General features: G+C 38.8%; 5 protein-coding genes across 5 annotated transcripts in view; 3 read left to right on the top strand and 2 right to left on the bottom strand.

Moving 5' to 3' along the window:
• The first annotated feature begins 1,839 nt into the window (after window positions 1–1,839).
• On the top strand, window positions 1,840–49,463 carry OPN3 (opsin 3). The gene is made up of 4 exons (XM_030936132.1): window positions 1,840–2,333; window positions 38,205–38,524; window positions 45,075–45,326; window positions 48,369–49,463. The coding sequence occupies exons 1-4, from the start codon at window positions 1,961–1,963 to the stop codon at window positions 48,630–48,632; spliced, it is 1,209 nt and encodes a 402-aa protein (XP_030791992.1). The 5' UTR covers window positions 1,840–1,960; the 3' UTR covers window positions 48,633–49,463.
• CHML (CHM like Rab escort protein) lies at window positions 2,082–8,981 on the top strand. Its single transcript, XM_030936131.1, has 2 exons — window positions 2,082–2,333; window positions 6,432–8,981. The coding sequence occupies exon 2, from the start codon at window positions 6,463–6,465 to the stop codon at window positions 8,431–8,433; it is 1,971 nt and encodes a 656-aa protein (XP_030791991.1). The 5' UTR covers window positions 2,082–2,333; window positions 6,432–6,462; the 3' UTR covers window positions 8,434–8,981.
• Window positions 49,464–51,067: 1,604 nt separating the features above from the next.
• Window positions 51,068–101,724, bottom strand: KMO (kynurenine 3-monooxygenase). The gene is given in 16 exon segments (XM_010384698.2): window positions 51,068–51,258; window positions 51,261–51,398; window positions 52,899–52,958; window positions 53,049–53,150; window positions 54,684–54,766; window positions 57,276–57,333; window positions 62,641–62,788; window positions 64,646–64,767; window positions 66,204–66,275; window positions 68,957–69,122; window positions 71,417–71,504; window positions 76,852–76,900; window positions 80,998–81,087; window positions 82,267–82,364; window positions 84,234–84,303; window positions 101,483–101,724. Coding segments are annotated over 16 exon segments (1,458 nt in total). The 5' UTR covers window positions 101,537–101,724; the 3' UTR covers window positions 51,068–51,198.
• Window positions 82,542–83,759, bottom strand: LOC115899102 (histone H3.3-like). The gene has a single exon (XM_030935711.1). It carries the CDS (start codon window positions 83,486–83,488, stop codon window positions 83,078–83,080), a length of 411 nt encoding a protein of 136 aa, XP_030791571.1. The 5' UTR covers window positions 83,489–83,759; the 3' UTR covers window positions 82,542–83,077.
• Window positions 101,725–113,480: 11,756 nt separating the features above from the next.
• Window positions 113,481–121,896, top strand: part of FH (fumarate hydratase) — a 22,829-nt gene continuing 14,413 nt past the window's right edge. Inside the window, exons 1-4 of the mRNA XM_010384697.2 lie at window positions 113,481–113,669; window positions 116,008–116,142; window positions 119,630–119,740; window positions 121,313–121,489. Coding sequence (XP_010382999.2) covers window positions 113,538–113,669; window positions 116,008–116,142; window positions 119,630–119,740; window positions 121,313–121,489 — 555 coding nt within the window. The 5' untranslated portion in view covers window positions 113,481–113,537. The remainder of the gene's footprint in view (window positions 113,670–116,007; window positions 116,143–119,629; window positions 119,741–121,312; window positions 121,490–121,896) is intronic.

Here is a 121,896-nt window from a genome sequence, read left to right as displayed (position 1 = left end):
CTTTAACTGTTACAAACCCCTTCGACCATCTCCCATAGCTCCTTGCTCAGCCTCCTAAGTAGCTGGCACTACGGACATGTACTATCTTGCCTGGTTAATTTTTTATTTTTTGAAGAGTTGGGGGGCAGTTCTCACTTTGTTGCCCAGGCTGGTCTTGAACTGCTGGGCTTAAGCAATCCTACTGCCTCGGCCTCCCAAAGTGCTGGGGTTGCAGGAATGAGCTACCACGCCTGACCCTTAGTTCTTTATGGCATTTGACAGTGGCTGACACCCTACGTATGTATTTATCTAATTTTTGTCTGTTCTCCCAACACTACTGGAATGTAAACTTTATAAGGGCAATGACTCAGCAATGAAGAATGAATAGGAAAAAATATAGTGAGTTCTTCATTCATTCAAATTACCATTTATTGAGAGCTTACTGTAGACTAGACACAGAAAACACAGTGGACATTAAACATATAGAACTTGGTAAATAGTTATGTTTTGTTCAACAGTTGTACAAATCTAAAATTAACAATTAAATGTGTGTGTGTGTGTGTGTTTTTAAGGGGTGGGTAGGTAGGAAGTCTCACAGATGGCAAGTCCAGAGCACAAGCCTTGAAGGAAAATCAAGGTGTCAAAGGCAGAGCACACTGCCCCTTAGCTATTGCTCAGTGCACCAGGGTGGAGAGATGCTGCCAGCCTGTTAAATCCTCTCTGCAGGGAATTCGGAATGTGGATTGATCCAGGCTAGTCATTCCCTACTGATCTTTCAAACAGGGGTGAGGGGGACAAACGCCCCCATGGGGAGCAATTTCTTTAGCTTGCACAAACCCTGTGTTCATTACCAGTGTCCGGGACAGTCTTCAGGTGTGGCTGGGGACTGTGATCTTCTTGTAGGGCCTCCTTAGGGATTGTGCAACCACAAAGGCAGAAGCAGCTCTTGCAGAGTGTGATGACGTTCACAACCTATATTTGACTTGTACTATATTCTCATCACTACAGGGGAAGAGCCCAGTGGGAAATGTGTGCTGTTCTAAATATAGCACCTGCCTCCTATACCTGCTAGATTTAGGTTGAATCTTTCACTGCCTGTGAAGGACTTTAGCAGGCCTCAGTGACCAGAAAGATCTATCCACACTTTCGAGCACAGGAAGGATGGTATTGGAAGGCCTCGGGGTCAGCCCAGGGCTTAAAGTCAGTTCCACTAGAATGCCATTTTCAGAGTTTTCATCCCAAACTCTCCGAGGGTGGGAGGCTCTTGTATCAGCCTTGGGACATGTGTCTTCTGGCAGTCAGGTAGTTAGGCAGGCACCTGTATATCAATTTGTTGTTTTTCTTCTCAGTTTTCCGGTTTGTAAGACTACCCCGAGCTCTTCAATGTGTTGCTTTTGTTTACATTAAGTGTATGAGGTGGGATGGGCTTCGTAGGCTGGTGGTGGGTTATTACAGCTTCCCAGGAAGGGGAGAAGCCCAATTCCTGCCAGCACGTGGTGGGCGCAGGCGCTTATACTTAGGAATAAATGAATGCATAAGTGAGTGAATGAATATGTCAGTGGACACGAAGCTTTCAAGCTGGGTGCAGGGAGGTGGGGATGTGACGAGCCATCGAGGCTACCCTGCGGCCCTGGCCCCCGGGCTATCCCACGACACGCGTCCACGCCGACCAGCGGAGGGGGCCCGGCCAGTGGGGGGCGGGGCGAGCTAGCCACGAGGACGCGCCCGCGGGGTGGGGGCTAAGAGGACACCCCGGGAGCAGCTGAGCAGCGAGGACGCGCCGCGGGGAGGGGCGGGGCCACGGGGCGCGCCGAGCGGAAGGGGCGGGGAGAGGGCGGGCCCGGCGGGCGGTAGCGCGGGCCCCTCAGTGCACAATGGCCAGAGACGGCGACGGAGCCCGAGCCCCACCCAGTGCGGAGCGCGCCCCAAGCCCCGCCGCACGCTGAGCGCCTCCGCCCGCCAAGCGCGCCGGCGCCGGGCCATGTACTCGGGGAACCGCAGCGGCGGCCAGGGCTACTGGGACGGCGGCGGGGCCGCGGGCGCTGAGGGGCCGGCGCCGGCGGGGACGCTGAGTCCCGCGCCGCTCTTCAGCCCCGGCACCTACGAGCGCCTGGCGCTGCTGCTGGGCTCCATTGGGCTGCTGGGCGTCGGCAACAACCTGCTGGTGCTCGTCCTCTACTACAAGTTCCAGCGGCTCCGCACTCCCACTCACCTCCTCCTGGTCAACATCAGCCTCAGCGACCTGCTGGTGTCCCTCTTCGGGGTCACCTTTACCTTCGTGTCCTGCCTGAGGAACGGCTGGGTGTGGGACACCGTGGGCTGCGTGTGGGACGGGTTTAGCGGCAGCCTCTTCGGTGAGTTGGACTGGGAGGAGAGGCAGCCTCCCCTCCGCAAACTTCCACTCCCCGCCCCGCCGCCCGCTCCGTGCGTCCGCCTGCCCCCAGCCCGCCCCGCACGGCTTCCCGCTTGGCCCCGCGCCCCCCGTCCGAGCCCGCCCCGCTGCCCGCTCGCCTCCTGACGCTGCTCAACCCCAGCCGCATGTCGGGTGCCTTCCTCTTCCTCCGCCCCCTCCCGCCCCGCGCTGTCCACGACTCCATTCCTGTGGTCTCTCATCTGCCCCCACATTGACCCCAAACCCCAACCCGTCTCCTTTCTTGTCATTTGTTTTTACCTCCTAAGATCACTCAACAAGGCACGAAACCACGACTTTTTTACACTTTGAGGAATGAGACGAGGGTCTGTAGAGTCAAGAGATTCAAGAAAAAAAGTGATTAACTCGTTAAAGTTGGAGGGGGTGATGAGATTAGATTCATATACTGCTATTTGTTTTCTAAAATGAGAGTGGAAAACTAAAATAGCAGTGTGTAAAAAAAAAAATCTCATTAGTACTTGTAAACCTTTGAATGCTTTCTAGGGAGAGAGACAGTTTCATTCAGGTCCTCAGAATGCAAATTGGCATGTGCCCTATAAGCTATTTTTACTATTTTCCTTATAGATGGGTTCCAGCGCACCACAATCTCGGGTGAGATTACAAATGGCTCAGCCAATACCATCTCAGGTGAACAAATACTGTAATTAGCTCTGCAGTCGGTAGATTTCATTAAGTAGAACTTGATTGTTGAAGATTTATTTCGACAATACTCTTCTTATGGAAGATTGAAGTTTCACTGAGACATGATGTTTGGAAGGATGATCGACAACTCAGCAAATCATTGAAGGAAGCGTAGGAAAGAAATTATTTTTTGCGTGCCTCAGGAATTTCATTTGTAGGGAGATTTGAAATAGAAATGTGTATTTCTCAAGGCTTAAATAAGTTCCTTTTTTAAATCCGGAAATCCATTGATACTTTATTGCTTTTATATTGGTAGGTTTGGAAGAACAAAATCTTTGTAGAATTATCAAAAGTATTTTCTTACTCAGTAACCTCTATGCTATGACAAACCCAAATATTATATTTGTAATGATTCCTTTTTTGGCGTTTTGAAGGAAATAGAAAATGTAGATTTTATTTGATTCCTTCAGAGGTTATGTTTTCCTCCCCGCCCCTCATAAGCTTTAATCTGATCATTTCATTTGAACAAACATTTGAAATTTAGGGAGGGGGACTGTAAGTGTAGGTAGGTTGTGATATGGATGGCTATGGGATTACACTCCTTATATTAATTTAAAAATACCTATCAGGCAGTTGCTTTGGCAATGCTAAGAAGGTTATTCCAGCCCAAGCCTAAAGTATCCGTAGTGTTCTCCCGGGTAGTCAACAGGTGTTTGTTCAGACATCAAAGTTCTTTTTTCTTGGAAGTGCCTTTTCTGTGCTGGAAAATTCTGTTTTCGTTCCCGGGAGTTTGAACACAAGGGTGTACTGAGTTCTTTATAAGGGCTAGCTGTCATCCACCCTCTTCCTCACCTCTTTCCTCTGCTGACCCCACCCTCGTGTGTCTCCTAGTCACTTCTCCCTTCCTGTTTTTCTTCTTCACCATCCCTCTTAGGGTCCCAACCTAGTGATTTTCTAAGTTCACTTAGGTTTTTGCCTAAGGGCTGCCCTGTTTTTCAGGGCATTTAGTGCTTTCAACCATGATTTTCTCCCAGTTTTTAATGTAGAGGTGGAAACCCTGGGGTAAGAGATTCAGAGACTTTTTTAAGCCCTGGGGGGCAAGTTAGTAGTAAAGTTACTACAGAGTTTAAAAAGTTTTTAGCAAAGACAATTCCTTTACCTGGAGTGAATTCCAGAGTTTGTGCTTCTAGATCCAGGTTAAGGATGAAGAAAAGGAGGGTACTTCCTGCATAGTTATCCCTGAGCTAGAACTACCTAACAGTGGAGTATTGAAGGGGAGGACATTTAAAAATGAGGGAAGTAGTTTCTTGATGCAGAGCCTTTTGGAGAGGCTTGCCCAATCTGTTGGAAAGACCATTGGCCTGATGGCACAAGAGTGGATCCTGTTCCTAATCCTGTGGCTCATGTATTGTGTGGGCTTTCCTAAGTCACTTAATCTCTCGAACCATCACTTCTCTCATCTCTATTATTGGGTAGTTCAGCTTAATGCTCTGTAAGGTCATCCTACTTGCTTTGCATTTTGATGACTTCTTTGAGATCTGTAGGTTAGAACGTGCCTGATCTTAGCGCTTATTGACTGTGTCTTCTGCTCTTACTCCTCCTACCCTGAGCCCTATCTTTCTAAGCCAAGAAGCAGCATATACTATGGTTACACCTCTTCAGATACCATCATAGATTCAGTCTCCCTCTTCACACCCTGCTGGAAGAAGCAGAATAAGTAATTCAGACATACTTAAATTTATACTTGAGTGGGCCAGGCAACTGTTTCATTCTGTACTTAGTTCCTGGCTTCTTAGGGAATGCCAAAAATGAGTGGAATCCTTGATATTTTTGAGACACAGGCTTTGACTAGACAGGACTGTTAGGATTGCCATTTTAGTTAAACTAAAGGTCTGTGCCCTACGCAATTTAAGTTCCAACTGAATGGCTTGTTTTACTGATATCCAGGATTATTAGTCATCTTGGCCTAGACAGGTCTAGCTTGTACTGATTTATATTTCAGTAGGTTTAACAGTAGTGAAAACCAGAGCTCAAACCAGTGCAATGATGAATGTTAGAAAGTTTAGCAGTAATGTGTATATAATACTTTAGCCTAAAGACTTTCAGGTGAGTATGCTCTTCAGTACCTTAGTCCTTCTACCTCTGGCCACACGAGGCATCACACAGATGTCTTCTGCACGTGGAGTGTAACCAGCATTATGCTCAAAGTTAACAGGAGAGCCTTTTTTTTTTTCTTTACTTATCCTTCAAAAATAAGAACAAACAACATTAGTCTTGGCAGAGGATGTTTACATAGACCTTTTGCTTGGGGTAGAGATTCAGGGTTGCAGAGACAGTGGCAAAATGCAAACATCACTGTATTCAAATGTTAGAAGTAGGCATTATTTATGTTAAGATATTTTAATATGAAACCAGGAGTTTTCCTTTTTTACTTATATACTTTTTTCCTTTTTTACTTACACTAATATGCATGTGTACATTCATATACATATTTTTAATATATAGGTTTTCCTCCTCAGGCCTATTCTGTTATGAGCCTAAATATTTTTAAATGGCCAGTTTTACTGAATTAATCCTTTTACAATAATCTCATTAGTAATTGAGTAGAAATAGTCTCATGTTGCTATCATGAGATCCTAAGGTGGTTGTGGCATGAAAAGGTCTTATATTCAGCTCTTCTGGAATCACACACAGACTGTAATGGCCACAGAAATATTTTTAATCGTGGCAGTATGTACATAGTGTATAATCTGTTTCTATAAACAATGGAGCCATACGTTCCTTTTAGTCTAAGCTCATAGCTGTGTATAGATTTATTCACATGATAGTTTTCTTAAAAGCTAAAGTTAGAGAATTGTATTATGTTATTTCTTCTTTATTTTTGTGGAACATTATGTTCATTCTCTATTACTATGTTGCCTGATTCTTGGGAGAGCTGTTATATCTCTGTTGTCCATTTTCAAGAAATTAGAAAATATGTGAGAAAGCATTTATGACATGCTTTAGTGGAGGTTTATGTCCAAATAAAAAGTCATACTCCAATGGATTGTCATTGTTGCATGAAATTATTTTTCTCTTATATTGTTTACAATGTATTCTTTCTTGAATTTTCTTCTTTCAGAGAAGAGTTCCAGTCACAAATGCATATATGGTGCATTTTGACATTTACTGCTAAGATGAAATGCAGAAATGAAACCACACATCCATTTTAGTATTCTCAGATGTGATTAGATGTACTTGCTCATGTTTTTATGCTACTGACTTATAAGGAAAAAAATATATTTTAAAAGGGTAACTGTTAAACAGCTAGGACCTGCAACTTCAGTGCTTCTGGGATAAACTGGAACATCAGAAGGACAGATTTTATTACAGTATAATCACACCTCATTTCTTTCATCAGCAACTGTCACCAGACACTTTTACTTCCTAGAATGGCGGACAATCTTCCCACAGAGTTTGATGTGGTTATAATAGGGACAGGTTTGCCCGAATCCATCCTTGCAGCTGCATGTTCAAGAATTGGTCAGAGAGTTCTGCATATTGATTCAAGAAGTTACTATGGAGGCAACTGGGCTAGTTTCAGCTTTTCAGGATTGCTAACCTGGTTGAAGGAGTATCAGCAAAACAATGACATTGGGGAAGAAAGTACTGTTGCATGGCAGGACCTGATCCATGAAACAGAAGAAGCCATCTCTCTTCGCAAGAAGGATGAAACTATCCAACACACAGAAGCTTTTTGTTATGCCAGTCAGGATATGGAGGACAATGTTGAAGAGATTGGTGTTCTGCAGAAAAATCCTTCTTCAGGGGTGTCTAGTACCTTCACTGAAGTTCTGGATTCTGCAGGCTTGCCCGAAGACCGCCAGTCATCATATTTTAATAGCGATGAAATGTCTGCCAAACACACTCAGAAAAGTGATAGAGAGATTTCACTAGAAGTAACTGATGTAGAGAAGTCAGTGGAGAAGGAAAAGTATTGTGGAGATAAAACTTGTATGCACACAGTTTCAGATAAAGATGGAAATAAAGATGAAAGCAAATCTACAGAAGATAATTCCAATCAACCAATTAGAAATAGGATTACTTACCTTCAAATAGTTAAAGAAGGGAGGAGGTTTAATATTGATCTGGTATCAAAACTGCTGTATTCTCAAGGATTGCTAATTGATCTTTTAATCAAATCAGATGTTAGTCGTTATATAGAATTTAAAAATGTCACTAGGATTCTTGCATTTCGGGAAGGAAAGGTAGAACAAGTGCCTTGTTCCAGAGCAGATGTCTTTAATAGCAGGGAACTCACCATGGTTGAAAAGAGGATGCTAATGAAATTTCTCACATTTTGTTTAGAGTATGAACAACATCCTGATGAATACCAAGCTTTCAGGCAGTGTTCATTTTCAGAATACTTAAAAACTAAAAAACTAACTCCCAACCTTCAACATTTTGTACTGCACTCAATTGCAATGACATCAGAATCATCTTGCACTACAATAGATGGCCTTAACGCAATTAAAAACTTCCTTCAGTGTCTCGGACGGTTTGGCAACACTCCCTTTTTATTTCCCTTATATGGCCAAGGAGAAATTCCCCAGTGTTTCTGTAGGATGTGTGCAGTTTTTGGTGGAATCTATTGTCTTCGTCATAAAGTACAATGCTTTGTAGTCGACAAAGAATCTGGACGATGTAAAGCAATTATAGATCACTTTGGTCAAAGAATAAATGCTAAATATTTTATTGTGGAAGACAGTTACCTTTCTGAGGAAACATGCTCAAATGTGCAGTATAAGCAGATCTCTAGGGCAGTACTTATTACAGATCAGTCTATACTAAAGACAGATTCAGATCAGCAGACTTCCATTCTGATAGTTCCTCCAGCAGAGCCAGGAGCTTGTGCTGTACGGGTCACAGAATTATGTTCTTCAACCATGACATGCATGAAGGACACCTATCTGGTACATTTGACATGTTCATCTTCTCAAACAGCAAGAGAAGACTTAGAATCAGTGGTGAAGAAATTATTCACTCCATATACTGAAACAGAAATAAGCAAGGAAGAACTTACGAAGCCAAGACTCTTGTGGGCTCTTTATTTTAATATGAGAGATTCCTCGGGAATCAGCAGAAGCTCATATAATGGCTTGCCTTCCAATGTTTATGTCTGCTCTGGGCCTGACTGTGGCCTGGGAAATGAGCACGCTGTCAAGCAAGCTGAAACACTTTTCCAGGAGATCTTTCCAACTGAAGAATTCTGCCCTCCACCTCCAAATCCAGAAGACATTATCTTTGATGGCGATGATAAGCAGCCAGAGTCTCCTGGAACCAATAATGTAATAGTGGCCAGACTAGAATCCTCTGAGGAAAGCAAAAACCAAGAAAGCCCAGAGAAGCACCTTCAAAATTAGAAAAGAGCAATCTGGAAATGCTGTTTTGGACCTCCTTCATGGCATCAGAATATTCTCATTTAAAGGACAGTTTCCCATATGAGTAATTAGAAGTGGTTATATATGATGAATGCTATGCAGATGTTGTCTTTAACTCTCAGACATTCAGCATTGAATATCTTTGTTAACCTATCAATGAGTGATTTATTGATTATTGAACATTTTGTTTAGAATGGGCTACATGACCCATAATCTTAAAACAGAGTTAGCTGTATTTTAGTATTGGGTATGTATGTAAGGGTTCCGTATTAACAATTCAGCTTAAAGGTAATGGTGTATTTGCTAATGATCTTCAGATTTTATCTTTGTGTATAGAACAATTAGTAATACCCAAGTAATATTTTAATTACTTTCGCAGCTATTATAGTTGCTGCGGCCTGTTCAAATAGTGAAACACACACAAATGGTAAATTATGTGGATCTTTTGCATATAATATAAATGTATAGACATGGTGGTAGGAATAGCAACTAATACAAATGCCAATATGATACTAAAATACATTTGTCTATAATCGTTAAAAGATTAACTTTGCATGATCCTTTATTCATTGTGAAGGTCTGAAGTTTATAATACCCACTTCACCCTTGTAACTGATGAGGCAATGATGCCACCACAGTATTCTAATTTACAAAAAGAATTGGAGTTCAATCAGTGATTGAAAAGCTCATTTTGGGGAGGTTGATTGCAAAGAAAATTTGAAGGGTAAGATTTATTCTCATTTAATACTTCAGAAAATTTCTGCAGAGCCCTGCTCTGGCACTTAAAGAGCTTCCAACAAGTAACTTAGACCAAAAGGAAAAATGAAGTGCCCCAGGAGAAGATACTTCAGAAGGGCTATTCTGAAATTCCTAAGGAGAAACAGAGTGAAGTCTTTTTAACCTGGGATTACAGATAGTTATAAAACCCTCTATGAATAGATTACCCAAGGTTTTTCAGTGAGAATGAAACCTACCACCTTGTTGGCTCTACCACTTTAATTAATATTACTAACATAACTGATAGAAATGAATCAAAGGAGGATTTACCATGCCCTTTTGGTTGTGTCCCTCTTCCCAAATTGTGAAGTAACAACCTTCTGTAATCTTTCTTGCCTCTTAGCCGTTATCTAGAGTATAGAAACTTTTTTTCTCCCAGAACCACCCAACATCATAAAACTGGTAGTACTCTAATAGTGAAAACCTGTGGAGCTGTCAGAAGACATGAACTTGCTTTTCCTCTAGTCCAGTTTCCATTCCTCAGGCAGAGAATGATGATCCTTGTGACAGTTTTTGCTCTGAAACAGCATTTATCATGTGCTTGGTACTTAGTATTATGCTTTCTCATGACAGTTTCTCAGCAGTCCTGTGAGGCAGATTTGCATATACCTTCTGTATTAGTCTGTTCTCATGCTGCTGATAAAGACATACCTGAGATGGTAATTTATAAAGAAAAAGGTTTAATGGACTCACAGTTCCATGTGGCTGGGGAGACCTCACAATCATGGTGGAAGGTGAAAGGCATGTCTTACATGGCAGTGGACAAGAGAGAATGAGAACTAAATGAAAAGGGAAACCCCTTTTAAAACCATCAGATACCGTGAGACTTATTTACTACCATGAGAACAGTATGGGGGAAACAACCCCATGATTCAGTTATCTCCCACCAGGTTCCTCCCACAACACGTGGGAATTATAGGAGCTGCAATTCAAGATGAGATTTGAGTGGGGACACAGCCAAACCACATCACCTTCAAAGAAGAAATAGAGAATTATTAGTAATTTGCTCAGAATCTGGTATGTGGAAGAGCCAACATGGGAACCCAGTCTTTTGTGATTCTAAAACCTTTGATCTTTCTACTAACATTCACTGTTAGAAGAGTGTAGGCACTGCAGGAGAAAGAAAAAGTGCCCACGAAAATTAGTCGAGCATTGCCGGGGTGAAAAGCACACACTGGTCCTGTAGCTTATTGAATCAGAGAAATGTGGAGATTAAGATGAGCTAAACAAATGTATTTTAGAGCATGGATCTCATTGAAGCAGAATTTGGCTAAGTTTTAAGAAAATGTTCTTCAGTAACACATCTCTTGATCTGAAGATTGTGTTATAAAAAATATTACCAGGCCAAAATTTGTTCGGAATACACTCATTTTTTGCTCCTCTATATGTGAAGAAAATGAGACCAGACAGATTTAAATAATTGACAACTTCCTTAAAGTAGCAAAGTCATGGATTGTATTGACTTTTAAAAATATAGTAATGTCATATTTAAATTTTATCCTAAAGTTTAAATCTCAAAACAACTGAAATACTTGAAATAGACCTATAAAATAGTAATTAAAATGAGAAATACATAAGATGATAAATAAAATGACGGTGAAAGGTATTCCAGATCTACCGAAAAGATTTTCAGTATCACAAATTATTCATAACAAATTGAGGAAAGGAACAATGAGAAGTTGCAAAAGATGGTATAGCTGAATATAATAGAAATAGGAAAAATTAGTCCAAAATAAAGGTTGATTTAAAAATGAAGAAAATGAATATATTTCTTACTGAATACAAAATAAGTGGGAAATGAGAAGTTATACCAATAAAAACATTTAAAAATTTAGGGGATATTATAACTCAGTATAATTTTCTGACAGGTTGGATTTTGACCCTAATGGACTTGCTGGTGAACTTTTTTTTTGTTTTTTTGAGACAGAGTCTCACTCTGTCCCCCAGGCTGGAGTGCAGTGGCCGGATCTCAGCTCACTGCAAGCTCCGCCTCCCGGGTTCACGCCATTCTCCTGCCTCAGCCTCCAGAGTAGCTGGGACTACAGGCACCCGCCACCTCGCCCGGCTAGTTTTTTGTATTTTTTAGTAGAGACGGGGTTTCACCGGGTTAGGCAGGATGGTCTCGATCTCCTGACCTCGTGATCCGCCCATCTCGGCCTCCCAAAGTGCTGGGATTACAGGCTTGAGCCACCGCGCCTGGCCTGCTGGTGAACTTTTAAAAATGTTTAAATAATGTCTATCCATCTATCATGAAAGACAATATGCTTCAGATTGTCTTTTGAGGCAAATATGTTCTCAATACTAAAAGACATTTTTAGAAGGATTTTATTCTCAACAGATGCAAAATGCAGAATGAAATATTGGCAAACAATAGAGCAAATAATTTGCTATCACTCAGGATTATAAGGCTGGTGTTCAGCACAACAGCCATTAAATCAGCATCAACAGAACACATGGTAAAAATCCAAAGTATTAACTACAGATAACTTTTCAAAAATTAATCATTCACCCTTAATTTAATTATTTCTGGCAATTATTTCATAGACTTCTTGGAGTCTGTTAAGTACTTAAACCAAGAACTACTACTATTCCTACTGGGAAAACATAAACATTCCTCTAGTGGAACGTAAACAGTGTTGGCACCATTTTTATATATGGTTAAAGAAACCTGTCATTGCAGTAAAAGCCAGCATTCACAAAATGAGGAAGATAAGGAAGGAAAGTAGCATAAATACTTTCTATTAACATGGCTTTACAACTGCTTAAACTTATAGAAATGTACTCACAATAAAAGACTAATTCAAGAAGTTGCAGGATATAAAATTTTTAAAAATATCCTTTCTACATCTCAACAGTGACAAACTGCAACTTAAAAAGTGTTTGGTTATTAATATATATGAGACTTTTAAAGAAAGTTATATAACTACATTGAGATAAATGAAGAAAGATGCCTAAATAGAAGCAAGTTTAAGGAGCTATATTTTTAAAAATGAGCAAACGCCCATGGGAGCCATGCTGGTGTAATGGAAAAGTAGTACATGGGGAGATGGGAGTTTTTTGAAAACCAGAATTACAGTTCTCATTTCACTACTTACCAGTTGTATACTCTTGGGAAAGTCACTCTTAGTATCTATTTCACCATCTACAGAATAGAAATACTTCACAGAATTATTGTGAGGATTAAGTTAGATAGTGTGTATTAAAATATAAAGCTACATCCAAAGGAATGCCAATATGTGACATTAGTATGAAATTTACTACAGTTCATTTAACATTCCAACTGGTTGCTGTGTGTAATATGGCATAATTGTAATAAATTATTTAGAAAAGCAAGCAAAGATGTAAGTTTTTTTAATTTAGGGGGAAAAAATGGGAGTCTTGCCTCCAAATCCTTAAAACATGCTATTAAGCAACCTTTCTGAATATTCTGTGGTGCCAAGTATAAAGTTTAACTAAAACTAATAAACCAATGGAAAGAAAGAAATATTAATAACTGCTGGTGGAAAGACTAGCTAGATGTCAGTGTGGGAAGATTAGATCCACTTTACATATGATATTCCAAATGAATTAAATGTTAAGTATAAAAAGAAAAATAAAGACTACGAGTCTCACACCAATAGTGGTACAAAGGCGCTTCATGGCAATTGATAAGGTAGATCAACTAAGAGAAAAAATGTTAAATGTGTAGTAAATAGGAAAAAGACAAAACAAGATGGAATTTAAAAGAAGCTATTTGCATTACACATGGATGCACTCAATTTTTGTAAAACTATGTACATATCCATAAGGCTTTGTACTTTTAGGCAAATTTATAAAGAGATCATGTATACATGATATAAAAAATCAGTTCTTTAAATGGTATTCAAATTTCCTAATATTAAAAATGCAACTTTGACTTAGTTCATGCTATTGTATTAGCAAAATTGTTTTAATTGCATGTGTCCTCATAGCAGCAGCATTGTATATTAGTAGCCTTTTAAGAGAACTATGTAGAAGACTATAATATAAAAAGGGCTTTATAACCGATCTATCTTTTGACATACTCGCTTTGAGTGGCATATGCCTGGGAAAATATTTAAAAGAAAGAAAAACTATTTGTACCAAGGTTTTTAGCAATTCCACTCAGATAACCGTTTTTTTTTTTTTTTGTTTGTTTGTTTGTTTGTTTGTTTGTTTGTTTTGAGACAGTCTTGCTCTCTCGCCCTGGCTGGAGTGCAGTGGCATGATCTCGGCTCACTGCAAGCTCTGCCTCCCAGGTTCATGCCATTCTCCTGCCTCAGCCTCCCGAGTAGCTGGGACTACAGGTGCCCACCACCTCGCCTGGCTAATTTTTTGTATTTTTAGTAGAGACGGGGTTTCACCGTGTTGGCCAGGATGGTCTCGATCTGCTGACCTTGTGATCCTCCCGCCTAGGCCTCCCAAAGTGCTGGGATTACAGGCGTGAGCCATCACGCCCGACCCCACTGAGATAACTTTAAGGGGGAAAAAGCCCAACAATTGGGAAATGGTTAAGTAAATTTTGGTGTATTGCTAGTGCTATCACAGAATGTTATATAGCCATTAAATAATATTGATATATGTAAAATTGTATGCAAAAAAGTGTGAGATTCAAAAATGTTAATAAGAACATAAATTATGTTTACTGATATATGTGAAAATTTAGGTCTATATTGAAAAGAATCAGAAGACAACATGTAATTAACTTCAGTTTAACATTAGGGGTTCTTTATTTCTCTTCTGTTAAATATTGATGTATGCAATAAAAAATAAAAGATTAATTGGTAAAGTGGTTTACTGAACTGGTGAGAAAATTACTGATTTCTTAGAAGTTTCTTTTTTTTTTTTTTTTTTTTTTTTTTTTTTTTTTTTTTTTTTTTGAGACGGAGTCTCGCTCTGTCGCCCGGGCTGGAGTGCAGTGGCCGGATCTCAGCTCACTGCAAGCTCCGCCTCCCGGGTTCACGCCATTCTCCTGCCTCAGTCTCCCGAGTAGCTGGGACTACAGGCGCCCGCCACCTCGCCCGGCTAGTTTTTGTATTTTTTTAGTAGAGACGGGGTTTCACAGTGTTAGCGAGGATGGTCTCGATCCCCTGACCTCGTGATCCGCCCGTCTCGGCCTCCCAAAGTGCTGGGATTACAGGCTTGAGCCACCGCGCCCGGCCGATTTCTTAGAAGTTTCTAAAATTCTATTTTAAGTTAAAATATACATTTCTAGGTGTTAAAAAAGATCATCTTCAAATATGTGTGGCAGAAAGTTTTACAAATCTTGGTGGGAGGGAATTCTTGGTCAAGATGGACTTCATAATTTATTTTTTCTTAGTTGATCACCATTAAGGAATAGTAATAGAAATATTAGTAATACATTCTAGGACATAGGCATGAAGACATCATATACTAATTAAAGTATGCCCCTAAATGCAAACATGTCACTTGGGAATCTTAAAAGCCATGGATTCATAGATGTGACCAAACCTTGTTTGCAGAGAGACCTGTGCAAAGGCCAGATCTCAGGGGACTGAGGATGTGACAGACCCTTTCTTCCAGTCAGCCTGAGAGATCCAAATCAAGGTGATTTAATTTAATAAACATCCATTGAACACCTACTGGGGGTTATGAATTGGCACTATTCTGGGAAATTAGAAATATAAAAATAAATGCTCTGTACCTGACAAACATTCTGTTGGAATGTTTACCTTAAAGTAAGGTCATTTTACCTTAATGAGCATTTAAGACATTTTTTACCTATCTCACTCCCCACTGTAACTAGCACTTCCTGTTTCCTGGCAAAAACAAAACAAAACAGAATTCTGTGCCTTGTGCATGGCATCCCTTTTAAAAGGCGCCAAAACTTACTACACAGTTGAAAACAGGTGGCTTAAAGGTTAAAAGCCGAATCATTTAACACTCTGAAGTCTATTTCGGATGACATTCAGTGAGTTAAGTTTTTCAGATTAATCGGAAATTTTTCTCTTTCCTGGGGAAGGAGCCAAGAGGAGCTCCAGGGGATTGAGTCCAGGAGCCCAAGACATCAAGGGCTTAGGGAGAGGAAGTATAAAGAAATTAGATCGTAAAGTTTCAATACGAAGAAGTTCTGATTAAGATTAATTTTATTTGCCTTCATCTCGATGGATTAAGTGAAAGTCATGCTCCTATTGCGTGGAGGTAGCTGCTTCCTCTGAAGATTTTCAGATTTTTATTTTAGTATTTTTACCTCCATTATAAAGAGGCGTTTGTAGTGTAGTTCATTTCGTTTTAACCAACAACCAAATGTATTCACATTTCAACAGCAGGAGACACAGTACTTCCAGCTTTCTGTAAGGCATGAACAGTACAGAAGTTGAGTGATTCACCTGAAAGAATTTGGCTATAACAAAAATATATGACAACAGTTCTGCTCCAGCATTTGTGGGTATGCTTTTTTTCCTGACAACTACATTTTCTTATGTGATCCTCAGGACAACTGTATAAGGTAAGAAAGGGCAGATATTTATACCAGTTTTTTTTGTAGATAAAACCTGGAGGAGTTAAGTGACTCACCTGGACTCTCCTACTTTGTATTTAGACCCATTAATGGGAAATGAAATGCTACTGTTTTGCTTTGCTTGCATCTCAAGAGTAATTTATTACATGTAAGAATATATAACACATAAAGCACTATTTAAAAAGCAGTGGCTTCTGGGACTTTAGAATAGATTGACTTTTCAACAGATAGCAAAATAATCCTATAAATTACAATTTGTGTAATTACAATCAAATGGGCCAACTGTGATTGAGAGAGGAGAAGGGAGTTACTAAGTTCACTCCTGAAATCAGAAAAACAGTTTCTTTATTCTGATATGTCAAGAGCTTAAAATCTTTATATATAATACCTTCATTGGTCCCTGCTGATGTCCTATGATTCCTGGCGTTTGCTTGTTGCTAAATATATATTTAATTCTAATACACTCTGGACAGCTATTTAATAATAAAGGCATGCATATCAGAGGAGTGACTGGATTCAGAGGTGCAGGGTTGACAGAGTGTAGCAGGAAGATGAATACCTGATTATAATTCAGTCAGAATGAGATACATATGTAGGCATTTTATAGTTTTAAATAATCCTTGAGGATACTAGTACAGTGTGTTTTATGCCAGTTCTTTTTATTACACATCATATAATTAAAGCCCTTGAGTTCTCTATTTCTGCTCATTTGAGACTTCTACCTGTTCCTTATTCATCTCTGACATAAAAATAAGTATTACCCAGTATGGGGAAACTTTATTTTTTATCATTAAGTTAATTTTACTATATTTGTAAGTTAAATTTACAGTTAAAGCTTGTGTAACCATTGCAGTATTTTACCAACTATAAAGGAAAAATTTGGGGGAATGTACTGGCTGAGAAGGTGCTTGGAGTCTTGTTTTTAGGCAATTAGTAATACAGTTAATTTCCTAAAATGATTTAAGTGAAGTATTATGGAGAAACGAGCTGTACATTGTTCTGTTCTTGTTTTATAACTACATAACATTATTTGTAATGGCCCCTGCTGTTGAAACGTAAGTACCAACCAGATACTAAAAGTAAAAAAGCAAAAGATGAGAATTGCACTGGAAATAGTTTGTCAGGAGATTGTAATCTCCTTTCAAACAAAGTCTATGTGTATAGTACCTCTGCATTCCCTGCAATTGCCTATATATCACAGGTATCCCCAAAATGGTTTGCTAATTGAAAGACCAGCTAGCAGTTTCCAGTGGCTCTTTTCTTCTATGTCATCCTCTTGCCTTCACACTCTTCTAGGTTCCAACCTGAGGAACAGAGGACTGCTAGGACCCATCTCTGGTAAAAGATATTGCAATCATAGTCCTGGCTTCTTGTATTATTAGTACAGATCATTAGTTTTAGGGTAAGTCTATATGAGTCAATAAAGCTACTTAAAAATAGTGCACATTTAAATATAAGAGGTTCCATCTAAATAATTTTGCTAATTTTCTCCCATTAAGGCAGTGATTCTTAAACCAGAGTGTTTGGCCTTTTATTGGCAAAGTCTGGAGACATTCTGGTTTTCACGTCTGGGAATCAGATGCTACTGGCATTTAGTGGGTAGAGGGTAGGGGTGTTGTTCAGCGTTCTGCAATGTGCAGATCAGCTCCCTCATAACAAAGAATTATCTAGCCCCAAATATCGATAAGTGCCAAGTTGAGAAAAACTGCACTAGAGCAAGTGGTGATTATTCATAAGGAGTCTGCTTTCCTCCTTAGGTTTTCTGACCCCTATCAGTGCTTCTTCAACAGGATCATTGTTGATGGAAACTGCTGTCTTTGCTGCTCCCAAATAGGTCCCCCAGGTCCCCACTCCCTTCCCTAACCAATCCACAGTGGCTTCCTTCTGGTGGTTTATTATAACACAGATTCCAAAACAAAAGTCAGAGAATTAGAGAATATTTTTCATCCTGCCCCAGTTTGGTATAGGTTAGAAATTTGCAATTTTTGGTATTTTTAAAATACTTTTATCCAGAAATACAGTTCCTCTGCAAAGCAATTATATTAGTAGAAATGAGAGGCAATCTTTCTATGCATGGCAACTACCTCAAAATCAATGTAAAAACATTTTAGCGTACTGTTTTTGGAAGGGGTGCTATTCACTTGACAGACTATTGGCATATTAATCAAATTATATGTATATAACAATATTATGGCTTCAGAGAAGCCTATTCAAGACTAAATAAACCATCCATAATTGTACACACATTTTCACTCACTGGTGGTTCACCAAGCAATGAGATAGGCAGCAGCTTGGCATTTTGTAGATGGGTATTAACTATAGAAAATACTTAATTGCAATGGAATGAGTCAGTATGCTTAACGCAGATAAGAACTTTAACTAGACACTGCCAAGTGAAGCATAGGGTTCAAGACAATGTAATATTTGTTGAGCAAGAACCATGTCCCAGTTTCTGTGCTAGACTCTGGGATACAGAGATGAAATTGTACTAACACTTAGCACTAACTGGATGCCAAGTACTATTCTCCTTGCTTGCTATATTTATTTTATGTTATCCTCATGAAAACCCAATTGGGTAGGTATTTTATTATCCCCATTTTGCAGACGGGTAAACAACGTGAAGACAAAGAGCTTGACCAAGATCACACAGCTGGTAAGTGGTAGAAGTGGGCTTCAAACCCAGGCAGTTTGATTCCATAACCCCTAAGCTTAGTGTACATGCTGTACTGAGATGTCATGTGGTGCCTTTGGAGGTGTCTGGTGAAGTCCAGGAACGCTGGTAACTGTTTACGTGCCAGGAACTGTTCTGATTTCTTCACACATTTTGTCTCCATATTTAAAGCAACTCTGTGAGGTAGGTATTAACGTTTCCATATGTAGATGAGAAATAAGGCTCAATAACTCTCTGAAAGTCAGAATCTGTAAGTACTGGAACCCTCAAGCTATTGGGCCTGACATTGATGCACAATTAACCACTATATTAATCAGGCTGTGATCATTTCTACAGTATATAAACACAGTAGTCCTACTAGGGAAATCTAGGAATGCTTCAAAAAAGAAAAGGTGTTTCTGCTTGGCCCTGGTGGTTGAGAAGGATTTCCATGGGCTGATACGAGAAACAACACCCCGTGTAGGAAGAATAGCAGAAACAGGCATGGAGGCATTGAGGACACAGTCTGCATGGCAGGAGCATGGAGTGCCGGACCTGGCATGGGGAGGCAGGACAGGTGGAAGAGGGTCCACAGTGTCTGGAGCATGGAGTGCCTGGCCTGGCGTGGAGAGGCAGGACAGGTGGAAGAGGGTCCACAATGTAGTATCATGGAGTGCCTGGCCTGGTGTGGAGAGGCAGGACAGGTGGAAGAGGGTTCACAGTGTAGTATCATGGAGTGCCTGGCCTGGTGTGGACAGGCAGGACAGGTGGAAGAGGGTCCACAGTGTCTGGAGCATGGAGTGCCCGGCCTGGCGTGGAGAGGTAGGACTGGTGGAAGAGGGTCCACAGTGTCTGTAACCTTGAATAACTTGCTAAGATTTGAGGACTTTTATTCAGTGGATGAGGTACTGTGGAAGGTTTTTCTTGATAAGACATGTTTCAAAGGTTAGCCTGGTGACAGTGGAGAGGAGGCTGGGAAAAAGCTGTGGATACTGGAGGCAAGTGACTGGCAACGAGGAAGAATGTGATAAGGCCTGGAGAGGGCAGAACGAAGGGAATGAAAGAGGCAGAGAACAATTTGAAGACAGAAATACAGGATCTGGAAAATGTCTACAAGTTCGGTAGAGAGGGAAAGGAATCGAGAATGTCTAAAATTTCAGCTTTGGTATCTGAATGTATGTAATTCGTTTAACTGGAAACAGGGTTTGAGGAAAAGCGAATGGATTAGTTTTGGTCATACAGGGTGATCAGTAGATGGCTCTGGAAGATCTTGGAGGACTTTGTATGCCGTTCTAAGGAATTCTGACTACTTTATCCTAGTGGAGAAGCACCTAATGGTATGAAATAAGGAAACAGATTACATTTGCTTTTCTTTGTGTCTGTATGGAAGACGAATCAAGGAGAGGCGAGAATGGAGAAGGGCGATCAGACAGAAGACTATTAAAATAGTTTGGCAAGAGATGGTGAGAGTCTGAATTGGGGCAATAGTAGTCAGGACAGCAAAGGACAGATTTGAGAACTGTTGAGGTAAATTAGCCTGACTTAGTGATTGACTGAATGGGAGTACTGCAAAAATGGAAGAGAAATCAGAAGAAAATTAATAGCTGTGGACTTGGTAATGCAAACATGGTACCCTGTCTGATTTGGCATAGTAATTCCCACCCCTGGATTAGTCCTGAGCCATAAAGATTGTCCTTTTTTGTTTTTGTTTTTTTTTAAGATTTCTAGGTATAGACGTAAAAAAAAAAAAATCCTCCTGGGCTTCTGAAAGCTCAGGGATTTGAGTCAGAGTGTGCCAGTACTTTGATTGCCAGGGAGTCCGTCCAAATACAAAAAAACTAAGCCAGGGATGAGAGGAGAGAGCCAAAGCCCTGATGGCATTGCTTCAGGCCCCTAGATGACGTGGCCCACATATTTCTGTACTGGACACTGTGCTTAAAGCCAGTGCCACTTTGGACTTGCCAGTTACATAAGATTACCCACTTACTTGCTCCTTAAAGGGAAAAAGCATGCGGTATAGAAATAGCAGATGATGCAGAAGAGGGAAGTGTTATAGAAGCCAAGAGGAATTTTAGCAAGAGCGTGGGCCAAAGTGTTAACATTGCAAAGAGACTGGGTAAAACCAATGTTTTAGCAATTGATTTATCAATTGATGAAATTCTAGAACAATGGTTTTAAACTGAAGACTGCTAATGAATTGAATGGGGACCTCTTTAAAATGTGGATCACCAGGCCGCACTCCTGCATTGTGGGTCGGTAGGTACACAGCGGACTATTGTAACCGATTCCTGAGTGGGTAGTGGGTTGTCATGCATTGTGACATAAATAAGAGGGAATCAAACAAGTATCAGATGATATGGTAGCGAGATTTAATTTATCTTCTGGTGAGTATTTTGACAAGTTATATGAAAGCATTAAAATTTTGCACACCTTCTTACCTAACAATTATATTGTCAAGAATTTAACCTAAGGAGATAATCATGAATGTATATAAATATATAGCTACACTGATTATAATGTCCATAGCTAACTAACACTTAGTGTGTACCATATGCCAGGTACTGTGATAAGAGCTTTATGCGTATTAATGAACTCTTTATTTTTCTCTCAACTCTGTGAGGTAGTTAGATATATCAGCACTCCATTTTACATTTAGAAAATTAAAGCACCGGGAGATTAATTTGTTCAAGGTCACAGAAAAAGTGGAGGATATGGAACCTAAACCCAGTGCCCTTGATCACTATTTCTCACTCTGTCTTCCCACAGCACTGTTAGAGGAGTGAAACATTGAAAGAAATTCAAAAGTCCTCAGTTCGAAGCCTGAGAGAGCACATATTCCAGAAATCAACATACCACCAAGCAATTCAGGACCTACACGCTAGAAACACTCTTTACCCTGCCTATCCCCAGAAGATGATCAGAACTGATCCCATAGTACTTCACATTCCTGCGAAAATCAGTTGATGCCAGAAGGGAAAACCTCTCCAGCTGGCCATGCCTGGGCTCGCATCTTTTTTTTTTTTTGACCCATTATATTTATTGATCTGTTCCAATCCTGAGCTTCCACTGTACACCCCCTGGATCCTCCCTTCATGAGCAGTACACTCCCCTATAACTTCTACATCTTTGCACATTTCTCTACCTCCTTACTTTAACTTAACCCTGGCTGCCCCCAAGAACCCTACTTTCCCACCTCTCCCAGCTGTGTTTTCCTTAACACCAGTTATGCTCCAGGGCCAGGTAGTGGAATAGGTGACTCATTAAGTATCACTGCTGCTTTTGAAGCATTACTCCCTCATTCTATAAAACCCTCTGCTTCATCAACACTCTCCCAATGTGAGGTTGCAAAATTGAACTCACATTTGTCACACAGATGTGCAGGGAATATAAAACTTTACCTGTCACCTCTCGTTCACAGCCTTAACTCTCCTTTCTGGATCATTCCCATCAGTTGACAAACCAAGCCACCATCCCCAGTTGTCCCTTGACTTATGACTGTATTCTTTCTTCAAAGAGCCGGTCTTCTGATTGTCTACTACTTGTACCCCCATATCCTCAGTGAATTTTATTTTGTAATTTTCTTAAAAACTTTTAAATACAGAAAAATACAAAGAATAATACAGTAAGAGTCCATGTATCTTCTACCCATTGAGCAAAGACTAGTATTTCTGTATTTGTTTTAATCTAAAGAATTAAAATATTGCAGATAAAATTCACACCTATGTATTTCCTCCATTCCATTTTACCTCCTTCCTCCCAGAGGTCACCAACATGAATTTAAGGTGAATCCAAGCAATGCTTCCATCCTTTTGTTCATGGTTTATTTACACACTTCTGTTTGATGGAGGTCCATTTCCTGTTTTTTACTATAATATAATGCTTCAAAGTATATATTTATGCACATTTCTTCCTGTCCAATGCACAGAGTTTCTTTAGGGCCTTGCTTTCTAATATGAAAACTACTAGCCACATGTGTTTCTTGAGCTCTTGAAATGTAGCTGGTTTATACTGAAATGTAAGTGTAACATATTCATTAGATTTTCAAAACTTTGTATGAGAAAAATATAAAATATCTCAATAATTTTATATTGATTACAAATTGAAATATGTTGCATATGTTAGTGTCTTAATTCAAGCTGCTATAACAAAATACTGTAAAGTAGATGGCTTATAAACACAGAAATTCATATTTCACAGTTCTGGAGGTTGGAAGTCTGAGATCAGGGTACCAGCATGGTTGGGTTCTGGTGAGGGCTCTCTTCCAGGTTAGTGTGCTTACTCGTGTTATCCTCACATGGCAGAAAGAGAACTAGAGTTAGCTCTCTGGCCTCTTATAACAGCACTAATCCCATTCATGAGGGCTCTGCCTTCATGTCCTAATCACCTTCCAAAGATGTCACCTCGTACCATCACTTGTGGGGTTAGGATTTCAGCACATGCATTTGGGGGGACACAAACATCCAGTCCATACCAGTTGGGTACAATAAAATATGTTATTAAAGTTAATTGTATCTGTTTCTTTTTGCCTTTTAAAAAGTTAAATAATGTTTGTGGCTGACATATTTCTACTGAACAGTGCTGCTCTAGGGTTTATAATTAAATCTGAAACTGCTAGGCATGTACATGCTGGGCAAATTTTCAGATTGATTATTTTCAACTTCCCTCAGTCCCACCCCTTTATTGAACACCTCCACCCCCGCCCCGCCCCGTAGTTCCCCAGTACTTGGTGAACTTTGCTGTGTCTGGGCTCCTCTGGCACTTAACATCTGTATGTCTCGTTTGGCATTTCAGATACGCAATTTTGTATTTTAGTTTGTTCTTTCATATTGCGTTTTCCCCTTTACATCAAGGACTATATTTTTTGACTTCGCTTCTCCAGAACTAAGCTCAGGGCCCTATACGTTAGAGCCACTCAAATATTTAAAGAAGATTTAGACACACCGGCCTGGTGACTGTCTGCTGTTAGACTGCGATTTATCCTGAAAAAATTTTATCTGATTTACTTAGAATATGCCGCAAGTTTCTTGTACATCCAGGCTTCTGCTCTCCATAGTGTGAGAGAAATCTCTAGGAAGTAACATCAGTCTGTTTCATGATGAAGCTGCCATGTCTCCCCAACAAGCTTCTCACTTCCTGATGGGTTCTGGAGTCTAGGGAACTGGCGAGGCCAGGGTGAACCTCAAGGGCGTTAGATTTTTAAGAGCTTTTCGTGTGACATCACTTTCAGCCATTTTATGATATGCTGTGCCAGGTTCTATAAAATATAGCATTATTATAGTTTATTGGACTATAAGAAGCAGCAGAATTGCAAAAGATAAGGAGATAGGTAAAGAGGAATAAAAGCTAGAAATGAGTAAAGTACAAAAATCAGAGCTGCCTATATAAACTAGAAAAGATACCCTTTCCTCAGGGCTGGCTCTGCCTGGCACCTGGACATCCGTACTGACCTCTCAACTAGGGAGTCTTGTGCATAGCATTGCTTTTGGTGTCCTGTGCAGTACTCTTTTGTGAAATGTTAATGCAAATGAATGGTTCAGTTCTGTTGGGACAATTTCCAAATTCCTAATATGCAGCCACTGAGCAGCAGATAGGGACAAAGGCAAGCAAGTTTTAGAGCCCAGTATGAAACAATCAGAAGGTTTTCCTGAAAGTTCTCAAGTTCCAAAGGATGAAGGAGTATTGATATAGAAAGATCTCTGAAGAATGAAGGATTTCATACATAAAAGGCACCATAGCACTGAATTGCAAGTATGTACTGTTTCCTTGCCTGGAGTGATCTTCATTTATATCTGAAATATATATATATATATATATATATAAACTAGTCTGTCCACTGGAGGCTTGAGGTATATCTCTTTATTCTCTGTTTCTTAAAGATGTAGAAGAATTCTTAGATAAGATGAAATAAGCTAAAATAAATAAATACAAAAGTGGGTATGCAAAAACATATGATACAGTGAGCAAAGAAGAAAGCCTTAAACTGCTGAAACCCTAGCATACATGTGAAAATCTTCTCATTGAAGAGAACTATTCCATAGAACATTAAAGTCCTTAAATATATTCTGAATTCTGTGCTGCTGCCTGGACAAAGAGACAGAATGATGGTGGTGTTGCTTTGCTGAAAACGATGGAGGTCAGCATGGACCAGAAATGGGCTGGCTGCAGAATCTGTCAGAGACGGGAGAGAGGGGCACCCCTCTGCCGTGCACCTCTTGGTGTGGGATTGAGACTGAAGGATTCAGAGGCATCTGGAGTGGTTTCTTGTGCTCCTGCACCAGTGATGGGAATTGAGGAGAACCTGGGGAATAAGCGAATAGTCATAGAGATTATATTAAAGGAAATCTGATTTTAATCTTGACCCATTGTTCTGAAAGTTAGAATCATCAATGGTAACTTTAAAACATACAGATATTCAGGTTCTGACCCAGGCCTACTGGATCAAGTATTTTCAAGGGCAGAGCCTTGGAATCAGCATTTTAAACAGTCTACTCAGTAGTTTTGTATGTAGCTATTTCAAAAGCTGGCATTCGGAAACAGCATTCTTATGAAGGGAAAGAGACATGCTGCTCTGATCCAGAAGGTGTTAAATTGAACATCAAAGAGGAGAGTTAAGTTCATGTTAACCCCAATTTGACTGTGGAAGAGAAGCTTGAAATAGTAGAATGTGAATGGGTCTGGGAACTAGCCTTGTTCTAACACCTACTTTGTGGTCTTGGGGAAAATATCTCTTATTTGTGAAGTTTCCTTCTCCCACCTTCATATTTTTTTTTTTTTAATTTTTTTTTTAGTTCTTCGTTACTTGACATTCTCAGATCAGGATGACTAAGACTTTCAAGGAAATGAGATTTTTCTTGCCTATCCAAATTGTTCCACACTGGTCACCAATATGGGTTTTGCTTTATACTCCCAACGCCTCCACCTCACATGTTTGTTTTAAACTTAAAGCATTTTGCCCGAATGTAGAACTGCACAGGCTATATAGCAATTATGTTTTTCCTTAGCACATTATATATGATAAGCTTCTTCTCTCATTCTCCTCATACGGTCCTGAGATATCATATCACATTTTCTGGTTGATTAGTTACTTACACACAATTATAGTAGAGCCTGTGGTATTCATTCTTGAGAGAAGAGTCACACTCACCCTCTGACTGTATTTCCGTACTCTCCATTTGCATCAGCAGCAGGGTAATAGAAAATGACTTAAATGGAATCAGTGTTGTTATCACCTGCTCTAAAACCTAAATCCTGAGCTCCCTTGAGAGCTTTGTAAATTATAAATGATGCAATGAAGAATTAATTCAGTGCCTGTGAGATTCCCTCATATTTTTAATTTGCTCCTTTGGGATATCGGATTTTTTTCATTTGCTGCCAGGTTCATAATCTAGGAATGAACACCTAGAAACTAGACTCATCATTGCAGGCCACAGAGCTGTTCCACAATTTATTCATGTATTGAATGTTTTCATAGAATTAAAAAGACCTCAAGCTTCACCATTGCTGAGAAACAACTTGCTTTGTGTAATCTTTTTGAGGAAAATCCAAATAGAGCTCCACGCTCGCAGTCAGAAGATCTGGGTTCTCATTCAAACAGAACCTTCCTAGTCTTGTGACCTTAGGCTAGTCACGGATATCAGCCCCTTTTTTCACCCTCATCAAATGGGGACAATGAGACTTTCCTGCCTGACATGTCTGGAAAGATCTAATTAGAAAAATACATTAAAAAGTACTTTGAAAACTATAAAATATCATATGAAACAAAGTTATTATAATGTATTATTTTGATTAGAGAATAAGAGATGATAAATCTAACAGGATTGTCATTTGACTTTACAACACTCGTAAAAATGAATGTTTTATAGATTTTTTAATAGTCAAAAATTATCATGTAAGGAATGTCAAATCATATTTTGAGTTGAAAAAGAGATCCTTTAGGTAAAATAGCAGGGAGTTGGCCTCGTTTTATGTTCTTCTAACCTGTGTATTGCTAGTTTCCTGAGGAAAAAAATTTTTTTCATTGAAATGTCACTGTGGCTATTTCTAAGCAACGTTTCACCTGAGTTTGGTTAATTACAGGGATGACCATGTTTTCTCCAGGATTTTTCCTTGTTATTTGGGAAGAAACATGGTCGGTCATATGTATGTAACTTTTATCAGCAACAAATACATAATAATCCCTTGTACTATTCTAGGTGCCAAAATGATGTCAAAATACAAAGACGTATTTAAGTATGTCATGCTTAAGTTTACAATTTAATTGGAGAGGTAAGACATAGTACACAGAATTGTACCGAAATACAGTTAAGTAGGAAATAGCAGCCATGAAGATAGTCTGTTTGTGTCGTGGATGGACAGAGTGAGGTATGCACTAAGGAAGTTATAAATGGTGAAAGAGAAGGTTGACTAGGTAGTGCAAGAAATACCCAGTTTCTTAATAGCCAGCATGCTACGCGAAGGGAGCTTTGCAGGTCATTATTCTAGAAAGGGCTTTGTGAAAGTAATAAGATGATTATCTTAGCCCATGTTCCCCACATATAAAGCCTAAGGCAAAGCATATATGCTAATGATTTATTGGGGAGCATAATCCCAGGGAATCAAGAGTAAGGGAATAGAGGAAGAGGCAGGGAAGGGAGGAGGCCAAATCTGAGAGAGGATGCACCACTGAGCTGACCACAGAGGGTCACTGGGTCTTGCAGGACGTCTTCAGAGAAACTACCTGATACTAATGCAGCTTGAAACAACCCACGGGATGAGAGGAGAGGGCAAGCAATCTAATCTCTGGCTTCTTCCTGTCTCCTGACCATTGGTCTAACTCTGCTCCATGAGGTGTTAATGGCCCTTTGCCTCTAGGTTGCATCAGCCAGCTTCAGGCAACCAGCCAGTAGGGAAGCCAGAGCCTCTGTGGGTCCAGTGCAGCGAGGCACTATCTGCATGTAGGTGTGCATTGGTGGTGACAGTGGCAGCAGCTGAAGCTTTGTAACCATAGTCATAGAGCCACCGCTGCTGGGAAGCAAGGCAAATACGGCCCACAGTTGGGAGTGGGAGCCTGTGAGTGGGGTCACGGAGATCTGGGATGGCACATAAATAGAGTCCAGTCAATGATTAATCTGGTATGTGGTTCCCGGGAGGATGACAAAGGCTGCACAAACAAAAGAAATTTAGTCATGGATGGGTGACAGCAATCATTTATGGAATATGAACCTGCACTAGAATAGTGGGAATGGTGTGAGGCACAGAAATGAATTTAGAAATGTTTCCCAAGAAAGGTTTTCTGTTGGTTTTAAAAGCACATACGAGATAGGGGAGAGAGGAATGGGAAGACTAAGCAAAGCAATGTGTTCCTAAAGTGGATCAGAGTCTGATGCAGTTTTCTTGAGCATACTGTGGTGGGTTATCATGAAACCTAGATTGCTGTGTTCGCGAAATAGTTTTAAGTGTTGGAAACAAAGTGTATGCCTCCCGTTTTATCTGTGGTACCACAACTTCACACTTCATTCTATGAGTGCAGTTGATTTAGGCTTAGAATTTAGAATTCTCAGTTCCTGTTAAGTGCTTTCATCCAGCTGTTGTGTGTGTGTGTGTGTGTGTGTGTGTGTGTGTGTGTGTGTGTGTGTGTGTTTTAGACTTTGGCCTCATTGTGCTTATGTTTGTGATTCTTCTGAACCTTAATTAATTCCACAGAGAAGTTACTTTATATTCAAACTGTTTTTTCCCACTCAGCCCATAGACTCTGGTCATAATGGATATTTCTTGGGTCTCTTAGTGTAATAATGATCCTTTTTTTCTTTGTTAACCATCTTGTTCAATATCCTTTCCTGCCAAACAGAAGCGTAAGTGTGGAAAAAGTTCTAATGAGGTCCTATTCCAAGATAGGGCACTCCTTTTCCTTGGTTACGGTATGTGAAGTTTAGGCAATTACTGGGGGGAAACAAAACTTTGTCAAATCAGAGGCAAGTCAAAGAGACTAAGGCTAGGGTATCTGTCCAAATGGGACTATAGGCAGAAAATAAGCCAAGTTTGAAGCCAGAATGGTCAGAGAACACGGGGAACTGATATTAAAAGAACCAAAGAAAACAGGGAAGATAAGCCCGGAATGATTTCCAAGCTACTGCACAGGTGCCCAGTGTAGCCTAGGAGGGGATGCTCACGGCGAAAAAAGTCCGTATGCTTTAACAACTACATCAACTATTTGCCCCTGTGTCCCCTATTAGAAGAAAAAAGCCACTAAGTTTAATAGAAAAAAGGATTCCACACATGTGAAATACCATTGAAGGATAGCATGACTGACCACAACGGAAACAACAGTGCAGCATTCTAAACTGAGCAGCTAGCCACAGACCACAGCGTGCCGCCTGCCTCATTCAGTCGTTCTCTTCTGGTCGTTCATTGGCCCTCTCTTAAGGGGGCTCTCCGTTTTAAACGCACTGCAAGCATTCGGGTAGTTATGACACACAATGGTCAGAAATAAATTTCTGTATAAGTTGATTACCTGAAATCATAATTTTTTTTTCAATTTTAAGATGGAGTTTCACTCTGTCACCCAGGCTGGAGTGCATTGGCATGATCTCGGCTGACTGCAACCTCCACCTCATGGGTTCCAGCGATTCTTCTGCTTCAGCCTCCCAAGTAGCTGGGACTACAGGTGCACACCACCAAGCCCGGCTAGTTTTTGCATTTTTAGTAGAAACAGGGTTTCACCATGTTGGCCAGGCTGGTCTCAAACTCCTGACCTCAGGTAATCTGCCCGCCTTGGCTTCCCAGAGTGCTGGGATTACAGGCATGAGCCACCACACTGGGCCTGAAATCATAGTTTTTTAACCCATGGAAAGGGTTTTAACTTTGATGTTATGCTGGGTTTCCTTTGGAACTGAGTTATTGTGCACTAAACATGAAGACTACTGAACATGAACAGTTTAATAGACATCTAGTAAATGCCTAAAAACATATATAATAAAAACCAACCATCATTTTGGTGGTTGTAGCAAACTGCTTTTATTGGTCAAATGGAAAGCACTCATTCTGACAGCTGAGAGATATTATTCAAATGAAAGTAGTCTTTGATTTTCTCTAAAATTCTTCAATTTAAGAATATTGAGTTTAAAAAAATGACTTCTTTTGATATCAAAGGTGGACATGGTTACAGAACATATGTAGCAGATAATGGATTAAATACGCTTTCTGTAGAGACTCTACATCACTAATATAAAATTTTTGATAATTCTCAAAGGAGAATTAGAAAACAAGTATAGCACAGCATGGACTTTGGAAGCAGACTGTGTGATTCGAGTCTTGGCTCTTTTATTGTTTAGCTCGTGACCTTGGCAAATGACTAAACCATTTTTGCCTCAGTTTCATCTGTAAAATGGGAATCGTAATTATAATTTCTACATGTCTCACAGAGTTGTTATGAAGATTAAATGAGATAACACAGACAAACTGCTTAGAACAGTCCCTGACTCATAGTAAGTACTCTCTGTAAGTGTTAGTGGACTGAAATTACTATTGTCAATTAAATAAAAAGGAGGAGGGAAACTTTCTCAACAAGTAAGCACTATAAACAAGATTTCAAGGAAGAATTGGTTACTTGCTTAAAAGAACAAACTTTTTCAGGCATATTAAATTTACTGGTTTTCTTTAATATTGTTCAAATATGAGTAGATATTATAGGATCAACAGGATGGTATGCCAGCTGCATGGTAACAGCCATGATTGAGTGGGTGCTGAACGAAGAGATGGGAGGAGACCCTGAAATTCATCTCCCTGAGGAGTTCTGGGCTGGGATTTTTAAGGGGACCATGAGGAGAAAGGGGATGGGAAATTGGGGTCATTGATTGGTTGGAGTACATGAGGATGAAATCATCAGGATGTGGAAACTGCATTCTTTGGTGAGTCAGCTTCTCGTGGGATCCTTCAGGCAAGCTGATGTCAGTAGTTTCACTGGTATGTAGGACCTGAAAGAATATCTGAAATGGAAAACTTAACATTATATAATGTTCAAGCTGTTATCTATAGAGCAGTTAAGAGGAATTATAATTTTGTCACAGGGTCTACGTGATTCTGGGACAAGAGGCAAACAACTATAAGGAAGCAGGTCAGAGAGCAAGCTGACCTCATAATCCAGGGTGAATGTACTGCAGGCTTGGTTTATTTTACATTTCCCTTGTCCCTTTTTCCTTGATTAATTTTATAAAGCTTCTAGGGATGGTTTCATAAAGACCACTACTTAGTAAAGTAGCATCTTTATTAAGCAATCTTCATAGAGTTTTGTTTCCATTACTATCTGTGAACCAAAATAGTTAAACTGCATCTTTTAAAATTGCTATAAATCGATATATTTTTGAATGAGCAAAATTTTCATTAATTTGAGAAAAATGCATGCACTTAGTTTGGAAGATTTTACTGTGTGCTCATCCACCCTGCCAGCTCTCAAGACCACAAGACAGGTATTTACAGTTGCCCCATTTTATAGGTAGAGAATCTGAAATACAGTCCATCCAGATACTCTTCAAAATGATCCAGAGAATCTATGATGACGTAAGTTATCCCCTAATCATCTTCACTTCCAAATTTACTTCTCTCTCATTTCTTTTCTAAGTCAATGCAACATCACCTCTTAATTATAACAAACCAGTAACCCAAGACTTCCTTTGATTCTTCTTCATTCATTCCCACAGCCAACAAAGATTAACTTCCTTAAATATGGTGGACCTTCCTCGTCTCTCCTTCCCTACTGCCACTGCATCAGTTTCATTCCTTATCACAGTAACCACATTTCTCCACTAGGTTTCCCTAGAACCAGGCTTGGCACACAATCTGTTTTCCTCATTGCAGTCCAAGGGAACTTCCCATAAGGAAAATCTCCAAAAGCCAAATCAAAAGACAATACAATTTTCTAGAATTGTACAGTGATGGAAGTGAATAAAAACAACTTAATGGCTCCTCAGAGCCCTCGGGACACATTCCAAGCTCCACGCATGGCATTTAAGGGTTTTCCTAGGAGAGTCCTTAGTCTTTTCATTCTCTGTTTAGAATTCCGTCCTACCATTTGGAATTATTTGCAGGCACCCAAATGGTGCAAGCTCTGTCAGGTCTCCATGTATTTACATAAGCTGTTTTCTCTTTCTGGAATAGGATAAGAGGATTGGCTGCCTCTTCCCCATCATTTTTTTTTTTTTTAACCTCGTTAAACTGTGCTTAATATCTAAGACTTACTCAGGTGGTACCTGCTTCCCACAGAAAATCTCCTGAGTTGGGTATTCCTCCTCCCACTATAGGCAGAGTTTCTCCTTCCACCTCCTTCTCTGGATTGTGTGCTCCTTGAAGGCATGAGTTTTGTTATATTAAACTTTTTATCTAACAGATAAGGATTAACAAGTCTAGGTCATGGCCTTTTTTGAAGCACGCTCTTCTGTTTAGTGTGAACTTGCTTACCCCAGTCTAGATACTTGAACTATAGATAAGCTATTCAATGTGGCCATCTAGTGGCCAAAGTGAGAAAATAACTGTATTATTGGGTAGTTGTACATTGATAGACACACCTTGTATTAATATTTAAGCTCCAGAGCTGTGTCCACTCCCATGCCTTCCACCCACTTTCTACTACTTAAAACAATTTTGCTCCCAGATATTCAACTATTCAGTAATAATAATAATACCTCATGCATTACCACTTTACTAAACATATTTATATTCTCATTTAATACACCCCTCACACCCACACGATGAGACAGCATTTTGGTACTATTATCCCTATTTTACTGGTGAGAAAATTGAGATTCCAGAACATTAATTAATTTTCCCATGGTCACATAGTAATTATGTGAAAAAAAATGAAACTGATCTGAAGTCAGATGACTTATTCATTAGGTAATATGGAGGTAATATGGCATTGAATACAGGACTTTGGGCCTCAAACACATTTGTCTATTATTGAGTTTATCACATTGTTTTATAGTAGTTTAGTTCTCTGTTTATAATTCATCTTTTTTTTCTTATTGCCTCGCACAGTGCCTGACACACAGTATGTGTATGATATGTGTTTGTTGATAAATATTGAAAATGAGTGTATAATCATTAAGTTATATTGGAAAGAACTATTTGACTCAAACTGAAGCACAGAGTAGACATGTAAATATATTTTTTCACTTCTGTGCTTTTACACATATTGTGTCCTTGGCCTTGAAATATCCTCACTCTTGTCAACTTGATAAAATACTCCCATTCATCAATTCAAATGTTGCTTTCCCTTAAAACCTTCCCCAGTGGTTCCCCAGGCAGAGATAAGTACTTCCTACACTGCATTCTCTAACTCCCCGACACAGCTTTGTTTAACTCTTATCACATTCCTGTAATTATTTGTTTACACATCTGTCTTCTCCAGACTGAGATCTTTGGCAGCAATTCACGCAGAAGGAACGGCAGTATCAAAGCTGCCAGCTGAGTGAACATGCCGGGCAGTTTGCAGCCTGGGCATGGTGTGTATCCCGATGCAGCAAGCTTAGGCAAAGCCTAATGATATGCCAATGAGATTTGATTTTACAGACTGCTGTCTTCAAAACCGCTGGAGGTACATAAGCCCTTTCTGATGGTTCCAGTTTTGAAAAGTTTATATTACACAATTCTTTAAACTTAAGACAAAAAATGTAGATGTCACAGTTTAAATATGGTTGTATACATAGTTTTTCAAAATTCTATTAGGGAAAAGAGTAAGAAAAGATGGAAGATCCCTGCTGTGGACCATGGATAGCCACGGAAGGCAGATTCAGCTTTGCGCCATCCCCTGTAGTGACTGACCTTCCTACCTCTTGGTCCCGGCTCCACAGCCAGAGTCCAAGGCACTCTTGCGATAATTCAAGGAGACTTCAGTTTCAGAAATGCCTGTTTCATTCCTTTCTGTTCCTTAGCACCTATTCCATCTTTTATGACCCAAGTTGAGCTTTATCTCTGAATGAAGCCAGTAGTCCACTGGGGTTTTACTTTTTCTGGTTTGTTTTTGCACCATAACTTTGACATATGATCATGTATCATCTTACATTGTTCTCAATGTTGTGTGTGATATAAAAATACAATATTGCAGTCTTCTTGAGAGTAGGAACCACGCATATCTGGTTTCTCCAAAAGACCTACTCAGCACAGTGATGGGCACATACCTGATCAATCTGCAGCTTTGCAGTGAAGACACAGACATCACTTCACCACTGGTAGAATTTGTGGAGAGGTAGAAGTCACCCTCTAGTGGCAGCAGGTGGTATTAAGACAAAATCGCGGGATTTGGAGTAAGTCTTGGGTTCTCAAAACTGTCTCCACCACTTGCTAGTGGAGACATCAATTACTTAACCCTTGGAGCCACAGACCTTCTTTCCAAAAGAGTGCATATCATATGTGGAGTGATGATCATGGGAGCTGGTGCATAACCGGCACCTAGTTTGCAGCACTCATCATTCCCATTGCTTTTCAGTGTTCACGGAAATGGATGCACCATTTGAAGTTAGAATTTGGCTGTCTTCCTCATATCTGCTCATATACCATGTAGCTTTTATTTCCGTTAATAAGGCTTAACATCAGTTAAAGGTCTAAAGTAGTTGTAAAACAGTCCTTTCATTCTCATCCTCCTGGGAGAGTGTTGTGGGAATCAAATAGAATACAGCAATTAATTCCAACTCAAGACCAAAATTTGTTAGTAAATAAAGCATTGATGGGAGAAGGGCTGCATATTTTGCAAGGCAGATGTGGATTAGATCATCTCAGTTGGGTGGCCCTCGAAGACTAAGTCAGTCTGACTGACGCTGCCACTCAGTGATACGCTTGTGCTATCAGGGAAGACTTAGGAAATACAAAGTTTGCTAGGTCTGTACTAACATGTCATGGTACACGACGACTGAAATCAGGCACCTGAAAGTCATTGTGCTTGCTAAGACACAGGCATGATCAAAGACTGTATTAGTCAACGTTAAAGTCTCTTTGACCAACATAACCAGAAGGAAAATGTTACTAACCTCTTGCACCCTGACTTATCACAAGGCTGGGGTTTTTCGTACTTCAGCTCTGAGTGCAATGGGTCTCTTCCTGACACCCTGCCAATACCAGCTGCATCCCTTTCTGTGTCCTTCCCACCATGCCTCACGTTATTCTCTATTCCTGCACTCTCTGTTCTTCATAGCACTGCCCTGACTTGCTTGTTTGATTTGTTTTTCTGTTGTCTCTCTTACCCACTAGACCCTAAGGCCATGAGGGTTGGTTTCACTCGCCTCTTTATATGTATTTTCTAGCACAGTGACTGAAACATCACAAGCAATAAGTAATGACTAAATGAATGAATGAATATATGAACATGATATACTCATGCCAGTTTATTTTACCAGCTTATTGCTTTCACCATAAGAACTCATTTATTCCTCTCTAAAGTACATTGAAATTTACTAATTTACAACAGTGTAATTATTTTTACTGAGTTTTCTTGCCTATAAAAGAGTAAATCATATTCAGTGTAAATTAACTAAAAGTTGAAGGCCAGACTATGTTTTAACTCATAAAGGCAGTTATAAAAGTAAATACCATTATACTTAATAAGAAAGTTTGTAAACTACATAAAACCAACAGTATTTCGTTAGCATCAACTTATGTCATTATCTTTAGGTTTTTAGACATTTTTCTAGGAATAATATCAGGTAAAGAAATGATAATATCACTTTTTAGATAAGAATTTAATAAGGTAAAAATAGACTTCTGAATACAAAAGTCATTCACCTTGATACTCTCATTGCCCCAATAACCACTACTGTGATTTGAATTTAAATCCATTATTTGCTATTATATTGTTACTTTCTTTTCTTTTCTTTTCTTTTCTCCTTCCTTCCTTCCTTCCTTCCTTCCTTCCTTCCTTCCTTCCTTCCTTCCTTCCTTCCTTCCTTCTTTCCTTCCTTCCTTCTTTCTTTGATGGAGTCCTGCTCCATCACCCAGGCTGGAGTACAGTGGCACAATATCGGCTCACTGTAACCTCCATCTCCGAGGTTCAAGCAATTCTCCTGTCTCAGCCTCCGAGTAGCTGGGATTACAGATGCATGCCACCATGCCTATCTAAGTTTTGTATTTTTAGTAGAGATGGGTTTTCACTACGTTGGCCAGGCTGGTCTTGAACTCCTGACCTCAGGTGGTCTGCCCGCCTCAGCCTCCCAAAGTGTTGGGATTACAGGTGTGAGCCACCACACTCAGCCTTATACCATTACTCTCTGAAGTATTTTCTTCCACTCTATTCCAAAACCCAATCTTCTTCCGATCGCTTGAGTATTTAGTAAATATTCACTTATTTATTCAGTGAACATTTATTGGATGCCATGTATATGAGACACTGGGAATAATACTGCTCCACACCCTCCAAATCCCACAGAAGAACAAACCCGTCATGGGATAAATGAATATTAACTATGTTATGCCAATTGCTTTCTGAGTCCAGGGCCTCTGTATTTCATACTTACATAATTGCAGAATCACTAGATGTTAAAATATGAAGGGATTTTAAATTTCATGAAAACAAAAAGGTCTAAGAGATTGTTTGATTTGCTGAAAGTCACGGGGCTACTTCACGGGGAGCTGGGACTTCCTCCAGGCCTCTTAACCTGTTTGCCGCCCACACACACCCTTTTCTCCCTTACTTCCCAGGAGACCAGTCTTATGTTCAGTCTTCATTTGAACTGCTGTTCTTTCAATCTCTCTGCGTCCACTCATTCAACAAATATTTATGCTCCAGGAAGCTCACAATTTTATTGTCTTCTCCACATCTGTGCATACACCTTGTGGTTTTTACTTCAGTTCATGTAATCGCTCACTGTTCCTTAGGCAGGTTAGAAACCTCCAAGTTATTTTATTTGTTTGTTTGTTTGTTTGTTTATTTTGAATCAGAGTCATTCTTGTTGCCCAGGCTGGAGCGCCATGGCACGAACTCGGCTCACTGCAACCTCCGCCTCCCTGGTTCATACAATTTTCCTGCCTCAGCCTCCCAAGTAGCCAGGATTACAGGCTTCTGCCACCATGCCCAGCTAATATTTTGTATTTTTAGTAGAGACAGGGTTTCGCCATGTTGGCCAGGCTGGTCTTAAACTCCTGACCTCAGGTGATCCACCTGCTTCAGCCTCCCGAAGTGCTGAGATTACAGGTATGAACCACCATGCCCAGCCAAAAACCTCAAAGTTATTTTTAACTCCTCTCTCCCCTCATGCCTCACATTCGATAAACAGATAGATTCTGTTGATACAAGTTGCTAAATGTTTCTGGAATCCAGACTTTGTTGTTCATGCCTTTTAATGTCATCCTAGTTGAGGTCCCATCATGTCTTGCCTGCAGTTGCAATAGCCTTCAAGCTGGTTTCCATGGCCTCCAATCATGTTTTAAATTCTCTACTACTGCTAGAATGAGCATCCATTTCAGAAGAAAAAGGAGGAGGAGGACAAGGGGAATTTAATTGTGTAAAAGGACAAGAGAGTAACAGATTTATAATTTATTATTTCATAGAGGAAAAGGTTAAAAAACAAAAAATTAAAATAACACAAATATTAGCTAGAAATTAAAAGCCTTTTTCAATGTGGCTCTCTCTAAATTTCTCTTTCCATGTCCTGTGAGCCCTGGCGTCTTTGAGTCATCGTTTGTAGACCCCTTTGTGTCCTTTTACGTCTCCATGCCCCAGAACATATTTCTTCACTCTTCCTGGAGTGTGCTTCTGCCTTGTGCACAAATACTTCCCTTTCTGTGTCTCCAAACAATTGTGTGGCGACTGTAGCATCCACACATTGCATGGTCATTGTCAGTGTTTACACACATACGTTCCCTTCAGACATCTGGAGTTCTGTCTCTTAGTCACCATTGGACATCCACTGCACAGTGGCTGGCACATAGTAGGTGCTTGTTAAGTGAGTAGTGAGTACCTTACTGTCTGAAGGTGACAGAGAAATATACAAACAGTATCATTAAAGAGGACTTGTTGCAAAATAGCGGTATATGTGAAGACCATGGAAGCCCAGAAGCACGCCCGACCCTTGTCAGCAATCCTTGCGTGTGAACAGTTTGTATGCTGACATCTGCTGGTAGTAGGCAGGTTTACTGCGACGTCATTCAGTTTGCGCTTTTGCAACCCCCTTTGACTTTAAAGGCTGAGTCAGAGACAGCCAAGAGAAGGTAAACTAAAAGAGACACTTGCTCTAGTGACTCTCCCTTACTCGTTCTGGAATTTCTCTTCAGGAGAAAGTTTAATGCAATAGGAGCATCTTTGGGGTGGGGCTGATTTAGGGCTTTTAATTTTTGTCTAATCTTTGTTTTAATCTGCATGGCATTTTCCATTTTGTGTTTTCTTTCTTTCTTTTCTTTTCTTTTTTTTTTTTTTTTTTTTTTTTTTTTTTTTGAGACAAAGTCTGGTGCTATCGCCCAGGCTGGTGTGCAGTGGCATGATCTCAGCTCACTGCAACCTCAACCTCTCTGGGCTCCAGCAACCCTCCAGCCTCAGCCTCCTGAGCAGCTGGGACCACAGGCCTGTGACACCACATCTAATTTTTGTATTTTTTGTAAAGACAGGCCTTGCCATGCTGTCCAGGCTGGTCTCGAACTCCTAGGCTCAAGCAATCCTCCCACCTCAGCCTCCCAAAGTGTTAGGATTACAGGCGTGAGCCACTGACTGCCTTTCTATGGTTCCTTTTATGGATAGCTGTTTTCAATAGAATTTCCTTGGGACTATAAGACACTGTTAGCACTCTATCAGTCTCAGATACTCTGTAAGGTATTTCCAGTGGAGAATGTATCACGCCTCTTATGCCTGGTTTCCCCCGGCACCATGCTATACTTTTCCACTTTCTCTTCTTGCAGGGATTGTATCCATTGCCACCCTAACTGTGCTGGCCTATGAACGTTACATTCGCGTGGTCCATGCCAGAGTGATCAATTTTTCCTGGGCCTGGAGGGCCATTACCTACATCTGGCTCTACTCACTGGCATGGGCAGGAGCACCTCTCCTGGGCTGGAACAGGTACATCCTGGACGTACACGGACTAGGCTGCACTGTGGACTGGAAATCCAAGGATGCCAACGATTCCTCCTTTGTGCTTTTCTTATTTCTTGGCTGCCTGGTGGTGCCTCTGGGCGTCATAACCCATTGCTATGGCCATATTCTGTATTCCATTCGAATGGTGAGTTGAAGACTACAGATGTCCCCCTCCCAAACCACATCCAGGGTAGAAAATTTTGTGTGGAAAAGAATGAAAGTCTTCCTATGTCATCAGTAGTTGCCCAGAGGTAGAGCAGTTCTAGGGGACTTCCCATTTGGTTGAATTTTATGCTATGAGTCACTCTCTGGGAAGATCAATGCGGAATAGCATTTACTCTCTCTACATCCCTCTCTCAACCAAAAGAAGGAAAGAAAAAGGTTCTGACTGACAAAATCAGCAACCAAAAAAACCTACATTATCGAACACTCTTAAAATTTAAGAATTTAAAAAAGGGAGTTCCACACTTCCCATAACTTTGTTTATTCAAAGGTCGTATGACTTTGACTAGAGAACAGCACAGATGTTTTGTTTGGCAATCACACCAGAGTCATAAAGGGTAAGAATTGACCACAAACAATTTCATGAAACCCAGTGTGGAGCAGGCTCCATTTCCAGTCTCTATTTTCAGCCATGGATGTTTCCCCATTCACTGATTCTTCCAACTCTGTTCTCTGCTTCCGTCTCTAGTCTCTTGCTCACTCCGTCAAACCCCTCTTTTACCTGTTTTTAAAATCGGACTTAGCTACGTGCATTACTTTAAATAATTTGTTTCAAATTTCTTTACGTATGCCAACTTTGTTAAAGACAAAATCCCTAGATCAGTTCAGTCATCTATTTTCTCCATGCCTGTAGTCAAACTGCAAAGAGGAGCTGGAAAAAAAAACAAAAAAAACACACATCTGTCCACACTTAGATGTCCTCTCAGCCTTGTTCTAGCAACCTTTCTATCCCTGTGTGTGTGGTCTAGTGTCTCCACACTCTGACTGTTACACAACCTCACTTCTCATTTTAATCTCTCGCCCTACTCTCTCCTCTCATTCTTATCAAATAAGCCTGCTTCTGATTTATCGGACAAAATAAAGCCATTATCAAGGGTTCCTTTGACTCCTTACCTCTCTTTACACAAACCACTGATTCTTAGACCTCTCTCTCCAGTTACAGGGCGACAGGAGACGTCCCCCAGGACCAACTCGATTCTGTATTCTGATTGCTTCCCCACCCCCTTCCGTGCCCCAGAGACATCTCTTAATAATTTTCTCTTTCACTTGTATCTTCATACTCTCCCTTACCACTGGTCCTTTCCCTTTAGCATATTACCAGGCTATTTTTTTTTTTTAAATCACAATCTACTCTCAGCTCCCTCTAGCTATCACTTTATTTTTCTCCTTTTTGTCACTGCTAACTCAAAGAACCATTGGTGACTCTTGGTGCCACGTTGTCACTCAGTAAGCATGCATTTACCCAATATTTATTGAGCATATAAGATGTACCAATTTCTTACTGTTAATAGACTGAATGTTTGTGTCCCTCTCAGATTCCTATGTGGAATCTCTAACCACCAATGTGACAGTATTTGGGGATGGAGCCTTGGGAGGTAATTAGGGTCAGAGGAGGTCATGAGGATGGGGCTCTAGTTTAATGGGATTAGGGGATTAGTGTCCTTGTAAGAAGAGACACCAGACAGCTTGCTCTCTCTCTCTCTCTCTCTCTCTCTCTCTCTCTCTCTGTCTCTCTCTCTCTGTCTGTCTCTGTCTCTCTCTCTGTCTTCCCACGTGTGCATAAATAAGAGATCATGGAAGCACACAGTGAGATAACAGCCAAGAGAGGAGGCTTCAGAATGATACCTATCTTGTCAGCTACTCTACCTGGGAGGGATTCCCAGCCTCCAGAACTGTGAGAAATAAATTTCTGTTGTAGTTCAGGGAGTTGGTAGTTTAGTAAGTTTATCTAGCACTTATTCCTCAACTTAAGGCAAACTGGAGACTCCTTCCTCTACCACACTGCCACTAATACAGCCCTCATTTCAGGTCATTGATGAGCTCCCAGGTATGTGATCCCGTGGACACCTTTTTATTCCTTTCTAGCATCCTCAGCGTTTGAGACTATTGACAACTTCTACTTTCTTGTGATGTTCTCCTGCCATCGATTCTAGGGCGCCTTTCTCTGCTGTCTTTGTTGCTGACTCTCTGGCCCCATCTTCTTATGTCTTCCAAGAGCTTCTCTTCTTTGGGCCTCCCCAGCATCCTATGTTTAGCTCTTGTCCCATGCTACACACTGGCCTTGAGTGGTCTTTCATACGGCCAGATTTCTCCTTCTGACACAAGCTTGATCACATCTCTATTTCCAGTTCAGGTCTTTCTTCCAGCCTCTAACAGATCCTGGTAGTCAATTGCCTATTGAACACCTCCACTTGGATGGTCCACAGACTCATCAAATTTAACAAATGTAAAGATTAATTTGTCGTATTTTCCCTAAAATCCTCTACTCCTCCATTTGCTTTCTCATTGAATAGTCATCATTCCTAGCTACCAAGACCAGAAATTAGGGAATAATCTTTGACTAAGTGTTATCCATGTCTCCCCCAACACCCAACTATTGATCAGTTCTTATCCATGCCACTTAAATTTTTTTTGTTTTGTTTTGCTTTGTTTTGTTTTTTTAAAACAAAGTTTCACTCTTATTGCCCAGGCTGGAGTGCAATGGCAGAACCTTGGCTCACTGCAACCTCTGCCTCTCAGGTTCAAGCAATTCTCCTGCCTCAGCCTCCTGAGTAGCTGGGATTACAGGTGCCCACCACCATGCCTGGCTAATTTTAAAAATATTTTTAGTGGATGTGGGGTTTCACCATGTTGGCCAGGCTGGTTTTGAACTCCTGACCTCATGATCCGCCCACCTTGGCCTCCCAAAGTGCTAGGATTACAGGTGTGAGTCACACTGTGCCCAGCCCTATATTTTTTAGTATATACATTTTTTCCTCTCCCACTGCCACGAACTCAGTTAAAAAAAAACTTAGTTCTCCTTTTTGAAAATTTTGCTTTCCTCTATTCCATTCTTTGCACACTGCCACCAGAGTAGTTGTTCTCAAGTATTACCTTCAGAAGTTCCACTGTCCTTGTGATTAAAAATAAAGCCCCTGGGTGCGGTTGGCCTGTCCTGTATGGCATCTCCTGTCTACCTGTCCAGCCTCATTTCTTGACACTCCCCTCCTCTTGCCACCTCGGGATGCGGCAAATGGTAATATTTCTTGTTTTCAGACACTGACTTGTTATTTTACCTCGTCTTAGCACATTTTCTTTCTCTGGAACATTCTGTCTCTCCTCCTTACTTGACTAATTCCTCCTTCCCTCACAAGGGTTACAGCAGGATTTTGTTGCTCTAACCCTCAGAACGAGTTACCCATCCTGTGTACTACCGTATCCTCCCTGTTTACCTCCCTCATGGCTTCTACCTGCTCAGTGTGCATCACCCTCACCAAATTGTGAATTCCTCAAGAGCAGAGACTGGGTCTTATGTATTTTATCACCTGTAGCTAGAATAGTGTCTGCATGAGTAGGTGATCAGTGACTATTTTTGGAATGAGTTACAAGCAGAGGACGTAGAAGGGGGAAGACAGGAGAAGGGGTGAAAGTGTGAAGAGATTTGACTTTAGCTGCTACTGAAACAGAGAGCTCACTGCAAGTAATTTGCCTCTGTTTCCTTATTCAGAGAGAGGTGACTCATAACAACGATGGAGACATAGCTACACGCTTGAGAATGAAGATTCACAGTGAAATTCTTTGAAAATCTACAGATGTCTTGGATTAATGAGTACTAGGCATCAGCCATTTATATGGCCAAAGAACACTTTAATAGAGAATTCTGAAGAATTTGTTTTAGGTGGTTCATTCTTTAGGGCAAATTTGTGCCTGTGCCAATCATTTCAAAATTGCTTCATCCATAGCAATTTTGAAAACTATCCTCAAATGATTGAATAAAAAGGGTAAGGCATGAAATAGAATTTTTTATTGGGAAAATATTTAATGAGCAGAATGAAGGAATAGAAAATAATGAAACAAAGAGGCCTGAAAGAGATAAATAAAAAATAATCATGAAAACTTCACATATATAAACCCAAATAATCTAAAACATTAGTCAAGATCTTCTCCTTATACCAAAGAGGAACTGGGGACATATAGACCAACATTTATTTAAATTAATTTCTCCAGCATGCATGTAATTCCAAGATGGATAAATGAGTGCTCTGCTTTGATAAATAGTGAGAGGGGATAAAGACTGACTTGCCCAGAAAATGGTACAGATAAAACTATTGGACCTAAATACTGGAGGTTTGGGAGGCAGTTAACTGAGATGTGGTTATGTTACTTGTTAATGGAAACTCTGAAGAGTCAATAATGATTCCAAATATTCTATAGTATCATAAATGTACATATACATACGAGTGTGTTAGTTTCATATCTAGTTCAAATATAAATAACTACTTAACCTCAAAAACAACCCCACAAAGTCATATGTGTGGAAATGGAACTCAAGTTCTGTTAACTCTAATAGGTTTTTTTGTTTAACCTCCTTTCTTCTTTACTCTTAGAGGAGGTTATTAACTTGCCCGATATCACACTGCGAGCAAAAGTGGTGAATCTGGGATATAAACTTAGATCTTCTAATTCCAAATCTAGAGCTTTTATCAAAACTCCACAGCCTTCCTATAAACTCTAGGGAAGCTCCCCCAAAATGATGTTTTGAAAATAGAATAATATTCTATCACATTAAATGAAAGAGTATCTTTTAAAATAGAATTGCACGCACAGAATAGTAGTATTCGGTTGGTGCAAAAGCAATTGCGGTTTTTGCTATTAAAGGTAAACCTTTAAAGGTAACCTTATTTAAAGGTAAATTATTTACCTTTCTGCACACCAAAAATATGTTCCTAAATAAAAATCTTTATCTCTGAACATTGTAATAAGTTATACTAATTTTACTACAAAAATACAAATACTTTATATATTGTTTTTTTAAGTAATTGTCATACTGGTAAAGGAATATTATTTACCTTTAAATAAGGTTACCTTCAAAGGTTTACCTTTAATGGCAAAAACCACAATTACTTTTGTACCAACTGAATACCAGAAATTTAATACCCACTTTTCCCCACACATAGTCTCTCTACCCTAAAAAAATCAACGACTTAAATTTTTCCTATTTCTCTCTATTCTTTGCTAATCTGAATACATGATTTTGATAAGAATATAGTTTCTTAAATATAATTTTGGATATCAGTAATTTGGGAATTTTAATTAAAATATATTTGGAAATACTGTAAGCATATGTTCTAAATGATTTCTTTGGAAATTCTTTCTCTTAATTTTGTTATTTTTATTTTTATTTGTTTTTTTTTTGAGACGGAGTCTTGGAGTCTCTCTCTGTTGCCCAGGCTGGAGTGCAGTGGCGCGATCTCGGCTCACTGCAACCTCCACCTCCCGGGTTCATGCCATTCTCCTGCCTCAGCCTCCGGAGTAGTAGCTGAGACTACAGGCGTCCGCCGCCACGGCTGATTTTTTGTATTTTTAGTAGAGACGGGTTTCACTATGTTAGCCAGGATGGTCTCGATCTCCTGACATCATGATCCGCCCGCCTCGGCCTCCCAAAGCGTTGGGATTACAGGCGTGAGCCACCACTCCTGGCCCTCTTAATTTTTATGATAATGCCAAAACTAAATGGTACACTTAGAGTTCATTGAAATGCAGTAAATTTCCCAGCATAAAGTAATCAATACTAAGTATCAACAGTATGCTAACTACTTAAAAAAATCAATATATAAAGTACTTATTTTTTGTAGTAAAAGTCGTATAACTTATTACAATGTTTAGAGAGAATTATTTTTATTTAGGAACGTATTTTTGGTGTGCAGAAATATTCTTTGCCCGTGTATTATTATAACACATTTATAATAATAGGAGAAACAGCAAAAAGAAATTTATATTCAAGAAACTCAAAGAACTTTCAGACTGTACATCATCACTCCTCCATCCCTTTAATGGGAACAGACTGGGAGTAGACAGGCTGATTTTAGAGGAAGGAGTTTTACCAAGTGCTGTTCTCTGCAAGTGAGCCCCTAATGAAGCCAATCGCAAACAAATTTCTCCTGAAATTCTACTTTATAGTCATTAGCAGTGAATTGAAAAGCTAGTTTTCCGTAAGAGTACACTTGGGGATTAAATTCTCATCAAGGCCAGCTGCAGGCTTCATCATGCAGAACTCCTGACATGACATGGGTATGCAGTCTGCTTTGAGAACTCCAGAACTTGCACTCTAGAGTTTCCAGGATCGTGAGGAAATTGTTTCCATTTTATCGTGACTCTTTCCAGTTGTCTTTTAGAGATTTGAAGATCTAGGCAAAATCATTTTATTTTTTATTAAGTAAATTCGAGAACATTAAAAAAACACGGAAGGATGTAGGAGGCTATGTAGCTCAACCACCCTATGTTGTGAGTGGGGAGACTGAGGCCCGTCAAGGTTAAAGCTGGACTCAGCTACGAGCCTCGGATCAGAAGTCAGCCCCCCAAGGTCCCATTCAGTTCTCTTTCCATTTAGGTGGGGCCAAGAATAGTGTCTGAATATCTGTTATAAAAATAACAAAAGAAAGCCGTTCTTTTATTTTTTTTAAAGCCCTTTCCTTTCTTTCTCCTTTCGGCAGCTTCGTTGCGTGGAAGATCTTCAGACAATTCAAGTGATCAAGATTTTAAAATATGAAAAGAAACTGGCCAAAATGTGCTTTTTAATGATATTCACCTTCCTGGTCTGTTGGATGCCTTGCATCGTGATCTGCTTCTTGGTGGTTAATGGTCATGGTCACCTGGTCACTCCAACAATATCTATTGTTTCGTACCTCTTTGCTAAATCCAACACTGTATACAATCCAGTGATTTATGTCTTCATGATCAGAAAGGTACGCTTTGCAATTAACTGATTGCTTTCACCCTGAGGATAGAGTTGGCAATGACAGTGTAATACTTTTACAGAGGTGATTCAGAGTCGATTCAATTAAAAAAAACAAATCAAGAATGTTGTCAGAATGTAAAGGGATCAGGAAGAAATGTAGAATATTTCCAAAGAAAATCATAACAATTCTAAGAACTACCCATAGGGATTCACACTTGTTAGAATTCTAGTAAAATTAATATTTAATTCATCAGAAAATAGTTTATGCCTAGTAATAACAGCTACGAAGTTAATAATACATTTAAAATTCTTACTGTACCGAGCAAGTTACACGCAAGTCACAAACAAGTTACTAGCAAGTTTATGAAACTCCACAAAATAAGCACTAATATTATTCCTTGTTTTCTTTATGGGTTGTGAATAGGTTCAGAGAAGTTAAATAACTTGCCTAATCTAAGAAGTATTGGTGCCAGGATTTGAACCTAGTTTGCTAAATCCAGTGCCCAAATCCAGTGCTTATAACTCCTCACTTGGGGTTATAGATACTTGTAACAATTGGTCTGGGTTGTTACTCACATGCCACAGCAAATGTCTAGCCTAAATTAATTTGGTTCAAGAAACTTCCTGGGCCTGGTGTGGTGGCTCAAGCCAGTAAACCCAGCACTTTGGGATGCTGAGGCAGAAGGATTGCTTGAACTAAGAGTTCAAGACCAACCTGGGCAACATAATGAGATGCCCCTCTCTCTCAAAAAAAAAAAAAAAAAGAATAGCTGGGCATGGTGGCATGTGCCTGTAGTCCCAGCTACTCAGGAGCCTGAGGTGAAAGGATCTCTTGAGCCCAGGAGGTCAGGGCTGCAGTGACCCATGATCGCACCACTGTGTTCCAGCCTGGGTGACAGAGCAAGACCCTGTCTCAAAAAGAAGGGTCTGTTTCTGTAGTTGAAAGGTTTTGACTTGATGGCTATGAGTCATGGCTAGGAGAGCCCACAAAATGATTATTATAAAGCTGAGCCTCTAAGTTTCAGAGAATTTAAAAGTTAAAAATAATGCTTAATTACTCCATTGGAATTTTAAAGATAACAAGTCATAATAATAACAGGCAATAATAATCACTGTGACTTCTAATGCTCAAGAATATGGAAGAAGCAGGCACTTTTGTAATAACTTTATTATATTCAGTGCTAAATCTCTCTGCCTCTTCTTTTGTCTTTCCTTTTCTTTGAATATTATTGGCTTACACTCTCCATAAACTCACTTCCACGTGCCTTATTCTCCTCTCACTGACAGTGTTTCTTTCTGTTTTTTGTTACCTTCAACTGGTCTATTTCCTTTAACCCAGAGATTTTAAACTTGGAGTCCACAGGACCTAAACATTCCTTGAGTTGGCCTCAGAAGAGCCACTGCAACCCTGGAAATGGTTTATAATAATTTTTTAGTATGCACACATGAATTTTTCTAGTGAGATGGTTTATAACTTTAATTTTCTATCAGAGGATAAAGTATTTTAGGGACCACCCTCTCAACAGGCAAAATAAAAATACATTAACAATTATTTGTTGCACTCTTTCTGTCAGCCAATGGGCTATAAATTACTGCTTCTAGAACTTTAATGTGCGTACCCCACACCTGGAAATCTTGTAATAAATGAATATTCTCCTTCAGTATGTATGGCTGCCCAATATTCTGCACGTCTAACAAGCTCCCACATGGTCCTGATGTTTCTGGTTCCTAGGGGCATACTTTAAACAGGAAGTCTAAAAGATACAAACAAAAACCAATACATAAAAACAACAGTCCTTGTGCTCAAAGAGCTTACCATTTATATGGAAAAGCATTTTTTTTGGCATACATACTCTATTTAACTTTTATCATCATGTATCTTTAACACTTAACCAAACAATGGTTTAGTGAATAAAGTCTCAAACAAATAAATATTTTTATTTTTTAAATTTTTGAATCAGATAGAAAAAATAAATATTTTTAAATGTGAGTATAAACTAAATGCTAACTTGCATAAGATTGGGACTTAAAGAAGACATTATCAGGCAGTGTTTGCTGTAAAACAAAACCAAACAAAAAACAAACAAAAAAAGACAGAAATCAATGTAGCTATTATATTTTTAATTGGTATTTCCTGATCTGAGAAAGTCCATATATTCACCATTTATTTTGCTCTAAATAATGGGGATAACAATTACATTAACTTTTTATGTATGTTTTACTGGTCATGATGGACTGACTACTATAACAAGCAACCCCAACATTTCAGTGAATTAATACGGAGTTTATTGCTCATTCAGGTCACAGTTCACAGTCTAATAATGTATCGGGCGGAGGAGATGGGATCTGTCCTGTGCAGTCATTTAGGGATCTAGGTCCCTTACATTGTGCGATATTATGATCTTTACGCGTTGGCCCCCAGTTTCTTGTCAAGAGGAACAGCAGAGAGGAGAAGCCGAAAGGAGACCAAGAAATATTATTTGATGTTGTGCGTAGGACACGGAGAAGAATTATGTTTGTTGGTGACATTAGTGCTGTCTGCCATAGTATTTTTTCCCCAACTTACTAGTAATTTCGATAGAAAAAATTCTTCACCTAATTAAAGAAACATTAGCAAGTACACCAGGCTCTAAACTCTGCCAGGAAGAGCCTTGTCTGTTTTTGCTGCTTACAGTGAAAAATCTCTAATTATAGCACAGTGACTGTCACCTAGTAGATACCCACTGAATATCTGTGGACTGACTTAATGTTCAAAATCTCTTAATAGTGGTACCTGTCTTCATAGAAAGTGTGTGCAGATTGAAGCTTGGAGGATTACAAGGTACTGAAGTGGTCCTACATATTCTGGTTAATAAGAATTAGAATGAAGAAAAGACATAAAGCTCTGGGGTGATTTAGGTAGAGCTGAGCATGACCACATAACCCCTCATCCACACCCGCTAACAAACAAGAAACAACTCAAATTCAGCTCAACTGATTTCCTTGAATGTTAATCCAGATGAGTGCCCAACTTTTACTTCATATTCCCCTTTATTTTGTCTCTGCCCAGTTTCGAAGATCCCTTTTGCAGCTCCTGTGCCTCCGGCTGCTGAGGTGCCAGCGGCCTGCTAAAGACCTACCAGCAGCTGGGAGTGAAATGCAGATCAGACCTATTGTGATGTCACAGAAAGATGGGGACAGGCCAAAGAAAAAAGTGACTTTCAACTCTTCTTCCATCATTTTTATCATCACCAGTGATGAATCACTGTCAGTTGACGACAGCGACAAAACCAATGGGTCCAAAGTTGATGTGATCCAAGTTCGTCCTTTGTAGGAATGAAGAATGGCAACGAAAGATGGGGCCTTACATTGGATGCCACTTTTAGACTTCCATCGTAAGAAGTGTCTGGAATACCCGTTCTATGTAATATCAGCAGAACTTTGTGGTCCAGCAGGAAATCCGAATTGCCCATGTGCTCTTGGGCCTCAGGAAGAGGTTGAACAAAAATAAATTCTTTTAATTCAACGGGTGCTTTACATAATGAAAAAACCACTTGTGGCAGACGATGGGCATCTAACATCATCTTCTAATGTGTTTGAGATTTTCATTTCAAATATATTTTTTAAATTATTCTATTTTCCAAAACACGTAATACATTTTTCTCGAAAATACCTTACTGTAAAAATAACTGTCGCATACACATGTGTGAAGTAGCTAGAACATACTGAATTTTTTTGTACTGTTGGACTCTATTCAGTGTCATGTCCTATGTCTGATGAAGTTATCAAGGAGATAATTCTAGAATGAAAAAGAAAATCCTCTTGTTGGAAACAAAAGACTTTTTATATGTGCACTATGACAAAGAGGAGTTTCAGAGACATCTTTGAATCCTTGTCAGCCTGGAGACCAGCACCAGAGGAATCTACAAGGCAAACTCCCATATATTTGCTTCTCCCAAGTTGCTGCCCCTACAGACTCAAAGCTCTTTTTCTTTGTTTTGTTGTTTTTCTAAACATTTACTGTTCTTTGTTGATGCTGTGTAAGCCAGGGAGTTCTAAGATGCCAGCTCTTTGAGATTTGCTCATTCCCCTGTATTTCCACTTGTATTTCCCACATATATATTATGTATACCTGCTAATAAACTTATGTTTGTTTTTCTCTTGTTAATCTGTCTTTTGTTATAGGGGCCCCAGCAAAGGAACCTACAGTGAGTAGAAGGAAAAATTATTTTTTCTTTCCCTACAAACTAAACGTGGATTATTAGAACTCAAGGATTTCATTGACAATATAGAAAAGAAACACTGAATCATCTTATTGCCCAATTTTTTTTTTTTTTTTTTTTTTTGAGATGGAGTCTCGCTCTGTCGCCCAGGCTGGAGTGCAGTGGCGTGATCTCGGCTCACTGCAAGCACTGCCTCCCGGGTTTATGCCATTCTCCTGCCTCAGCCTTCCGAGTAGCTGGGACTACAGGCGCCTGCCACCTCGCCCGGCTTTTTTTTTTTTTTTTTTTTTTTTTTTTTTTTTTTTTTTGTATTTTTTAGTAGAGACGGGGTTTCACCATGTTAGCCAGTGGTCTCGATCTCCTGACCTCGTGATCCGCCCGTCTCGGCCTCCCAAAGTGCTGGGATTACAGGCTTGAGGCACCGCGCCCGGCCGATTGCCCAATTTTTATTGCTTATATGACTCTAGTGTTTCATCTTCATAATCATGTTTGAAGGACTTCTCAGTGACTCAACAGCGTGTTAAGAAGGATGAACCAAAGAAAATGTTTTCACTAAATGTGCTTTTAAAAATCAAGTGTATTGCTGGTTCTACTGCAGTATGTAGTCCAAGAGTAGTTAGTAAATTGCTTCTGAGGGTCTGAAATTGAATAAAATAATGGCTTTGTATTTCTATAAAAGTTGTCTCCCCTTGTTTCCTTTCCACTTTTGCGTATGTAGACATTTAATTTATGAATAAAACCCTTTCCTGTCCTTTACTTAGTATGATATTAATAGCCTTCTTCTTATCTTTAGAGGGTAACTCTGGGCTGGCAGTGGTGGCTCACACCTCTAATCCCTGCACTTTGGGAGGCTGAGGTGGGCAGATCATATGAGGCCAGGAGTTTGAGACTGGCCTGGGCAGCATGGCAAGACCCGGTCTCTACTGAAAAATACCAAAAAATTAGCTGAGCCTGGTAGCCCCAGCTATTTGGGAGGCTGAAGTGGGAGGATTGCTTGAGCCCGGGAGGCAGAGGTTGCAGTGAAGCAAGACCATGCCACTGCACTCCAGCCTGGACGACAGAGTGAGACCTGATCTCTAAATACATAAATAAATAGAGATAGATAGATTAGATGATAGATAAACAGGTGGTAAGACTTGTATTTGAAGCTGGAAAATAAAATGAGTTCATTTTGTAAGTCTCTGGAACTCCCCTGAATTCCTTATTTACATTTCTGGTTTTATCTAGTACATCTGAGCCCCGTGGTTAGGTAAGTTCCATTCAGGTAACGAAAAGTGCAGTTAACATGCTAGGCAAGTTGTGATTTTTAGTCCCAGGTGTTGAGCCAATGCTATTGTGAGTCCTATTGTGTCTTTTAAAGAAAAGGCATGATTACGGTCTTCCCTGAGGCATCCTGGGCCTTACTTTCTGAGAAGCGGAAAATCTTAGTCATTGCACTTTTACAGTTAGAATGACTCAACCTGAGTGTGTATAATGTAGAGGAAGTTGCATGCTTCAACTTTTAAAATGTCCCCCACCCCGAGTAATTGCAATTAACACAGAGATATACTACATTTAGTTTAATTATAAGCAGATCACTATCTTCCATTGGTTAATAAAATATGGCAATGGAAACTTTTTTCGTGCTTAATTTTGGTCACAAAGAAATCAAGCATTTGCTACCTCAAAACCTTTCTATCACCTGCTAATGAGATAAATTTGTTCTAGGGAGTCCATAGCCTTTGTGGGGAAACATGTTTTGTATTCCAGAAGTGAGCTATCCAGTTCCATGGTCTTCTCAAGTAGTGGAAAGGTCGTGGTGACATGTAGTGCATAAGCAGGTAGGTACTGCTGATGGCTATCAGTGATCCCAAGAAAAAGAGTCCTTTGTATATCACCTGTAAGACAGCAAGAACTCTCATTTCATTTGTCCAGAGATTCAAATCTGAAAATAGACTTCATTTTTTTAACAACAAAGCGGTAAACAATGTCCTCTTTGTTCTTTAACCTGAAACAACAATTTAATTGCATGACCACCAGGTCAGGAATCGATAAGATCAAGATAAAGACAAGGATTGGGAGCCTCCCTTCTCACTCTCTCCCAAGAAACTCATGAATCAAGGTCTTCTGTATGAAAAAAATTTGGCAGTCAGCTTTTGTCCAGTCATCAAAAAACCTTTGCAGTTTAGAAAAAGAGCTGTGAATTCTAAGAAGAGTACCACTGTGCTGGAGGCACACATCATTCATTCCTTCCCAGAAGCTTCCCAAAAGTCTCCAGGAGAAGAGTGGTGGCCTGGTGGCCTCTGTGACTAAGACTCACATGGAGACCAAACACTAGCTGTGAACAGTGTCCTGAGACTCTTTCCAGCCTGAGTCAGGTGCTTTCCCGTGGCATCCTGGCCTATTTCTCTCCCCGCACTTAGTGTCCTGCATCCTAACTGCCTGCTGGCATCTTTTCCCCTTTTAGACTTTCAGCTCCTGAAGGGTGGGGCCCTATTTTATTCATCTTGTTTAGATAATTCTTGATTTCTTCCAATCCATTCTCCATATAGACATCTTTCTAAAATTCAGACCTGAGGCTGTTGGCCTCCCTGCGCTCCCTGTTTCTCTCAAGATAATATTCCAGGTGTTTAAAGCCCTCCCTGTTTCTCTCAAGATAATATTCCAGGTGTTTAAAGCCCTGCCTCCACCCTCTGACCATTCTCACACGCCAGCGCTGCCTTCCGGCTCCACTGAAATATGTTTCTCATGTGTCTTCCGCCTTCCCCTGTCCTGGCCCCTCCTGTCCTCCTTGGGGGCAGTGTATCCCTCTCCAGTGCAACTGTCTCTATCCCCCACTAGCCTCCGAGCTTTGTGAAAGGTGTGAACTGGTCGTGTTCATCACCACGACAGCTCAGTGCTGTGTACTAAATAAAACTGTCTGTTGAATAAATGACGTTGTAAAATCCCCAAAGTGGAAGACTAGGGAATCAGAATTACATTTAATGGCATCTCTAGGCCAACTGCCCAAAATTAATGTATTATAGCATTCCATTGGAATAGGTGTTTTAAAAGTGATTTAGTTCTGTCCAACTTTACAAATTAAATTCATAAGAATATTGCACGAAGCAAAAATCAAGAACAGTACATCTTGCTAAAATAAAGTAAAAAGTTGAGAAATATTAGCATCAACTTCTTTCTTGAGACTCTTCCCTTCAAAAGCTCTCTTTCTTTGCCACCTCTTTGTAATGTTGTTCAGTAAGCACTCTTCCCTCTCTGTATTCAGGACAGTGTCTGTTTGGAAGGCAAACAGTTGGTGTCCCATTATTTCTGTATTTGTCTGAAACAAACATAATCATAATACTATGACATTTTAACACATCACATTAAAAAATTCATAAAATGTAATCTGTTCCAACCTTTTTTTGCCAATGCCAATGCTGCACAGCCTCATGGTATCTTATTCTGGAAAAAGAGACCTGCGGGAAAGTTTAAAAAGTATTCTTGTATATTCCTTAACAGCTAAACAGAAAATTAAAATGAGGAAAAGTCTTCAGTCCAGACCTTACCATGGTATAGAGAGGGATGAAGGTCGATGGCATAATAGCATGAAGAAATCTCCCCATCTTCTTCTGAAAAATGAACCAGCTTGAGTTGACATGTGCTCGCATCTGCAATAATGAGAGTCTTAAAGAATGCTTTTGAACAAACACATTTATTTCTTACTGTGACTTAGTATTATTCTTCATTCCCACTCATCGCAATGCCAAACACAAAGTAGTCAAATAATTTTTTGTTTCCGTAATGTTATTCCCAATCCATTTTAGTAAATGTCGGTCATATAGGACGTTGCCTTGAAAATGTACAGAAAATACATGAAGCCTGCTAGGGAAGTTTATTTTGCTCAGGAGTCAATGTAGGAAGTCTGTTTCAGTAGAGGGTTTGTTTAACCAGATCTGCAGGTAATCTGTGAGCTAAAAGGTTTGTCTAATTTTCTTTTTTTTGAGACGGAGTCTCGCTCTGTCGCCCAGGCTGGAGTGCAGTGGCCGGATCTCAGCTCGCTGCAAGCTCCACCTCCCGGGTTCCCGCCATTCTCCTGTCTCAGCCTCCGGAGTAGCTGGGACTACAGGCGCCCGCCACCTCGCCCGGCTAGTTTTTTTGTACTTTTTAGTAGAGACGGGGTTTCACCGTGTTAGCCAGGATGGTCTCGATCTCCTGACCTCGTGATCCGCCCGCCTCAGCCTCCCAAAGTGCTGGGATTACAGGCTTGAGCCACCGCGCCCGGCCAGGTTTGTCTAATTTTCTGTTGCTTCCTGATTGGTTTGTAATATTGTTTATGGCAAAAGGAGATTGTTTAAAGCTATGTTTGTCTGGACCTACTCTTTTTTTAGGACAGATACTGTGTCATAGCCATCCTGTTTTTAAAGGATGGGACAAAATACATCCATAAATCCTCCAATATCTTGTAAATCCTCCAATATCTTGTAGGACATCCTCTACCACATCTGATGCAATTTTGCTCAAGCTGAAGACCAGTTTCTTTCTATCTTCGGGAAAGATGGAAAATAGCTGGTCACTCTGCTTTAAATTTATCCTGTAAATCCTTTCATTTTATTATTTTAAAACTATAATCACAATCACTTATTGTGAACTTTTCATGTGACTGGTTCAAAATGGAATTAATGTGTTTTTCTTCAACGTACTAATCTTCCTGAACATGAATTTCTTTTTGGTATTATGCATTTTCTTTCTAGTGCATAAGGTTCCGAAGGATAATCAATGCTACTCTAAATATTTAAGTTACAACGTTATGAGTGAAAAGGCCATTCAACATTTCTTAGATATTCTAAATATGTTAACACATCTGAAAGTTGTACTTTCATTAAATTAACATATTACTAAATATCTAAGATAAAAGCATGTGAATTATCAGAGGTTTTGTTACCTCCTAAATGTCCTTAAAGTGTAGATAGAGATAGTGCGTGTGGGTCATTGTCACTGACCACAGAGTCACAATCCACCCAAGTCTAAGGAATGCTGTGTGTGTGTGTGTGTGTGTGTGTTTGTGTGTGTTTGTGTGTGTGTTCTTATCTGTAGGTATTCTTATATAGCATGCATGAGATGGAGGCTGAAGCAAAGAAGAAGAAAAGAACATTTGTTAGAATATCAGCGAACCGTCTCATGGAATAAACCTTCTCACTCACCTCTATGTAATTGTACATGGATAGGTCTGAAATTGCGTGACTATCTGGGATTCTCAATCTTGAGAACGCAGGAAGACACAAACCTGGAAGTTAAATAATACATCTTTCTAAAACCTTCTATAAAAATGTGCCGAACTCTACACAGGTCAAATTAAACAGTGTGTTCACCACCAATGCTCTTGCTATTTTTTTTAAACTATAAATAACCATTCTGTATAACCAACAATCTATGACTATTGATAATACACATAGAACATTTCCTGTTGTGACTAAATAAAAATTACAACAAAGTTAATCTATACTATTGTTTTATCTTTGTTCTCTAGTGCCCCAAACCAGCGTTGACAGTGTGTTCTTATGCATAAACCCTCTATCCACCTCCAACGTCAGGTGTAAGCCAGACACACGAGTGCTAGGAAAGGAGGAAACAAAATATCTCTGGCTCCTGAGCATCTGAGAGACATGATGGGGAAACAACCAAAAAAAAAAAAAAAAAAAAAAAGATGAGAAAATTTGTCCTGGAACTCTATAATCTCTTCAGACCCAGGCATCATTGTCCTTGACTTCCTAAAACACCACAGCAAACATTTACTCTGACCTTACTTAATGACAGGCTTTATTTTTTCTTTTTAAAACTTTATAGGAATTATTCAATCTTCACAACTCTGAAGTTGAGAGTATTATCTCCACTTTACAGATGAAAAAGAACGGAGGCTTTAGAAAGATGAAGTGATGTGCTCAAGATCATACAGTGAATAAGTTGGCAAGTCAGGACTTGAAACTGGGTGTAATTTAAGGCCAGTTCTCTAGTCCATCCTTTACCTGAAACAAGTGTAAAATCAGAGGTGGCTTTTGAAAGCACATGATGCTGGGAAGCAGGAAAAGGTTATCCAGTTCTCAGGCTATTGTTTGCACCTTGTTTTATATATGTAATATACAAGCCCTCCAACCACCTCCATGGTCATGTGCAAACTAATCACAAGAGGGCCAGGAAGGAAGAGAGGGAACAAAAGTCCTCTGGCTCCTGAGCGTTTGACAGAGATGACTGAAAAATAATGAAAGTAATAATGATAATAAAGGAATTTATGCCAGGCGCGGTGGCTCACGCCTATAATCCCAGCACTTTGGGAGGTTGAGGTGGGTGGATCACTTGAGATCAGGAGTTTGAGACCAGCCAGGCCAACATGACGAAACTCCATCTCTACTAAAAATACAAAAATTAGCCGGGTGTGGTGGTGCCTGCCTGTAATCCCAGCTACTCTGGAGGCTGAGGCAGAAGTTGCAGTGAGCCAAGATTGTGGCCACTGAACTTCAGCCTGGGCAATGGAGTGACTCCGTCTCAAAAAAAAAAAAAAAAGAAATTTGCCATGGAATGCTATAATCTCTTCAGACCAGCCACATCAGGCATGTTATGTATTTATACTATATACGTAATATATATAATTGGACACATTTAATTTAAATTACTTCCAGAATTACATATAAATACTTAAAAGTTCATTATCTGTAAAATTAATGTATTGGCTGAATCGATTTTAATCAGAAGGCAAATGAAAGTATCAGATGCATGACCCGGCATGGTGGCTCATGCCTGTAATCCCTGCACTTTGGGAGGCTGAGGCGGGAGGATCACCTGAGGTCGGGAGTTCGAGACCAACCTGACCTACATGGAGAAACCCCATCTCTATTAAAAATACAAAAAATTAGCCGGGTGTGGTGGCACATGCCTGTAACCCCAGCTACTCGGGAGGCTGAGGCAGGAGAATCTCTTGAACCCAGGAGGCAGAGGTTGCGGCGAGCTGAGATCGTCATTGCACTCCAGCCTGGGTAACAAGAGCGGAACTCCGTCTCAAAAAAAAAAAGAGTTAGATGCAATCTTTGACAGGGCAAAAAACACTAGAGCGTCTAAGAGTGTTTCTGAGGATATGTTGTAGGGTAAATGTCCCCAACCCTCTGTCCATGGCCTGTTGGGAACCGGGCCGCACAGCAGGAGATGAGTGGCAGATGAGACTGCATTACCGCCTGAGCTCCGCCTCCTGTCAGATCAGCAGTGGCATTAATTTCTCATAGGAGCGTGAACCCTATTGTGAACTGCACAGGCAAGGCATCTAGCTTGCACACTCCTTATGAAAATCTGACTAATGCCTGATGATCAGAGCTGGAACAGTTTCATCCTGAAACCATCTCCCCCAACCCCCCGTCTGTGGAAACATTGTCTTCCATGAAACCCATCCCTGGTGCCAAAACGTTGGGACTGCTGCTAGGAGATGCAGGCAGAGGGTGTTACCTAGGCTGAAAAGGGAAAGAGCAGCGTATCTCTGCCAAGCATGGGTACTCTGTGCTTTTATCTTTGAATGAATCACTTTGTGGACCTCCACATAGAAACTTCAAAAGAAGCTATATTTCTTTTTCTGGGTGCTAGTTGCTGCTATGGGAGAACGGTGGCATAGACTGTTAGTAGAAAAATATGTAATCCTGGGGAGAGAATATACATTATACATCACAGGTTTGTGATCATTGAGGATCAGAAATAAGTCCAAAATTAGTCAGAAGAGCTAGTCCACGTCCAGTTGAGAAATTGACCTTACTTACTGAGGTCATTATTGAATTTATCCATTAACTCATCAAATACCAAACAGTCTTCAAAGCCCTGAAACAAAAAAAAAAATGATAAATAAGAAACTAGAAATAATAATTTAAAAAACCCCTATTACCGATTTTGAACAGACCTTCCACTGGTGAAGATAATTCATAGACTGTTTATCCTCAACTAGTACATAGCAGTTGAGTTGTCACATGGTATTGAATTATGGTTAAAAATGACCATTGGGCCTGAGCGTGATGGCTCACACCTGTAATCCCAGTACTTTGGGAGGCCGAGGCGACCAGATCGCTTGAGCTCAGGAGTTTGAGATCAGCCTAGGCAAGATGAGGAGACCCCGTATCTACTAAAAATACAAAAAAATAGCTGAGTGTTGTGGTGTGTGGCTGTGGTCCCAGCTACTCAGGAGGCTGAAGTGAGAGGATCACTTGAACCTGGGAGATGGAGGTTGCAGTGAGCTGAGATCGCTCCACTGCACTCCAGCCTGGGTGACAGAGCGAGACCTTGTCTAAAAAAAAAAAAAACCATAGACTTCATGCTTGACTGTGTTATCTTTGTCCAATTTACATATATATGATATAGTGATTTGAAATTCGACCAAGATTTTACATTACTGTTTTAATTTTGATAGATTCCATTACTTCTTTGAGAAGAAGAAATCATTATATTGCTCTACCATACGTTTTAGAATTATACTTAAACTATTCAAGTCTTTAAGATTCACATTTAGAGCAATTTAATGCTAGGATAAAACTGCTTACATATTACTTTAGTTCCTATAACTCAAGATTAAAGCAATATTAAGAAGTCCACAAAATTAGTAATGTACTATGCTAAATACAGAGAGGATAGAGAGTTGAAAATAATGTTTCCTGTTTCCTAGGAATTCAAGCTACAGCTTTAAAGGTAGTATAAAGATTTTTTTTTCTTTTTATTCTTTTTCTGTTCTTTTTTATTATTATTTTAGATGGAGTCTTGCTCTGTTGTTGAGGCTGAAGTGCAGTGGTGCAATCTCAGCTCACTTCAATCTCCACCTGTTAGGTTCAAATGATTCTCTTTCCTCAGCCTCCCAAGTAGCCAGGATTACAGGCATGCGCCACCATGTCCAGCTAATTTTTGTATTTTTATAGAGATGGCGTTGCACCACATTGGCCAGACTGGTCTCGAACTCTTGACCTCAAGTGATCTGCCCATCTTGGCCTCCCAAAGTGCTGGGATTACAAGCATAAGCCACTGTGCCTGGCCTAAAGATATTTTTTAAATAAAATATTTTTCACATCAATTACAAAGATTACATCTGAAACAAGCAGATTTATTTGTCAAATCAATTACATAGTCTCAATAGTATAGAAGTGAGAGATACCATATGGGGCTGAGATAACAGTTTTATATTCTTTTGTTTAAGTTAATTCATTTACTCTTCACAACTCTCTGAAGTAGACACTATTAAAATTCCAATTTAATTAAATTTAATTATTGATTTGTTTTAATTTATTTTGAAATGCAGTCTTGATCTGTCGCCCAGGCAGGAGTGCAGTAGCACGATCTCGGCTCACTGCAACCTCCACCTGCCAAGTTCAAGTGATTCTCTTGCCTCAGCCTCCCAAGTAGTTGGGACTACAGGCACCTGCCACCACACCTGCCTAATTTTTTTGTATTTTTAATAGAGACAGGGTTTTGCCATGTTGACCAGGCTGGTCTCAACCTCCTGACCTCAAGTGATCTCCCTGCCTCGGTCTCCCAAAGTGCTGGGATTACAGGCATAAGCCACCTCGCCCGGCCTAAAATTTCAATTTTATAGATAAGGAAGTAAAGATAAAGTAAGTAAATTGTGCAAGAATGTATTGGCAGTAAATTCTGGGGCCAGGATTTAAAACCAAGTGTTCTAATGCCTCCGAGGCACTTATCCACTGTGCTACAATTAATGTCTTCTTACGTTTTTATAAAACAAAATGTTCACCGCTGCTTTGTGGAAAATATAATTGATTAGATTCACAAGCTATTTTTACTTGGAATATATGCCAATAACCAAAATAATATATGATTAATGATTATGAAGCTATTACCACATACACACACACATATACACACACACATACACGCACACACACACAAATTAGTTTAGGATTCCTTGAAATGAATGTTCAACTTTTAAACACTGTTTCTTTTCTGAATTCTTTTTCTAGCCAAAATAGTAAAATTTCCATGAAGGCAGTAGTGTTCAACATCTAATCAGCTCATAGTTTTACTTAACCTTGTCAATCAGGTTTACCTTTCCTTTGGAAAGAAAAAGTAGAAAAGAAAGAGATCCTTGAGGAATCGCCACACTGTCTTCCACAATGGTTGAACTAGTTTATAGTCCCACCAACAGTGTAAAAGTGTTCCTATTTCTCCACCTTCTCTCCAGCACCTGTTGTTTCCTGACTTTTTAACAATCCCCTTTCTTTTTTTTTTTTAGGGTTTTTTTTTTTTATTATTATACTTTATGTTCTAGGGTACATGTGCACAACGTGCAGGTTTGTTACATATGTATACATTTGCCATGTTGGTGTGCTGCACCCATTAACTCGTCATTTACATTAGGTGTATCTCCTAATGCTATCCCTCCCCACTCCCCCCACCCCACGACAGGCCCCAGTGTGTGATGTTCCCCTTCCTGTGTCCAAGTGTTCTCATTGTTGAACCTCCATTTCCTAAACTGGGGGCGGGGGGGGAAGCCAACCCTGGAATTTCTAACAGGTTTTCACACAACGTTGGAGGCCATGCCTGAAATGCATGTAGCACTCATAAATGGAAGCTTCTGTTTCTGTTAAGAAATAAAGAACATCCAAATTGGAAAGCAAGAAGTCAAATTATCCTAGTTTGCAGAAAATATGACCTTATGTTTACAAAAACCTAAAGACTCTACCAAAAACACTATTAGAACTGATAAACAAATTTAGTAAAGTTACAGGATACAAAATCAACATACAAAAATAAATAGCAATTCTATATACCAAGAGCAAACAATCTGAAAAAGAAACCAAGAAGGTAATCCTATTTACAATAGTTACAAATAAAATAAGATACCCAGGAATTAACCAGGGAAGTGAACGATCTCTACAGTGCAAACTATAAAACGTTGATGAAAGAAATTGAAGAGGACACAAAAAAATGGAAAGATATTCCGTGCTCATGGATTGGAAGGATCAATATTGTTAAAATGTCCATATTACCCAAGGCAATCTACAGACTTAATGCAATACCTATAAAAATAGCAATGTCATTCTTCACAGAAATAGAAACAATAATCCTAAAATTTATATGAAATCACAAAAGACACAGAATAGCTGAAGCCATCCCGAGCAAAAAGAACAAAACTGGAGGCATCACATTACCTGACTTCAAATTATACTACAATGCTAAAGTAACCAAAACATCATGGTATTGGCATAAAGACAGACACATTGACCAATGGAACCGAATAGAGAACCCAGTAATATATCCACATTCAATTTTAGCAAAGGTACCAAGAACATACATTGGGGAAAAGTCAGTCTCTTTAATAAATGGTGCTGAGAAAACTAGATAACCATATACAGAAGAATGAAACTAGACTACTATCTTTCACCATATACAAAAATAAAATGAAAGTGGATTAAAGACAAATCTAAGACTGGAAACTATGGAACTAGTAGAGGAAAACATTGAAGAAACAGTCCAAGACAGTGGTCTGGGCAAAGATTTTCTAAGTAAGACGTCAAAAACACAGGCAGCCAAAGAAAAAAACAGACACATAGACCTTTGGAACAGAATAGAGAAGTCAGAAATAAATAGGACAAATGGGATCATATCAAGCTAAAAAATGTTTCTGCAAAGCAAAAGAAACAATCAACAAAGTAAAGAGACAACCCACAGAACAAAGTAAAATATTTGCAAACTACCCATCCAACAAGGGATTAATAATCAGAATATATAAGAAGCTCAAATAACTCAGTCAGAAAATAATGAATAATCCAATTTAAAAATGGGCATAATATTTGAGTAGGCATTTCTCAAAAGAAGACATATACATGGCCAGTGGGTACATGAAAAATTGCTAAACTTCAGTAATTATCAGTGAAATGCAAAGCAAATCTACAACGAAATATTATCTCACTTCAGTTATAATGGCTTTGATCTGAAAGACAAGTGCCAACGAATGCTGGTGAAAATGTGGACAAAGGAGAACTCTCATTTGTGGGAATATAAATTAGTACAACCACTATGGAGAACAGCATGGAGGTTCCTCAGCAAACTAAAGATAAAACTACCATATGTGGCAGCAATCCCACTGCTGGGTAAATATCCAAAAAGAAAGAGCATCAGTATGAGGAAGAGATATCTGCACTCCCATGTTTATTGCAGCACTATTCACAATAGCAAATATATGGAATCAACCTAAGTGTCCATCAATGGATGAGCGGATAAAGAAAATGTAGTACATATTCACAAGGGAATATTATTCAGCTCTTTAAAAAAAAGAATGAAATACCATCATTTGCAACAACATGGAAGGAACCAGAAGACGTTAGTGAAATAAACCAGGCATATAAAGAAAATTATCACATTGTGTTTTACTCATAGGAGGGAGCTAAAAAAAAATTAAACTAATGGAGATAGAATGATGCTCCCCAGAGACTGGGAATGGTAGTAGGGTGGAAGTGTAAAGTGGAGATAGTTAATGGATACAAAAATAGTTAGATAGAATGAATAAGATCTAGTATTTGGCATCACAATAGGGTGAATGTGGTTAACAATAATTTATTGTATATTTCAAAATAACTAAAAGAGAGGAATTGGGGTATTTCTAATACAAATAAATGACAAATGCTTGAGGTGACAGATACCCCAATTACCCTGATATGGTCATATACATTGTACGCCTGAATCAAAATATTGCATGTATCACATAAATATATAAAACTAGTATATATCCATAATAATTAAAAATTAAAAAAATATTAGGAGTAAAAATGCATACGGGAGATTCTCTGTAGGTTATATGCAAAAACTATACCATTTTACACCAGGGACCTGAGGAGCATCCATGGATTTTTGTATCCACAAGGGTCCTGGAGCTGATCCCTTGGTGATACCAATGGATGAATGCATTATGCTTTCTGCTTTTTTCTACTATAGATTACTGGATTGAGTAGTCCAAATTCTGATTAGAGTTGGTGATCAATCTAGCTACACAGCTGGTATGATTTCTGAATTGACTGTGCTTTCAGGGATTATGTGGGGATAGTCTTAGACATGTTTTTTATTTAAGACTTGTTAGCTGAGACTGACCCAGAAATATTTCAGGGACTTACCTAGGGAAAAAGAACTTACCGCATTCATTCCTTGCCCAAAAAATGGCACTATAGCATGAGCTGCATCCCCCAGCAGTACACAGTGAGATTGAAAGTGAAAAGAAGAGCACTTTACAGATATCATGGGCTGGGCAGGCAACAGGAAGAAATCTTGCACCAGGAGTTTCCTTCAAAGGAAAATAATCCAAACGTAAAGACATCAAATTAGGTATTAAATCCTGCTAAATTCTTTCAGATTTGCTAAATTAACTATCACGAAGTTTTGTTGAAAAATACACAAGAATGCCAAGAAGAAAACAGAAGAGGGAAAAAATAAAGTCTTCCAGTCCTAAAATTCCATTATTCTAATTACCTTCTTGGTCTGCAACAACGTTCATCACATTAAAAATAAGAGTTTGGCTGCATTTGAATAATTTAAATATTTCTGTATCATATGTTGTTAAAACTTTATTGTCATGCACATGGGCCATGAGATTTTCAAATACAGCAGTGTATTTTAGGTTTCCATAAAAAAAATTGAGCAAATGCTGCTGTGCATTTGACTAGAAGACAATAAACCAAAATTGAAATGAATGTGAATCTTTATGTATTTGGAAATGGATAATAGTAATAAAAGTAGCATTTGGGGGATGGGAATCATTTGGTGAAGTGGTACAAACTTTAAGTTGGACAGGAAGAACAAGTTCAAGAGATTTGTTGTACAACATGGTCCTTATAATGAAAAACAAACAAAAAACCTAGTATTTGTAAAGCATCTGTAGAAGTGTTGAGGAAGCTCTAAGTCGACAAATAGTACCTAGCCTCAAGAATCTTAAATCTGGCTGGAAAGGCAAAAAATAGCCATGAAACCAGTTTGAAAGTACATAAGGGCTAATTCTGGTGTGCAGAGATTTCTCTCCACAGTTGGAGAAGGAGGGATCCATAGAGACTAAATTAGTCTTCAGGAAAGAAAGTGACTAGCAATTTTTAAAAGACCTGGTATGGGCCAGCAGTGGGTTATCCCTTTTACATAATTAGTTCATTTAATTTTCACAAATGCCCTATGGTAGATACCCATTTTAAAGGTGAAACTCAGGGAAGTAAGGGGCAGAAGTTGTATTAAAATCTTGCTCTGCTATAGACTGAATGTTTATGCTCCCCTAACATTCATAGGTTGGAATCCTAACCTCCAATGTGATGGTATTTGGAGATGGGGCCTTTGGGTGTTGATTAGGTCCTGGGAGTGGACCCCCTATTAATGGGATTAGTGCTTCTATAAAAGGGACCCCAGAGCGATCCCATGCCCCCTCCAGCATGTGAAGACACAGCAAAAAGACTCATCTATGAACCAAGAGGTGGGGTCTTACACTTCTCAGCCGCTAGAACTGTGAGCAATACATTTCTGTCATTTATAAGCCACCGAGTCTATGGTAGTTTTATTATGGCTCACTGAACTGACTAAGGCATACTCTCTGTAGCATTGCGCTGCCTTCATGAAGACATCATTGGAGGTGTCTAGATAGACAACTTAATATGCACCAAGCCTTGTGTTAAATGATTTATAGATATGATCTCATTTAGTCCTTGTAACAACCCTTTGGGATAGGTTCTACTATGTATCAACCTTTTACCATGAGTGGAATATGGGAAAGCTTACGTGGCTAGTAGGTGTAGGATCCAAGACCTGAGGCTGCCAGATGTATCTGCTGTGCCAAAGATTTATGTATCTACCAATAGAGAAAAGTTCAGCCAGTTCCTGTGGCACACCAAGCCCTAAAGAGCTTGAGGAGCTTGCATAAGATGCACAAAAGCCTCGGGACATTAGTGACTCATCTTTCCTGGAGGAACTGGCCATGGCATGGGTGTTTTTCAGAATTCCTGCTCACAGCACAATATCCATTTAGACTTTTGCTCTAATATGGGTTTCTGTCCAGGTTACTGCATGATCCATCATGTTTAACCCAAACTGAAATCAGGTGCAAAACCTTTATTTGAATTTGGAATAATTCAAACAAGTGCAGCAAAAGGCACATCTTGCAACTTACTCTCCAATTAGAGGGATGGCATCCGGAAAGTACTTCTGGAAGAAATCTATCACATCATTACTGGTTACAAGTTTATCATACTCATCAAAGGGCATGAACAGAGTACATGTGAATGATTTGCTCTGTGAGAAGAAGAGAAACAGAGTGAAAGGGGATAGAGGCCAAGTGATGCTGGCACTGTAGGTGGATCCCGAAATCACAGGACTTCTTGCTGTGACCGGGGAGCTTTTGGAAGGAATGTCCAAGCAGACAGGAAAGGCACTGTCACTTTGTTCCACTGCTCCCAAAGAAAAGCTCTGCCAAGTCCCACGGGTGCTCTCCAGCTTCTTTGATTATTAGGACAATGTCTATATTGTAAACTCTCCATTTTCACACAGAAAATACTACACTCTTTTTTTTTTTTTTTGGAGATAGATTCTTGCTCTGTCGCCCAGGCTGGAGTACAGTGGGGTGATCTCAGCTCACTACAACCTCCGCCTTCCGGGTCCAGGCGATTCTCCTGCCTCAGCCTCTGAGTAACTGGGATTACAGGCACACACCCTGCTAATTTTTTGTATTTTTAGTAGAGACGGAGTTTCTCCATGTTGGCAGGTTGGTCTGGAACTCCTGACCTCAGGTGATCCACCCACCTTGGCCTCCCAAAGTGCTGGGATTACAGGCATGAGCCACCACGCCCAGCCTACATTCTTTAAATTACTAATAGGTTGGTTAGATTTGACATCTCTTTTTCTTCCTTTTAAGATAGTATTACTAGGCCCTGGACCCCAGGACATATACCAACAGAAAGAAAAAGACTCCAACCTGGGAAACAGCTATATCTACCTAGGAAAAAAGTCTCTAGGGTCTAATGAAAGAAAAGCCATGCTCTCTTTTTTTTTTTTTTTTTTTTTTTTTTGAAACAGGGTCTTGCTTTGCTTTCCAGGCTGGAGTGCAATGGGATGATCACAGCTTACTGCAGCCTCCACCTTCGGGGCTCAAGCAGTGCTTCCACCTCAGCCTCCTGAGTACTTGGGGATGCGCATTTCACCATGCCTGGCAATTTTTTTTTTTTTTTTTTGATAGAGGCAAGGTCTTGCTATGTTGGCCACACCAGTCTTGAACTCCTGAGCTCAAGCAATCCTCCCGCTTTGGCCTCCCAAAGTGCTGGGAACACAGGTGTGAGCCGCTGTGCCCAGCCCCATGCTCTCTTTTGATAATGCATATTCCAATGTACTACAGACCTTAAAGGCTGAATTGCTTCCTAATAGACAACCTAAATCTCTTTGGCTTTACTGGGAGGGCCATTTCTTCCTAAATTGCCTTTAGTGGAGATGATAGGCACCACCACACATAAACTCTTGTTACCCATTCATTTAAGTTAAATCTCCTTTCCAAAGTAAATAACTGGAAATCCTTCAGATTTTTCCTCAGTCATCCCAAAGTTTCAAAGCTATAATCACTAAATAGATTAAACAATGAAGAGATCAATTAGGTATATACATTCTAAGTACAAACAGAAGTAATAAACAACATTAATTACAGATGCAAAATTACAGTTGAGAAAAAAATTCTATACTACCATGTTAGGAAGTGCAATCATCATAAAGGTATTTCTAGGCCAAATATGCAGATAATTAGGTTCCATGGCATACTGCAGAAAAAAGAATATATGATTGATTAGTGCAGTTATATAGCAAACCTATAAAACGGACTCAGCTTTATAATAGTTTCCACAGTAATTAAAACCAGTACCCTATACACGATGATATGCACATCTATTGCTACATAAAATAGAAGTTGTTTTAGAAAACACTTTGTGTTCTGTCTTTATAAACTCAACCTTAGGTAGGTTTTTCTGACACCAGGTATAATTCAAAATTTCGGAATACGTGCGTGTGTGTGTGTATATGTAAGGAAAAAGACAGAGAGAGAGGGAACATCTTATGTTCTCAAATCTTGAATCACACCTGGTATAATTATACCTGGTATATAAGTACACATACATGCACATATCTAGATGTGTACATGTGTGTATATGCACACATGTATAATGTATGCACACACATTATGTATATATTTATATAATTTTTTTACTTTATCTTTTGCCTTATTTCAGAACTTATCTATACTGGACAGAAAAGTCTTACGTTTAAATTTCATGAGCCAAACCAAAATTTTAGAAACAAGCTTCTTATCATTTGTTTCCTATAATATAAATAATAGAGAAGAGTCTTATCTCTTTAGTAAGTCCTCTGTAATTACTATTAATACAATAACAGCCTGAATAAGTATTAATTGCTTGGGTAGATCAATTGACCCAAAGACCCAAGTGACCCAAATTTTTGAAGGTTCCCAGGGGTATTATATACATGGAAATATGCAAACAATTTTCTAATTATTTCAACTTTGTATTATTTTTTACAGATGTTTCGAGAGCACCTTCCATGTATATCTTACGTAGTAAGAATACCGAAAAAACAGCATAGTCTTGCAGCAAACATTTTTACACTGTATCATAGTTATTTGTGTCTTAGGTAAAGGGACTGTGCCTTCCTTGCTTTTTTAGCCTCAGACTCCCAAAGAAAGCCCAACACACAGACACAGAAATGAGTACGTGCATAACTCTTGACCTTACAGTGCAGTCGAATAGGCAACAGGAATACATATGAAAAGCAATTACTTCTTTTTAACACTTTTAATACTAGTGGTAGAAAGCCATTTACCCAATCTCTTGCCCCTACTCCAACCATCAGAGGAGTGCAAGTGCCTATTTCATGCATTACATTAAGAACAAAAGAAAAAAAAGACACAAAGAAAAATAGAGAAAGTCTCATAAGATTGTTTTTGGGCCATGGCAAAATGTTCCCATGTCTGAGTCACATTGCTATGCCTAAACAATGTTCTTAAAAGAGTGGAGACATTTTCTAAACCATCAATTATTACTATTTATTATGTATACCTAGAAAATAAAGGGCTTTCTTAAATCTAGCAAGCACAGTTCTTCTTAAGTGTGGAACAATTTTTCAGCAGAATTCTGTTATCCTATAATCCAGAGTTACAGATTCTAGGCCATGAGAACAGAAGCTATCTGAAAACCAGTACAAAAAGCACTAAAAAATTAGTGAATGCATTTTGACCATGAGGATGAAATAGAAAGGTAAGGAAATGTGAAAATATGGATTTTACTGGCAGATATTTAGTATTTAACAACACTATCCCATATTGACTAGCTATTTTACAGTTGTCTGGATTTCCGAGGATAGATGAAATCAGCATCTTAAAAATGTATGCTTTATATGCAAATCAAGTATTTAATGTTGTTTGCATACCCATACTTATAAGCCAATATCCTTACTGTTTCCGTTAGTATTTTTTTCCTTAACAAGTTCCTATACTTACTTGCTTATGACAACATCAAAAATTACATACCACTTATTTGCCTGTGGTCACATACGGTTTAACCAGGAAATGAGAAAAACACAATAGAAATCACTTTGCAACAATTTTCTAGTCATTTTATTTAATAACTATTATTTGATTTAATCATGGTTATAAGAACTCTGGATTGTCAGTATACTGAAGGATTCATCATCAACTTGTTTTTTTCTCCCAAGAGAACATAGCCAAATGATATTATTCAAATCCTTTATGTGTTTCCAGTAGAAGCGTTGTAACTTCTCCCTTCCCTTCCTTTCCCTTCCCTTCCCTTCCTTTCCCTTCCCTTTCCTTTCCTTCCCTTCCCTTCCCTTTCCTTCCCTTTTCCTTCCCTCCCTCCCTCCCTCCCTCCCTCCTTCCTTCCTTCCTTCCTTCCTTCCTTCCTTCCTTGAAGACAGGCTTGGGCTATGTTGCTCAGGATAGAGTGCAGTGGCATGATCTCAGCTCACTGTAGCCTTGACCTCCCAGGCTCAAGCAATCCTTCCATCTCGGCCTCACAAGTAGCTGGGACCACAGGGTGTGCCACCATCCCTGGCTAATTTTTGTATTTTTTACCAAGACAGGGTCTCCCTATGCTGCCCAGGCTGGTGTTGATCTCTTGGGTTCAAGCCATCCTCCTACCTTGGCCTCCCAAATTGCTAGGATTACAGGCCTGAGCCACTATGCCCAGCCTTCTGCTTTCTTTTTCACTCAAGAAAGCATACCAAAAAAGAAAGGACTGAGAATTGTATTATTAAAAAGATACCTATGCATCCAATTTATTATTAATTACGAAGTTCTTGTGATAGGCCTCAAAATGGATCAAGACATGTTGCTGAGAACGACTGCACTAGAATATGCATTTGCACTCATGGTGCAAGGGTTGTGGGAAGGCGTTGAGAAAGGGCAAGGACTTACATCTCCGTTCCTAGGTGGAATAGTCAACTCCATGTACCCATGAGGAATGTACTGCTGACTGTAATCAAAGCGAGGTTTCTTCATCAGGTGAGATCTGACAGTTGAATAGGCTCCATCACATCCTACAATAAGGTCACAAGTGACGTCTTTGGGAACTTTGTCAGATCTGAAAAACAGAACAAAACATCCAAAAGAAAAATATGTCTAGTGGTGAAAATGATGATGTACCTCTGGGTATGGGAAGTAGTGGCTCCACAGATAACTTAGAAAGCTCACTTTTACATGTTTGATTTGGAGCTTTGAGTTAATAGATGTAACATTTTGATGAAAACACTTGTCCCAGTCATACATTTGCTTATGAGAATAGCACAACACCCTACTGATTAATAGACATGGTAGGCCACAGAAGTGTGACAGGATTTGAGATTTTTGCATGAAGACGGAGAATCTTGAAAACAGGGCAAGTGTTCCAAGTGTACAAATGACTGTATGTACAACCACAGGAATGTGACCAGGATTTTCTAACAATACATTTGGCTTGAGCAGAGGTATTAGAAGAAAAGCTTAAGAAAAGAATACAAGGTAGGGCGAGAAAGGAAGAGGAAAAGAAGAGAATCCTGAATGTTAAGATAAAAGATTTCAAAACATTATTCTGGCAAAAGGGAAACTGAATTTTTCTTTTTTTTTTTTTTTTTTTTTTAATTATACTTTAAGTTCTAGGGTACATGTGCATAACGTGCAGGTTTGTTACATATGTATACTTATGCCATGTTGGTGTGCTGCACCCATCAACTCGTCAGCACCCATCAATTCATCATTTATATCATGTATAACTCCCCAATGCAATCCCTCCCTCCTCCCCACTCCCCATGATAGGCCCCAGTGTGTGATGATCCCCTTCCCGAGTCCAAGTGATCTCATTGTTCAGTTCCCACCTATGAGTGAGAACATGCGGTGTTTGGTTTTCTCTTCTTGTGATAGTTTGCTAAGAATGATGGTTTCCAGCTGCATCCATGTCCCTACAAAGGACGCAAACTCATCCTTTTTTATGGCTGCATAGTATTCCATGGTGTATATGTGCCACATTTTCTTAATCCAGTCTGTCACAGATGGACATTTGGGTTGATTCCAAGTCTTTGCTATTGTGAATAGTGCCGCAATAAACATACGTGTGCATGTGTCTTTGTAGTAGAATAATTTATAATCCTTTGGGTATATACCCAGTAGTGGGATGGCTGGGTCATATGGTACATCTAGTTCTAGATCCTTGAGGAATTGCCATACTGTTTTCCATAATGGTTGAACTAGTTTACAATCCCACCAACAGTGTAAAAGTGTTCCTATTTCTCCACATCCTCTCCAACACCTGTTGTTTCCTGACTTCTTAATGATTGCCATTCTAACTGGTGTGAGATGGTATCTCATTGTGATTTTGATTTGCATTTCTCTGATGGCGAGTGATGATGAGCATTTTTTCATGTGTCTGTTGGCTGTATGACAAAGGGCTAATATCCAGAATCTACAAAGAACTCAAACAAATATACAAGAATTTTTCTATTAGGGGAATGATGTATGAAGAGTTGCAATTTAAGAAAACTTCCTTGGCAGTTTGAAGTGAAGGCGGAATGCCAAAGGGAGCAGAAAACAGGGATGAGGTGATGGAAACATATTATATTACATGTGCAGGGATGACAGCCAGAAGTACTGTCCTACAGCTAGAAGGAGGAAGACAGACTCTGAAGCTCGTAGAAAGTAGGAGATACTGAGGAGTGTTATAGATTTAATGGGAGAGGACAGGGGAAAGAACACATCATGAATGATTCTAATTATTCGGGCATTAGTTCTGGGGAAGTCAGGAATGGGATGTGATCTGGGAGAAGCAGGTGATCAAGGTTTTAGATGTGTTTAAGATAATGGCAAGATGTTCCAGCAAGGATGTGTGATGAGAAATTAACATAAATTGATTAGAGCTTCTATAAGGATTTAGAACGAAGAAAGAGGCTTGGACTGGAAATATTCATCTTAGAGATGTGGTTGTTGAACCCATGCATGTGGATCCATAGCATATCGCAAGAGTGGGATATGAGGCTTGGAACCTTAGAGGAAATAGAATCATCCGAGGAAAGGCAGAGAAATAGCACCTGGAAAGAGAACAGGACAGCAGTGGAGGGTCACGTATTTGTGAGAGAGGAGAGAGTTTGAAGCACATTAGAGTCACCAGTGTGGAATACAGTACAGTAGGAAGGTGAGCGAGTATGAGAATTAAGAATTATTGGCATTGGTGTTCAGATGGCATCAGGGCCTATTTTCAATCTAAAATTCCTTGAATCTAGAAACTATTTGGTTGATCCTTTCAATAATCTTTTAACTCTTTCAAAAGAGCCAAAGAACAAAGTTTGTGGATACAATTCTCCACTCCCAGCTTTCACCTCTGAAGTCCAAAACCTGACCCATAGTTACCCAAGCACTGTGATCATTCCTTCCTCTGGATTACATTTCAACAGCTTGTGGTTAAAGTGCATTTTCACACTGGGGTATTTCTCAGCAGCTGAGGAAATGGAGAAAGAGGCAAACAGAATGAAATTTCAATTCTTACTTCACTTAATGAAATTGAAATATTGTTTTCTGGGAACAGTATGGTAGAGAATTTTATTCATAACAATGTTAAAATAAGTTCACTTAAATGGAATTTGACAACTGGTAACTATTTCAGTATAATTTGCTAGTAAAACAGATGAGTAAAAATCAATTATTCTCATCTCAAAAAGTAAATATCCAACTGATTCCACTGTGCAAACTCTTGCATTGCTGTAATTATTAGCACCCTGGGAAAGAAGCAAGCATCTCATATTTCAGACGTCGCCTCTAATCTGAGGGTTTGCTGTGATTGGAAATATTCAGCCAAACTCCTTTCCTCATATTATGCATGTCTCTATATCGCTTTTTAGCTAGTTTTCCGGAATTCCGATTGAAGTTGTCACAAATAGAGATTGTTGACTTTAAATCTCTTTGAAATCAAACACTGGAATAGTTAGGGGGAAAATGAGTAAGAAGCTTTGAAACTTCTCAATAAACTAAAACAAATTATTTTCATAATTTTCTGCTTTGCCTGCTAGCACTCTAGAGAATTGAGTGAATTTCAGTTTATGAACTATTAAGTATGTCCTTGTTACAACAGGAAAATATGATTTTGTCCCTATTAATGCTCATGTATTCATCTATAAATATAGCCTATCTACTATTCTTAAAGGCACAAATCAGAATACAGGTGTTAGAGCTGGAATAGACCTCAGAGATGATTTAGTTCAAACTCCTTCATCTTAAAAAGGGAGTAAGCAAGATTCTGGAAGTAAAGGTCAAATGCTTGAGGTCACACAAAGTGAAAAAATTAAGGACCAAGCTAATCAAGTTGTATACATTAATTACGTACAGTTTTTTGTATGTCAAAAAAGTAAATAAAAAGAATGTTGAATTTGAAAAAAATGGGGAAAATAAGACAGGAGTTCTATTCCTGCCCGTACTTATCTCCCCTCTTCATCTCAATCTTGTCTTATTTTACTCTCTTTTGTTTCAGTTTGATTTGGGGTTTGAAGATTTTAACTTTCTTGCAAAACCTGACAGACCCTAAACCAAAGAAATTCATCTATGTAGAAGAAGTAGTTTGGCAAATAACTTTGAAGTAATCAGAGTTGACCTGATATGCCAAGGATATATTTTAGAAACATAACATGTGTTGGTGACATAAACTTTTAACAAAATTATGTTTATGTTTTACACAAGTGTATAGTATTACATCCTAAATAATTTTTTATAGAACATTAGTCCTGGGATATACTCCCTCAAAAAAACTATTCCGTTGTCAAAGACAGAAAAGTAATGCCGAATACTCTGTCTTGGACTGTGTTGTCCTAGTGTCCAGCCACATATGGCATTTGAGTGCTTGGAATGTGGCTATCCTAAATCGAGATGTGTTGCCTGCATTGCATTTTGGCAAATTAGAACAAAAAGTATATATAAAAAGAATGGCAGTGAATAACTTTCTGATATTGATTACATATTGAAATGATAATATTTTGGATATATTAGGTTAAAATATATATATATATATATATATATTTTTGAGACAGATTTTCACTCTTGTTGCCCAGGTTGGAATGCAATGGCGCAATCTCAGCTCACTGCACCCTCCACCTCCCGAATTCCAGAGATTCTCCTGGCTCAGTTTCCTGAGTAGCTGGGATTACAGGTGCCCACCAACACACCCAGCTAATTTTTATGTTTTTAGTAGAGATGGGATTTCACCATGTTGACCAGGCTGGTCTCAAACTCCTGGCCTCAGGTGATCCATCCACCTCAGCCTTCCAAAGTGCTGGGATTACAGGTGTGAGCCACTGTGCCTGGCCTAGGTTAAAGTATCTTATTAAAAATAACACCACCTTCTTCCTTTTTTTTTTTTTTAAACATGGTTAGTATAAATTTGAAAAGTACATACATGCCTGGTATTTGTGGCCACATGTTGGACTATGCTGCTCTGGAAGATCCGCAATGCAGACCAAGAATATAATAAAAGCCCTGGAGAAGTACTATAAGAAAAAAGGCGGCCGGGCGCGGTGGCTCAAGCCTGTAATCCCAGCACTTTGGGAGGCCGAGACGGGCGGATCACGAGGTCAGGAGTTGGAGACCATCCTGGCTAACACGGTGAAACCCCGTCTCTACTAAAAAATACAAAAAGCTAACCGGGCGAGGTGGCCGCGCCTGTAGTCCCAGCTACTCGGGAGGCTGAGGCAGGAGAATGGCGTGAACCTGGGAGGCGGAGCTTGCAGTGAGCTGAGATCCGGCCACTGCACTCCAGCCTGGGCGGCAGAGCGAGACTCCGTCTCAAAAAAAAAAAAAAAAAAAAAAAAAAAAAAAAAAAAAGGCTGAAAACTTGTTTGATGCAGGATTTGTCAGACTTATTTGGCCACACGTCCTTTGTCTGTTTACTTTGGCTTAACAATTATTAACATCTCACAGAACAGCGGATGAACCGTGAAACAATCCCGCATGAAATGCGGAGGTAAGGAAATCATGAAAAGACAATGTTTTCAGAGGGGAGGGTGTGCAGTTAGGGAGAAGTGAGCATTTATAATTGATTAAATATGTGGAACGAAAACCTCCCACATTTGATGCCCCGTAAACAAAGAACAAACTTTATATGCCCAACAAAGCTTAAGAGTGAAGAGATTCAGCATTCATTTTATTGATGTATTTATGGCATTTATGAAATTGTGTGCCATGCAGCACATTCCTAATGAAAAACAATTTGGGGAACTTCTGCTGTGTACACTAAGATTGTACCTTTCCCATGTTTTAAGTTCCTTAGTATCAACAGATGTTTAATATCTAATATCGGAGGCAGAAGTCATAATAGTTAAAAGCATGGACTTTGGGATAAACAGACTCAAATTTAAATCCAGATTCCACCACTTATTAACGGTGTGATCCAAGCTCTCTAAGCCTCCATTTCACCATCTGTGAAACTGAAATAAAAGTAATTTCCCCCTCATAGGGTTGTTGGAAGGGTTATGCAAATCTATGCATGTAAAACACTTAACATAGAGCTTGGTGCTTCAATGAATGTTTGCTGTTATTTTTATCTTGATAAAGTGAGAGGATTTTAGAAAGACGGTGTCATAGGTCTGCTATGCTGCTTTTTGTAACAGCTGTTTTGTGGGTTTTTCTTGTTGTTGTTTTGTTTTGATTTTTTCGAGTTGACGACTTGCTCTGTGGCCCAGGGCTGGAATGCAGTGGTGCAATTATACTTCTGGGCTCAAGCCATCCTCCCTCCTCAGCCTACCAAGGTGCTGGAATTACAGATGTGAGCCACTGCACCTGGCTGGTTCATTTGCTTTCTTGAGATCAACCTGGATATACCTAGCAAACTGCCTCCACTCCACCCATCTACCCATCCAAAAGGCAGTCTGACAAATATAACTAAAGAGATACAATTAATAATAATACTAAACCCTCTTTCTTATATCTGGTGAATCAACTAAAGTGAAATTTCTCATAGCCCTCCCCTCCCAGTTTAATCCCATTAGATTCAGTTACATTCAGTAGATATATTGAGGGGATTGTGGAGAAACAAAGGTAAATCATGTACAGCCTCTATTTAAAAATTAGAGTCTACTGGGCTCCATCACGAGGGACTAGTTTAAAAGACAGTAGAAATATTAAGTGGCATGCTTTGCTGGGAATAAATCTGTTTAATACAAATGCTGAAGGGAGGAAAAGCAACTACAATGTAGGCTTAAACTTAGTAAGGGATACATGGAGTGTGATTGGATTGACTATGCAAGCTACAAATTTAATATTTAATCCAGTGGCTTTTCCGTGAATAGGTAGGCCTTTTTTAGTTACACAAATTTAAAACTTTAGGATTATATTTTACACCTTTCTCTTTCTCAACTTTCTATATCCCCTATCTATCGATTTGTACTGTTACAAATACCATGAATCTACACCTTACTTTCTAACCACATTACTATAGCTTTATTCTTGGGCCCTTTTGTGCCCAGAGATTATGGAAACGCCTTGAAGATTGCAACACCTTCTCAGTCTTCACACTACGGCTTTTCATCTCTCTAACAGGCAAATCTTTATTATTATTTTTATTATTTTATTATTGGGACTGAGTCTCCCTCTATCACCCAGGCTGGAGTGCAGTGGCATGCTCTCAGCTTGCTGCAACTTCTGCCTCCTGGGTTCAAGCAATTCTCCTGCCTCAGCCTCCCACGTAGCTGGGATTACAGGCATGTGCCACCACATTCAGCTAATTTTTTTTTTATTTTTGTATTTTTAATAGAGACAGGGTTTCACCATATTGGCCAGACTGGTCTTGAACTCCTGACCTTGTGATCCACCTGCCTCAGCCTCCCAAAGTGCTGGGATTACAGGCGTGAGCCACTGCGCCTGGCCCAAAGGGCAAATCTAATTGTATCACTTTGCGAATTGTTTGAGTTTATCTATCGTTGCATTAGAGTGTGAGTTCTTCATCAGTGTGAACACTCATTCACTCGGTGCCTAGGAGACCGTGGGGATTCAGTACGTGTTAAACAAATGATTTCAGTTCAGAGAATAGTCAGTGAAGTGGGTGCTAGCACCTGTAATCCCAGCTACTCTGGAGTCTGAGGTGGGAGAATCACTTGAGTCAGGAGTTCAAGACCAACCTGGACAACATAGAAAGACTCTGCCTTTAAAAACAAATTAAAAAAATTAGTCGTATGTGGTAGCATGTGCCTGTAGTCCCAGCTTCTCGAGTGGCCAAGGTGGGAAGATAGCTTGAGCACAGGAGTTCAAAGTTACAGTGAGCCATGATTGCACCACTGCACACCACTCTGGGTGACAGCAAGACCTCATCTCTAAAAACTTTAGGCAATTGATATTTTCAAGAAGGATTTCGTTTATTTATTTCTTTTTTTTGAGACAGGGTCTCCCTCTGTTGCCCAGGGTGGAGTGCAGTGGTGCCATCACATCGCTCACATCTCACTGTAGCCTCCACCTCCCTGGCTTGAGTGATCCTTCCACCTCAGGCTCTTGAGTAGCTGGGACTATAGGTACACGCTTCCACACCCAGCTAATTTTTCATTCTTTGTAGAGATAGGGTCTCTCCATGTTGCCAAGGCTGGTCTCAAATTCCTGGGCTCAAGTGATCCTGGCCTCACTCTCTCAGAGTGCTGGGATTACAGGCATGAGCTATCGTACCTAACTTCAAGAAGGACTTTGTAATGTACGTAGTCTTGCTCTTCATAACCCATGAAAAGGAGCAGCAAACAAATCCAGTAAATCACATGACAAGATTAGTGTCATGTGCTTTACTCAAAATGACAACTGGTGAATCAAAACATTAGACTTACCAGTCAATAGATCCTTGTTTAGATTTTCTCTGCTTACAGAAAGGATATACTGCAAGAAAAGTAGAGTAGATACTGTTTGTTTCTGGTGAATAGGCAAATATAATTCTAGGTTATTCACTCAGCAATAAAACATATTTATTATTTAGCAGAGGGTTGCAAGCTTAATTTTGTAACCATTTCGCTAAGTGACCTTTGTTTTTTTTGTTTAAAAAAGAACACTTCAGCCAAACACATATAATGCAATATCCAAGTTTATGCTTAGGCTTTTTCAAAGTTTAATACTTTAAAAATCAAATCCTTCTCTTGTAGCTAAAATATAATTTTCATCAAGAGAGTTCTATATCAAAAACAAATCATAAATGTAATATTTTCAGCTTAGGTCTCCAAATTGAGCTCTTAGAAAAACTTCAGTCATGACAGTATCACTAGAATCAAAGTGTTATTTCCTGAAGAGACAACTTTGAAGGCTTTCATTTCAATGTAAAAGGTGTGTGTGTGTGTGTGTGTGTGTGTGTGTGTGTGTTGGTTGTGGTAGGGATGAAGGTTGATAGGAATAGGACCAGTCCTTGCATGGAACATGTGTTGGTTGTTTCTAACTTTATAGGACAATTCAGCAAAGCTGACCCTCTCCTGAGGCAAGGTAGGCACAGTGCCTATGGGCCTACAGTACTTTTTTTTTTTTTTTTTTAAACAGAGTCTTGCTCTGTTGCCCAGGTTGGAGTGCAATGGCAAGATCTCAGCTCACTGCAACCTCCACCTTCCGGGTTCAAGTGATTCTCCTGCCTCAGCTTCCCAAGTAGCTGGGATTACAGGTGCCTGCCACCACACCCAGCTAATTTTTTTTTTTTTTTGATTTTTAGTAGAAATGGGGTTTTGCCATGTTGGCCAGCCTGATCTCGAACTCCTAGTGATCCACCAACCATGGCCACCCAAAGTGCTGGGATTACAGGGATGAGCCACATCACCAGGCCACTTTTTCCCTACTGATTTAAAAATAAATCACTTTTTCCCTATTGATTTAAAAATAAACTAAAATCAAAACTAAATAAATTTTAGTTTATTTTTAAATCAGTAGGAAAAAAGTGGCCGGGCATGGTGGCTCATCCCTGTAATCCCAGCACTTTGGGAGGCTGAGGCAAGCCGATCAATTGAGGTCAGGAGTTTAAGACCAACCTGGCCAACATGGCAAAACCCCGTCTCTACTAAAAATACAAAAATTAGCCAGGCGTGGTGGCACGTGCCTGTAGTCACAGGAAGCTGAGGCAGGAGAACTGCTTGAACCCGAGAGGCAGAAGTTGCAGTGAAACGAGATCGCACCACTGCACTTCAGCCTGGATGACAGAGTGAGACTCTGTCTCAAAAAAAAAAAGAAAAAGAAAGAAAGGAATAAAAGAAAGAAAGAAAAGGAAAAAAAGAAAAATGTTAAGTATTATATAATAACAAATATGTAATAATAAATCCAGCATGGATTTTATTAATCTTTATACCAATGAACCCATAAAATCTAATTTTTAATATTTATTATTTTTCTAGAAAAGGAGCCCATGGAGGCCAAAGTGCCACTTGGGGCCCATTAAAGTCATAATGCAAGCTGGTAATTCATGGTGAATCTATTCTTTAAAATTTTAAAGCGTATAATTTCCCAAATTATGGGACATAGCAAATATTTTTAACACATATATGCTAATTTATGAATCTTCACCTCATCCAAAAATAGAAGTATACATTAACAGCTAAATCTATACTTGGTGTAAAAATAACTTGGTCAGCGGCAATGGCTGAAGAGGAAATTCCTGTCTTTGTATAATTTAAAATGAACAGAAACATCTTCATTCTCTTCCTCAAAGCTAGGTTATTAATAGACTGTATTTCAACAGAAATCAAATTTGTTATTTAAATTATGTTAGGAAACATTCAAATTATAAAGGTTTTTTAATTTTTAATTTTTTTTTTTTTTTAAATTTTTGAGACAGGGTCTTGCTGTTGTCCAGGCTGGAGTGTGGTGGCGTGATCATGGCTTACTGCAGCCTCAACCTCCCGGGCTCAAGCGATCTTCCCAGCTTAGTCTCCCAAGTAGCTGGGACTACAGGCGCCCGCCACCATGCCCGGCTAATTTTTAAATTTTTAATGTAGATACAGGGTCTTGCCATGTTGCCCAGGCTGGTTTCGAACTCCTGGGCTCAAACAATCCATCTACCTTGGCCTCCCAAAGTTCTGGGATTACCAAATTATGAAGATTAATTTACATGGGGAAGATATTTTCTTTCCACCTCAGTCAACTGGGAACTGATAGACTTGTCAGCCCTGCAGGAACACCAGAATGTCCCTCCCTCCCTCCCTCCCTCCCTCCCTCCCTCCTCCTTCCTTCCTTCCTTCCTTCCTTCCTTCCTTCCTTCCTTCCTTCCTTCCTTCCTTCCTTCCAGCTCCGCTTCCCGCCTCCCAGGTTCACGCCATTCTCCTGCCTCCGCCTCCCGAGTAGCTGGGACTACAGGCGCCCGCCCCTACGCCTGGCTAATTTTTTGTATTTTTAGTAGAGACGGGGTTTCACCATATTAGCCAGACGGTCTCGATCGTCCGACCTTATGATCCGCCCGCCTCGGCCTCCCAAAGTGCTGGGATTACAGGCGTGAGCCACCGCGCCCGGTCACGCCTATAATCTTAACACTTTGCAAGGCCAAGAGAAGGTGGGCTCCCCGGGGATGTGAAGAAATCCCAGAGTCATGGGAATGGCTTTGTGCTCCCGCAGGCTGTGGAACTGACCAGGTAAAGCAATTTTATGCAGTTCTTAAAGGGCAAGGAGGCCGCCATATTTGACCGAGATATAAAAGTGACGGTAAAGAAAAACTGAAGTATGTGGGGTCCCTGTAAATTTTGCATAAACTCAGTTCTTAAGAATTGAGAAGTAGCAGGAATGATGCGGGAGGGGCCGTTTCCTCCTTGTAATGCATTGAAGGCCACAAAATGGGAACTCACACGCACACGTTCACTCTCTTGGGGAATGTATGCACGCAGTCTCTCTCGCTCACACACACACACACTCACACACACAGACACGGTGGTGGGGGTGATGGTGTCAAGTCCAAGTCCCTCTCCTCATTTAGCTTTTCTGATATCTGAACCGTATCTTATCTATGGATACATTGCTGGTTCAGTCTCTGAAGCGGGGACTGCTATGGTGACTTGGCCTTCCTCTGGACATTCCTTGTTAATACAAGTGAACAGTGAGACGATTACGTTGATTTCACTCTCAACTCAGTGAAACAAACACCCAGAAGATGGTTAGAATTGTAGAACCTCTGCCTCCACCCCAGTCCTAATGAGTCAGACTGCATTTTAACAGGATCCCGGGTGAGTTTGAGAAGCACGGGTCCACTTTCAATGAGAGCTCTGCTGAGGGTCAGAGACTTCGAAGAATATGAATCTCACTCAGACTCTGCACTTCATAGAAGGAGGCATAGCTGGATAAAAATAAAGCAAGTTGGAGTTTTTCTCTTGTCGATGGATGTTTGGTGCATTCATTATCTCTCAAGAACAGAATCAGAAGGTCTAATTAGATGAAATACATATTTCCCCCTGTTCTGTGTGTTACTGTGTGAAAGATAAGGAAAGCACACAGCAGGATAATGAGTCTCCTTTCATAAACTCTCCATCTTTATCTGGCCTCTGTTGTTTCAGAAATCATGTAGTACTGAAGGCATTTCTGGATCATTCTATATATTCTATTATAAGCCCAATTTTGAGCAAGACGGTGAGTTAGGGAAGGGTAACAACATCATGAAAGCTTCTAGATTGTTCTTGTACATTATGCTTGACCACAGATAACATAGTCATCTTCTCCATCTAATTGAAAAGGAGAAAAGAGGGAAAGGGTGTCCTAGGTAGCAGGGCAGCACAAAGGCAAGAAACGGCACAATAAGAACAGTAACAGCTAATTCTTTTTTAATGTTTATTCTGGTCTGGGGCTTGTTTTGAGTATTTCCTCTGAATAAACTTGCTAACTAGTATCTGTATTCCTGGGGTCTAGACTAAGCCAAGCAATGTAAGAGATAGGACTGGAGAGAGAGGGGCCATCAAGCAAGACGCAATTTCCAGACGTTGACTTCCTTATAATCAGTGCACAAACAATGATCTCCGGGGTAAACCTACCTGAGACTTTGTCCCATAGGGAACTGCAGACTTTTTTCCTGAAAGAGAGTGGATCATTCTTGCTCTCATGGGAATACCTTGGGATACAATCTGAAATGAAACCAGAAATATTGAGTTCAATGACAGTAACATGGCATTATGCGAGAAAGATAGAAGTTGATTTTTAAATGTAATTTCAAGTATTCTCCAAGACATTTTAAAAATTGTGAAAGACCATAGAAGCCCAACGTGGTAGAAACTCCTTCAATGAAAATGGTGATCATGAAGCTTTTAGTTTTTTTTTTAATCTTAGATCTTAGAACTGGCTTAAAATTTATCTGATCTAAATCAAATATCACAGATTGAGGAAAGTGATTTGTTGTTACAGAGGTTAAGTGATTTTCTCATCATGACAAAAAGGGAGATTATAAGGAGTAAAACCCAGGGCCCCTAACATTCAATGCAAAGTATTTTCTTACACATGGCTGCTGCTATCTGGGAGAAAATAATAGGAATGCAAATAACACTCATATTTACTTGTACTATCAGCTCAAAGACACATTGTCACTGAAAGTAGTATCAAGAAAAATACATATATCATGTCTGTTTATATTACCAAGTTACACGTAGACAGTGAAAAGTTCTACAACATTAAGCTCATATGATGAAAATCTGCTATAGGCCCACCATTCTTTATCCAAACCCATGGGGCTTCATGGTTTCAGAATTCAGAATTTTTCAATTTTAGAAAGTAGTGTAGTACCCATATGCTGGATATCACATAAACCCATCCCATAATCAAACACAAAATTTCTGTAGCAAAACATATTTATGCTAAATGAGATTTTTAAAAGACTACAAAGAGTCTCATGTCAGGTCAGGTTTTGCTACTCAATGAGTGATGAGAAGCTTTCTATTTTCAGAGTTTTTTGGAGTGTAAAATTGTAGATAAGAGATTATGGGCCTGTGCAATTGGAAAAAAAAGGAATTTGGCTCCTCTTATCCTGGATGCCATCTTGACTCTCACTTTCTACAGGCAGTGATGCACCATCCTGTTGAGAACCCAGTATCGGAAGCAATCATCCGGTTGCAGGGGCCCCCTCGGGTGCCTCGAGTGTCCAATGTTCACCCTCTTGCCAAATTTCAAATATTAAAAGCTTTAGTAGAATGGGTTTTCATGCAGAGATTCTTGGTATTAAATGGTACTTTTTAAGCCAGGATGAAATCAAATCCACGCAATTGTTGGAAAATACCAGGTATTATCTTCTATAAGAAAGATACATTAAGTACCTGATCTTCCAGGCCAACAGCTTTCAAGGCTTGTCGTCCTCTATGAGAAAGGGCTAAGTTAATGCTTCTTCCACGTGTGAAGTCAGCCACTCGGGGATCTGAGACATTGGAAGCAGACTCCATGTTACACATTCTTTATATCCTAGTCCAGGATAAGCAAAATTACTGCACCTGAACAATTGGTTCATTCAGAACCAAATTAAAGACCTTCTTAATTCTTCTAAAGAAAATGCTAATAGCAGTAAATTTATATTAAATTAAATTTAGATAGTTGGTTTTTTTTTATAGTTTAATGTATTTTAATAGCAAACTTACAGGAACAGCACAGAAGACAGACATTAAAAACATGTACTTGCATGTAGGACAACTCAGTTAGAAAAGTGTAGTGAATGGATGGAATCTACTGTATGATAAAAATGCTACAAACACCATTTAGTTGCCGTCAATAAGAAATTTACTTGTTTTAAAAAAATCCAAATGGTGGCATTGTCCAGAAAAAATTTAACAGGTTTATTTATAATTATTATAAAGTTGAACCGCTGAAACTTGTTCACTGAAACATTTTAACTTGCTTTAATGCTTTACCCCTCTGCATTTATATTAAAAATTCACACACAAATGAAAATGGAAAAACTGCCAATATCTGATTTCTGTCCCCTATTTTTCCACTCGCAATCATATACTTAGGTACCTTTTGACCCCATGGAAAAAAAGTATCTAACGTTCAGAACTACCAATAACAGGAAGAAGAGAATTTTTTTTTTTTTTTTTTTTTTTTTGAGAATGAAATGCTTCCCATCATAGTGGATTCTTAAGCACGTTCTCCACGTATGCGGCGTGCTAGCTGGATGTCTTTTGTCATAATTGTTACACGTTTGGCATGGATAGCACACAGGTTGGTGTCTTCAAAAAGGCCAACCAGATAGGCCTCACTTGCCCCCTGCAAAGCACCGATAGCTGCGCTCTGGAAGCGCAGATCTGTTTTAAAGTCCTGAGCAATTTCTCGCACCAGACGCTGGAAGGGAAGTTTGCGAATCAGAAGTTCAGTGGGCTTCTGATAACGTCTAATTTCACGGAGCGCCCCAGTACCAGGCCTGTAGCGATGAGGTTTCTTCACCCCTCCAGTAGAGGGCGCACTCTTGCGAGCGGCTTTTGTAGCCAGTTGCTTCCTGGGTGCTTTCCCACCGGTCGATTTGCGGGCAGTCTGCCTTGTACGAGCCATGGTGCAGAGACCTCCTTACTTACTCCGCTTCTCCTTCGGCTGGAGCTCGGCGAGCGAGAGGGTGTTTTTTTTTTTTTTTTTTTTTTTTAAACTAGTTTTTCTAAAACCATTGTTTTATTAAAGAAACTTTTTAAGTTCAGAAAATCTAAAGAAAAATAAGTCAAAGAATTAGAACCACATCCTGCAATTAATTCTTTCTCTCCCTTCCTTCCTTCCCGCCTTCCATTCTTTCTCTTTCTTTCTCTCTCTTTCTTTCCTTCTTTCTTTCTTTTTCTTTCTTTCTTTCTTTCCTTCTTTCTTTTTCTTTCTCTTTCTTTCTTTCCTTCTCTCTCTTTTCTTTCCTTTCTTTCTTCCTTCCTTCCTTCCTTCCTTCCTTCCTTCCTTCCTTCCTTCCTTCCTTCCTTCCTTCCTTCCTTCCTTTCTTCTTTCCTTTCTTTCCTTTCTTTCCCTCCCTTCTTTCCTTCCTTCCTTCCTTCCTTCCTTCCTTCCTTCCTTCAGCCAGGCTGGAGCGCAGTAGCTCAATCTTGCCTTATTGCAACCTCCGCCTCCTGGGTTCAAGCAATCCTCCTACCACACACCACCACACCAAGCTAACTGTTGTATTTTTTGTAGAGATGGAGTTTTGCCATGTTGCCCAGGCTGGTCTCAAACTCCTGGCCTCAAGCGATCCACCTGCCCTGGCCTCCCAAAGTGCCGGGAGCCACGATGCCAAGCCTTCATCCTGCATTTTTCACCATGGACGTACCTTCCCTAGCTTCATATACATCAATCTGGAAATCCCTCTTTGCAAAAAAGCATGCTTGTAATGAGCCAACCTAGAAATTAACAACAACAAAAAAAAATTAAATACTCATCTGATTCCACAAATATAGGGAATTTTTAGCAGCAAAATGAAGCATCATGTGTAGCTATATTTTACTAGCCTCACATCATGTGTGGTCATATTTCACTAGCCTCATTTATCACATTGATTTACTCAATTTCTGCGGAAAAGTATCAGTAGCAAACATAGCAATATTTACTCAAGATGAAGGAATACAATTTTAGAAGTCTTTTTTTTTTTTTTACTTTTTTATAGTGAGGTAATTTTCAAACAGAAAGAACATAAAACATATATAGCTTACAGAATAATTAGAAAGCAATTCTTTATAACCTTACATCCATTATAAGCACTACTCTGGTCAAAAAGTAGAATAGCGTCATTCCTCCAAAACTCCCCCCACCTCCTCCCCAGTTATAGTCCCCTTCCTCTCACAAAGAGGTAAACATTATTCTGACTTTCATGATAACCCATTCTTGCTTTTTTATATTTTAGCCTTTAGGTGTACATATTTCTAAGCAATATACTTTAATTTTACCCATTAAAATTTTGTTAAGTTTTTTTTTTAGAGATGGGGTCTCACTATACTGCCCAGGCTGGTCTCAAACTCGTGGGCTCAAGTGATTCTCCCACCTTGGCCTCTCAAAGTGCTAGAATTATAGGCATGAGCCACTGTGCCCATCCATTTACCCATTTTTTAACCATATAGTTAGAATTACCGTGTGTGTGTGTGTGTGTGTGTGTGTGTGTGTGTGTGTGTTGTTTGTTTTTGCATCTTGCTTCTTTAAGGCAACATTATGGGATTCATTTACATGATTACATGTAAACTTAAGGTCATCCTTTTTTTTATTACTGTGTGATTCTTCATTACATGAAAGATCACAGATTATCCATTCTACTGTCAAAGGACATTTCAGTTGTTTCTGGTCTGGGAATATGTTAACAATGCTTCAAAGAACATTTTTTTGTGTGCAGGAATTCTGGTACGTATATGATGATATGTTTTTCGAGGGTTCTATGCATGGAAATGGAATATCTGGTCAAAAGTTTACGTGCCTTTACTTTTATGATGCCAAACTGTTTCAAAATTTGTTCATAATGTGTTTTCCCACCAGCAGCTTCTCAGAATTTATCTTTGCCAGCACTTGATGTTCTCAAACTTTTCATTATTGTAGAGTGGGAGGGTGCGACCTGGTAAGTTGGAGAGGAAGGTAGTTTTAATTTGCATATGCTTAATTACTAAAGAAGTTGAGCACTTTTGTTTTGTTTTGTTTTGTTTTGTTTTGTTTTGTTTTGAGACAGAGTTTCACTCTGTCACCGAGGCTGGAGTGCAGTGAGCACTTTTTCATATATTGATTGGCTGTTTGGATCTCTTCTTTTACCAAGCGTCTGTTTAGGTCTTTTGCCCATTTTCTACTGGGTTGCCTATCTTTTTTCTTTTCTTTCTTTTTCTTTTTTCTTTTCTTTTTTTAGTTGTACGTAGAGTCTGAATATAGAGTCTTTGTCATTTTTAAACATGAAAAATATCTTCTTCCATTCTGTGCCTTGCTGCTTAAATGCTATAGTCTATTTTGAGGATGAGTAGCTGTTTATTTTAATGTAACCATATTCATCCCTCTTTTATTTTATTATTAATGCAATTACAATTGTCATTTTATTTTTAATGCAATTACAAATGTCTTGTTCAAGAGATCTTTGCCTATTCTGAGATCATAAAGAATTTTTTCTGATCTATTGTCTTCTTAAAGCTTTATAATGTTGTCTTCCCAGTAGCTTTATATAGGTTGTGGTAGTTTACTACCTCATCACTAGCAACTTGTATTTGGTAAAGTCATCTGTATATAATTATCATACTTGAATTTTCAACAGTAATCAATACCGTTAACTAGACCTTCTGGAAACACTAACCTTCTCTCGTTTTCTGGTTTTCTTCATACATTTCTGGCCAGTCCCACTTTTCCTCTTTCACCATTGCAAAGACAGACAAATATTGGAGTTTCTCAAATCTCCATCCAAGTCTGTCTTCTCCATCCATGATGATATGAAAATGTATATCTCCTATCCAGATCTGGTTTTCGAGCTCATGCATACAAATATTTAAGTGATGTAGCTTCTGGTATGTCTCAAAGCACCTCAAAATCAACAGATCCGAATTGAGACTTGCGATCATCCCCTCCCATCTCATCAATTCTCTCCACATATTCCCTATGTAAGTGAATGATATGCCATCCATCCAGTTGCACAAACTAGAAAGCTGGAAGTCACCATCTCTCCTTGATACTCTATTCCCAGTTCTGCCAATTTTACCTAAAAATGTTTTTCCATCTACTCATCTCTTTTCATTTTCACCTTTCTGCCTCTAGTTATTGGAATCATTATGCTTGACTAATATCAAATTTTCTGTGTATTCTACCAGCATTCATCTTGTCTCTTTCCAATTTATTTTCCACAAGCAGTCATTTAGGGTGATGGTGTAATAGGTCATTTGAACTAATACCTCTACTGAGAGGAAAAGGAGATGCAGAGAGATGAACCTGGCATTTGGAGCCATGCCTATAGGCATGTACGAATGCAAGAGAGGCTGAGGACTTCAGTAGAATTTTTGACAGACTCATGAAACTAGAAGTACAATATTTGGTGTCTGGGACACTCCCACACTGCTTGCTCAGGAGGGCAGGTTCTGATAAACCCCTTAGGTTTTAGATCAGGACCCTAAACAGGTACATCCCAGGAGAAGGACAAACTGGAAGGAAACCAGTGGTCCAAGGGCTTGTCTGGAAATCATCTCTAGTCCTGATCAGATTGCATTAATTTTTGATTGCTGGTAATCACAGCCACCCAGAGGAAACAAACATAAATCCTCTCTGGGAAAAAAATGACATCACCATAGGCCTCTGATTTTCCCCATGTTTTAAAATATACAAATCTGATCATGTCACCCTTCTGCCCCAGCCTTGCTATCTTTCTTTTAGCCATTGTATTCACCATGCTGCCCCTCACTGAGGGGTTTAGCATGTATTATATCCATGGCCAGAAATGTTATCTTTCCTCTTTACATAGTAAACTTCCATTCATCCTCCAGGTCTCCACTCAGTTGCACTCCCTAAAAAAGACTTCCTGGGCCACCCTACCTCAAATCTTGCAACTGTGAGTTCTCACAGTGCTTTGAATTTTATCTTTGGGGTAAATTGCATCCTTCCAACTTCATATATTCAAGTCCTAACCCCCAGTACCATAAGAATGTGACATTATTTGGAGACAGGATCCTAATATAGGTAATCAAGTTAAGATGATATCATTAGGGTGGGCCTTAGTCCAATATGACTTGTGTCTTTATAAAAAGGGGAATCAGACATGCATTGAGGAAAGATGATGTGAAGAGACACAGAGAGAAGACTTCCATCTACAAGCCATGGAGAGGGACCTGGAACAGGTCTTTCTGTCATAGCTCTCGGAAGGAACCAACCCTGCCGACACCTTGATTTTGGACTTCTAGCACCAGAACTGTGAGACAATACATTTCTGTTTCTTGAGCTACCCGGTTTGTGGTAATTCATTTTGGCAAGCCTAGCAAACTAATACAAAGAGCTTACCACAATGGAAAATTTACATCTTTAGAGTGCTTCTATAATCAATATCTGTCTATCCTTCTAAGCTAGCAACAGATTTTGCTCACCATTTTATTCCTAGCATCTACCACTGTGTTTGTAACATAGTAAGTGCTTTATATATATTTGTTCAGTGTATAAATAATGGTAGAGATTACATTTTTAAGTAAAGTTTGTAACCAAGTGAAGCCAAAATTTATTGAGCGCCTACTAAATATAACTTAATCTGCTAAATTTTAGGGAGTCAAAGGTTACCAGGATAAGTCCTTGTGCCCAATAAACACCCTATTTAGTAAAAAGAGACAAACATGAATGTTTCAATGCTTAATGAACCACGTTTGAGTATGGAGGCCCACTTCTTACATTAAAAATTTGCAGATTCTTTTATATTATTTGAATTTCTGACATGGATTATTTAAAAATATATAATAAATTTCGTCACAAATCATCTACATATACTTTAAAAATAATTATGTGTTTAAGTCACGTAATTTTATCCTACTTACTCAAAATTTTGTATGCATGTTATTTCACAGACCCCTTACAAAATAATTCTGGGCTCACAGGTAAAAATCAATGTAAAGAACGAAAAGAATAAGTGAGGTCCTAGAAAACACACATGAAAAAGATTAATTTTGCCTTGACGAATGTGGCAAATTGTATTTTTCAAAGATGGTCATGATGATATCCCTTATCCTACATGCTCTTCTCCAGTGTGATCTTGATACTCCTTCATCAAGACATGGGGTTTATTTCTACAATCTCTTAAATCTAGAAGGGCCTGTGATTGCTTTGACCAAAACAAATGCAGTAGAAATTACCCCTAAGTTATTTTCAAGCATAGTCCTTAACTGGTCCAGAAGTTTCTGCTTCTTTCTTTTAGGGAGTCAATTATCACAAAAGACAACAGGGTCAGGAGAGTTGGAATGAAGACACAGGAGGTTCATTTATTAGATTGGTGCAAAAGGAATCGCGGTTTTTACCATTAACCACAATTACTTTTGCATCAGCCTAATAGAAATGAGTCTCTCTTACTGAGAAAACAGGTAGGGAGGAAGGCAAGTAGGATGCTAAAGCCACAATCTAAACATCAACTGATCAGTGAAAATCTAATGTAGGGAAATGGCCTAAAAGAAAAGAGACTGAGATTCAGAAGCAAGAAATCCATTCATCCATCTCCTAAAAATTCAACCACAGTAAAGGAGCTACAATATATAATGCTGCAAACAAAGCTCTCAGTGACCATGTTGAAAAAGGATCAGCTCCAAGCCAATGATGGGCCAATGGTCTGGTTGCATGGGTTTGTTATGTTCCTTTTCTTTGATGAAAATTGATTCCAGGATCTCAGAAAAGGCGGGATGACCAGGGTGGAGATTCTGCCTCAATCATTCTAAGGTTGGCAGATGCCAATTCATACCTTTCCAACACTTATGTGTTTGCCAGTTGAACATGTATTAATGGTTTTTATGGGAGAATAAGGGATCTCGGGTAGTGTGGGCACAATAAGATTAAATCTAACTTAGGCTCATGAAAATATTAAGTGCTAGAGAGGGTGAGGCCTAATGGGATCTCTTACACATGGCTTGTAATTATCTTTTCAAGTTGAATATTCACATATTGAACAAACCAGCAATTCCTCTTAAAGGCATATACACAAGAGAAACTTTTGCTGTATGTATATCAGGTGACATGTGCCAGGCTCTTCAGTGTAGTGCCTTTCATAGGTAAAATAGACAAGTAAAAAAGCTGGGAATAGCCCAAATGACTATCAGAGAGGAATGAATGAACACATTATGACATATTCACACAATGAAATATGAAAAGCTGTGAATAGCCCAAATGACTATCAGAGAGGAATGGATGAACATATTATGGCATATCCACACAATGAAATATGATATGAATATATTAGCAATACTATATGTGAAAAAATAAGTCTCAGATGATTTTATACTGCATGATACAAAATAAAAACAATCAGGACTAAACTATAGATATATGCAAATATATAATTTTTGAAACACATAGCTAGTATTTATATGCACATGTATATATGAGATAAATATGTAAATAATATATGATAAAATGATATATAAAAATGCAAAGGAGTGATAAATAAGAGTTGGCATAATGCTTCTAATGGGTGGGGGAGAAGTACAGAGTTGATGAAGTCATTAGCAATCTACCACTTCTTGTGTTGAGTAGCAGATTCATGACTGCTTATTATTATTATTATTAATAAACAGACAAAGAAGTAAAAGTGTTTTCTCCAAGACCCGTCATAATAGTGTGTAATGAAATAAAGCTTATATGAATATGATCCCAATTCTGTGTAACTGAAGTTCAAATAAATTTAAAGAAAAAATACATTGGTAGATGTTATGTCAGTTCAGCCGGAAGAGGTAGTAATGTGTGTGGCTAACAATATAACTTTCAGACTGTAATTTTCTTTCCCCTCTCACTTTCTGTAAAAAGTGCTTAATTGGGAATAACTATCAGTGCCACCTTGAGTTGTTATGCTGGCAGGAAGGACTAAGACATAAATATATAAGTGGAAAGGACATGTGGTGTGTAAAGTGTGCTAAGCCCACCACAAACTCTTGGTTAAGGCACAGCTGGGTTCCTGAACATAAATAGTCAAGGAGGATGGAACATGAGAGAAGAAATTGGACAGAGTTAGACAGCTGGGAGAAATAAAACAGATTTTTTGATTCTGATTCTGAGGGTAAAACCTTAATAGAGACAGGACAGTTTCCAGTAAGGACACGAACAATTATGAAAATTTTCTGTGTTTGTTTTGAAACACTAAACGTTCACAAGAGTGAGATGTTTGCTCACAAAATAATTTTGCAAATTAAACATTTTATGAATAACCAGTCTGGTCTGTTTGTGTGTACAAGACTCTGAGGACATTCCTTGGTTACACAATTACGGATTTACCCAGTCTGTCATTCTCTTGCTTCTCCACTTTCTTCTTTTGTCTCTTCATACTTCCTTATTTACAGGTCGTGTGCTTTTGACCCCATCTCGGTTCATTATAGGGATGCCTAACCTACCACTTAAAAATACTATTTGAATATTTCCTTTCTGTAAATGGTAAGGTATGCTTCTCCTGTCTTCCATTGCTTAGGTTTTCTGTCAGTTCCCATGTGACCCCTGTAGCAGCAATTGTTCAAGTAGCCGGTGATCATGAGAAAACGGTAAACCATTTAAATTGATAAATGTTGACCCTTGAATCTTACATTGAACTGATATGCAACAACAACAAATAAAACAAGAAGGGGAAACAGGATTATAAAAATTCCATACATTTTATGTCTTTTCATATCAAGTGTTTGAAATTAATCTGATAGTGCAATATTAAACATGTGTCAACTACTTTGGACTTGATGAAGCATATAACACCTTCCCTAATCCTTAAGAATCATGAATGTTTCTGAGTTTTCTGTCTATCCAACTTTTGAAAAACTTGTTAATAGTTTTTGAAATCCATATTTGGTCATGAAACTATAGTTTGCTGTCTCAAGAATTTGATCTTTGGTTATATCAATGCAATGAGAAGAATCAGACTGTTTACTTACAATGCAGTAAGCACATCAAAGTGTCTTCATACTTTGTTAGTAACTATTACATCTTCCAGAAGTGCATATGTTATGCCAAATATTGTTTTATTATTTTATCCTTACCCTGAGTTCTCTAATCTGTGTCATCTGGAATTGATCTCTAAAGCCCAGCAGTGGTCTTGATTTTCCCTCTTATGAGAAGGTGAATGACTCACAGTCCATGAATGCTCTTAAGAAAATTTATGACTTACTCTAGTCTTGATTTTTGTCCTGAACTCCATCTGTGACTACTGAACCTGTCTATAAGCATCTTCCTCTCAACATAGCTAAAATTTGACTTATTCCCATTCTTCAACCCTCTCTTTCTCCTTCTTCTGTATTCTGTATTCCATAAACTTTCTTCCTCCTTATATATTTCATATCTTAGAGAATAGCAATTGCACTCACTAATTCACCCAACCAGGATAGCTCGGTGAATATTTAACACCCCTCTCTACCTACTAGTATACATGAAATTAGGCAATATGTCCTACTGATTGTTCCTCTTCAGTCTCTTTCACAACAGATCTGCCACCCACAGCTCTGTCCTTACGTGGGTCCCTCATTAGCTTTTACCAGGCTACTGCAACAGTTTTGTAATAACCCTCTTTCGCCAGTCTCTATGCATTCAGTCTGCACTCTGCACTAGAACTAGTCATCTTTTTTTTTTCCTTTTTAGACAGGGTCTTGTTCTGTCACCCAGGCAGGCATACAAGGCTGGGATCATAGTTTACTGCAACCTTGAAGTCCTGGGCTCAAGTGGTCTCCTGCCTTGATCTCCCAAATAGCTGTGATTACAGGTGTGCTGCTATGCCTGGCTAATTTTTTAAATTTTTGTAGAGACAGGATCTTGCTATGTTGCCAAGGTTGGTCTCAAAACCCTGGGCTCATGTGATCCTTCTGCCTCAGCCTACCAAAGTGCTGGTATTATAGATATGAGCCATCATGCCCAATCACTAATTATCTTCTTCTTCTGTTTTTTTTCTTCTTCTTCTTTTTTTTTTTTTTTTTTTTTGAGACAAAGTCTTGCTCTGTCACCCAGGCTGGAGTGCAGTGGCGTGATCTCTGCTCACTGCAAGCTCTTTCTCCTGGGTTCACGCCATTCTCCTGCCTCAGCCTCCCGAGTAGCTGGGACTATAGGCACCCACCACCACGCCCGGCTAATTTTTTGTATTTTTAGTAGAGATGGGGTTTCACCGTGTTAGCCAGGATGGTCTCGATCTCCTGACCTCATAATCTGCCCACCTTGGCCTCCCAAAGTGCTGGGATTACAGGCGTGAGCCACCGCGCCCGACCTCACTAATTATCTTCTAAATCAGACATTGAATGATGTATTTTTGTCTTACTGTTGTTTATTAGCTCCTCATCTTTTCAGGATAAAATTCCAAATTTTCAACATGACATAATAGATTCTTACATGTGATCCCTACCTCTTTCTCCAGTTCATGATGCACTATTCTCATGCACCATCTGTAATAGGCATACTAAATTTACTATATGTTTTCTGAATATGCCATGCACTTTTATTCTTCCATGCCTTTGAATACTATCCTTCAGTTTTTGGAAAATGTCTACCTTCCCTTTAAGACTCATATCCTCAGTGTAGTTTTTCCTGATACCTCTACTCCTCCAAAAGACTTGTTTGCCTTTTCTTCTGTAATTGTATACATACGTGTGTGTATATATATATACACATATATATGTATAGATTTGTTTTAATGTCTCAAATACCTTGAATTATTTATTTATAGTCTTGTCTGACTTCACCAGGCAGTAAATTCCCAGAGAGGAATAATATTTATATGGCTTGTGTTTTGTCTATCTTTTTATCTCTGATACAAACCACAAATTCTAATGAATTAGAAAATACAGGTAAATGTGAAGAAAAGAGTAATTTCTCACAATTTTACCACCAGTGGCAACCAATATTAACATTTTCTATGTATGTAAAATACATGACATTTCTTTTCAAAATGGTAACAGGTTGTATATTTTCTTTCATAATTTCTTTCAAAAAATAAAAAGTGTACTCTAAATACGTTTCCATGTCAAAAGATGTCTGAAGAAAAAGTATTTAATACTTGCCTTACATTTTATTGTATGCTTATATTTGGATATTCAAGTTATTTTAATTCTTTAGCATTATAAATGATTGTATGATGCATACACGTTTCTTTTGATAAAATCTCACTAATGAAATGGCCCACCAAAGGGCAATTTTGAATAAAAGGGATTGAAACACTGGCAAATCCTGAGCTCCAACACCCTCTTTCTCTCTGCCCCGTCAGCTCCTGGGCCTTGTTACTAGTGGGGGAATGGAGTAAGGATAACAGGGGAATGAGAAAACAAAGAGGTAAAGAAGAGAGTCTGAAGTGAGCTGGGGAGAGAATACTGATGGTCTAGAGTGTAGGAGGAGCCTGCTCGATCTTCTTTTGTCTTGCTTTTGGAATAACTGCAAAGCACATGAAAAAGATTCAGATTGAGTGGGGCAAGATTATTTCAGAAGGTTTTGTTGTGAATTTTGAATACACTCCAGATTTGGTGTTTTTGAGAGCCCACATTAGTTTCTATTTCCTTTTAATTTCTCATTGGCTGAAGGACAATTGTTTCTCTGAATGCAATGTCATGCTTAGGTCAACTTCAAGGGTGAGATAGCTATTGCCGCTTTCTGCAAATCCCTGCCCCCGACCTTTTTTTGTTTGTTTGTTTGTTTGTTTGAGACAGAGTCTTGCTCTGTCACCCAGGCTGGAGTGCAGTGGCATGATCTGGGCTCACTGCAACCTCCACCTCCCAGGTTCACGTGATTCTCCTGTCTCAGCCTCCTGAGTAGCTGAGAATACAGGCACATGCCGCCACACCTGGCTTATTTTTTGTGTGTTTTGGTAGAAACAAGGTTTCACTGTGTTGCCCAAGCTGGTCTTGAACTCCTGAGCTCAGGTGATCTACCCGCCTAGGCCTCCCAAAGTGCTAGGATTACAGGCATGAGCCATCATGCCTGGCCAAATCCTCCATATTTTTAAGACTACAGATGTGTATATTTTCAAGTTCTTTTCCAGGAAAAAAATACCAGCTGTAGATTACTATCAACAGTGTATGAGGGTGCTGTTTTTTGTTTTTTCTTTGAGTGGACAGATAGAGGACTAGATAAATGCCTGAGTGAATATGGACAGAAGGGAAATAATCTAAGAGTATTTGGGAGGAGGATGGGCCAAGTGAGAAGGAATGAAAGACACACTCTTTGCAGGTACTTAACAAAGTTTGGAGCTATCTAAAGTTGATGGTTCCATTCCAGATAACTTCTCACCAGATAGCAAATGAAGGAATCTCTGAGGGATGAATTCCCTGAGGGGAGAGTGGGATTTATAACGCACAGCCCCAAAGAAATCCATTCCACCTCTGTTTTAAGAAGGTGCTAGATATGGGGCACTAATGAGAGTTTTTCATATTTAAGAAGGCTCAGAGCCTATGAAATAGAAAACTGAAACCCAGGGCTAACATGGTGAGGCCCACCAAACTTAGCCTGCCTTGCTTGCTTTTTACTACTTACTTCTAGTTGATCTCAAAGCCCATATAGCTAAAAGTCATGTAACCAAACAATATACATCTAATCTGTCACTAGCTTCCTTATGGACAACATCTCTGGCATGTATGTCACTATGGTAATGGTTGCTTAAAGGTTTTTTTGTTTTTTTGTTTTTTGTTTTCAGGAACTAGGCTGGCAGCTCTTATCCAGTTTAAACTACTTGAGAGAGGCCACCAACCCTCTTTCTACCTCCCCCATTGACTCCTGGACCTTATTACCATGGAGTAAGGCTAATAGGAGAATGAGAAAGCAGATAGAAGAAGGAAAGAAGACAGTTGCAGGCCCTTCAACTGGGCCTGCACAAATGCCCAAGAAGTGACTTTCTGACACCAGAAGGCCAAAAACTTCAAGAGCATGCTAATGTCACCATTTTCTGAACACGTGTCCTATGAAGAGTTGTGAACCTCGATTATGCGTGCTCAGACCACCTATTACTTCATTTTCCCCACTGCTAGTCACCTTTCCCCACACCTTAAACCACCCCGCTTCTTTACCCCATAAATATCTCTAAGCCCTATCTTCGGAGAGGTGGATTTGAAAGCTGTTCTTCCATCTCCTTGCTGGGCTGTCCTGTGAATAAAATCTTCTCTTTACTGCAAAACTTGTTGATACAGTTTGGCTGTGTCCCCACCCAAATCTCATCTTGAATTGTAGCTCCCATAATCCCCATGTGTTGTGGGAGGGACCCAGCGGGAGGTAATTGAATCATGGGATCGGGTCTTTCCCATGCTGTTCTCATGACAGTGAATGAGTCTCATGAAATCTGATGATTTTATAAAAGGGAGCTCCCCTGCACACCCTCTCTTGCCTGCCACCATGTAAGACATGCCTTTTGCCTTTCGCCATGATTGTGAGGCCTCCCCAGTCACATGGAATTGTGAGTCCATTAAACCTCTTTTTTTTTTTTAATAAATTGCCCAGTCTCAGATAGGTCTTTATCAGCAGCATGAAAACGGACTAATACACTTGTTATCTCAGTAACTGACTTACTGCATGCTGGCAGAACAAGCCTGGTTTGGTATCAAAACAAAAGTAGAGTGAATAGAGCTTAGTTTATTTTCATATTGATAAAATAACGACAATAAAGGTTAACAGTAATTAGGTCTTTTTCATGGTGTAGCTCATTAATATTTGCAAAAAATAAAAAGTATGCACTTGAATCAAATTCTGTGTAGACCTCAACCCAGGATTATAAGCCATTTGATGGTTCATCTGTGCTAAGGATGTTTACTTCGGGGAAAGTGAAAATTCTGGGTGACATTTGATTTCTGCTTTTAGAAAGTAGTAGGTTGAGAACAAAGCTAGAGATCTGTGAGCGAGAAAGTGTGAAAAAGAAGCAGTAGAATCTTAGCATTAAAAGACTAGCAATCTAGTTTTAGCCCAAGAGGAAGAAACTAAGACCCATAGGGTAAGATTTCCTGAGCTTCCAGCTGGTTGCAAACTCTGCTATTCCAAGTCTCCTCACTGAATAACACTGTTTCCATCCCATGAAGCTGAGTGAAAAGTAAGGGGTGAGGTGGGAAAATCCTGAGAACAGAACAGAAACACCATTTGGGGACAGTTTAGCATCAAGACCATTTTGAGCCCTATAAATCCACAACAAGATTTAACATCTATAGCTGTGAGACATAAACTCTCACAGAGTCAAGGTCAAAGTGCCTCAAAGGCAATTTCGTCAGCAGAGTCCACTGACTTGACTTGAATTCCAGGGGGCAGGGCACAATTGTCAACAATAAGTCAAAACATGTACAAATCTCATCACCCTCTAAATACTACTAAATGGACAACTTTGCTAGGTCAAACATAGGGAGAGTAGATCACGAAACCCTCTACAGTGGGGTTTCTTTTATGCAGAAAGGAACAGAAGAAATATTTGAATGATATCCTAAAATACATCTCCAAAATATATGCTAGAATAGTCGACATACATTGCAACAGCAGGAGGCAGCTGAGACTGGAATGCTTAATAGTACTCTTAGCCAAGGCTCTTGGCTTCAGTCAAAAAATGAGGTCTTAGTAGCTTTAGCTGTCACTGAAATGGTGCTTTTTTGCTCTGATCACTTTCATCATACCTGTAAACACTGAAAATAGTTATCAAAAGCAGTATTTTCTGACTCTCAAGGACTGAATTCAGACATGGATTAAGGTCACCTGTTTAGATTACACGGCCTTTGTTTACTTCTCTGGCTTGTCTACTTCTCTCCCACTTCATAAAGAAAAGAAAACATATCACTCTAACATGAAGTAAGGCAGTTTATATGGCAGTTTTTTTGTAACGTAGGTTTTTCCTGAACTGATGTGCTAGAATTGAAAAGCTACACCTGTAGAACTCCTTCCAGCCTGCAAAATTGAGATTATTTTCCAAATCCTTTTTAAGTTACTCTCTGAAAGGACTACATTCCTTATGCCATAATTGTGTTTTAAAAAAAAAAACATTAAAAAATTTCCCATAACTTCTAAAAGAGTGATTCTCCACTTTGTTCTGAAATCGAACTCATGCACAGAAAATATTTTAGTGTGGTTCACATTGTAAGGCACTGGGAAACCTTTATAAAGGTAGCAGGAGCCAAAGATAAAATAATCTTTAGATCTACAAAGTAAAAAGCTTCTATGGGGAATAAACTATGCATAACAAAATTGTAACAGAAGGCAGCATTTGATAATGGCAAACAAAGCCCTGTAGGCATTTAAAGAAAGGAGAGGTCTTCACAGGTTGATCCTCCTGCAGTTACCTTCTGGAACTAGCAGGAGGTAATCCCATTGGCTGGAGAAGGGATAGGGGAGTTGTAATTCACACAAGGAGGAAAATATCGGTCAATACAGTGGTTTTTCCAAATATTTAGGTCAATGTTCTTGAAATGCTATTTTAATGTCTTTTCCCACTCTTTTTTCAATATTTAAACTTTACCTGGTTTATGATTATGGTTTAGTTTCTTTTCTTTTCTTTTTTTTTTTTTTTTTTGAGACGGAGTCTGGCTCTGTCACCCAGGCTGGAGTGCAGTGGCCGGATCTCAGCTCACTGCAAGCTCCGCCTCCCGGGTTCACGCCATTCTCCTGCCTCAGCCTCCCGAGTAGCTGGGACTACAGGCGCCCGCCTCATCGCCCGGCTAGTCTTTTGTATTCTTTAGTAGAGATGGGGTTTCATCGTATTAGCCAGGATGGTCTCGATCTCCTGACCTTGTGATCCGCCCGTCTCGGCCTCCCAAAGTGCTGGGATTACAGGCTTGAGCCACCGCGCCCGGCCGGTTTAGTTTCTTTTACCTTTTGTTTCTCAGGAGGAGTTTCTTTACTGATTTGTTGATCTCTTTGACTGAACGTGTCTTCAAAGAAAGGAAATCAACTGGATTAACCCAAGATCAGATGATCACTACATCAGAGCAAGAACAACTTCTCAGGGTGACTTTTCACTAGGCAAGGTTACTAGACATGGTAAGCTACCACTGATAAGAATTGAGGAAAGTTCACTATATTTTTTTGGATGTCTAAGTAAAGATTCTCAACTTTTACTTTTTTTTCTAGGGGCCAGGGGAGAGCCTTTAATGTGTTAGACAGTATAAGGTACTGGGATATGGTTTATGGAAAGGAGGAGATGGGAAAGGAGGGTAGAAAAAAAAAAAAAAACAGAAGAAGATGGGCAAAAATGTAATCTTGTCCTCTATGCAAAGACATTAACCTTCTTGAATTGCTCTATTTAGTCAATACTTTTAAAAATAATTTTCTCAATATTCAAACATGCATCTGTTATTATTTTTTCACCTTTGTATCAAGTTTTCTCATTCCTCTCATTTATTCGTCCACCCAATACATAATGTTAGGCATAACTCCAGCCTCTGGAATACATTGGTCAATAAGAGTTTATATCCTAGTTGGAGTAGATATTTAAGAAACAGGTTAAAAAAAAAAAAAAAAGCCCAAAGTGTGTAATTTCTGATACTGGTAGATAAGATTAAAAAATAAAAAGGGAAAGGGGTGAAGCCAGAAAGCAAGATAGGCTCAGTTCAGACAGGACTTTCGGTAAAGAGTTTGGGTTTTTTTATTTGTAATGGGAGATCATTGGAAGATTTTAAGCAGGGCGTGATAATGATCAGACTCAGGTTTTAAAAGGGTGTTTCTGGCTGTGCTGTGTAGTACAGACTATAAGGGAATAGGAGTTAAAGCTGGGAGACTAATTTGGAGGTTGTTGCAAGAATATGGATGGGAGATGATAATGGCTTGGGTCAGGATGGTTGTAATGGCTAGAATTTAAATGTATTTTGGATATAGAGCCTCAAGGCTTACTGATGGAGTGAAAGAAGAATAAGCGTTTGCATAAAATGGAAAAAGAAATTAAACATGATGCCTAAGCATGGACCTGAGCAATGGGATGGATAGAATTCTTTTGCAGAGGAATTTTAGTTGCTTCCTAATACACAAGTAGTAATTTTTGTCTCCTATTTTCCAGCATATGTATGACATGGTTACATGATGATGATCTCATGTTATTCAGGGAGAAATCCATGGATGACACCCACATTTTATGCCCCCCAAAACCATATATCCAATCACATATGTGTTATCTCTCCCTTGGATTTCTAAGAGACAATTTTTAAAATGAGATATCACTGCTGCCACCTTAGTCTAAGTCTTGAACTAAAGTAACAGCCTCCTAACTGGTCTATCTTGTCTTCTTAAAATTTTCCTAGTCATTCTCCACATAATGGTCCAAGGGACCTTCTAAAATCACAACTTAATTTCCTGCCTAAAATCCTCCAATAGCTTCCCATTGTAATTTGAACAAAATCTGATCTTGCCTGGACCTCTAAGATCCTACTAGATCTGGCTCTGTCAGCTTCTCTGGCCTCATCAGCTACTCTTCTCTGGCCTCATTAGGTTCCTGCCTTTCTTTCTGCTCCTTGAACATGGGCAGCTCATTATTGCCCGAGGGTTTCTCTTCCGGCTGTTCCCTCTGCCTGAAATGTTCTTTCTCAAGATCTTCACATGGTTAGTCCTATCTGATCATTTAGGTCTCCGGTCCCTGCTGAATATGTCCCTTCAGCAGAGCAGCTGTCCCTTACCACATTCTAAACAGGTACTCCCAAAGCCACTCTCTACAGCATTAGTCTGTTTTCATTTCTTTCATAGTGCTTCACTTTAACTGAAATTATCTTGTTTGTTTTCTTCTTCCTTGTCTTTTTCTTCTCTGGAATTCTCACCCTTGCATCCCTACTACCTAAAACAATGTTGGCACTTAGTAAATAATAAGATTTTGTTGAACACATTAATTCTTATTTTGTGCAACATTTTGATAGGAGAGAATTGGACACAAGCCTAGTATGAAGCAGTGACAACACATGTCCCAACCAGTGACCGACACATCATGTGATAGCATTTCTAAATGAAAATTTAGAATCATAAATGTTCAAAGAACTTTCTAGCACTTTGGGGAAAAGACACTAAGGAAGGCAGAACAAAAAACAGTTAGCATATACTATATAAATACATGTGTGGCATAAAAGATACCATCTATATTCAGCCTAGAACAGTGTTACACCTTCAATAAATTTTTTGTTGAGTGGATACATGAATGAATGAATTAAAAGTCTCCAAATGATTTGACCAAAGGTGATAGGGAAATGATTTAACCTTGACTAATTGGGATGTCTGTATTCTGAAACAGAAATTCTGCTGAGAGGGGAAAAAGCAAAGTTAAATCGAAGCAGACCCAAGTTGAACAGAACTACCTTTGGACCATAACTATGAAAGCAGAGAGTGACCTCTCCTTCTGTCTTGCTAGGTGCGGGGCAAGTCCCAGCACCTTTATGTCACTTGCTCAGTGAAAGGTAAACACCACACTCCACTGCCGTAGGTGCTCCACTGGAAGAGTCAAGTAAGTCAGGCGACCACATAAATCTTATTTCCAATTACTCATATAACTAGTGAACATTCAACATGATACTTTGACGTTAGCTTCATGTTTCTTGACCCTTTTATTCTCATTAGACAGCATTAACTGAGTTATTAAACAAAGTGGGACAAATGTTTTTATTAAAATGAATATTAAGACTAATTCCTGTTCCTAAAAACATAGTCAATTTGGGGATAAAATCAAATTCAATTTGCATTATTTTTGCTTTTTAACAAATCCTTAACCAAAATGATGAGGGAAAACAGAAACCTTTATATTTAATGGCTATAAAATACCTTTCCTGAAAAAGAACAGATTAAAACCCATACTATATTAAATCTATGAAAATAAAAAAATTTTTAAAAGCTGTATTTAAATATCAGATAAGTTTTCACAAGACAATTAACAATTTGTGGAAGTGACGAATAATAACAATTACGAGTAATAATAGTTAACATAATACCACCACCAACAATAATCCATGTGAAAATTCTTACCAAGCCACCACCAATGACAGCTACTTTTTTCCTTTGAATGACAGATGAGTCCATAACTGCTGAAGTATTTTTCACAATTATTGTTGCTTCTGTCACTGAGGGACACTGATTTGTGTCTCTCCTACACACTGATTTCTCTCCGTTTTTATACCACCCAAAGCCCAGTGCATTTATGAGCCAGCGGCAATGTTTAGTCAGGGCTAATTTCCCTTGACAGTATTAACCCATTAGTTGGCCAAAGTACAATCAGCTCAGCTCTAAGAAAAAATAAATTCATTACAATAACCAAATTTTAAAAAAAGCCATCCAATTGGAGACGCTCTATTTTTTCTATCTTCTGTGTAAGACCCGGAAATTTTTAAGCAGTCTTATGGCTTTTCTTCTTCTTTTTCTACAGCATATATTCTTAGTTTCATTTTCATTCATGATTTACCATGCATGGAACCTTTCTCATCTGAAGTCCAAAAACATCTCATCCCTCCCTTAGAGAGTAAGATGACATGGTTTTATAATTCATCTGTGGATCATTTTTGTGATTAAGACCAATCAAGAATTTCATCTAAAGGGTCCTCACGGATTGTTTTTAATACGCTCTACCAGGGAAAAGTTTTTGCAAGGTCTTCATATTCTCCTGATCAACATTTTGAATTGTGTAACTGACCATACTTCCCTTTTTTTTTCTAGCCCAGATGCTAGAAAATTTAGAATCTAATTTTAGAATCAAAAATTTAGAATCTAATTACCACTAGGGGAGATGACTGACACAATGCTTCTGTAAACTCTTTCCTGACTTCATATTATCTCTTCACTGTTTTGTCTTTTTCACTCCATTTTAAATGTCATACTTTTGTGCATGATTTGCGAATTGCCATTGTTTTCTGGAACATGATGCGGTGTAAAGTAAAATAACATAAATGAAGTTGTTTCTTCACTTCCTGTTAATCACATAAAGAATTCAGAACGTTTTTTCCCCTTGTTAGAACTAGAGCTAAATGGTATTCAATAGTGACCCCTTGTGGATAAGCATGATTAGGTATTTGTTTTATTTTGAATAGGTAATACATTAACATGGTATGAAATTAAAAAGACACAAAAGAGTACACAGTGAACAGTAATCCTGCTAACCTTGACCCTTGGCCACCTATTCCTCCTGCCCAAAGACAAGAACTGTTTTGGTGTGTGGGTTACCATAATCTTCTACAGGTTGATTATGTCTTTCTTGTTCTTTCCTTGTTTCCTATCTTCTCCCTCTCTCTCTCTCCTTTTTTCTCTCTCTTTCTCTCACTCTCTCCCTCATTCCCTTCCTTCCTTTCCTTTTAAACATTCATTGTAAAACTTTTTCCACACCATATGTCTCACTGTACAACGTATAGCTTCAGAATTCTTCAATATCAATATGTAAAGAACTGTATCATTGTCAAAAAATATTTTTAAAATTATGAACTATCACACAAACGAACGGTATAATAAGTCACTGTAAAGCAAGCATCCATGTAACTACCATTTAGGTGCAGAGAGAGAACATTGCCAGGATCCCAGAAGTCTACATGCCCCTTGTTAATCACCCCTCCTTCATAGAGGTAACTGCCATACCAACTTCCTTTGCTTTTATATATAATTGTACTATCATAGATGCATCTCTAAAACAGTTTAGTGTTGACTTTTTTGAACTTTCCTATAAATGAACTTATACTGTTTATGTTTTTACAACTTGCTTCTTTTTCTCAATATTATATTTCTTAAGATCCATTTGTGTTGTTGCATGTTTTTCCAGTTCATTCATTTTTATTGTCATATATTATTTATTCATTCTACTGTTGATGGACATTTGGGGTGTTTTCAAATTTTTAATATCATGAATAATGGTGTTGCCATAAACACTCTTGTGTATACAATGTGATGTACATATGTATGAGTATCTCTAGGTTTCATATGCTGTTTATGCTTTTTTGTTTGTTTGTTTTTTGTTTTTTGTGTTTTTTTTTTTTTGAGACACAGTCTCACTCTGTCACCCAGGCTGGAGTGCAATGGTGCAATCTCAGCTCACTGCAACCTCTGCCTCCCAGGTTCAAGTGATTCTCCTGCTTCAGCCTCCCGAGTAGCTGGGATTACAGGTGCCTGCTACCACACCTTGCTAATTTTTGTATTCTTTTAGCAAAGATGGGGTTTCACCATGTTGACTAGGCGGGTCTTGAACTCCTGGCCTCAAGTGGTCCACCCGCCTCGGCCTCCCAAAGTGCTGGGATTACAGATGTGAGCGACTGTGCCCAGCCATGTTTATGCATATTTTTAACCTTTCTGAATAAACGAAAGTTACATTCCAAATAGTGCTTTAGCTTTTACTTGATGCAGTGTGTAAAATTTGTCTTCTGCTCTATCCTCACCAATGTATGTATTGCCAAGAATTTTTAATTTTTGCTGGTCTGGTAGATGTGCTCTATATTTCATTATTCTTTTAATTTGCAGTCCTTTGGTTATTAGTGAAGTTGAGCACATTTTTACCTGTTCATTCACAACTTATTTTTCTTCCTCTGTACAGATAGTGTTAATTTTGCGGGGGCGGGCAGTGGGAAGTTTTTTTCCTTTTTTGAGTTCTATTGCATGATTGCATGTGAACTTTAGTATTTATATATGTCACAAATAACATTTCATTCACTCTGTGGCTTGCCTTTTTGCTTTCCTAGTGGTGTCTTTTGATGAAAGAATATTCTTCATTTAAAACGTTCTTTTCCCTTGTGGTTAGAGTTTTTCATGTCATGTTTTATCACTTTTTTTTTTTTATAACCTTGAGGTCATGAGGATATTCTTCCATGTTGTCTTCTAAAATACTTATAATTTGCCTTTCATTTTTTAGGTCTATGATGAACATGGAGTTAGCTTTTTTGTTTTTAGAATGCTGTGATATAGATGTTAAAATTTTATTTGTTTTCCAAATGAATACCCAATATTCCCAGTACCACTAAATGAAAAGACTTTCCTTTTCGCGCATTGCCTTTGGTGTAGGTCCAGTGTTCATATATGTGTGGGTCTTGTTCCGGGTTTCTATTCTATTTCATTCCATATAGTTTATACTGCGTATACTAATGCCAGTTCCAACGCCAAATTACAATAGCTTTAATACAATACTTAATGTCTTAATCAATTCACCCACCTTGCCCTTCATTAATAATTTATTGACTATTCTTGGTGCTTTGTATTTCCATCTGTTTTAGAATCAACCTGTTAATTCCATTTTTAAAAAACCCTAAAATGAAAACATTGTTGGGATTTTTGACTGGGATTGCTTTGAAGTCATACATCTATCTGAAAAGAATAACTATTTTGACTACTGTGTCTTTCCATTCAGAATATGATATGCCCCTCCCCACCGTCTATTTGTCATCTCCAAGGCTTACAACGTTATATTCTTTCCCTGTAGAGGTTTGGTCCCTATTATTATGTTTAGGTAATTGATTTTTAAACTTTTATTACAAATAATATCTTTTATTTCATTTTCTACTATTAATAGTATTTAGAAACACATTATTTTCCATTTTGTGAGCTTATATCCAGCAACATTGCAAAAGTTATTAATTCTATTAATTTTATCTGTAGATTTTTTTGATTTTTTTTTTAACCCAATCACAATGATTGTTCTTCCTTCCCTCCCTCCCTCCCTTCCTTCCTTCCTTTTTTGTCTTTCTTTCCTATTGACTGAATGGTGGATTTTTCTTTTCACCACAATCACGGTAGTTTCTCTCTCTCTCTCTCTCTCTCTCTCTCTCTCTTCCCCCTCCAACTCCTCCCCCACTGACTGATTGAATAATTCCCTTCTGTGCTGGCTAGTGCCTTCAGTACAGGGTGGAATAGAGGTTTATTTCTTAAATTCCAAATGGATGGGAGATCCTAGTTTTCTTATTGTATTGGTTTTTAGCAAAATTCCAGTGAGGCCAGCTAATAAGTGCTGTAGATTTTCAAACATGTGAAACTGGTTAAGACTAACTGTATGGCCATAAAGTGGTAAATTTGTGTAAATGCTTTGTGTGTACTTGAAATATATATATATATTTTCTGAAATTAGTGTATATATTTTCCCACACATATCCATTAGGTCAAGTTTATTAATCATGTGCTCAAAACTTTTGTTTTGTTTTTTTTCATATATACTACAATATTTTTAGTTTCTAGCACCCTTGTCAAAATCTTCAAGCTTATGTTTATTACTTAACATAATAAACATGAATGTCTTATGGTCTGTGTCTGATAATTTTTACTGTGGCTTTATTTTGATGGTTATTTATCTTTTGTAGATACTTATGTTATCTAATTTCCCTGTGAGCATTTTAAACTTTGAGCGCTCAAAATGGTAGTTGAAAAAAAAACAACTTGCAAGTAGTTTGAGGCTTCAGGCATCAGTGTATTGCTTTAGAGAAGATTTATTTTTGCTTCTGCCTTGTGCTTCTGGTGATTCAGCACTCACTCCGTGTGCAGTATCAGTGAGGTCTGTCTTAGGAATAGCTCTTCCTTTGGTATCTACATAGCCCATATAGGACAAAACTAGAGATCGTCAGGCTACTTGCTCTCTTTAAGCCTAGAAGTCCAAAACCCTTTTCCACAACACACGACACATTCATTTTAAATGTTATTCATCTGAAAGATGAACTCTCATGGAAATACTAATATTAGCAGTTTGGGCACAGATACGATAGCCTGAAGTTTACATACAATTCTCCGCTTAATAGCTAGAAACATACCCTTTTTCTTTGACTCAAAGAAGCGCATGTATTAATACTATATTATCTGAGTAAAAAGGTATTGCACCTGCTTTACTTATTTTTAAAATAATTTTCAAATTTTGATACTTTAACTCCTATGTGTAACAAATTGTGACCATCTCACAAATAATCTGGCTAAAACAGTGTTTTATGACATTAAAACTGACTATAAGGATGCTGATAACTATTGTTCTATGATGTTTCTACATCACTTATCAGGTGAGTCAAATAACTCTCCATTTATGGGCCAAAAAATTTTATGTCAATAGTTGAGATAAAAGAGACTAATAATGAATCATGACATCTATGCAGCATGTAAACAATATGCTAATAAACTGATACATAATGATTATTATTACTTTGATAGTAAGTCCCAGTTTTCTCGGTTCATTCTTAGAATGGATAATTTTGTTATTACCTCTCAGAAATGTCCTCAATTTCTGTTACAGGGAGAGTCAGTAATAAATGACTGTTACTCTAAAAAAGTGCCAATTTTCATATCTCATGTTGCTTTTATTTTTTTTGACAATCCAAACTAAAGGAAACTTAAATTGATAGATATATTTTATTTTTTAACTTTATTTTATCTTATTTTAACTTTTAGGTTCAGAGATACATCTGCAGGTTTGTTACATAGGTAAACTTGTGTCACAGGGGTTTGTTGTACAGATTATTTCATCACTTAGGTACTAAACCTAGTACCCAATGGCTATTTTTTTCTGAGCCTCTCCCTCCTCCCATCCTCCACGTTCAAGTAGGCCCCAGTGTCTGTTGTTCCCCTCTTTGTATCCGTGTGTTCTCATAATTTAGGTCCCACTTATAAGTGAGAACATGCAGTATTTGATTTTCTGTTCCTGTGTTAGTTTGCTAAGGGTAATGGTCTCCATCTCCATCCATGTTCCTGCAAAGGACATGATCTCATGCTTTCTTATGGATGCACAGTATTCCATGGTGTATATGCACCATATTTTCTTTATCCAATCTGCCACTGATGTGTTGATTCCATGTCTGTGGAGAGTTACATTTTATAATAACATCTGAATAATTTGGATTTGATGATCTTTGAGTTGGAAGAGGAAGGAAGAGGTAATCAACTTTTGTATCAGCTTAGGCAGGAGAAAACAGATCTGAGTAGAATGATCCAGTTGATGACTTTTAGAAATTGCAGGATAACATGAGAGTCCAGAGTGCCTGAAAGAGAAAGGGCAGCAAAAGCTTGAACAAAGCTTAATTATTATAAACTTACAATTTTGACCATGGCTACTTATCCCGCTGTTCCTCCTAAAAGTCAGGTAGAAAGCATTGCATTGGGGGAGCTTCAGGAAAGTTCAAGATCACAATCACTTCTTTCTCTGGATGATATTCTTGAGGGAGAGAAGAACTGATAGACTAGCTTCTCCCATTCTCTGAGCCTGAAGAACTTGAGCGTGTAGGATAAGTAGGGATTTATAGAGCAATTTGTGTCAATAGCAGTAAGCAATTCATCCTCGTTGGGATTCAGCTATTTGTTAATCCCTAAAACTGGCACTTTTACAATAGAATGACTCCAGGAGGAGAATACTTTACATCAGACACTGAATATTTCCACTTTATTCTACACATATTTATATATTTAACAAATCAGCGTTATTGGAAATAATAAAAATTTACGAAAAGAAATTAAAATTTAGCAAAGGATTAATTAAAACAATATTTACTCTGATGTTTTCATCATTCTCAGACTGTTGAAATTGACAGAATATTATCTCCCTTTGACGACATCAGCTTGCTCAACAATTGTTTATTCATTCAACCAAGCCCTTTGTACTTGCAGCTGTCTGCCTAGAATACTCTTCTATCATTGTATAGCTGGCTCTCATTGCTTAGTTCTCAGCTAAGATACGATATCCTTAGCTTGATCACCTTACCTAAAAGAAGAAACCTCTCAATCATTCTCTAAACATCTTGCTTCCTTTATTGTGTTCACTATTCTAGGAAACTACCCGGCTTATTAGTTTACTTGTTTTATTAACAAATAGATATTGCTGAAAGTAAAAAGAGAGGAAAGTGAATGGATTCAAGACATAAATTTGTGGTAAAACGACCAGGATCTGCTGGTAAATTTGGCATAGTGTAGCCATATGTTTGGGAAAAGGGGGCAGAGTTCAGGAATCATGGAAGACGCGCAGGTTTCTAGCTTGACTAACTGGTGGTAGTTTACTGAGCATGAAAGACTAGGGCGGGGTGCCAACTAAGATTTATCATTTAGGGTATATTAAGTTTGAGATGTGAGTATTGAGTTAGATAAATAGAGATACTAAGCACAGTTGGAAATGTAAATCTGGAGCTAGGAGAAACCTAGGTTGGAAAAATAAGTTTGGCATCATCAGTATATCAACATAAAGATGGTACTGAAAATCATGGGGATGAAGATCTCACCTGTGGAAAGATAACTGATTGAGAAGATCATTAACAAAGGGAATAGCATGCATAATTCAATACCGTTTGCATAAAAATTTAAACTGCGCAAAACAACTGTACAAATTTTACAGGAATACATCTAAACAAAAGGATACAAAATAAACACATTATAATAGTTTTCTAGGGGTCTGAAAGGAGAAAGGGTATAGGAGAATAAGAGGCTAAGTGAAGCTAAGCTATGAGGACACAAAGTCATAAGAACCATATAAAGGACTTTGGGGACTCAGGGGGAAGGATGGGAGGGGGTGAGGGATGAAAAACTACACATTAGGTACAGTGTACACTGCTTAGGTGGTGAGTGCACCAAAATCTCAGAAATCACCACTAAAGAACTTATCCATGTAGCCAAAAACCACCTGTTCCCCCAAAACTACTGAAAGAAAAAAAGAGAGTAAGAATAGGAATAGAAAATAAGAATAGAAAAGAAAGAAATAAAACGAGAATGGATCTTATACTCCATAAAATGTCATAAGGTCAGTGTATTTACTCAACCCTCTGTACCTGAAGTCCCACTACATTTTTTTAAAGGAATTAAAAAGGAAAGACTATATAGGAGTGAGCCCTGAGGCCCTTCCCTATTTATAAGTGAAAATCTGTCAAAGAACACTGTGAAGGAGTAGCTAGTGAAACAAAGTGAAAGTTTGGGAGAGGGAAATAAGGAGAGTTTGATATTTCAAAGAGCGAGAAAGAGGTATTTCCAAGGAGAAGGGGTGTCAATTGTGTCAGTGCTGCTGAAAACACAGGAAACTAACTGTTCATTGTATTTGCACCTTGCAGGTCACTGGTGACCCTGGGAAGGACAGTATCAATGGAGTGACATGTACTGAAGGCAGATTGTAATAGGATGAAGAAAGAATGAGAAGTGAAGTAAAGATGGTGATCAAATATGTCCTGGAAATGAGGAGAGAGTTGAAGTAGGATGCAAAGTCAGGGCAGCTTTTGTTTGTTTTTAACATGAGAGCTGAGACAGCAAAGTTACAGTATTAACTTACAGTATGGGTCAATTAAGAGAAATAACCGGAGGAAGTAAGAAAAAGAGTAGGTACTGTCTTTGAGGGGGAATGGAATCCAGCACATTGAGGTATTGATCTTTTTCTGGAGAATGGAGAGAGAGGTTGGTTAACTTTTTTTAGTTGGTAATTTTAGTGTTTTGCAAAGTTTCTGTACGTGCACATAGTCTTAGGAATAAAAAAAGTTCTGCAAGACATCCAACCTAAACAGTCATCACCCTTGCTACCTCTATGCCATTTATCCTTGCACAGAGGCATCCCTTCCAGTTCCTGGGTATATACTTCCACATCTCTAAAGATTACTTCTTGGTTTTTGTTTCTGTGTTTTCAGTTTATGGTTTTAGGTATTAGATCATGACTTCTCAATACTGAAGACGAAGATTAATGTTTTTTCATCACCATGTCCGAATATCTCCAAACCTTCACATTCTTTCCATCTTCCCATCCTTTCAGTACAGTTACATCAATATTTCAACTAGATCAATATTCAACATTTGATTTATTATAACTATGGCCATTCAAATTTGATAATGATTATTTTTCCTTTCCTGCAAAATACAACTACCTTTATTTGTCAGTATAATAGCTGTCATGCTTTTTCCCTTTGGTTACCTTTCTAAGACTTATCATAAATTTAACCCTCAAACTCTCTGCCAGTCAGCTAAATTCCTTCTCAATATATTCAAGGCATTAGCACTTTTATCTTTTTGAATAAATCTATTCTGGAGGCTGTGACCTGCTTCCATCTGAGATGGTTGCTCTCTATGGTAAGTGCACAGCCATATAGCCTCATCCAGGCAATATGCCACATCTGTCTCTTGTGTTGAAGACCCTATTTTCTAAGTCCATAATTTTCTCTTCCTTTGTTTACTCCTAGTTATGGTGGAGCACTTACTTGAGGTGTTTTCTTGAAAAGTGTAGATGAGAAGTAAATTTTTTGAGATCTTGACCATGTGAAAACATTTTAATTCTATTCACACACTTGATTTCCCTGGGTATGGAATATAAAGTTGGAAATAATTTTCCTTCAACAATTTGAAGACATCATTCAACTGTTGTCTCACTTCCGATATTGTCATTGCGAAGTCTAAGGATTTCTAATCCTTTGTATGGGAGTTATTTATTTTTCTCTCTGAAAGATTCCAGTCTCTTCTCTTTGCCCTTGGTATTTTAACATTTCTTGCTGACATAACTCATTCTGGCTAGTTCATATCTGCTAGTTCTACAACATTTTTTTTGAAATTTTTTAAGGTTTCTTCCATTTTTCCTAATGTTTCCCCTACATTATTCACATGTTGGACATACTGAACTGTTTCTCTAATTTTATTTACTTCTTTTATTTTCCTTCTCTTTGAATATTTGCTCTACTTTCTGGGAGACTTTTATGGCTGTATTTCCAAACTTTCTATTAAGCTTCCTCTAGGAAACCATCTGGTAACCTCCCAGGCTGGGAGGTATCCTAAATTAGAATTTGCAAAAGTATTTTGAATAATGAGAACATTTTGATTGATAAGATTTGTACCTTGCTATCAATTTTGTCAGCCAGGTGATGAGATTTAGAATACAGGCAAGAGAAAACCATTGCACTGTTCCTTTGTCCCTCACAGCAGGACACCAATCACATCTCCCACCTTAAACAGAAAGCAAAGTAAAACAAGAACAAGAACAAACCAGGCAAGTGTCAACAAGAAGAAAGCTGGTCGATATTATTATCAGACAAGTCCAAAGTTAAAAAAAAACCCAAACTCTAAGCAAAGTAAAAACATTATTTCAAGTAGATAAAATAAGTCATTGTAAATTAAGATGTCTAGCCTTTGTTAATTTAAAGGCTTTATGTAATTTTATTACTAATTAACAAAAATAAAGTTAACATTTCCCAAATTTTAGTCATTTAATAGCATCTTCCTAATATACTTAATATTTTACTTCAAATAAAATGAATATTTAATTAAAAATGGAACTTTATATTACTGCTGCAGATAGAAAATCAGTTTCACTAATACATCGAAGTAAAACATACAAATAAACACTTGGATGTTCCTGGGCATCAATTTTTCTCTTCTATGTACAGGAATAATAATAAGACCTATCACATAGGGTTTTCAGTGTTCAAAGAATTAATACATGTAAAGTGCTTTGAAAAATTCTAGAACATAATATGTGTCATAGGTGATTTTTAAAAGGGATTAAAATAACCTATTTATAAAAGGCTATTAATTTGAATTTTGAAAAGTTCAACTGTATGGTAAAAATAAGAAACATGCTTGAAACAAAAATGAAACAAAAAATAAAATAAAATGAGAAATATACATCAGGCAAACAATAGCCAATACAAAATTGGTGGAGAAATATCAATATTTCAAAAAGTTTAAAATGACAAGCAACAATAACAGTAAAGAGGGGCATTACTCAATGAAGAAAGAGATGATCTATGAAGAAATGATAGACATATGTTCATTAAAGACTTGTGTGTAACAGCAAATAAAATGTTCTTAAGAAACTGGATAAATAAAATATTTCATAATCATGTGATGCAATATGATTAATTTTAAGAGATCATGGCTATATCTTAAAAGCATAGAGTTCAGTTATACAACAGCAAAACTTTAAAGTAAAATATTAAAACCATTGTTTGCATATTAGTGTGTGAAGCAAAAAATACACAGAACTGAAAGGATGCATCAAAATAATGATATACAAAATAATGATACCTGCTGGGAAGGTGGAGAATGAAAACAAAATGTCACTCCATTATTAGCAATGTTTTAAAGAATTTGCATTCAGTTTTCTAGTGTGTTTTGATTGTAGTTCAACTATTACAATCTCATTTGAAGTTTTATATTTTAAATATGTGTCAAATTTATAAGTCACAAAATAGCATAATGTTTCCAAAAGGTTTGGCAAGTTTATAAGTTTGACTCATAAATTTGGCTTTGCAGGTTCTGGACTTTTGACTTCAAGACCATCCGATCGCTCTCTTTACTGTCATCTGGTTTCAGGCAATAGAAAAGAGAAAAGAGAAAACTGTGGTTCAGATGCAATTTCTATATCAATTCCTGCTTCTCTGTACTCAACTATTACATTAAAACAATATGCCTTTAATTTGAAAATGTATAAATCAGCTATGCAAAAAACTGGGAGAACTGCAAATAACAAAAATTCCGAGGTTACCTATAATTGTGTACATCTTCCACAATACATTTAAAAAAAAAAAAAAAAGGGTTCTGAGGGTACAGGCTAAGAAGAGAAAGGAAACTGTAGAGATCTCAAAATGATAAGTTAAAAGAAATAAGTAATTATCTTATTTTTCAGTTGTGGGATTATGAAAAATTACTATTTCATTCTCTACACTTTGCTGCACTTTCCAAAATTTCTACACAGAAGATACAATCTGGAAGAAATGAAAAAGGTTTTCAGTGGCAAGAACGTGTAATGAGTGATTACATGATAAATAAAAGAATAAATATTTTTTTCTAGTATATTTCACCAACCAAACACGACCTGATTGACCAGCTAATACTCCCGCCCGCCTTCTAACAGCCACACATAAAAACCAAACCGGCTGCAAGAATAACCGGAACCTCCTTTCCCATAATTCCCTTCTTTCTAGTTTCCCATGAATCCGAGGGCCTTAAACCCCACACTACTACTAGAAAGTTAACTCGCCCCCTCATTCTTTACTGGCCATTCACGATTGATCCCGCCCCACCTGTTGGTGTGAAGCTGTTGATTGGGTAAGAGCGGAGCCCGGTGGGCGGAACGGCTTCTGACAGCCGGCGTGGAGGCGTGGCCACAGCCGCCCAGAAATTCTACCCAGGCTGCCTCAGCACCATGTACCGAGCACTCCGGCTCCTCGCGCGCTCGCGTCGCCGTGTGCGGCCTCCAGCCTCAGCCTCAGCTTCGGCTCCCGGCTTGGGTGGGGCGGCCGTGCCCTCGTTTTGGCCCCCGAACGCGGCTCGAATGGTGAGCGTAGGCCGCCAACCCCCGGCCTCCCCGCGGTGACCTTCAGCCCTCCTGCCTGTCTGCCCCGGCACCCGCGACTTGGCGGGAGAGATTCCCCGGGCGTCCGGGCGCGCCAAACTGTGGGCTCAGCGCCCGCGCCGGCGTGACTGGCCTCCCGGCCTCGGGACGCCTCTTCCAGCCCAAGGATGGAGCCGCAGCCCGGGAGAGCGCGTGGGGAGGGACGGCGGCTGGCAGAGAGGGTCCTACTGGGCCCACCCCCGGCGCCTCCTTGGAGCCCTCCCTGGCGGGCCGAAGCCGGGGCGTTTTGGGGTAACTTCGCTCCTGCTGGCGCGCAGGCCCCGAGCCCTGGGGCGCTGCCATCAAGTACAGTGCGGGCGTGGGCGGAGGGTGCTGGGAGAGGGGCAGCTCCCGCACTGTCCTGCCCCGTAGCTGGGCCTTGCTGGCCGGACACTGGCCGCCTGTGCATCTAGTGGTTTCTGAATTGTGGTTTCTTTCGCCAAGGGGCACTGCACTGCTTTCAGGCCCTCCAGATGGAGTAGAAGGTTCTTCGAAGATTTTACTTCTTTTGAAATTGCCTGTTCAGTTTGTTGGGCTGACTGTGGTTTCCCCCATAACTTTTGTAAAACACTTAAATTCCGATTACCACGGGCATAGTATTCTGAAGCACATTTGAGCAGATTGGCTAGGACCTAACGGTAGCTGAATCAGTACTTTTTATTCAGAAAGACAGCTAAGAACTTAAAGATCCAAGTTCAGGTTATGACATGCTTACGTAAGCCCTTTCGCTCTTTAGAACCACCTTTAGGGATGCAGGCTTTTAAAAAGCTTCAAATACATATGTATATTGTTAGGAAACGTTTGAGAAATAGTTGAGGAAGAGTTGTAACTCTGCACTCTGGTGTAGCATGAGGTTTGCAATCTAAGAGATGTAATTTCAAATCTTACTCTGCTTCTCCTTTGAGACTTTGGGCAAGTTGTGTTTGTGTCTCGGTTTCCGTATGCAAAGTTGAAACACAGCTACTCAGCAAAACTGCACATGTGAAAATACCATGTAGTGAGTGTTCATTAAATCAATGCTCCATCTAGGGTATTTCAAAGGGCCAGTACTTTTTCTGGACTTTAAACTTGAAGATAATTTGTTTGGGTCACTATACCTACTATATACCACTATACTACAGAATCAGAGATGTTTTGCATTCCTCAAACTCTCTGCTCTAATAATTTTAGGGCATTTTAAAACCTTTACATATTTTTAAATTTATTTTTTATTTATTTAGTGTTTTGTAAAGGGAAGCAGACTGGAGAACTTCTGAATCTATCCTGTTGATGCAAATGTCAACAAATAGCACTGCCTTGCCCTTAGAATTGTAATGTTAGCTAAAATCAGATGGAGGTAGTTTTCGTTTTTTCTAGTTCTGATATTTTTTGCCCTCTAACCATTCTCAGGTCCAAAATCTCCGTTGGTTTTGTTAAAAGTTCTTCCTGTTGCTAATGTTGAGAATTTCACATAACCCTTGATGCCCTAAGGTACCTTTTATTTAAAAGGACACGTACAAATTCATTCAGTAGAAAGACAGTGTTCACTGAGTGCCTTCCACTTATCAGGCCCTGTAAATAAGACAGTCCCTATGGGGATAGAGTTTTACAAACAGTGTTTCATTCTTGTCTTTAGGGGAGATTAAGTAAGCAAAGCAGTTAAATAAGCAAATAAATCACACATGAATAATTAGTGTGATCAATACTACAGAAGAGAAAAAGTGCATTGAGAATGAGAATATTTAACAGGCAGACCAGCTGTGGTACTGACTTGGTAGCATGATGGCATATATATAGTCTTTATATATATATATATATATATATATGTAATGCTTATAAATTTCTTATATATATGAATATACATATGTAATTAATATATATGAATAATGTTTATATATAAAGTTTATAAATTTCAAGTCATCATTCTTAGACCATTTTCAAAAGTTCTCAGTAAAATAAGCATTGAACTAAGTACACTGAATTAGTCAAATCTTGACCAATAATAAGCATACTCTTGAAATGAAAAAGATTACTATTTGTATTTCAAAGTCTTTATGCTTATCACCAGCATAGTATAATAGTTCTACAATCTGTCTTTAACGCCTGAATTAATAAGTTTGTGAGACAAAGGGTTCTCAAGGAAAGACCTGAAAGTAAGGAACAGAATGAGAATCCAAATAGTGTTTTTTTGTCTTTGTGATACTTATTAAGGTTTCTTTCTCTTTGACGGCTGATAAGATGCAATTACTTTTGATACTTGGTTTCTTTTCAACTTGTGACAGTGTTTTATTCTTGTCTTTAGGCAAGCCAAAATTCCTTCCGAATAGAATATGATACCTTTGGCGAACTAAAGGTGCCAAATGATAAGTATTACGGCGCCCAAACCGTGAGATCTACGATGAACTTTAAGATTGGAGGTGTGACAGAACGCATGCCAGTAAGTGGCATTTGTGGAAATGTTGGCTTATTTTGGATGAAGTAGGCTATATTCATGAGTCACTTTACTTTATAAATAAATATTTTTCAGAGTTAAAATGTAAAGTTATTAGAAAAGTGGCTTCATGAGTAGTAAGATGTTCTCTTTCACTAAAATGTTAAAGAACTTTTTGAAGTTTAGCATGCTATTATTTTGAGCCATTGCTTTGAATATGTTGGATTTTTAAAAAAATTTAAGGCCAGGCACGGTGGCTTATGCCTGTAATCCCAGCACTTTGGGAGGCCGAGGCAGGTGGATCACAAGGTCAAGAGATCGAGACCATCCTGGCCAACATGGTGAAACTCCGTCTCTACTGAAAATACAAAACTTAGCCGGGCATGGTGGCACGCGCCTGTAGTCCCAGTTACTCGGGAGGCTGAGACAGGAGAATCAGTTGAACCCGGGAGGCCGAGGTTGCAGTGAGCTGAGATCATGCCACTACACTCCAGCCTGGCAACAGAGTGAGCCTCCGTCTCAAAAAAAAAAAAAAAAAATTAATTTTAAGTTCTGGGATACACGTGCAGGATATGCAGGTTTGGTGCATAGGTAAATGTGTGCCGTGGTGGTTTGCCGCACCTCTCAGCCCATCACCAAGGTATTAAGCCCCGCATTAGCTATTTATTCTGGTCCTTCCCTCCCCCGCCAGGTCCCCTGTGCTTTGTTCCCCTCCTTGTGTCCATGTGTTCTCATTGTTCAGCTCACACTTGTAAGTGAGAACATGCGGCATTTGGTTTTCTGTTCCTCTGTTAGTTTGCTGAGGGTCACAGCTTCCGGCTCCATCCATATGGCTGTAAAGGACATGATCTTATTCTTTTTTTTGGTTGCATAGTATTCCATGGCGGATATGTACCACTTTTTCTTTATCCTTTATTGATGGACATTTGGGTTGATTCCATGTCTTTGCTATTGTGAATAGTTATTTTGGATTTTTATTTGACAGAACTAAAGATTGTCTTTTCATTCTTGCTGGGTATTTACAGATTTTTACTAGGATTTTACAGTTTGTAAACATTTTTATTTCAATATTCTTTTTTCCCCCCACTAATTTAAAACTGAGATTTTAAAAAATTACACTTTGTATTTTGGTTTCAGTTTCCAAAAAAGTGTATAGTACACAGACACATCAAAGTATTACTCTTAACCATGTCTGACATAATAGATAATATTTATTCAATAGATAGTATTTATTCAATGCCATGTGAATGATTAAATGAGGAGAAAACTTTCTACCACATTCAATTAAAATTAAGATGCCATCAATTAGAAGATGCACCAATATGTACCACTAAGAAACAAAAATGCTGCCAATTAAGGTTGTGACTTACCATTGATTACAAGATACATCTTGATTTCAGAGATGTTAAAGTGTGAAAGAATTGAGAAATACATAACATATTCTACTGGAGCCCAACCGGAGTATGAAAAATAGTCAATACAGGTTAGGCTAGTAAGCCTAGAAGTAGCCAGGCTTCATCTGGTGAGATATTGTTTAACAGTTATCTTATAAATATGCTTTTATTTTCAATAATTTTAAGTCATTCCTAAGCCTTCAAGACTGCCTCTTGACAGGTATATAGAACTTTACAACAGGCAGCTGAATCTTTGAAGAGAATATCTTTGTCATTGCCATCCACAGCGTTCTTGGTGGTGAGGTAAACATAGTTTGACTACGTGGTTGGGTGAAAAAGGGTACTGACCAATCCAAAAAAAATCTCATTTTATTCAACTCCAGAGACTAAGGAGGAGGTCAGCCCCAGCGTGTTGGTGGCAGTGAGCGTGGCTGCTGTTTTCATTGATCTGTGTCACCCAGCATGTTTTGTGGTTCTGATGGGGCATGGTTCATGCTGCTGCTGCTCCAGGGACAGCACAGCCATTGGGATTGCACACCTGTGAAAGGCCGACACCTGGCGTCTCAATTTTGTCATATTTGACTTTAAGTGGATTAGTTTCCTGAACTTTATTACGTGTAAAACAGTCTGTATGTACTCTAAACTGAGTAGGATGATTAAACTCAGCCCTTTTTACTTGACGTCCAAAGGAAAACAAAGCTAAAAATGATTAGGAATGTCTAATGTGAATAAATTAAGAATAAGGTGACCTGTCTTTTCTCTCCAGTGATACATTTTGCCATATTATGGTGTTTGTTGAACCTCTTTCTGCTGTGAATGACCCTTTTTTATTTTTATGGTCCATTAACACTGGGGATCATTCACTCCATTCAGATGGCCAGCGTTGATTGGCATTCACCTTTGCCCTTGGTAGTGGTTCAGCCCACTACCGCAGTGTTTGTTACTGTGGAGATTTAAATTCCCATTTGTTTTCATGTTTACAGTTTTTAAGTTTCTAATCCTGTGTGCCATCTGTCCCCATTTGGTTTGAGTAAAACATTTCTAATGTTTTAGTTACTTAAAATTGAAATTTAAAAATTTTCTGGTTTTCCTTTTCTATTTGCCCCTCAGCTTATACTTACTCTGGTCCAGGTTTATCTGTTTAATGTGTCTTATTTCTTACTTTTCTTTGTTTTTTCTGCTTTGATTCCAGAGCTGACAGGTCTCTCTTCCACATTCATCATTCTCTTCCTTTCCTCCCTTTCTCCCTTCTGCTCTTGGCCCATTCAAACCTGATATGGGATCTATACAGCGATCTGTATTATTAATTTTGACAAGAACTCACCATTCACTTGTCTTATAAAGACTAGGTTTTCATTTCAGTTTATCCTTTTCAAGCGTGGTGAGGTGATTTGGGATCGACAATGAAAAGATCTGCACTAACGGGGTTTTATATGTATCGGAAGCTGTCACCTTTTGGTCTGGAGAATCTTGGGTTTAAAAAAAAAAATTCTTCTGAGGGAAATGTCAAGGGGGTTACTGAGTATTAAGACTTTAGTAGCTAAGTAGAATATATTGCTTTTTGTCCTTGGGGTGAAATGATAACCCAGTCAGTAACTGGTAATCTCATACTGAATGGCAGTTAAATGTGTCCCTTATTTATTTATTTATTTTTTTAAGAGGGGAAGGAAATAATTATAATGTAACGTGGGATCCAGTGAGAGATGATACTGGCTCTTGCTAGTGAAAAGATTGAGTACGATTTGCTTTTATATATAGTGTATGAAATAAACACATATAATTGTGTGTATGTGTGCATAGTATTGTATACATGTGAATATGTGTGTGTATATATATGTATGTGGGAGACATACACACATATATATGAAGAGTCAATGTATTTGTTTTTATTTGGTTCCTTAAACAAATAGATCTATGATAATGTTGATTGTTGATTCATGAATTCCTGTCTATAATCTTTCTCTATAACCTAAACATTTTAGAGCTATAGTGTTACGTAAGTTATTGTTTTTGTGTATAGCTTTTGCATCTGCCAAAATAATAAACTTTCATGCTTAAGTAAAATTGCAAATTTGAAATATTTTTCTGATTAATTTTAGACCCCTGTTATTAAAGCTTTTGGCATCTTGAAGCGAGCAGCTGCTGAAGTAAACCAGGATTATGGTCTTGATCCAAAGATTGCTAATGCAATCATGAAGGCAGCAGATGAGGTAGGAGGTGATAGTGTGTTTACTTAATAACATCAGACCCATGCCATACTCTGGATGATGATATGCTCTGGCAGGAGGAAAGGGGAACTGTGAATTCTTGGATTAATGAATTTCAGGGTAGGTGGTAGCATTATTTGTAGTGATGATATTAATATGGTGCTTAAAATGTTACATTGTGACAAAATTTCTGGATGATTTTATACCTTTTGTTTTTAAGCCTTTTGACTTTCCTTAATGTATTTAGTTTTAAGAAAATTTTTTGAAAAGATATCGTTTGAACTTTATTTGATTTCTTATTTTATATACAAATCTTTTTAAAACCAGTTGATTATTTGATAATGCATATTGAGAATATAATTTCACTAATGTGCTAATAATAAAAGAAGCAGTCAGAGGTAACAACTATATATAGTGTTGTTAATTACAGCAGTATTTATAATAATGAAAACCAATCAGACAATACGTAACTATAACAGCTACTTATATAAATTATATTTATAGAAATATAAATATAAATTATATTTATAGTGTAAATTATAGAAAATTATTTTTTTGAAGATTGGCATGAACAAAGCCCAGCCTATGAGAAATAGGGAGGAAGGTTTGCAAAAATACATGTATTTTATGATCCTAATTTTGTTTAGAAAAAAATGAACAGAAAATGTGTGTTTTCTCATACACACACACACACACCCACCCACCCACCCACCCCCACCCCTCATTGCATGAGGTAGAGACTGGGGATGCCATCATGCTAATAGTCATAATTACTGAGCAGTAGAAGAGCAGTGACGGTTTTACTTTTCTCAGTTCTCAAAATTTTCTACACTAATCACATATTTTTATATAACTAGAAAAAAGTTTTATTTTAAAGTGGATCAGTTGTTCAAGGTAATAGATTTCTCAAGTGCATTCTGATTTTTTAAGCTAAACTCGTTCCAGAAGATTGTTAAGCACCCACACTTTACAAAGCACACCATCCAAAAACTAACACTTAAGCTGAAAGTATAAAAATACAACAAAAATAGGGGCAAATCTGGGCAGTGTTTATTTCTACATTTGGTGATTACTGCTCATTGGACATCTGTGCAATGAAGTAGCTATTAGTGAACTTACAGTTTCAAGTCACTAGCTCATTATCATGCTGACTCTGGCAGTAACATCTGTTGGATATTCCTGCTGAGCACCACCAACAAATATATCTAAAGACTAAACATATTTGCCTGCCTTAACAGGTGGCCCTCTATTAGAAGAGGCTGTTGGAGAAAAATAAGAAAGACAGCTTTGATTCCCTTTTCATTTGAAACCAGTGAATTGTCATACTATTCAGTATAGATAATATTTCACTTTTTAAAGTATCTGTGGTTGGAGCAAGTGAGGCATCAGAAGCTTAGATCTGTGGGTCAACTGTATTCAAACTCTGTGTCATAATCAGCAGGTAATTTAGCATATGGAAACAATGAACATATTTATAATAGTTTTATCAATGGAACTTAATTATGGTTGATTAAAATAGTGGAATGAATTTTATTTCCTTTTTTGAAAAGCTCATTTTTAACATTTTTTCTGCAGGTAGCCGAAGGTAAATTAAATGATCATTTTCCTCTCGTGGTATGGCAGACTGGATCAGGAACTCAGACAAATATGAATGTAAATGAAGTCATTAGCAACAGGGCAATTGAAATGTTAGGAGGTGAACTTGGCAGCAAGATACCTGTGCATCCCAATGATCATGTTAATAAAAGCCAGGTCAGTATGTGAGCTTTTCTTTTTTTTGTTATAAATCAAAAAGCATACCTGAGATTTTTCTTGTAAAACAAGCATTCACTTTTTGACAAGAAGAGTTCATTATTTAATGGATAAGGTTTATTATGGTTGTTATTTCTTTTAGGAATCTTGGCTTTATGTTTCAATCCTTACAAAAATTACTTTTAGGACACCTGAATTTAGTATATATGTATTTTTTTATTGTTTAAAATTCTATTTTGAAATAATTTTAGATTAGTAAGAGAATTGCAAAGATAGTTCAAGTAGTTTCTATATCCTTTCACCCAGCTTCCCTTAATGTTAACATCTTATGTAACCATGGTACATTTATCAAAACTAAGAAATTAACATTGATTTAGTACTCTTAGCTAAACGACAGACTTTAAAAA

Source organism: Rhinopithecus roxellana, chromosome 8 (genome assembly GCF_007565055.1).
Source record: "Rhinopithecus roxellana isolate Shanxi Qingling chromosome 8, ASM756505v1, whole genome shotgun sequence".
Taxonomy (NCBI): domain Eukaryota; kingdom Metazoa; phylum Chordata; class Mammalia; order Primates; family Cercopithecidae; genus Rhinopithecus; species Rhinopithecus roxellana.
Note: the sequence above shows the minus strand (reverse complement) of the source record. Positions and strands in the feature narration are given on the sequence as shown.

What these genes read in the sequence shown, in the direction of transcription:
- OPN3 (XM_030936132.1), top strand. Translation starts at nt 1,961, where the DNA reads ATGTACTCGGGGAACCGCAGCGGCGGCCAGGGCTACTGGGACGGCGGC. An exon ending in GTTTAGCGGCAGCCTCTTCG is followed by an intron (nt 2,334 to 38,204) that starts GTGAGTTGGACT and finishes CTCTTCTTGCAG; the next exon opens with GGATTGTATCCATTGCCACC. An exon ending in ATGTCTTCATGATCAGAAAG is followed by an intron (nt 45,327 to 48,368) that starts GTACGCTTTGCA and finishes GTCTCTGCCCAG; the next exon opens with TTTCGAAGATCCCTTTTGCA.
- CHML (XM_030936131.1), top strand. Translation starts at nt 6,463, where the DNA reads ATGGCGGACAATCTTCCCACAGAGTTTGATGTGGTTATAATAGGGACA.
- LOC115899102 (XM_030935711.1), bottom strand. Translation starts at nt 83,488, where the DNA reads ATGGCTCGTACAAGGCAGACTGCCCGCAAATCGACCGGTGGGAAAGCA.